Genomic DNA, 141,721 nt, shown 5'->3' with positions numbered 1-141,721 from the left:
TACAATGTACATTTTTTGCTATAATATGAGCTGATAACTTATAAATCGACAGAACTGATTTAAACAAATAAAGTCCTCTCATAGCAAAATTAACAGATCTCTAAGAGTTCTGGGCTTTTTAACTCATTCATATTTTTTCAATAATATTTTCCTTGAGTCCCATTTTCAGGTTCAGGTTCCGAAATATCTACTTTAATATCCACCTCTTTCTCATCCTCAGAGATTCCACAGGCTGAATTATTTAAGTATGTATCGGAAAAGGTTAAAGGACTTATAATTTATATAAAAAGTGACTCTGTCGCGTTATTAGTTATTTTTAACAAATTAAAATTTTTTATTTTTCCGGTAATTATTACAAATCCAATTCCATACTTCAAATTCTAGATGACTAAACTAAATCAAAAATGAAGTCTTGTTGTCATTCAACAGACCACATTTTGGAAATACCAGTTTCAGTTATTGCTACAAGAATTAGAATTGTAATTAGTAATCATGTTTAGGGGGACCCTGGATTAACTTAATCTTTTGTTTAAATAATACATTTCGAAAAATTAATTGGAGCAGAATTTCTTCTGGAGTGTATTAACGCCGGGATCAAAAAGTTATTGTTAATAAAATTTAAATTATAAACCTAGCAGCAGCTGAGTTCTCTCTTTTTCGTTGAGATTACAAACACTCTCCAAGGTCTCTCCGATAGCATCAGCTAGTCTCTGGAACCTCCGCGTCTCCGGAACTAAATCATTCATCTTCAAACAAATCTGAAATATTTATCATGTTTAGCAGCTTTCATAGGGTTGAAGTCAAAGAGGGGAACTACTTAGTGTCCGGTTCTGCTGGCTTATCTGATGCTTCCAGTTTAGCAGGTTCTGGTTCCAGGAAGTTTGTGAGGTTGACAATCTGCTCCTTGATAGTTAACTGGTTGAATAAAACCATCTCTGAGTAGATTGGATCCTGAACTAGATCTTTAACAGACCAGACGGAGAGAACTTGTTCATCCTCCGCTCCACTCATAACCTAGAAATAATGAAAACATAACAAAACAAATAAAGTCAGAAATCGCTTTCATTTTTCAACCAAGCTCAATCCAATTGCATTCAACCTAAATTAACTAGATTTAAGTTAGCCCCCCTCCTTTTACTCCACTCCACTCCACTCCACTCCACTCCACTCCACTCCACTCCACTCCACTCCACTCCACTCCACTCCACTCCACTCCACCTGACCCGACCCGACCCAACTCAGGTCTTACTAAATAACCCAACCCAACCCAAACTGGACTCTGAAACAACATCAATTTATCAAAGTCCTGATATAGTTTGTACCTCGGTTAGTATTCTCTCCAACCCTGCCAGACTCTCATCTGTAGCTGAGGATTCCTTCCGAACCAGGAACTTGGAGAGAATAATCAGATGATCTTTTCCATAGGGTCGGACAAATCCAACATCCTCAAACAAGGAGGCTATGGAGAGGAATATAGCAACTGTAATTCTACAAATCAATATAAACAATTATGGATTTTCGATTTATTTAGTTTGAAAAGAATCGAAGTTATTTTACTTGTAATATCTAAACAATTTAGTAAACTTGACGTAGACTCAGGAACTCTCAATGATTGTTTGTAAATGTAGTTGGGTTTCATTCATAATCTTGATTATATTATTATCCTTAAACAAAACACCCCTAATATTGGGAATCCTTTTACGATAATAATTCTAAATATCGCCTTGTAGACAGTAAGAATCCCTTCACGATAATAAATCAACAGGTAAACAGTAAGAATCCCTCAAAAAAAAAAAATTTAAAAAGCTTGTTAAACAGTTGGAATCCCTCCAAGATAATAATTCTAAAAAGCCTGGTAAACAGTAGGAATCCTTTCCAAGATAATAATTCTAAAAAGCCTGGTGAACAGTAGGAATCCCTCCAAGATAATAATTCTAAAAAGCCTGGTGAACAGTAGGAATCCCTCCAAGATAATAATATTAAAAAGCCTGGTGACCAGTAGGAATCCCTCCAAGATAATAATTCTAAAAAGCCTGGTGAACAGTAGGAATCCCTCCAAGATAATAATATTAAAAAGCCTGGTGACCAGTAGGAATCCCTCCAAGACAATAATTCTAAAAAGCCTGGTGAACAGTAGGAATCCCTCCAAGATAATAAATCTAAAAAGCCTACTGAACAGTAGGATAGGAATCCCTCCAAGATAATAATTCTAAAAAGCCTACTGAACAGTAGGATAGGAATCCCTCCAAGATAATAATTTTAAAAAGCTTGGTGAACAGTAGGAATCCCTCCAAGATAATAATTCTGAAAAGCCTGGTAAACAGTAGGAATCCCTCAAATATATTAATTCTAAAAAGCCTGGTGAACAGTAGAAATCCCTCCAAGATAATAATTCTAAAAAGCCTGGTGAACAGTAGGAATCCCTCCAAGATAATAATATTAAAAATCCTTGTAAACAGTAGGAATCCCTCCAAGATAATAATTCTAAAAAGCCTGGTGAACAGTAGGAATCCCTCCAAGATAATAATTCTAAAAAGCCTGGTAAACAGTAGGAATCCCTCAAATATATTAATTCTAAAAAGCCTGGTTAACAGTAGGAATCCCTCCAAGATAATAATTTTAAAAAGCCTGGTGAACAATAGGAATCCCTCCAAGATAATAATATTAAAAAGCCTGGTAAACAGTAGGAATCCCTCCAAGATAATAATTCTATAAAGCCTGGTGACCAGTAGGAATCCCTCCAAGATAATAATTCTAAAAAGCCTACTGAACAGTAGGATAGGAATCCCTCCAAGATAATAATTTTAAAAAGCCTAGTGAACAGTAGGAATCCCTCCAAGATAATAATTCTAAAAAGCCTGGTGAACAGTAGGAATCCCTCCAAGATAATAATTCTAAAAAGCTTGGTAAACAGTAGGAATCCCTCCAAGATAATAATTCTAAAAAGCCAGGTAAACAGTAGGAATCCCTCCAAGATAATAAATCTAAAAAGCTTGGTAAAAGTTGAGAATCCCTCCAAAATAATAAATCTAAATAGTCTGGTAAACAGTGGGGATCCTTCCCAAGATAATAATTCTGAATAGCCTGGTAAACAGGGGGAATCCCTCTAAGAACAAAATTGATAATAACCTGGTGAACAGTGGGAATCCCTCCAGGATAATATGATCACCAGTATCTAGACCTGTTATCGCTGTTATAACTGTTTCAATAAGTTTAAGCTGGTTCCTCGGTTCACACTCACTATTCAAGATATTGTTGGTTCGGGCCGTGGGTAGACTTAAACTTAAAACCTTCGTTTTCTCCACAATATCAGGGAATATTTTAGAAATCTTGTTTAATATTTTGGATTCTTCTCTACACTCTGCCAGTGGTTGGGTAGACCCTGAGAATGGTTTATCTTGTTTCCGTTTCTTCTTCTTTGGTTCTCCGTTCTCTTCCTTCCCCTCAATCTGGTTCAGCAGATCAATAGTCTCGTTATAATACTGTAGATGTCGTCCTGTGCAGAACTTAGAGCTTTGTATCTTGGTGAGTTTAATACCGATCCCTCGGACAGGTTTCTCTAGGCAGGCAGCTAGCTTAGGAGCAGTCACCCATTCAACAAACCTGACAATATTGTGATATTAAAATCAGCATAGCTTTGATGTGGACAGATTAAGATCCTATGCTTTAAAAAATGGATCCAACCAAAAATCAGAAATTCCTCCCCCCCCCCAGAAGTTTTGATGGCTTCCAGTGCGCTCTGCGGATTTTTTCTAGTAGCACTTTCAGGTATTACCCGTTGCTCTTCAAGCGGTGATTTTTTTGTAAATCGTTTTTCGCGAATTTTTCCGTTTAAAATTGTGCATTTAAAACAATAATAAATGTTGACATTATTTTCCGGGCAAAATTTTTCATCTTTAATCTTCCATCAACCTTCCATTCGTTCATGTTAGTTGCTACAAAAAAGTGTAGGTTCAGCCGTGTATTTATGTCCTCATTTTCCCTTCTTTTTCCTTATTCTTTTCCAATCTTCTTTCTATATTTCCTTTGACTTTCTTAACTTTTTGTTTCTTTATTCAATCTTAAGTTAAAAGTAGTTTTCTATTCCTTCTGATAACTTTAAAATCCTACCTTATCCTTCCCTTGACCTTCCAATCCTTCAAGGTTTTCCTGATATTTGCCAGTTTCTTCTCCGGTTCCAGGTTAGACTCTGCCACCCTGTCCAGATACGTTCCCTGATCATTCCGTCCGTCCAGTTGACTAGGATATACCAATATTAAAGGGATTGTTCAGACTTTTGAATATTCCTATAAATTAACCAATTCAAGCCCCACTTGGCCAGATAGAGATTGGCGATTTTTGTTGTTAAATAAATCACGAAAGGGTTGGGCAAGTTAAGGACTAGAATATCATTTTGTTATATTTTTATAAGTGTTTCGGCATTCTAGAACTGGTGTCTCGAAACTTCATTAAAAAAGATTTGGGAGGTTTTGCTAGAGCAGCGCAGCTAAGAGAGGCTGACGTTGCGAGTTCAAGAGAGCCTCAATTTGATGAGGGGCAATACCGATTCACAATGATACCCTTGAAACCTTAATCTGATCAACAATATGGAGGATAACGTAGACTCTAGCTTGAAAATTATTTAATTCTTTTAATTTCTCCTTTGTTACTGAAGCAAGAATGCGCAAGTCACTTTTGAGAAGCCGCAAATTAAAATAACCAAGTTTGAATAATTTTGACATTTGATCAGACAAAGCTTTTAGGGTTTATTTAAGAATCCGACATTCGACTCTATAAATGGGTGGTGACTTGAATTTACGTTTACAGACCCTTTCCTGTTTAAAGCTGATGCTTAACATTGCTCTCTGTATATACCTGATAAATGGATCTTCTCTATTGTAGACAACTTGCCTATAGTTGGGTATCTCTTCAATCCTAAAAAAAACATAAAGACATTTTTCTTCTTAAATAACCTGTACTTCTCTGTGTAGAGGGTGGTGTACCTGTACTTCTGTGTAGAAGTTGGTGTATCTGTACTTCTCTATGTAGAGGGTGGTGTACCTGTACTTCTCTGTGTAGAGGGTGGTGTACCTGTACTTCTCTATGTAGTGGTGGATGTACCTGTACTTCTCTATGTAGAGGGTGGTGTACCTGTACTTCTCTATGTAGTGGTGGGTGTACCTGTACTTCTCTATGTAGTGGTGGTGTACCTGTACTTCTATATGTAGTGGTGGTGTACCTGTACTTCTCTATGTAGTTTTTTGTGTACCTGTACTTCTCTATGTAGTGGTGGGTGTACCTGTACTTCTCTATGTAGTGGTGGGTGTACCTGTACTTCTCTATGTAGTGGTGGGTGTACCTGTACTTCTCTATGTAGTAGTGGGTGTACCTGTACTTCTCTATGTAGTAGTGGGTGTACCTGTACTTCTCTATGTAGTGGTCTGCCACCTGTCTCTGGATCTCCGCCAGATTCTTCAAATCTCCGACATTCATCGGATCCTTGAAGTAGTGAAGGTTGTTTTCGATCACGTTCTCCTGAACAAAATAATTTTTTGCTCTCTTTGGATCTTGATTCGGAAGAGAAAAGTGAATTTCATCATGTTCTTACCCTTAGTATGGAAAGAATCCTATTGAAACAACTAGTTCATGAGTACTTTTTTTCGATACGTGTTTTTTTTAATGAGTATGAAAGATAATTCCCCCGAAACAGATCAAAAATAATTTTTTTTATGAGATTCAAGAACGATTTTAAAAGTTTGATTTTATTTTTTGGTGGTTTTCTGGCGAGAATATTTAATTTGCGACACAATAACATTCTTTAATTCTTTGTCAGTCAGTCCAGTTCAGTTCCTAAAATTGGAAATTGAAAATTATAAATTTAAAAAGGTCTGACCTGCAGTTGGAGAAATAAATCGGAGGATTTCCTAACAGCCTCCAGAAAGTCTTCCGGAATATCTTCTTTAGCAAACATAGATTTGTCATCAGGAAATTCTCCATACAAACCCTTTAATAAAATTAAATAAATATATAAATAAAAGGTCAACCATCATATCCTGAAGTTAACGAATATAAAACATTCTGTCAACACTTTACAACCCACAACCCCATTCCTTCCTTCAATGGAGAGAAAGAATTGGAAATTTTATCCAGACAAAGCTTCTCTGATGATAAATACATAAACATCGAAAACAAAACTGCGATTTAGGTTCATATGAAAAAAGCAGTTTGACTAACTAGTTCTACTGAAGTGTGGTACACTAAATATAAAAATCAAAGAAATATGATTTTAAACGTGCACACATAGTTAAAAAGAACAAAACAAAACTTTGAAAACAATGCACATACCTTTATTATTTTTAAATATTGTTTACGAGCAGTTTGAATACATTGCCCAACTAAAGTCCTTCAATCTTCATGCATAATTGATATTATACCTGAGCTGGAAACGTTTGAATTGTGGATATCGAGATCAATGCTTGATCTAGATCTTTTGTTAATCCAAAGATTAATGAAACCTGTAGTTGATATCCGAAGTGTAATTGTACCCTTAAGGGATGACTGAATTGAAGTGATTAAACCTTGATCCTCAAATCTAAATTGCCCAGTATGGATATCGGGATTAAGCTTTCGGGATTGAGTATCCAACTCAAAAGTTCCCTGCTCTAGGCGTCTCTAAATGTTTATGTTTACTAGGACACACTGTATTTTTAAGAATAAAAAACCTTTGTTTCTTTCAGAAAGTTCTGCAGCCAATCTGAACTCTGGAAGTCGAGACAGATAACATAAACCTCCGAGTTTCCCTCCTTACTAGTGGCAGGTTTAAATATTTCTATCTGATTGAAGCAGATATCAAGGAGGTACAGGAGGCAGATGGTTTCACTCTCAAAGGTTGTAAACATCTTGATCACAAAGTTTCCGCCCTTTATGCAAATATTTAGTCATCTTTATTTTTTTCCCATTTTACTTTTTACTATCCCAGGAGAAGTATTTTAATATAATTATAAACAAATTAAACTGTAATTCAACAATTTTGAGGTGAAAATTTTAGATAGTTCTTTTTCATAAAAAGTTTGGCCATTTCTTATTAAATATGTAGTGAACCACCCCACGTCCCTTTTTCTGAAAAAGAGCAACCTCCCATGATTATATATCCTTTACTTTAAAACAATCTAAATTTTTACCTTTTCAAAACGAACATTTTTATAACATTTTGAAACAGTGCAGTATGATTAAGTTTAGAGTTATTGGGATTAGAAATGATTAAAAAGATGAATACATTTTTTCCTTAGCTAGCACAGAGAGGGCTGCGTAGACCTCGCACTCCAATAGGTTGGATACAATAGACTCCTGTCTAGCAGGTTCACCCTGTATATAGTTTGGATACAATAGCAGGTTCACCCTGTATTTAGGTTGGGTACAATAGCAGGTTCACCCTGTATATAGGTTGGATACCATAGCATGTTCACCCTGTATATAGGTTGGATACAATAGCAGGTTCACCCTGTATATAGGTTGGATACAATAGCAGGTTCACCCTGTATATAGGTTGGATACAATAGCAGGTTAAACCTGCATATAGTTTGGATACAATAGCAGGTTCACCCTGTATATAGGTTGGATACAATAGCAGGTTCATTCACAGTAACTGAAAAACCAAGCTATCGGCGGTACCAGTTCAATGAAAGATTGTAAAACCTAGCTGATAGTCTACCTATACTACCGGTGGCGTAATCCAGATCAATAAGAGATTATTACCTGACAATCTATGCTACCGTCGGCGGTGACCAGCTCGATATCGCCGATCTGCTTACACCTATCTTTCAACTTCTCCAGGTTCTGAATCTTCATGAGATCTCCGGAATCATCAACTCCGAACTCCCAGTTCTCCAGGCAACCCAGGATAAATCTGTCATCGTTTATCATGAACCCTAGACTATTCCCTACCGAAGCAACACAGTTTTCATTGGATTTAAATCAAACACATGACAAAGGACATAACTCATGCGCAAAATAAATCAAAACCGCAGCGCTTTTAAATTCCTAAATGCTGAAACCGCTTTTGTTAGATTTCTTGTTTCAATAGAAAGCTTCTTAAATGGAGCGGAGTCCAAATAGAATTCCTAAAGATAGGAGAACTGCTAAGAAAATTAAATTAGATTTATCGATGAACAATTTTGAAAAAATTAATAAAGAAGAGAGAGAAAAGGTCACTTTGAATTAAATCCATTTCCTTCGTAGTGAGGGTTGAGAGTAGTTCCAATCCAGTTCCAATTTGTTTCTAAACAATTCCAATTAAGTATGAAAAAAATCTATAATAAACAAATAACATGATTTCTTTTTATCCTGTTTCTATCTGAACCTAACCTGGATAAGCTGAGACAAGAGCATGGTTGAGTGAGGTTATAAATGCTCCGGGTGCTTCACACAAGTGTAGGGTTTGAAAATCTTTCCCTTTAGGTCCGAGCTGGAACGTGTGAAAACATTCGTGAAACTTCTCCCACGCCTGAACAGTTTAAAAGTTATTGTGGTTCGTATTTTAATCTACGTTTTGATCTGAATCAAGTGTCGGATCCAAATCTAAACTCTCCAATAGGGTATCCGAAACCGAGAAAGGATGAAATGGGAAAATTTTTTACTTACCTGAGTAAGGAGTTCAGGCTTGTATGATTTTTTAAGCGTGAATGCCACAGTTCCAGCAGGATTCATTTTCTTCGTGTGCTTGTGCCATTTAAACAAGGGCAGATCATTCAGCTTAGATTTACAGTTGTTTAACCGAGTCTTCATACTCTAAATATGAAATAATAAATTAGGACTTAAAAGGACTGTAAAGCGTAAGCGTAATATCAAGTGACCCCATGTAAAGATGGCAATGCCCGATTTACAACTGTACCCTTGAAATAATCTGAGACACTGCTATTTTCCTTAAGGGCGTACTCTAATTATTTCTCCATTGCTTCTTATAAGCAAGAAATGCGCAAGTCACTTTTGCAGAGGAACCGCAAATGAACATGAACAGTTTAAAGAAACAAAAACATGGATATAACTTCAACCTTGATCAGACAAAGCTTTAAGGGTACCGTTATGAATCGGACAAAGCCATCTTTGCATGGAAGGTCATTTGAAATTACGCTAACAGTCCCATTAAAGTATTAACGGACTTACAGAATATTTGATTTGTGAAAAGGATTCATGAAGCAAAATTATTCGTATTCTTTGTTTTTCTTACGAGTATCTAAGACAAACTACAGGCAAAGGATTAATACTTCCTTTAGGTTAGCATATCATAAAAGTAAGTTTTAAAGGGGGTGACCGGCTATGTAAGGTAGTTGAACTGAGTATGCAGTGTTGTGGAAAACTTCTTTCGGATTCATTTGAGACACATAAAACTTTTTAAAGATCTGTAAATTCTGAGTTTAAGCGAAAATTCGACAATCAAAACTCCTACATTGGGGGTGGATACGTTTTCAGAATTAGTTTTTTTTAAATTATTAAATAACGACGACATAAAATGTAATAAAAGTTCTTCAATAAACTACAGACGTCATGTATAGGAACATATTGAGAAAATCAAAATTAATCGTATAATCCCTCGGCCTCTCCCATTCATTCTTAGAATATATTAATGTAACCCAACAAGCATGAAATCATGAGATCATATAAGAAAGTTATCTAACCTGTAGCCTATTATCCTCCCAGTACGGAGCTGTGTAGATCGACCCACCCGGAGGAGTCCTCCGTCCTGTTGGGAATGTGTATCTCTTGTTAAACTGAACCTGAAGAATTCAAACAATTAGAAATGCGAGGGGAAAAAAATAACGCGATACAAATATTATCGGAGGGTTTTCAATTATTCCAAAATAATCGTTATTTTCTAATAAAAAATTCTAAATACTTTCGTTAAATATTCTTTTTTATTCTGTTTTTTTTAAATTGTCTTTAAGTGTCATTCATTTCAGTAATTAGCATTTTTTTCAAAATTCTATATATTCACCTTTCAACCTAAAAACCCAAACTAAATGGTCAAATAGTTTAAAAGCCGCAGTTGAGAAAAAAAAAACTTAATTAGCCTGAAAGGGCTTGTACATTTCACAATTTATAAATAAAACTTTGACTCAGTTTAAAATTATTTCAGATTTCAGAATCTAAAAATCTAAAAAAAAACCTCCACAAACCCCAAGGGTTGAAACTTGTCAGTTTGGCGCAGCAGATTCTTGAAACCCTTTCTGAACTATGAATGATAAATTAAGTTTCACCAAAATAAGTGAAAAAGTAATTCTTTAAGAAATATTTATGAGCTGGACCAAGATCAAAATTAAATGGATCCCAAAGCACTGCAGTTGGTAAAGAACTAGCGGGAGAAGGCAGGCGGCCATAAGTCACAACATTTTTCCCTTCCTTGCCACATATTATCTTTTCTGTCTTCTGGAAGCCATGAGCCACAACTATATGGTCTTCCATGCCACATCATTTGAGTCTTCCGGTAGTTACTACGTTTTAAATGACGTCATGCATCTATGTATAAATTTAGCTTGTCTGTCTGTTTGTTTGTATCCAATAAACATCTGAACCGATCGGGCCCAGGGAAGGTTTATGAATGATCAAAATTTTAGAAATTTGTATTTAAAAATTTTTTATTTTTGTAAAATTTTGAAAATGCGCGAAAAAATTTTATGATATCAGCAAACTTTTTTTGTTTTTGTTTTATACTGTACAAAGAGAAGATGCTCACAGATCCACAATTAAAAGTTGAAATAGAAGATGGGCGCGAAGCGCCCTAAAAGCCTAGTAAGATATATATGAAGAACTTTATATTTAAGTTTTAAATTGAAATAATATGATAATCTTGTGAGGAAAAAAATGTAATAATGGAAATTCTTAAACGAGATGAAATAATCTTGATGTATTCTTTAACGAAGGCCGCAGGCCTGAGTTAAAGAATACATCAAGATTATTTCATCGAGTTTAAGAATTCCATTATTACATTTTTATCCTCATAAGATTATTATTATATCGTATTTGTGAGGTTCCATGGGCACATACCCAAGAAATTTTATTAAAAAATAATTCTGGTGAAATCTGACTATTTCAAGGCGGAATAGTTCACATTATGAAAGGTTGCAAATAAGTTTTATGCTCTTGTTCTGACTAACACTGTTTTTTATTTTTCTAATGTTAAAATCTAAAAAACAAACATTTTATAAGTAAAAATTTGTTCTTAATTTGAAAGTAATGCATGTGGTGTGATTGTTTCCTTAGTTTAGTTTGTTTGTTTACCAATTTCTAATGATTTTGCTTGTTTTTTAAGTTGATACTACATTTAGATAGAGCATGTTAAATGTGCCCTGAGTTTTTTTTAGATGGGGAGAAGGTATAGTAGTGGGTTGTCTTAATCTACTGAACAAAATCGTGTCTTCATTAATAGAAGAAATCAGTTTCTGGATATTAGATCCTAAATATTCCAAAAAGAGGAGATAAAAGCATGTTATCTAGTAAGAATCAGTTCGACATGAACTGATGAAGATCTTTGTCTTTTATTCCTGAAGCAAGATTTACTGGTTTGTTTTCATTGCTATGGAGTGCTAAGACTCCATTAAAAGTGTTACACTAATATTTCAATGATAAGTTTTTATACTTTTTTTGGTTTTTATTGTGGTTTCACTTCATCATCTCGAACTATGTGAGATATGGTGACTCAGACTGAAAAGCTCTGACCATACTATTACAAGTATGCAGAGATTTGCAAAATCTCAACAAACTTGGTTTGAAATATGGATGAACTAAAAAAAAATAATAAAGTAGGCAGTCGGGCAGTATGCTTTGAGACTCGGCAGTTTGATGAAAGTGTCTAATGTAAGGCTAAAGGCATCGTCCATATTTTTGAGAATGGTCAGAAAATGTTAATTTCTGACCATTTCCGCTTATGGCCGCCTGCCTTTATCCGCTCACAGAACAACACTCGAATTACTATGTAATTTCGCATGCACTGTATACACTGTACAGTGTAGATTAGACACTGTGCATTAGACTTTGTACATTGTTCACTGTACAGTGTACATTGCACACTAAATATTGTTTGTTGTACACAGTGCTTTATACACTTACACTATGTGCTGTACCCCACCTGTAGAATATCTGCATACTCCTTGTTCAGAATAGGTTGGAATGGAATAGGCAGCAGAATGTGCGACATCTTGCGGGAATAAAAGGAAACTAGTTTCCCTCACCTAGTTCAGGTCTTAATATTTCAATATCCAATATCTGAAATATATGAAGCAGCATTTCAATAAATATATTTACATTTATAGCCATATAGTTTCAGGGGCGGATACAGGATTTAAGTGAGGGTGGTGCTAGAATTATTTCTAAACCAAATAATCCAGATTTAGGAACCAAAAACGCGCCGCATGCAAATTTTTTTAGATAGATATTTTTTCTGTTTTGCACTAGATTTTCTTTCCTTGAAGTTCAATTGAGAAGCTATTCTGAGATCTCAGGGGCCCCTGAATCCGTCGGGGGGGTGCAAAGGTCCTTACCGCCCCCCTGTATCCGCCACTAAATAGTTTACATACAATACATGGGACCGAATTTATTTAATTGGAGGTCGTTGAACTACCTAACGCCGGTTTAAATCCTGAATCACCAATTAAAATCCGCATGATTCAAGATTTGTACCGGCGATTGGTAGTTAAACGACCTAGCTCAAATTCATCAAAGGAACTGAGTTATTGCCACAAACTTAAATTTCTTTATTCACTTATGTAGTAGACCTTAGTTAGTTTAAACCATGAATTTTCTTACATCAAATAAATTAAGTTTGAAATATTAAAGGTTAAAGCCATCATGGATTAGAAAGTTTCAGTTTTGTGACAAAAACTCATCTTATAGGACAGATTGAGATAACTTTAGCTAATAATTGAAGGGGATTTATAATGTGTACTGTGCAAATATTTCAAAAAATTTTGTTTTTTTGTCTGGTAAAAATTTCTCTTTATATCCCCTTATTAAAAAAAACACTTGCATTCAATAAGGATCATATTATAGAATACATTGTAACTGAACAACTAGTACATAAATTAAGATTTGTACATATATTCATTCATTAATATTCTTACAATTCGTCTTTGTACAGAATACACATTGAAACATCCAGACCTCATGAAAATAAATCAAAATATCAGAATCCATTCGATTTTGAATATCATGGAATAATTAAATATCAGAATTGAATGAGTAATAATTAAAGAAAAATCAAAGAAATTGAAAAGGCAGTCGGTAGAATTGGATACATCTGCAGGACAGATATACTCTTTAGTTCAATTCGTTTCCCAAAGGATCTTACACATAAAACACATTTATGCAAAACATTCAATTTGAATTTCGTGTGTTTGTGTGTTATATCATTTCTATTCTTTATTGCCTTTGCTTTGGTCGGGTTTTTATCTGCAGGTTCAGGTTAGTCTCCTGGTTTCAGGGGTTTCCATCATTCCCCGTCATTGGAGTTAGTACAGGAATATTCAAGGTTTTCGTTTAAAATATCACAGAGGCAAGGACAATTACAGCTTTCCAGCTCAGGTTGAGTAGTAGAGCTATCCCACCAATATCAAGTACCCGGAGTATCTCTCTTCCTCACACCAGGTTCAAGGTGAGGGAGAAAGGTTTGCGGAGAAAGCATTGAACCCTGAGCTGTAACAAGAATACTCTCCTCCTCCTCGTCTTCCCAATCCTCTGCTTCACGACGGAGAAGGTCAGGAGAAGATAAAGATTTAGCTTTCGCTGCAGGACTTAATAATAAACTCTCCGGAGTCAGATTAGATGAATCTTTATGGTTCTCTTCGTCTAACTCCGAGGTATCACTCAACCTTGTACACTCCGTCTCCGACTCATCCAAGATATTATCGTTCGTGTCCTCATCATCATCGATCATGGCTGAGTTCATGTTCGTCAGGATTACGTCGGACCTATCCTCGCAGCTGTTCTGGAAGAGGAAGAGTCTCTCTGAGCTCTGGTCCGGGAGCTGAAACAGCTCCTGGTCCTCCTTGGTCTTGTGCAGGATAGTTTCCACTCTCTGGTGAACCAAGGGTACCGGAGCAGGGTTCAGCTCCTCAACAGAAAATTTCTTATCTTCAGTCTGTTTAGGAGGAACCTGGGGTCTGCACTCGTCTACACTTATCTTCTTCTTCTCCTGCTTAGCTTTATGCTCATCAATCAGATCACAAGCTTTACCCAGGATCACGATTGATCCCAGAACTCTAAATGTAAACAAACAAATATACGCCATGACAGCTACAGCCACAGCTCCGGGATTGGTACTCTTGACAGATGTATAGATAACTCTAAGCATAACAACCCCCAAGGGAAGAGGTATAAAACCCATCCTACGTGAGACTATATCCGAATGATCACTAAAAGCTAGTTTCTGTTTAGTCTGTGCTAGATCATAAGCTAGAGATATTGTGTAGTCCTTGTAGACATCAGCTGAGACTTCATTAAACCTGAAATAAACCAATAAATCTCAATCCTGCGTACAAAATGCGATTGTGACACGTAAAAGTTTAGATTTAGTAGGGTTAGAATTAAGAAGCTATTACCTAGTGATAAAAGCGTGTTTGATCCAGTCAACAAGAACCTCTGCTCCGAGTACAATTAAACAGTCCGGAGCTAGAGACCAGAAACTCTCCTCCTTCCATCCATACTCCTTCATAGTCTGGAGAACAACCACAAAGAGCAGAGCGAAAAGATGAAACCGTTCTCGTACATCGGAGCACGATACCTTGAACAGTTTTAATGCGAATAAACCAATTAAATGTGAAAAATATTGTAAAAAGTGTTAAAAAGTAAGTGGATAATGAAACAATGGATAAACCTGGAAAAGATTATTCTTGTCGAACTTCTTGAAAACGCTTCCCTTCAACTCTACGAAGTTGTTGCTCATCATGATTGTGAGGAGAGCCTTGTTGCTGGAGTTGATTGCCACGTTCAGGGTAGTCGCCTGCAACAATAAGTTTCTTTGAGTAGAAGTGGATAAGGCGAGATTTCAAGAGTTATCATTGATGCGTCGGATTCGGATCCAAACTTATTTAACTTCCTGGTTCCGGATCCTAATCTAAACTTATTTACTTTCCTGATCCAAATTTTATCCAGATGTTAAAAGAAAAAATCCCCAAAACACGTGATAATATCAATTAAAGCGCAGAATGTCAGGGGTTTATAATTTAAAGAATAAATCATCCCCCCCTTCTTCATTTTAAAAGGTTAAAAAAAAACAAAATTAAAATGGAATTTCTAACATTATTAGAAAAATGTTAAGCAAGAAAGTTGAGCCTTTATTTAAATATATAAACCTGAAGTAGAACAAGAAGAGCATGAAGAAAGACGTATCCAACTGCTAGGAGGAGGTGAGCAACTACTCCAATATGTTCCCTCTTTTTCCCCTTAGGCTCAGTTGCAGTCCAGAACAGAGCATCTATAGTGTCCTGACCAAAGGCACTAAAAAAGAAGAGAAAAAATTGATAATTTTTTAAATTACAATTGAATAAAAAACTAACCTTAAAAGTTGAATGAAAAACTTGATAAAATCTGAAAAGTTTGATAAAATCAAACCTAAAAAGCTTATTAACCCGAACCTTAAAGCTGGATAAAAACGAACTTGAAAAACTTGATAAAATCTGAAAAGTTGGATAAAACGAACCTGAAAAGTTGGATAAAACGAACCTGAAAAGTTGGATAAAACGAACCTGAAAAGTTGGATAAAGCAAACCTGAAAAGTTGGATAAAATGAACCTAAAAAGTTGGATAAAACGGACCTGAAAAGTTGGATAAAACGAACCTGAAAAGTCGGATAAAACGAACCTAAAAAGTTGGATGAAACGAACCTGAAAAGTTGGATAAAACGGACATGAAATGCTAGATTTTAAAACGAACCTGAATAGCCTGTCTGCAACTTCAATCATGTTGTACATGAGGTAGAGTTTGATGACGGACTGGGACTTGATCATGTGATAGAGCATGGAGGTGTCCACGTAGCTCATGGCGTAGCAACACACCAGGATTATCAGAACTTTTAAAATATCAATGATTTCGGCAGGAAACAACATTCGTCCCTAAACAAAACTTGTTTTTTAACAAGGGAACCTAAAATCTCGAATAAATTTGTGTTATAATTCTTTTGCAACAGGATTTCGTAGACTTGTTTCTGCTAGATCAATTAGTAAAAATTTGAACCATCAAAGGTTGCAATTTTTATTAGGCATGAACGCCGTATGGGATTAGAAAATTAGAACTTGAGGCGAGTTCTTACTAAACAGTGACAATGAAATCAGTTCAGAAGAGTTTTGAAAGGGGGTTTGCATAGAAACATAAGACGGACAATAAATATTTTTTTTTAATTTTAGAGAAGACCATCGTACCATTTTTTAGAAACGTATCTATTCCTGATATGGTAGAACGTATCCTAATACCTGATATGGTTGAACGTATCCTAGTTTGATTCTATACCTGATATGGTTGAACGTATCCTAGTTTGATTCTATACCTGATATGCGCCTAGTCTGATTCTATACCTTATATGGTTGAATGTATCCTAGTTTGATTCTATCCCTGATATGGTTGAACGTATCCTAGTTTGATTCTATACCTGATATGGTTGAACGTATCCTAGTTTGATTCTATACCTGAAATGGTTGAACGTATCCTAGTTTGATTCTATACCTGATATGGTTGAACGTATCCTAGTTTGATTCTATACCTGATATGGTTGAACGTATGCTAGTTTGATTCTATACCTGATATGGTTGAATGTATCCTAGTTTGATTCTATACTTGATATGGTTGAACGTATTCTAGTTTGATTCTATACCTGATATGGTTGAACGTATCCTAGTTTGATTCTATACCTGATATGGTTGAACGTATCCTAGTTTGATTCTATACCTGATATGGTTGAACGTATCCTAGTTTGATTCTATACCTGATATGCGCCTAGTCTGATTCTATACCTTATATGGTTGAATGTATCCTAGTTTGATTCTATCCCTGATATGGTTGAACGTATCCTAGTTTGATTCTATACCTCATATGGTTGAACGTATTCTAGTTTGATTCTATACCTGATATGGTTGAACGTATCCTAGTTTGATTAAAGGTGCACGAAACATTGCTGATATAACGGCTAAGCTAACTCTAAGCGGGAGGAATGTGTAGATGAACAAGAAAGAATCCAAGCAATGAAAGAACCCGTAGGACATAAACTTCTCCAGCTCTCTGATTAACCAGGAGAAATTAAAATACTTAAATACTACTGTTCCTAGATTGTTATACATTTTTTTAATGGTTTGCATGATATCAAGATTCGTAAAAACGTAACAAATATTTTTAAAAATATCCGTTTTGCGTAGAACCTATATCTTTTTCACAAATTACAAATGAATCTATCATTTATATTTCTAAAAGTTGTTAGTTCATCGTCGAAAAATACTAACAATCCTCCACCAGTTTATATTAAATATAATGTAAACAATAAATATGCAACTTTTCTTTTCTTTTCATATGATTTATATTTTTTATATTTTTTTAGAATTGGGGGAAATATTCCCACAACCTCTACTTTCGGAGGTTTTAAAATATTTTCTCCTGAAACACTTAATTTTGTATGTTTTTGTTATATTTCCTAAAAAATCATAACTTACTTACTTATTGCCCACATTAAAAAAATAATTTATTCCCCTATGACAGTTCAGATATTACTTAGTTTATCTATGTTATTTATTGTCTTTTACAGTATATAATTACAAATTTCTTAGTGTTGTGTACAATGAACATGTTGGAAAGAAAGGTCGTGTATCCTTTTTTCGGATACACAGTTTGACCCTAGATAGCTGTTCAAGATCACAGGCGAGCGACCTTCAAGTCGTTTCTCAAGTTTTATAATATGTGGGACACCATCTATATTCTATCTAACAATTGATTATTTTGGGTAAAATGATCATAAAGAGGCAAAAAAGCTTTAAGCTCAGAGGTATCGTTTTTTTTTAATTTCTAGGTTTCCTTGGTATTCTCATGAACGTGTACATTTTCTCTCGTTTCGAAGTATACCGCTCCTGATCATGATCCAGCATATAACTTCGGGTTATCTCATTCCGAACATATTCAAAAAACGACATTTTCACCTAAAAATTTAGGAAATTTAAAAACTAGGATCAAAAATGTTGTTTAAAGACGGGAACATGTTTCGTGGAGCGTATAGATTTCTCTTTATCCAACCGTTTTTGTTCTTGAGTAGCAGGAGATAATGGAATATCTCCTCGGGAATCTGTTTCACTAAAGATGGAGTCTAGATTTAAAGATATCTCCCGAGATTTAGATTTAAGATTAGTTCTTCCCGGAGTATTTGACAATTTGTTATCACCAGCTCGACCTTTACCGAGCCCAACCTCGAACATTTTAGGCATCGCGAGCACAGCAGGATCCTTTTCCTTCCCGAACAGGGTGGCAAGGTTGTCTCCTTGCTCCGACATTTTATCACACCTTTTTCTTGATTCCGTACACCGGTCCTTGAACATCTTCACAGCCGCCAGGTTGACGTTGTAGCTCACGTTCAAGTCAGGTTCTGAAATAGGAAAATTTAAACACTGCATTCCTACCCCCCCCCCCCCCCCCCCCCCCCCCCCCCCCCCCCCCCCCCACCCACACACACACACAACTTTAGACAAATATGAACAAATAATGTATTCAAGTTTGCATAAATAACTTCAGTTAATAGGAAAAATTTTGTTTTTATTTTATTGCAAAATTTTAATTTTTGTTAAAAATAACTGGTTTTTTGACATTAAAATTTTTTAGGTGAGGTGAGTAGTAAAAAAGCTTTATTTTTCTCCGAAATTTGTATTCAGATAAAATACACCCGAAAAAAACTACCCAAAAAAACTTTCAAATAAAAAATAAAATATTTACCAAGTGGATTCAATATATCCAGAGCCGACGTTTTCGGCCATAGTTTATTTTTCTCCTCGGTTTCCCCAGATATAGGATTGAGAGCGTGTTTATTGAACTCAAAATGAGAATAAAACTCGAAAAATCCTCGCAGAAGTTCAAATAGTGTCATATCACTATGATAACATTGGTTGAGTCTGGTTAGATGTGGATTAATATTATGGAGAAAGTTGACTGAAACTCCGTCCTCGCAGCTGAACTGATCCTGACTTGATCCCAGCTCAATTAGTTTCTGTACAGTAGGAACCATACCATGCACCTGGTTTCAACTAAATTCAGACAAAGTGTGATAAAACTTGTTTATGGTTTAGGATTTCTGATTTTATCATGATATTCTTTAGGAAATATAATACATTTATGACATTACTATTATCATTATTATTATTATTATTATTAACATTCCACCTTCAGTCAAAGTATCATGTCCTGTAGACTATGTTACGTTGAGCTCCAAGGTCGAGCTCCAACCACTTACCCATGTCTACATAATAATAATAATAATAATAACGAATATCTACCGAAAAATAGAAAAAAGAAATTTGAAAAACTGAAAGAAATATTAGTGAGCTGGATTCAGATCCATTTATTTAAAGCACTGCAATTTAATAAAAAAAATTTTAACCGCTAAAAATTGAGCATTTCTCTGGGAAATAAATGTTTTGTCAATTTTTTTGTCTGAAAAGTTCCTGTTGGAGGTAGCAGACAACTAGCATTACGAGGGTAAAGTTTGTAAAGTAGTTTGTTGGACGAATATTCTTAACAAGCTTCTGTGATTTAGCCCAGTGTTTAATCACAGAGACAAGGGGACGAACCCTCCAGTCCGCTCCACCCCAGATATGAAGCAGACAAGACATATATAATCCGCTTGATGACGTCATGGACAGATCACAGTCGAACCCAGTGAGCTCGTGGCGGTATTTGATGATGGGAACACGAGCAAACAATATCTTTTGTACGTCCTGACAGCCAGGGAGGAAGATTTGAAGAATGCTGGAGATTTGATCGCAGTAGCGCCGGGTCTGCGCTCTGTCTCCAGATACACAGCTCTTAGAGTGAAAAACAAGACGAGATTCTCGACCCTGGAAATTAAATATTTTTAATTAAACATTAAGAAATTTATATTTCCTGAAAAATGCATTTTTTCTTCATTCCAAAACCACTTTCTATCCCAAGGGTCTTGAGAAAGGATCTATCTATCCATCCTACCTTATCCTGGAGAGGGTCTAGAGAGAGGATCATATCCTGATCTCCTAATGATTGTCCGAATCCATTCACCGAGGATCCAAAAGGAAGAACTGGAAACCCAAACCTTGCTTAACTTTTCAGAATAAATTTTAGAACGAACAAAATCATTTTTTTCAATTTAAAAATTCTAAACTTTTTTACATTATAGCTAAATATTTTTTTGTGTGGAAGGGGTCCGGTAGAGCAAGTTTATATAAGAATTTCTACCCTTCTTTTTATCGTGTTTTTATTTTGACGTAAAAATTAACACAAGGTTTCCTGCAGCGTGTGAAAACATTCCCTGAAAAAAAATAATTATTTTTACCAATCAATCATCCATCCACCAATAAATCAATTAATCAACAATCAATGACTCATCAAAAACAAGAAAACGGTAAAAATTTAACAATTATCTAACCTTCATAGTGAGTTCAACTTGTCTGCAAACCATAAACCTGGCTCTAAATAAAACAATTTATTCATATTCCTTCTACAGATTTAACAAAAAACGACTAAAGGGATTGTTCACTTGTCTGAAAAGGATACTCTTTATTTTTGGAGTGAAAAGGTAAAACCAGTAGACTAGATTCTTCAGTAAAAAAAAAGAACGAGAAAATTGATCAGACAGAACCAATAAACAGAAGAAACTGTTTCCTAAGATTTGACTCCGTGATCTCCTGGGATTTCCAAAGATTATAAATTTGATCTGAGATGGTTCCGCCCGGTTCCTTCTCATCCGGAGTATCTCTAACATCATTAAATACTGGCAGGGGTTGGATGACAGGAGGAGAAACTGTGAGATCGGGTTGGACAGCTCCAGCTCCGGAGAACCAGAGAAACGGAGAGGTTACAGGAACAGGTTGGGTTCCGGAGTCTGCTCCGGAGTGAGAACCTGTTCTCAGGATTTTAGCAACACAAATCTCATCCTAATAATTAACCGTATTAAAAAGTTGAATATTCTAAAAAATATATTCTAAAACCATTACCTCGAATTCTACGATGTAAAAATTTGAAAATGCCTTTGTTGACTGATTTTTGTAGAAATGTAAACCTAAAACAATTGTTTAAAATGAAATATAACAAATTTTATTATAAAATAATTAAAAACTATAAAATAATTCACATTGAACAAAAATATATTCAGGAGCCTAAACCCCGCAGAACTTATTTTCTAATAAACCAACTCTAACTCACCCTTGACGTGTCCTATAGCAGTTGAGCAGTATGTATACAAGTCCTGAGCAGATTGTTTTCCTTTAACTTGAACCATTACACTCCGTCCTGCCTCTTCTCTCCGTCTTGCAATTATATCTGAAGAAAGTAATAAATTAAACAATTTAATTACAAATCAAATTTGGGAAAGGTTGAGAGGGTAGACTTTGGGAACTATCCACACAAAACACGAATTAGAAAATCAGGTTTCAGGATTATTTTTTGATTTTTTATCTGCAAAATACGTACAAAATACTAAGAACTCTAGATGCAAATAAAATGTGAAGCTTATTGCATTTCTAAACGATAGAATCTTTTTAAATTTTCTGTTTTGTCTTAAAAATCCCAATGTAAAGCTTTTTACGATCAAATACGATGTGGGATATTCAGTATGAAAACCAACAGCCAGTATTTTACAGTTGATATCCCAGATGTGCAAAAGTTATTTAAGGGGGGGGGGGTCTAAACCCCTATATAATTACCTAATAGAGGTTCATATTCTCCGGAGTTGACTTTTCCCTCGGTCTTGATCGATCTTAATCCTGGTTTCAGAGAAGAGAGGAGAACCAGGGATTTACTAGAGAAAATATAATCTTAATCCTGGTTTCAGAGAAGACAGGAGAACAAGGGATTTACTAGAGAAAATACAATCTTAATCCTGGTTTCAAGGAAGACAAGTGTACCAGGGATTTACTAGAGAAAATACAATCTTAATCCTGGTTTCAGAGAAGACAGGAGAACCAGGGATTTACTAGAGAAAATATAATCTTAATCCTGGTTTCAGAGAAGACGAGAGAACCAGGGATTTACTAGAGAAAATACAATCTTAATCCTGGTTTCAGAGAAGACAAGAGAACCAGGGATTTACTAGAGAAAATACAAACTTAATCCTGGTTTCAGAGAAGACAGGAGAACCAGAGATTTAGTAGAGAAAATACAATCTTAATCCTGGTTTCAAGGAAGAAAGGAGAACCAGGGATTTACTAGAATAAAATAAAGTTTTTGTAAAAATACAACATAATCAAAATTTGAAGCAAATCGGTTCAGGGGTTCCTGACATGCAAACAAACAGAGATTACTACTTTTATATATATATAACCAGGATCATAACACCAAAAGACAAGTAAAACTAACCAAAGAAGTTAATAGAAAAGGTAATATTGAAACCGGAGAAAAATTCCAGATTTTATGTCAACTGTTGTAAAGTGGCATCTTTTAGGTGTAATAAATCCTAGAAAAATACCTGGAGTATCTCGAAACACATCTATAACTTAAGAGACTGAGCATCGTCAGTCTGAAAAGAAGTGTCCTAATTATGACGAAGCTTTGCATATATTTGCTTGAATAATCCTACATTGATACAAGCTGATTTTTACAAGAATCATATAATTCTACCGAACAGAAAAATGGCTTTCGTTGTTCTAGGGGAAAAATAAAAAAATTCTTCAGCGAGTTTTCCCTCCAATTACGACTTTTTAGCAACAAAATTCTTTTCTTTTACCTAATTTAGCAATTAAAACCCTTAACAATTTCATGCGCATCGCGCTAGTAAACCGAATTTTAAAGGGGGGGGGGGAATTTTTAATAGTAGGTTGTAATTTTTAAGAAAATAAATACCCTTAAAAGTGTTGATGTAAAATGATTCCTTAAAATGGTCAAGTTGGAAATAATTTAATCATTTGCACTTCTAAAACATATAAAATCCTTCCATTCCATTTCTCATCTTATCAAACCTATATCCGGCATTTTCATCTGAAATTAATAAGTTATAACAATAAATTCGTAAAATTAATCAAATAAAATTTATTTATATTTAATCATAAATCGATTATTAAGAAATAAGAGACATGAGGCATATCTCCGGACTACAAATCAGTATTTTTATATATCTTTAACAATAAACAAAACATGAATTAATGACTTTTAGTCTGTGATTATGTGTACAGTGTACAGTGGACACTAGATAATTTGTTGAGTGTACGCTTTTCAATAATATTTATGTACTTTTATACTTTTAAGAATTACGGTGTAAATGTAAACTGTGCCTTTTATGTACTGTTTTGGTACTGCGTAGTGTTCGCACTGTTCAATGACGCATCATAAACGTCTTGTGTAGGGTGTGTACTGTGCATGCTATGAGGCAGTATATGTATGGTGTTCGCTCATCTTGCGTACTACTGTGTTAGTGATTTATTATGTTCGCTGTATCACATTATGTACGAGTGTAAATGTCTAGTGTGCATTCCAGTGAACACTGTACACTGTACATTCAAACGAAAACAATTTGTCCTGTATGGATATTAGATACTGTAAATGTAGAAGACTAAAATAAGACGTTGACTAAATAAGAAAATTGGATTTGGTTGCATCTTGGAGGATAGTTGTAACATCTGTAGGCTCCACCTCCTCCTCCTTACAGTAGGTTCCTCCGATACAACCTAGAAACAGGATTAATCCAACCCATCGGTTACTCAGGAACTTCTTTGCACAATCCTCTCCGTCGTTAATATCTAGAGTATAGATCTGATGGGAGATATGAGCTAGAACTGCTGCTACGGAGGTATAGTACGGCCAGGACTGCTGACACAACATCCCGGAGTAAACTAAACTCATTCCCATCATTGTGGCGAAACATGATAGACAGATAGGAGTCTGCTCACCGAACTTGATAGCTGTAGATCTCATTCCGATAATAATATCGTCGTATTTATCCTAAAATATTAAATAAGTAATGATACTGGACAAACAGTAAAAATATTGTTAATATAAAATCCTCATATTTTCCCCAAGGAAAGATGAAAGTAATAAAAAATCTTAATTATTATTATTATTCGTTATTTGTCAAAAGATTTTAAAAGCATATATTTTTTTCCTGGAAACCAAACCCGAACCATTTTATAGATTTAAGCGTGTTTGGGTATGAATTACCTAGGGGAAAAACTTTCTAATTAAAGTATCTTTAATTTTTCTTCCCCAAATGTTTTGAAATTTCTCAATAGGATTAACTAAACACAAGATTTCTAGGTCACCTCTCCTTGATGTACCTGATGTGCATATATTGTATCATATATCATTGTCCAGCAGATCCCAGCAGAGTACAAGGAGAGACATACACTCCAGTTACAGGCACCCTGAGCTGCTGACCATCCCAACAAAGCTCTAGCAAATAGAAATTTTAAAAATACATTTTCAGTTTTGAAAATATCAGCACTTATTTCAAGATTGTTTCTTCCAAAGTTCTAATGATTCGTTTNAGGTGTAGGAGAATATATCCCATATAAAAAATCTTGATCTGATCCAACATAATTTAAAAAACCTGTTACCTTAATAATTAATCTTTTATCAATAAAACATTGGAGATTTACGCCAGATAACAAAAAGTAGAACCCCTCCCCCATAAAAGTACCATGAAAGAACCATCGCCAAATAAAACCATGAAAGAGACATCACTAAATAAACCATGAAGGAACCTCCACCAAATAAAACCATGAAAGAACCCCCTCCAAATAAAACCATGGAAGAACCACCACCAAATAGAACCATGAAATAACCCCCACCAAATAAAACCATGAAAGCACCCCCTCCAAATAAAACCATAAAAGAAACCCCTCCAAATAAAACCATGAAAGAACCCCCTCCAAATAAAACCATGGAAGAACCACCACCAAATAGAACCATGAAATAACCCCCACCAAATAAAACCATGAAAGAACCCCCTCCAAATAAAACCATATGAGTATTGAGTATCCTACCCCCAGTTGAAGGCAAGTCCCAGGATTAGTTGAGGATAGTGAGTAATCCTTTTCATTAGAGGATACATGACAACCAACCCCATACTGGAGGCCCCCAGGAGCACGCTGTACCAGTTCAACTCCAGTAGGATCAGGAGTCCGACTCCCAGCTGAGCACTTAGAAACACAAGAGCGTCAAACAAGGAAATCTGAAATTAAATTATTTTAAAAGGAATGTGAACCATTTTGCAAAGACTTTTATATATTTAGAAAGATTCGCCAATGATTTTTGTTAGTTGTAGTTGTAAAATCGAAGAATCGCTTCCTAGAAAGATTTTGGCAGAATTGGGAAAAATGGATATCAAAAGGCAATTTTTTTTCCCCATTTATCAAGTCTTTGTTACCCAAAAATTCATTTATTTTAGCCTTACAACTTACTATTTAATATCCTCAATTCACTGGAAATAACCCAAAAAACATCATATCCAACAGCTGGGGAAAAAAAAAATTTCAACGAGAGAAAGAATTTTTCAAGGAAAATAAACACCACTGAATTAGTTAACTTTCAAAAGGGACAAAACAGTAAAAATTCTTAAATTCACCATATGAAAGAATAATCCACCAAAAACAAACCTGTCCTGATGTGATTGGTCTGTTCCGTGTTCTCTCAACATGTTGATCTATATTCCTATCCCACATATCATTGATTGTACATCCTGCTCCCCTCATTACTAGAGCTCCAGCACCAAATACTGCTAGTAGAGAGAGATCTGGTATAGCTCCAGGTACCCCTGCTAACCCTATACTCCAACCACAAGGCCAAAACAACAACCATGTCCCTGACGAAGTAAATATTACAACCCTAACGTTAAATTATAATATCTACATTCTACAACGCTATAAAATAGAACAAAGGAACTCTTCACAGGATATCGAATAAAGATTAAATTAATCTGTAGATTAACAAAAGATCGATATCTGTGCTTGATTTCGATATCCACGTTTCAAGAGTTCCCAGCTTAGCGCAAAGAAATAGGGATTAATAATTAGAGTTTGAGGCAAGTAATGAGTGCCCTTAAACTTGTATTGTTGATTACCTACTGGTTTATCTAATCTTGCTAGCTTGAGGTATGGTTGAAGACCAGAGGGAGAACTTTCAACTAATCTGGACGGTAGAGTTCCTTTTGATCTCGCAGATAACGCATTTGGATTCAATCCCTGAAGGTTTAACGTCCTTTGAATGTTTTTAACCGGGATATTTGTTAACCTATTCACTGCAATACTCTGATAATTATCTTTGTTCCTAAATCCCAGCGTCAGAGGATGTTTATGAAATATTCTGTTGTACTGTCCACCACCATTTTGGAATTGTCTGCCATTTTGGATTTGTCCGCCATTTTGGTAATATTCTCCATTTTGGAACAGTCCGCCATTTAATAATCCGGCGTTTTTAAATCCACCTCCTCCCGCTCTCAGAACAGACTGTCTCAACAACATATTAAATTCATCTGAAAATATAAACTCTATAATTCTATGCAAATACAAATATATATAATAATATGATCCTTCTACACTAGTTAAATTATCTATCTATTAAAGGACCAAAAACAGAAGCTCTCCCATTTTAAAATTATGACTAAACCGGTTTGTAAATTGTTTACATTTTTCACACTGATCTCTAGCACCAGTGCAAGTGGCTCCTCAACTTCCTGCTCCCTCAGCTTAGTTTCTACTGGCTTAAACGCTTGGAGCTGTCAAAATGTCCCGTGATTAGGTTGATAACTTCCAGAGCTGCAACGGGAAGCTTCGTGCCCGGTCCAAATATGGCCGAAGCTCCAGATTTATAAAGAAACTCATAATCCTACAAAATAGATTTTGAAATGTATATTTATATTTTATATATTTATCATATTATTTCATTTATTATATTTTTCGTTTATCCTTATGAAAAATCGAAAGTTTTTCCTCTTATTAAAATTTTTTCATTGGTCTACACGTTTATGTTTTTAAGTAATTTTTTTCACAGTTGTCCCAATGCAAAATTATTTATTATTTATACGTTTGTTATATAATGGGTAGTCAAAAAAGAATGAGACTGTAAAGACGACCTGAAACTGTTTAAATATGACGATAATGAAAAAAGAAATAAGTATAGACTTGCAAGGAAAAATGAGGACACAGAAAGTGTAATATATCGTTCCTGAAGTCTCATCCTTTAACCGTGTATAATTGACCTGTGGTGGGATGACACCTCCACAAATGACCAGGATATCAGGTCGACCCATTTTCTTCAGATTTGACACTAATTCAGGCACCTTTATATATATATTATGTGTATGTAAATCAACTGAAGTTATTATTCAGATAGTGATGTAAATATTATTTTAGTTTATTTCAATGAAAGAATGGAAACTAATCAAGGTTTTCTTTCCAAATTACATTATAAAATAATTCCTTCATAACTTAAATTTTGGCCCGAAACCTCGGGTAATTAAAAATAAAAAAATTAAATATCGAAACCTCAACCACCCCGCAGTAGAGGCCTTACCCACCTATATAGATATTAGATAACATGGGCGATTGTAATTGGGTAACGAAGACTAATCCTGAAGTGATGATCTTGAGAGTTCTGAAAATTTTAGCAAACTTGAACAACTAAGTGTTTATTAGCCGCAGCGCTCGGCCCCCTAGCCTATCCTAGCTCAAGCACTGGGCCAAAATTAATGGCCACAGTGCTCGGCCCAGACTTAATCCCAACCTAACCTAACCCACGATATAGATAACGTCAGCACTGGGCAGATTGTAATTGTGAAGCAGTTAAATGTGAACAAAATGTGTCATTGTCTGTTATATGTTTTGTGCTTTATTAATATATGTATGGATAGTGTTTATTGGGAAATTGGGGCCTTAGATAGATGGAACTAATCACGTGACCTAATGGTTGGATTTGAGAGTTAGGTGGTTACCACTACCCCGCAATAAAGATTAACCCAAACGTAAATAATTAATTTTTTCAAATTAATTATTCGTTTTTGATAAACTTCAAACACACCCCTTTCACCATTTATGAATTACATATCAATCCTTTAAACATTAATTTACCAGAGCTTTGTGTCCTGCAGCAAGGGAGGAGACTCCAACTACATGTACATCACTGTCGATAGCTTGTTGAGCAACCTGATCAATTTTTAATAGATTAATATCCAGGGGTGTATACTGTATATTTTTCATATATTAACCCCCCCCCTCACAGTCCCCCACCCCCAGGAAATGTTTTTTTCTGATTTGGGGAACAAAATGAAAAATAGGACATCAAAAGGCAAGTTTTTTCATACTTTTATATACCCTTTACCCGAAAATTCATTAAGTTTCCCTTAAAAATCCTTTAATTTCCCAAATTCAGAAAATAAAATCCAAAAAAAAAGCATAAATAACTTCTGGGGAAAGGGGGGGGATGATCTTTCAAGAATTATACACTCCTGTAGATATTAACAAATATTTTTAAATTTGTCAAATATTCACCTCTTCGGGAGTTTGAAAGAGAGGTCCAATATCAACATCAAATCCAAGATCTGAGAAACCTGTAGCAATAACCTTGGCACCTCGGTCATGCCCGTCCTGACCCATCTTGGCAACCTAAAGTAATAATTTTGGCATACCGGTCATCACAATCCAGTCCCATTTTATCTCTACAATTTAGTGTAAAACTTTTTTCCTTATTTTTTAATTATCAAATTATCAAAACGTTCTTCGTTGTAAATTAAAATCATGAATATGATTATGAGTAAAAAAAACTTTTACCAAAAATGTTGTAGCCTAGAAAAAACTGGTTTTTCAATTGATAAAAATGCATAATCTATATGTTAAAACAAGACATTCGTATATATATATATAAATATACTAGTTAGGCCTATAGCCGACCTAACTAGTGGACCAATTGGGATGAAATTTTTTTGTAGACACTCAGGGGTGGCCGGGGGGTGTTACAGGCTAAAACAAAATCTAAAATATTTTTTTTTCTTCAAATTTTTTCAAAAATATTTTTTTTTAAATTTTTTAAAAAATATTAATTTTAATTATATATTTCCAAGGGCAACGCCGGGCTCTTCAGCTAGTATGCTAATAAAAAGATCAGACGCAGTCTAATTAAAACGTTAAATTAAGTAAAATATCTCTAATTATCTTACCAAAATTCTGGGTCTTCGTCCCTCGATTTCTTGGAACCTGTCAATAGCCGTAGAAACGGCTACAATCTCCTCGCTCTCCCCGTACTCGGTCCTGTAGGCCCCGGACACCATCCTGTCGTTGGCAACATGTCTCCCGTACACCCGCTCCATAGCCTGGGTGATCTCTCCCACTGTGCACCTGGTAGAATAGAGTTCATGACAAAGGAAAAATGAGAATAAGTAAGTTTTCGAAAACGATGAAAAAAGTTTTAAGAATCTCAAAAGAAAGTTTTACGCATGCTCGTGATTTTTTATTTTAAAACAATTTTAAGCATTTTAGCCCAAATAAACTTTAGTCCGAGTGAGCGTTAGTTCGATCATTCAATAGTGCGATCGATACAACACCTGTTCCGCGAGACATATTACCTTGCTCTAGCCGCAGAGATTGCGAGTTCCAAAAGGTTTCCTTCTCCTGATTTAGCTGAATCCTCGATATCCTGAAGACACTTGTTTGCTGCAGCGGTATCCCTAGTATTCTTGACCTGGGCCAACCTCTTCAACTGCTTCTCCTTCACCTCCGCGTTATCAATACTCAACACATCAATCTGATCTTCAACCTCTAGTTTGTATTTGTTTACTCCGACAATGGTTTCCTTTCCAGAGTCTATATTAGCTTGTCGTTTAGCAGCACACTCCTCTATCTTTAGTTTAGGCCAACCACTAGCTACAGCAGCAGCCATACCTCCCATACTCTCAACCTCATCAACAATCCTCTTAGCCTCGTCGTAAACCTGCTGGGTCAGGCTCTCCATCATGAAGGACCCGGCCCAGGGATCTATCACCTTGGTGATCCCCGTCTCCTCCTGCAGGATCAACTGGGTGTTTCTCGCCAACCTTGAGGAGAACTTAGACGGGAGCGCCAGGGCCTCGTCGAATGAGTTTGTGTGAAGGGATTGTGTTCCACCGAACACGGCGGCCATTGCTTCAATACAGGTTCTCATGATGTTATTGTAGGGATCCTGCTCTGTGAGTGACCAGCCTGAGGTTTGGCTGTGAGTTCTCAACATACAGGATTTCGGATTTTTAGGATTAAATTTTTCTTTGATCAAAGTCGCCCAGAGCTTTCTTGCTGCTCTAAATTTTGCAATCTCCATGTAGAAATTCATCCCGACCCCCCAGAAGAAAGAGAGACGGGGAGCAAAGGAGTCAATATCCAACCCTGCATTGATACCGGTTCTACAATATTCAATACCGTCGGCGATGGTGAACGCCATTTCAAGAGTAGCGGTAGCACCTGCCTCCTAAAATATAAATAAAAAACTTATGTAAACAAATTCAAAGAAGAGTACATAACTTATAAAAGGTATTGTACACTACCATATTAGTAGCACGACCTCAGATTTTGATTGGGGAAGTAACTATGTAACTAACTATGAGTTACCTGGGCAACACTGGGGACCCAAGCTAGCAAATAATAAAGAATAAGTACCTGTATGTGATATCCTGAGATAGATATTGAATTATATTTTGGCATATGTTTCGAGGTGTAGGAGAATATATCGCCGATAATCTTCATTGAAGCGTCCGGGGGATAAATATACGTATTTCGAACCATAAACTCCTTCAAGATATCGTTCTGGATTGTTCCTAGACAAACAAAACATAGATTATTAAGGGACCGTCCGCGTAATTCAAAGTGACCCTCCGGCCTCCATGCAAATATGCCAAGACCGATTGATAACGTTACCCTTAAATCTTTATCTGATAAAGATTGTGGAGGATATCATCGTTTTTCTGAAATTGTAAGTGTTAAATTCCGATAATTTTTAATTGTTTTCACGCAGGTAACATATTGCAGATAAATCAGTTTTCAAAGTTATAAAGATTGATATCTAATAAATTCAGTCAGCTCATAAAGACCCGTAATTAAATTACAATTAATCAGACGACTTTATGATCTAATTTTACAATTATGATTGATGAAACGATAATCACGAAATAGCCCTAGTCTTCCCTTTACCTTTTTTGTGCGATTAAAATTAACAAAGATATATATGTTAAGTTTTCTGTAACTGTCATTTAATTCCGGGTCTTTCTGATTAGGACATTCAGACATATAAGGACTTTCCACAGTTAATTAATTAATCGATATATTAATGCTTAAACCAAACCTGTAAGCTGTTCCTGTTTAACCCCCTGTTCCTCCGCTGCAACTATGTACATCGCCAAGACGGGAATAACGGCACCGTTCATCGTCATCGACACCGACATCTTGTCTAGAGGAATCCCGTCGAACAATATTTTTGTATCTTCGACACTATCGATCGCAACACCCGCCATGCCGACGTCACCAGTTACCCTTAGATCGTCGCTGTCGTATCCTCTGTGTGTCGCAAGATCAAAGGCAACACTGAGACCCTGCTGACCAGCTTTAATGTTTGCTCTGTAAAATAATATCATAAGAATTTTATAAATTATTTGTTAACTAATGTAACACGGAAAATTGTAAATATTTCTTAAAAAATAAAAATTTAATTTTCTATAATATCATTTTCCTGTAGAATTCATTACTCTTCTCTACTGTTGAAAACCCCGCGTACTGCCTGATAGTCCAGGGTTTCTGAGCGAACATGGTTGGATATGGACCCCGGGTGAAGGGAAATGTACCGGGTAGTTCCTCCACCAGGTTCTCCACGTCCTTCTTCGTGTACAAGGGCTTGACGGGGATACCCTCCAGTGTGTTCCAGATCAGGGTGTCAGGACTCTTACCCTGTAAAAACAGCTTTCAAGACGGGTTTGATTAAAAATAGGTCGAGGTTTGAATATAATAAATGGAACCTTAGAAAACGCTTTAAAAACATTATCAATGGCAAACACCGACTTTTCTTTAGCATTTTGGAGGTCTATTGTGTATGGATATTGGATAGTATCAAGTTCTCGTTAGAGAAACAAGATTTTGAAATTAACATTTAATATTGAACCCTGATGACCCTTATTATGATTCTTCCTCTACCCTCCCTCTGTCAAAAATAATATAATCCCACTTTCTTTCTAGAAAAATTGTTCCTTGTTCTATGATCTTTCTTCTGATTTAACGTTTAAGATTCCATTTTAAAAAAAGGACCCGTAACAGGGTTAACAAATATTTCTTTCAGATTTTACTATTTATTAAGACTTTTCTTGTTAAAACTTTAGTGTTCAGGGGGGTTTCACCTCTTTCACCACTCATTCTTCAGTTAACATTTAGGAATTTGTAATTTTAGGAAAAAAATGTTCTTTCAAATTTTGGAACTTAAATCCGGATCCAGGAACTATTCTGATGCGGGTTTATATCCCGGATTACTTCTGATAGAACCAACTAACTTTCATCTGTTTAGTAGCTGCAGCAACCCAGACCGGGTCTAGTGTACTCCCAGAGCAATATCTTGTCATAGGTCTGAACAATACACAATTCAATAAATAAATAGGTTCTAATGCCGTTGATTAGAGCAATCAGTGGTTAATTGAACTTTAAACATGTTTTTTTGCGCGCGTTTAATTCAAGTCCCATTCGAATAGTCTATACTCTATATTACCCAATTAAGCGAATAAAACCCTAAAAAAGTTCCGCACAATCAAACCTGATATCCGAGAAAAAATAATTATCAAGAAGAGTGGGGGAAACGATATATGCACTCCTTCATTTCTTTAACATTGTTAGGTTTTTTAGAACCAATTATCCCAGGGATTCAACTTAAATCTTTCAATTTTAAAGTTAACGATGTAGATATCAAGGTCGGCCAGTGTTCGTGTCGGTTCAGACTGATAAAAAGGTATCACTGAACACTTCCATTAGACAATAAACAGTTTCCATTAGAATATAAACACTTTCCATTAGAAAATTAACAGTTTCCATTAAAAAATAAACAGTTTCCATTATAAAATAAACACTTTCCATTAGAAAATAAACAGTTTCCATTAGACAATAAACAGTTTCCATTAGACAATAAACACTTTTTATTAGACAATAAACAGTTTCCATTAGACAATAAACACTTTTTATTAGACAATAAACAGTTTCCATTAGACAATAAACACTTTCCATTAGACAATAAACAGTTTTGCATGATATTTTATAATTTTTTTCTTTGTTATCTTTTCACAAATGATTTGTGTTTTTTTTTCACTCGAAAATGTGAATAAATCACATGACTTATCTTGAACAATCATAAACAAGATTTTATTTGTATTTCTTTCGCTGCGAATTCTTTTTAAAAAAGTTTTTGTATGACTTGAAAATATCTGGGTTTAAAACTATTAATTTAATGAATCGCCTTATATGCCGCATGACGGGGCTGCGCAATGCATTGCACTGCATTTTGTCTGAAAAAATAAGTATAAAAAAAAAATCAAATTTATTCATCAGGCTCCTCTCCCGCTGTAACCGCTATCTTCTCCGACCCCTTCTTGGTCTTCTTCTTCTGCTTCCTTTTCTTCCCTGGTCTAGGTTTCTGGTGCCCGGAGTCAGACTCTGGTTCCTCGATCGTCTGGAACACTTCGTCCGTCTCGTCCACCTTGAAAGTTGGACCAGTCGGCCGGCCGGCCTCGTAGGCCGCCTTAGCCTCCACGCGATCCTGATACTTTCGGGATTTGGCCTTCTTCAGCAGAGCTCGCTTAGAGTTAGGAGTTATATATCTAAAACAATTTCAATTGTTAAAATATTCTAGGGCGTGAATTAGAATTTATTTTAACTATTTATTTTTTATTAAAAAAATGAAAAACCCGCCCCATCAGCATCCCCTGGATGAAAAACTGTTAGCCTCAGGAAAACTCTATTTAAAAGTCGACTTAAAACAAGTCAAAGAGGTTTTCTTCTTTCTCTGCAGGAAACGCAAAGCGTAAAATACGGAATGATTAACCGATATATTTGTAAATGACTCTGACATAGTGAAACCCTGTGATTTTTTTTTGATAATTCATGTTTAAAACTATTTACGTAGTTTTTTTTAATAAAAGTTTGAAGAAGAAGACATAGCGAAATTGTTTACATTTTACCATTATTATACCATTTATGATTATTATATTTCTTAACAATACACATTAATAATACAAAAATTCAAAATTTCACAAAGTTTACAGAGAGCAATGCGGATGTAATCTATCTTGTAGTCTAATTTGCTGTTTCCTGACCTCCGTCGTGTTATCCATCGAAATAATTTATATGCATTAGTTAACGATGGCAGAGGGGGGGGGGGTTGTTGGGGGCCATTAAATCTGAATTATTTTTCATTAAGTTCATCAGTTGGATCAATAGAATCAAGAAGGCATGCCTGAGATATAAATCTAGCTTTTTATTGTTTAAAAACTAAATAATCTCTAACCTGCCGTTCTCCCAGATAGTTTGTCCACTGAAGCTTCCGTCGAAGACCTTGATAGGGTTGAGAACCATCCTAGGACCAATCTCAGCCAGGGATCCGCTCTCCTCGAGTATCTGGAAGTTTCGGAACCAAATCTAAAAAAATCAAAAGTTGAAATGAGAGAAAATCTGAAGGGACTGTTGAACAATTTCTTTTGTTATTACATTTAATGAGAGCCTGTCCGATTCACAACGGTACCCTTTAAAAAGTATAATTCCTAATTATGCATTCTCTACTAAATTACTAGCGGTTTTTGTGCAGCTGAGACAAAGAACGCAGTTTACAGACTTCAACTCTTTGAAGATAAATTTAAAGGTATTTTAATCTTTTTTTAATGGAGGGTCAGTAAAAAAAATGCCTAAAGTATATCAAAATGTCTAAACTGAATGAGACGTTTATTGTATAGGATTTGGTACGAGTGTGGTGTGATACAATAATCTTAACTTAATAATTTTTCAATATCGAAAAACAAATCTATTTAATGAAGATTTAGGAATGATTTAAATATTTATTTGAAGATGTAACGATCTCCACTTGAGATAAAAACTACAAGTCTACAATTGATCTGATATAAAGGCGCGAAGTGTCCTGAGTTGTAATTATAAAATGTTACCTTGTCATCAACTATACAGAATGTAAAGACATGATCGAAGAAAGGTTGAGATTTAGGATGATGATTGGGAACTCCGAATATCTGGGTAAACAGCTCCTTCATGACCTGCCAATGCGCGTCCTTTGTGAAGTTCTGGTCAAAGGAGAGAAGTGGTCTGGAGGCGCGGAGACAGTTTCCGGTCATCTTTAGCTCAGCCATAGTGTGAATATTCTCTACCTGAATTTAGTATTTGGTTGGATAAGAAGTAAAGCTTGACATTATTATGTTTTGTTCAGTCTACAATTACACATTATGAGAAACATCTTTACTCCCGAAGCCATTTCAAGTAAGAAAAGAAATGTTAAGCTTAAAATACACCTTATTCAGTTTTAAGGGAATTTATCACACCTAATATTTCCCGTTGTAGGGTGATAAAGTTACTTAAAGTAACTGTTTTAATCAAAATAAAAGTATTTTCACAACCACGTTCTGTGTGAAAATAATTTCATTTTGATCTCAAACAAACTCAGATACTTTAATTTTAACTACAAATAAACTAGAAAAAAAATCCCATTATAATGTTATAAATAAATACTGTTGCAAAGATATAAAGTGGTCTTAGGAAGAATAATTAAAATATACTAACCTCAAATTTAACACTGGGACCCCTGGCTACGTTAGCCGCCCAGAGATACACATCCTTCCCCTTCCGACCTTCAAACAGTAAACATTTCTCACAGTTCTTCATCTCCGCAATCTCGTTCACAGCGAACAGAGTCTCCTTCTTCTGCATCTTAGAGTCGGACTTAGAGTGTGGCATCATGCTCTGGATATCCTGGAGTAGATGACGACCTCTGTGACCGATTCCTCGAGCACTGAGAACAAGAACTCTGGATTTGTTGGTCCATTTAATCTTCTTGTTTACAGGTTCATCCTCGGAACCTCGGGTTGCAGGGACCTCCTCTTCAGCTACGACAACCTTGTGAATGATAATTAAGTATAATAAAAAAAACTATCCATCTAAAGGTTCTAAAACGACTTATTTCAAATATGAACTTTAAGTAAAGATTGTAAAATGCTATCGCAGAGCGGTGATAACATTTGTTGGGGGTATCTTCGCTAATTAAGTTTTGTTTTCGTGTAAAAAGTGTCAAAAAGAAAAAGGGGAGAGTTCTTTAGTTATCGTAAGTTTTCTATTTCATATCTACGGTGGTCTCAAAGAGGTTCCCTACAAAAACAGCAATTCAAAGGAAAAAATAAGAGTTCTCTGTTTATGCAAAATAAGATCTATAAGATATATACCTTCATTTCCTCCCTGGGTCTTTTCAATTTCTTTTCACCCATTTTCCTGAAATATTCAGTTTCCTTGGAAACTTCAAATTAAACCTTATTGGATTTTTTAGATATTTACCAAATGCTCTACGACAACATCTTAATTACTTTATTCATTAATATCTTACATCTACTGTATTGATGAGTTTTAATAGTTGATTTTTACACTTGGTAATGTTGATCATGTCATCAATAAACTATAGGTTGCAATGTCTGTGCAACGACTGCAATAGTTATCTGAATTGTCTCATATAAACCAGTTAAATGATGATACACTGGAATTTAGGATTAGTGACTAAAATGTAAATCCCCTTTTGTACTGCCAACCTCTTTCTACATCTTATAATTAAAATACCAAGAGTCAATGACAGTGCATCATACAGTGTTACTACCGTTTAGTGTTTAACAAACCAATCATCAGAAATTTCGGCTAAAAAAGGAAGCATTATATACCAATTTAACCGCCGAATTTTTAGAATCAAATCTTCCGATTACGAATAATACTAGTTTTAAAAATCCCTATGATTAATTCATAATCACAAAAAAGCTACATAGACATAAATATTAAAAAACGTTAACATGTCACTCATTTCTAAAGTTTAAGAAATAATTTTTTCAATTTGTTGCATCACAAGATATTTTTATGCATGGAACCAACTTGCGTAATTGCCGCAATAAAAATTTAAGAACACAACTCTCTCAATCAACTAATCTTCTGCAAAACAATTTGGGGTGCTATAGTTTGAACTACTTCCGTTTGAACTATCGACTTTTTCAACTATTGGTCGTTTGAACTATTGAACGTGGTACCACGTGTAGTAGTTTAAACGATAACATTATGTGCGCATTTGAACTAATTTTTTGCTCATACCCGGCAAGAAAACCTACTCCGCTTTCAGCTCTTGCTTTTCAAGTGGAGCTATACCTATATTTTTTCATGAAATATAAAAATCTATAGTGCATATTTAATAGTTTAAATGAGTAAATAATGTGAATTGTTTGAACTACAGGAAATGACGTCATTATCATATGGTTAGAATCAAGGATGTAAGGCAAGGAAAGTCATTTCAGAAGTGTACACATTCTTTAGTACTGCAGTACTGTCTCTGGGCGCTAATGTAAACGGATGTCGAAGCCTGACATGGGATCCATCATTCACATAAAAAATCAATGAAATATTCTGGTCATAGGAAATTATTATGTGAATTATCAAAATTATCAAAATTTGATGCTTTTATAACCTCCTCGGATACTAAACGAACACTGATGCATCTATTATTGTTTACAAATTCCGCCCAAAGAGAACTGGTTTCAATATGTACGCAGAGTTATACACGACCGCAATTGAATTTCCTTGCCTTACATTCTTGGTTAGAATAAACAATAGTTTAAACGATCAATAGTTCAAACGGAAGTAGTTCCAATGCGGATCCACCTCAATTTAATTAGTTTATTTAAAAGTATAAATTAAAATAATTCTTCTTAATCCTTTTTAATGAAACTGTTAACATATGGACTGCGAAGCTAGCAAGAATTAGAAACGATCCTCTTTTCATTCTTATCAAAAATGTCACCCATAACTTCTCATGAATTGATGTATACATACAAAACTATAGCGCCTTGCAAATAACATATAGTGCAAACAAATGATTTTTCTCCTTCTGGAGAGACTGATCTTTTGTTATGTCCAGGTCATTGCTTTCTAAGCTTAAAACATCAATGGTCAGATCATCACTGATCAGGGATATCATATTGATCAATAACATACAGGGTGTCCCAAAAAACATGGGAATTCAGTGACGAATTCGATATCGTCTTTCAATAAAAAATTTTAAAAAAAATAAAGTTGAAAATATTAAAATTAGAGTATATTTCACGTCGGATTTAAATCTTACATGTTTTCAATTAAACTTCTCTTATTGCCAAAGGCTTATACAGGGGGGAGGCATGGGGGGCAGTGCTTCCCCCTACTCAGAGCTATCACCCTTTTCAAATCTTAGACTGAAGACTTAAAAACATTGAAAAAACTAGTTTGCTCTTCTGAATTGGGGGTTTGAGTGGAGCGGATCCCCCCCCACACACACAAGAAATGTATATTATTGCAGCGCTGTAATTCCTAATTTTCCCTTTTATGTTCACAAATTACACAAAGTTTAGTTGAGTTCACAGAATTTCATATTCAAAAATTTCTTTTACTATCTCTAGTATATATAAATACTAACAAAACATATAATAAAATGTAGATTTTTTTTAAATCATGTTTTTTCTGCTGGTTTTGTTTAAAGGAGAGATAATATAGTTTTGCAAGGTAATAGAACTGTCATGTATGTGTATTAAAGTATCTTATATCTCATATGCCTGATATCCAAGAAGCCAAATGTTTTGAAATTACAGTTCATATTTTGCCTTCCCCCCCCCCTAGATTTATTTCTGCATACGCCCTTGTTTATTCCAGACCTATTGAGAAGAACAAAACTGTTTAAAATGTTTGGTATATAATCAAATAAATTTATCTGTCTCACATTTGTGCTTAAAAACGTTAATAGATGTGATACGATGTCACAAAGGAATACAAGTAATCTTGCATGAATTTAATCTTCTCCTTCAGTCTCTAGATGAGAGAATGTCATTACAAGAATGAATTAGGTAATTTATGTTTTTGTTTTTGAAAACTGTTTATATTTCAACATTTTGGTTTTCCTTCAAAAATGACTTGCACATTGCGCAATTCTGAAAAATGTCAAAATTATCAGAATGAAACACTTTTAAGCCAGAATGACAATATCTTCCAAATTATTGATTAGATTAAGGTTTTAAGGGGGGTAGGAACTATTCTGAACGTGTGTAATAAATACAGCAATCCCCATATTTGTAAACCTGAACATATATATATGTTATATAATATTGTAACAAATTCAAGAAAACACGAAGACGATTACTACTGTGTAGCGAAGTTGACCGCGGAAGATTCACAATACTATAATACTATACCCGCTCCAAATGTGTCTCCTCATGTTCCCCCCCCCTTACCGCCTCTACTTGTGGGGAACAGCGTCAGTTAGCTTTAGAATGTCGAGATGTGAACACCTCTGATCTGGAACTACTAACTCCTTCATACTGCCGCCGATGTCTACTCTAGCAACAAATGCTGCTAATGTCTAAGCGTCCATCATGTCCAAATCCACAAAGCAGTCGCATGTCCCGGGGTTGAGAGGCAATTCAAGTTCCTCCCTACACATAATCCAGACTGCAAACCCTCCAGGACCGTCGCCTAGATGTGAACCCTTTGCTGCCAAGATGCTGACACCTGTGAGCTGACCATCATGAAGCTCCAACTGTTCCATTCCTTTCAACACTATTAATCAATGTTATTTCATTTTCAACAGTTTAGATACTCCCAATTAAGGGCCAATATTTTTAAACTTTTCTTTTATTTCTCATTTCATGCTATTATTCAATAAAGTTACCGAATATCCCTGTTGTTCTTTTTTATTTGTGTCAACAAATATATATTATGTTGTACATTGTCTGTAAATTTAATGTGCTAATCATTAACTACGAAAAACTTGTAATTAACTTGTATCTACGTCAGTGACTGGCTTAACTACGCTGATATATATCTGGGCTAATCTTGTAAATACTTATATTATACTAACTTAATTGGAACATATGCTATCCAAATACAAATTAGTTGATATAGAGACTAAACGCTTTGATTACTGCGTATTTTTTGATTCATTAAGAGATCGTGCCTCTTATCCATTTTTCTTTGTAAATTCTATTTTATTTACTTCTTTTACCGTCATGAGGATGCAGAGGCGGATACAGGGGGGCGACGGCAGGATCTTTGCACCCCCTGACAGATTCAGGGGAGCCATAGCCCCCCCCCCTGAGATTTCGGAATAGCTTCTCAATTCTCTTAAAAGCACTTAAGGGATAGAAAACAGGAAAGTCAAAAAAAAATTTCGCCTTTTGCGCCTCTTTTGGTTCCTAAATCAGGATTTTTTTTGTTCTGAAATAAATCTAGCACTGCCCTTGATAAAATCCTGTATTAGCCCCTGTGAGGACATGCAGTAACATTATTGTATATTACATATATTAAATAGTTGTTCAGCAAAAAGGAATTAACTGAGTTCTGACCGGCACAAACACAAATTGTCTAATCCCTAGATCTTTGCAACCTAAAGGTGTGAATCTTTGATATTTGAAACAGTTAGACCATTTAATCTAACAGAATCGGAGTTTGAAATATCAAAGGTCAACGACTTTGGTTTGAAAAGATATAAGGGTCAGATTCAGACAGTCATTTCCTTTCCCAGCTACTACTATAAACATCTGAAAATGTCATGTATTTTTTCATTTATATAATAATTTGAAACATGAAAATATTTTACAAACTAAGATATTAAAATCAATTAATCATTGTAGAGAACTATTTATTCCCGTCCTCCTCCTCTGTGAGTATCATCATGGATCTCCTGGAAGTAGTAGCTTCTCCTCCTCCTAGTCCACCTAGATGCCGTCCTGGCAGAGATAATCTTTTTTGCTTTCTTTCCTCAAAAGACACCTCAAAAGATCGTCTTCCCGGCCTTAATATTCACTCTTTAACATTAAGGGACTGATTACGGGATTTCAAGTGATCCTCCATTTAAAAAGTGGCAGAGTATCTTTAAACTTCATTTTGAGAAGCTTTAATTGACAACTTCTCTTTGTTTTTAATTTATTTGTTTCTGCTGTTTGAAAGCTTGAGGTAGAAACCAAAATTGAAATAGTAAGTCGTCTTCATTGTATTGTTATATACGACGACGACTGTGTCCCTCTATAAATGAAGGATGTCACTTGAAATTACTGCTACAATCTGCATACAGTCCCTTTAGTCAAATGCAACACAGATAGGGAAGGATATGTTGTAGATAGTGTTAAAACTATAGTATTTGATATAAATAATGTGAAATAAGTATAAAGCTTCGAGGGAACTATGAGTTATATCCATAAAGTCGTCTTTACAGTTCAAATCTCTATCAATCCGTCCTGTGCCACCTGTACATAATATGTCCTGTACCACCTGTACATAATATGTCCTGTACCACCTTTACATAATATGTCCTGTACCACCTGTACATAATATGTCCTGTACCACCTGTGCATAATATGTCCTGTACCACCTGTACATAACATGTCCTGTACCACCTTTACATATTATGTAATTTTTGCTAAAAATGTAGCGTAATTCAATTAATTGAAAAACTGAATATTTTCTAAAAAAAAATATGTAAAAACTTTTTATAATTTGATTTTGTGACCTGCTTAAGCGGCTGAACTATCCCTACCTTGTATCCTGGTTTAGGCTGTGCATGCTCCCAGATAAATTCCCTCTAGTAACTCCACCAAGGTTTAGTAAAGACATAGACCTTACAACAAATATATACGTATAGATTAAACATATTTCTTCATCTTCTTAAATTATTCTAGAAATTCCTTTATTTTAAACTTTTTGTACCTTGGTCAGCATTTATATTAATACAAAATCGTTTAGTGAAATGGTTACATCTTGTATATATACCAATGAATTATCAGGTACTGAAATATTATTTTATCACCATTTCTGTAACTGACACTATATTGATATATATATTTTTACGGAAGTAAAAGAAGTGCATATATAGAGGGTGTCCCACGAAACATGACAGTTTGTAAATAGTTTTGAATGTCGTCTTCCATACACTGTCTTAGATGTTAAAGGCTGTTTGCAGTTCATTAATCTTATTCAATCTTTTGTTCAAATACATTTTACTTCGAAATTAATTTTACGATAATTAGACACCTATATAATGTTTTAATTATTGTCTTTGGTATTAAACAACTTAACAAATAATGAAAAAAAACATTTTGAAATATTCGGCAGCTGTCATGTTTCGTGGGACACCCTGTACTATCGTGAGTTCACTTACAGAGTATTTCATAAGAAAATGTGAAACTGATATTAAAAAATGCTGAGAAATTTCCTTTTTAAAAGCAAGCTTCACAATTTTGATTTATATTTGTATACCTGTTGTTGAGGCCCAAGGTCGACGAACTGAAAGATTTGGATAGATTATGAGGGAAGGGAAGAAATGATGCTTCCTTCCTTGCTAGAAGTTCCAACACAAGATCTTGCTGTTTCATCCTCTCAAGGTTCAGGATAGTTTCAACAGCAGACACTGCCTGGGTGTAACTATCAAAGAATGAATCCTCAATATTCTCCTCTGTATCTTCCTCCACACTCTCTAGAGAGCTAAACGTTTTCGGGACATTCCCAACTATCTCATATGTTACTCCAGTGCTCTTTAGTAGGTTCGGAGTAGAATATCCCAGACTTTTCCGGAACTTACTCACAAAAGAATGTCGTTTGTACACAGAGAAACAAATTCTTTTTCGGAGAATTATATCAACAGGGGTTGGGTCTGTGAGTCTTAATGTTATTTTAACAATCAGGAATAATCTCTCATGCTCCGCTGTAACCCTGTTTAAATAAACGGAGTTATGTACGGAGGAGTCCCAGGAAGCAACGGTTCCAATAATTTTCTCCAGGTTCTCAAGGATAGGAAGAGAGAAGAACTTATCCCCATGCTCTTTGGGTAGAACTGAACCTGCGGACAGAACCGGGAGATAGTCATCCAGTTCTGTACAGGATTCCGGAGAATCTATGCTGGACAAGTTTAAAAACAGTACTGGAGTCAACTTTTCCATTCCTAACTTTGCACATCTTGTTCCATTGGAAGCTTCCCCTGGTACCAGAGCTGCGTTCAGTTCTTCTACAATACAGTTCTTCTGATCTATCAGAGACTGGAGTAGATCTGTATCCTCTGAGGTTCGGGTTTCCTTCTCATCAATATGATGAATCCTTTGATCCACATCATCCTTCAATCTAGATATAGAAGCAGCCCATTCTCTTAGTAAACTATTCAGATCTTCATCTTGGTAGGAGTCAAGAGGGCGTTGGAGTTTACTCCGAGCTACTGGGTTTCCTACTTCAACAGCTAGGATGGAATCACAAACTATTGGAAGGTTTCCAGTGTTGTGAATAGGTTGGACTTTAACAACCATCCGCCGTTGTTGTCCATGTCGGAGTTGGTAGATTCCTCCTGTCCCTACATCCTCTCTCTGCTGGATCTCAACTGGGATATATCTTCCATCCTCGTCAATCTCATGGATCTCAACCCAGAGCTCGAGTTTTCTCACCAGCTCCGACCAACGACTCTGAACATGGTGACATTTCATGTTCAGATCAAAGCATATCCAACACAAGTCAGGATGAGCTATAGAATATCTGTCTGCCAACACCTGAGCCTTTCTCTTCTGCTCAAAAGCTTCCTTAGCGGAGTAAAATCCTTTTGCTTTGTGTCCATATACTTCTATAGACAATGCTCCTTCTTCACAGTATTCCAGCAGTTCTTCATCTACACAAACCTGAACTATCCTTTCATGTTCAAACCTGAAATCTAGTGCTGAAGTTTTCTTAGTTTGGAGTATTCTAGACTCCTCTATAGAGGGAACCACAGTGTACTCCTCGTCCTTGAAGAACTTGTACTGACAGAATAGGAAGTGTGAGAGGGCTGGTGGTATACCTACAGCAGCCCGGATACGGATACGTAACCCCACAGTGGTTTTTGTGTCCTCGGAGTGAATTGTGGAGGTAGAACCTGTCTCCTGATCACATTCTCCAACCCTGTCAATAGGAAACGCTCCCTCAATGCGTTGAACTTGAAGCAGTAGTTTCCCAGCAATCTTTCCCTCCTGGGATATTATAGGAGCCGAGTGTTCAAATATTATATCATGAAATACTGAGGATAGATACAGGTTTGCGACTCCTACTAAGGAATGACTCTCAACTGCCTCGTAAAAAGGATCTTTTAACGATTTCCCGATCTCATCCACAGTTCCTGATCCTTCTTTAACTCTCTGATAAACCTGTCTCATCTCACCAATCCTAATTTCCATCTTCTCCAGGCTCCAAGTTTGTCTTCCTTCTCCTTTCTTACTCAGCAAAATGGTCGGTTCCGTCATGAACGATCCCTTAAAATTATTCGGAGAGAGATTAAATGTTGGAATCTGTAGAGTTACTTTAAATTTACAAGATCGCTGGAGATCCTCTGATATTTGGTTTGCCTCTCTGACTAATCCAACTGCCTTCATTAAACTACCGTGCAAAGCTTCCAAACTTCTTCTGAACTGATCCGTCCTGTTCTCATTAGAACTAGAAAGCCAATTGATAACTCCAGTTTCTTCCTCCACCTTCTCTTCCGCTGAATTCTGAATAAACTTCTTAAACTGCTTTTCATAATCATTCCTCTGGGTCTCCAGGGCGGATAGTTTCTCCGCCTCGTATTTCTTCTGGAGTTTATCCAACACGTCCTTGAGTGGGAGGGATTCTCCTTCACTTGTAAAAACTTCCTCTTGAGCTTCATTCCATCCAACAATTCGGGCAGATTCCTCACTTCCTTAAACAATGATAATTTTTAAACCACTATTTTCGGGTTACCAAAAAAATCAAATTCAGAATAACCTTTTTCTAATAGAATGTAAAAAATTCTTTTTTTCACGATTTTACTACAATTTTTTAGATAAATAAGTCTTCAAAATGAATTAAATTTCAAAAACAGGAAAGATTAAGTAAACTTAAACCGCAAAATCGAAATGTTTAAAAGCAATTTTTTGAGATATTTACATCATAAATACATACTGATTTAAAGTTAATATTCTCAAAAGAATGCTAAAAAAAGATGCTTAAGGCTGAGAAACAATACAAAACAAATATTTTTGAGAGAAATTGGAAATCAAATCTGAATACCTGGTTGTGCCGGACAATTAACTCTGAAAAAATGGTTGAATCCCCAGAGTATTCTATCTCCATCCCAGATTTCAACCTTTTCATGAACAGCCTTTCCGTTCACGAAGGTTCTAGCATTTTCCATAGGTTGGAGATAAAGTCTATTCTCCTCCCTGATCAGGATACAGTGTTCGTCTTGTATTCCTACTCCTGTAAGCTGGATATCCTGCTGAACCTCTCCTGTCATGGATCCAACCTTGGTCCGATCCTTCAGATAGTAAACCAGCATTTCATTTAGGGCTGGGTCGGAGTTTAGGTTCACTAAGAAATATCTAGATCGATCCTGTTCAATAGAATCCTGCTCCAGGCCAAGAGAAACTAAAGCTTGCTTGTTCTCAACCTGTTTCTTCTCCGTCTTTGCTAGTTTCTCCATCCAGGTCAAGGATATTTTCTTCATTAGCTCCTCGTTCTCATTTAGCTGTTCCTTGAGAAGATCAGGTTGGGCGGCACTGATCAGCATACTCTTTAGTTTTTCCACCTCAGCTCTGAGCTCAGTGATCAACCTTGCATTAGGATCTTCGTTGATTACAGCGTGGTTCTTGATTCTCTTTGCTCTATCTGCGTACCTGAATACATTTTTAGATTTTAGAATCATTTATTAGGACTTAACTATAGAAAAATAATAGATATCAAGTAGACTCTTTAAAAATTCATATTTATTATTAACCAGGGGAAACTGGTCAGAGAAAATGAGACTGTTGTTCTCTGACTTAAATCTTGGAATTGAGTTTCCCATTACCTGAGATTTGCCAAGGTTGGGTTGAGTATCTGAGAGTCAACAAGGTTGGGTTGAGTACCTGAGAGTTGACAAGGTTGGGTTGCGTACCTGAGATTTGCCATGGTTGAGTTAATTACCTGAGATTTGCCAAGGTTGGGATAATTACCTGAGATTTGCTAAGGTTGGGTTGAGTACCTGAGATTTGCCAAGGTTGGGTTGAGTACCTGAGAGTTGACAAGGTTGGGTTGAGTACCTGAGAGTCAACAAGGTTGGGTTGAGTACCTGAGATTTGCCAAGGTTGGGTTGAATACCTGAGATTTGCTAAGGTTGGTTTGAGTACCTGAGAGTCAACAAGGTTGGGTTGAATACCTGAGATTTGCCAAGGTTGGGTTGATTACCTGAGATTTGCCAAGGTTGGGTTGAGTACCTGAGAGTCAACAAGGTTGGGTTGAATACCTGAGATTTGCCAAAGTTGGTTGAGTACCTGAGATTTGCCAAGGTTGGGTTGAGTACCTGAGATTTGCCAAGGTTGGGTTGATTGTTGATTACCTGAGAGCTGACAAGGTTGGGTTGAGTACCAGAGAATTGACAAGGTTAAGTTGAGTATCTGAGTACCTGTGAATGGACAAGGTGAATCTGAGATTTTCAGGCTCCTGTGGAATATAGTTGTTTTCAGATTTTTTGCGTATTTGTTGAATATGATCTGTTTAACACTACAACTATTATACAAAAGTTGATATATATACGTTTTAGTATAATTTTGACAAAGTTTTAAATAGATTTCTCGAGACAGAAACGTCCGATAATGTCTTATTTATGTCGTGGAATGCCTGAGATTCTCGGGTTTCATCCTATACCCCCTTTCATTTTTCCTTTACAGTCCCTTTAAATACCTGAGAGTTGACAAGGTTTGGTTAAGTACCCATGAGAATTTACAAAGTTGGGTTGAGTACCTGAGAGTTGACAAGATTATCTTGAGTACTCAAGAGTTGACAAGGTTGGTTTGAGTACTCAAGAGTTGACAAAGTTGGTTTGAGTACCTGAGGGTTGAAAAGGTTGGTTTGAGTACCTGAGAGTTGACAAGGTTGGTTTGAGTACCTGAGAGTTGACAAGGTTGGTTTGAGTACCTGAGATTTGACAAGGTTGGTTTGAGTACCTGAGAGTTGACAAGGTTAGCTTGATTATCTGAGAGTTGACAAGGTTGGTTTGAGTACCTGAGAGTTGACAAGGTTGGTTTGAGTACCTGAGATTTGACAAGGTTGGGTTGAGTACTCAAGAGTTGACAAGGTTAGCTTGAGTACCTTAGAGTTGACAAGGTTGGTTTGAGTGCCTGAGAGTTGACAAGGTTGGTTTGAGTGCCTGAGAGTTGACAAGGTTGGGTTGAGTACTCAAGAGTTGACAAGATTAGCTTGAGTACCTGAGAGTTGACAAGGTTGGTTTGAGTACCTGAGAGTTGACAAGGTTGGTTTGAGTACCTGAGAGGTGACAAGGTTGGTTTGAGTACCTGAGATTTGACAAGGTTGGGTTGAGTACTCAAGAGTTGACAAGGTTGGTTTGAGTACCTGAGAGTTGACAAGGTTGGTTTGAGTACCTGAGAGTTGACAAGGTTGGTTTGAGTACCTGAGAGTTGACAAGGTTGGTTTGAGTACCTGAGAGTTGACAAGGTTGGTTTGAGTACCTGAGAGTTGACAAGGTTGGTTTGAGTACCTGAGAGTTGACAAGGTTGGTTTGAGTACCTGAGATTTGACAAGGTTGGTTAGCTTGAGTACCTGAGAGTTGACAAGGTTGGTTTGAGTACCTGAGAGTTGACAAGGTTGGGTTGAGTACCTGAGAGTTGACAAGGTTAGCTTGATTATCTGAGAGTTGACAAGGTTGGTATGAGTACCTGAGAGTTGACAAGGTTTCTTCATAATTATCTTCTGCTGGTGAGAGTGCTGCAACCATCACAGTTCTAGAGTTACCCCCCAGGCTGTCCTTCAGTAACCAGGTTAACACGGAGTCACGGTAGGGAACAAAACTATCCTTCTCCTTTCCTTGGGATTTATCTGCAAGCTTGGATATTACCAGTCCCAGGGTAGTTAGAGATTTGTTTATGTTTGATCCTTCCTTGAGTCGTTCTCCTACAGCCCCGGTTTTGTTGGCTCTCTCTGACCCTGCCAGATCTACTAAAGATACTCGGGATACTTTCTCTCCAACAACTCCAGTACCCTAGGTGCAACCATAACAATGTCATACCGAGGATGAATAAAACTTTGGATTACAACCCTTCATGTAGAAATGTGCCTTTAGAGGGACTGGCGAGTGAAGAAGTAATTTTGAATAAACCTCAATTTATAGAGTGTGGACCCATGACAGCTTTGATGAGACTTGCGGATTTGATGATACAGAAACAATGGAGGATACCGTTAGAATTAAACACTTTTTAAGTTAGGAAAAAGACATCTCTTCCAATTCTTAGATCAGATAAAGGTTGTAAACAAGGACTGTTTAAAAGAAGACTCACTTCACAACTTTAGTTCATTAAATTCATCAAGGTTAAGTGATGACATGAAAATTCAAAATATTAATAAAAATCAAATAAAGGATTTAGATGATATTTGCAATATAAAGATTGCAATAAAGAAATTGTAATGATTTCCTCGTCTTTGACCGTGAAGGTAAGAATGATTGTGAAGACAGCATGAGAACGACTGCTCTCATTGTTCATCTTGGTTGCAGCAATAGTTCTAGACTTGTTTCCTTCAATCATTAGATCATCAATCTCCTGACAATTCAATTCATGTCAATAAAAATAATAAAAATAATAATAATAATAATAATCTCAACCCAACCTTACCACTCATAGACAAGTCGAGCAGGTCAAACACCTTCTCGTTGTAGATCTCCATGTAGCTCACCTCAACCCTGATCTCCGTCTCCCGTCCCACCTGCTTCTCCGTCTCCAGAAATAGGTTTGAGCAGAGCCTGGGGATGATCCCTGGATCCGTCCTTGATCCCGTCATGGTGTAGGACTTTCCGGATCCCGTCTGTCCGTAGGCAAACAGACAAGCATTGTAACCTATATTCAAATTGGTTAACAATCCTCCCAACAAGGGTCGATTTTCTAAAAATAGTTTATCACACCTATCTGGACAAAAAGAAAATGCAAAAGTTATGCAAGATTACTGGTGCGACATTGTGACCTCATTTTGCCCAAGTATAAGGAAAGTTATGTTGTTTGTTGGCATACTAGAAATTCGATTGTTTTCAAAATAAGGAGCTATGATTAAAAACATGCAAAATTTTACTCTTGAGTGAAAATTTCAATTTTTTAGAAAAAAATTAAAAATATGATCTTTTCTTTCAGAGATTTAAAAAAAAATGACATTTCTCTTTTACTTTAAATTGCAAGAAACCCAGGTTTAAGAAACTAAATTATGATCTGGAGAATTTTTGTAAAAAATGCCTCCAACCTTTAAATGCATTGTCTAGGATATCCTGCCCAAGTGCACTGTAAACAGTCTCCTGGCTCGCAAACTGCTCAGAGTTTGGGTCTGTAGAGTCGAAACAAAAGTCGAAACTAAAATTCCGTTTTTTCCTGAGAAATATTAGACTTTGTGGTTTAATTAATATATATGAAAATAAACTATCTACAACATCTAGTGTAATAATTGCAATTAAAATAATCAAGTAAACCACATTTATTCATTAATAAACATATTCAATTTTTTTAAGTTTAGAAAAAAATTTGCACTTTACAAATTATGAATTCAAATCCATCATTTTATGAGATTCATGAGCTTATACCTTTCTCCCTTTCCAAGTTTAAGAAGAGATGCCTGGTTTCCATTTATTTCTACTACACTCCTAAAAATACAGGCTGATTCATTGTTAAAGAAATGATTCTCTAAGCTTAGTGATGGGTCATAAGTTGGTTTTAAAAAACTTCAAACATTTCAACCCTGTATTCTGTTAAAGTTTGCTTTTATCCTCACTATCTAAACTTGAACCAGGGTTGAACTAAAGATGCCAGAGCAGTGTCCTTCTAAGCTTTTTTAACCTTCTTCTGTAGCTATCCTTACCTTCTCTGGAGCTATCCTTACCTAATCCTGGAGCTATCCTTAACTACTCCTGTACCTATCCTTCCTACTCCTAAAGCCATCCTTACCTACTCCTGGAGCTATCCTTAACTACTCCTGTAGCTATCCTTACCTTCTCCTGGAGCTATCCTTACCTACTCCTGAAGCTATCCTTACCTACTCCTGAAGCTATCCTTTCCTTCCATTGAAGCTATCCTTTCCTACTCCTGGAGCTATCCTTACCTACTCCTGAAGCTATCCTTACCTACTATCGGAGCTATCCTTACCTACACATTGAGCTATCTTCACCCACTCCAGGAGCTATACTAACCTAATCCTGGAGCTATCCTTACCTACTCCTGGAGCTATCCTTACCAAATCCTGTAGCTATCCTTACCTACTCCTAGAGCTATCCTTACCTACTCCTGGAGCTATCCTTACCTACTCCTGGAGCTATCCTTACCTACTTCTGGAGCTATCCTTACCTACTCCTGGAGGTATCCTTAACTACTCCTGGAGCTATCCTTACCTACTCCTGGCGCTATCCTTACCTACTCTCGGAGCTATCCTTTCCTACTCCTGTAGCTATACTAACCTAATCCTGGAGCTACACTAACCTAATCCTGGAGCTATCCTTACCTACTCCTGAAGCTATCCTTTCCTACTCCTGGAGATATCCTTAACTACTCCTGGAGCTATCCTTCCTAATCCTGGAGCTATCCTTACCTACTCTCGGTGCTGTCCTTACCTACTCCTGGAGCTATCCTTACCTACTCCTGGAGCTATCCTTCTCTCTTGTATTGATGGGACGAACACGAACAGCGACTTTCACATTTTCTGAACTTGTGCCTTGAAGTAGCAAAGAATGAAAAAAAAAGTATTTTATTCATTTTATAAACCTGGTTCTATTTAGATTATCTAATAAAGCAATAATCAAAAAAGCATTTTTCAAAGAACTATTGGTAAGAGGTAAGAGATTTTTCTTCATTAAAGAAAATGTCGTTATTCTAAAGTTTAAATATATTTATTTGATTTTATTATAATGTTGTGGTTGAATAATGGTTTTATTTCAAAAACAATATTTCATAAAGCTTTAAAACACAAAAATTCAGATTTTCTAGATTTAATCAAGTTTTCAACAACAAAAGGGTTTCTTACAAATACAATTTCTGTTAAAATCTAGCATTTTTTACTTTTATGTATTTTTTAGAATTTTCAAGTTATCTGTGAATAAGATTCAAAAATATCCAATTTTGTCAAAAATATTATTATTTTTATTTACGAATTTTTACAACTGTTTTTGACTTGTCTCATTTTATTACATTTCTTTAAATTGTTTTTAAAATCTAACCGGTTTGATTTTCATGTCTTCATTTTTTACCAGTTTTTATTTGACAGTTTAAAAAAAAAACAAATTATCATTCTGTGATGATATAACTATTTTATTTAAAGGGACAGGCGGTGTAATTTCAAGTAATCATTCATTTTAAAAAAAGGGGGAGCATACCCAATTCACAACGGTACCCTTTAAATCTTTATTTCAGCTGCAATTATGTTTACGATATTGTCGGTTTTCTAGCTTAACAAGTTTTCAATTACGACTGTTTCCATCTGCACAAATAGAGAAACCACCACAAGTGAAAATGTTTTATTTTCAATGTTAAAAACATTGATATCTCATTCATTCTTGATCAAAGGTTAATAGGGTACCATTGTCAATCGGACACATCACTCGACTTATGAAGGATCACTTTCAAATACGTCTATCTTAAAATGACCTGACTGAAATTTTTTATTTTTCATTTTTCGACGTTATTTTTTTTTTACCTGGGTCCATTCTTTTTGTTGTCTCTAACTCTCCATTTTGATGAAATAAGTTGAAATAACGAAATTAAATGTTTTAGTTTACATCGAGTTGAAAACTAACCTTATCTGCAATACTGGAAAAGATAAGGAATAAACTTTAATAGGAAATTTTTAAATCGCTCTTAAGTTTATGTGTATATTGTTTAATTTTTATGTAAATAAATGCGTGTATTGATAAAAATATAACCAAAGCAATTGCTTTTAGTCTTCAACCTTATTTTCAATTATATTATACAAAATAGAAAACTTTTCTTACATTGAATATGTCCTACATTGATTACTTAAAAAACATCCTACATTGATTCCTAAAAATATATCCTAAATTGATTCCTAAAAATACATCCTTCATTGATTCCTCAAAATACGTCCTACATTGATTCCTAAAAATACATCCATTGATTCTTAAAAATACATCCTTCATTGATTCCTCAAAATACATCCTTCATTGATTCCTTAAAATACATCCTTCATTGATTCCTCAAAATACATCCTAATACATTGATTCCTCAAAATATATCCTTCATTGATTCCTTAAAATACATCCTTTATTGATTACGCAAAATACATCCTTCATTGATTCCTTAAAATACATCGTAAATTGATTCCTCAAATTACATCCTTCAATTATTCCTAAAAATACATCTTTTATTGCTTCCTTAAAATATATCCTACATTGATTCTTCAAAATACATTCTACATTGATTCCTTAAAATAAATCCTTTAATTATTCCTCAAAATACATCCTACATAGATTCCTTAAAATACATCCTCCAATTATTCCTCAAAATACGGCCTTTATTGATTCCTCAAAATACATCCTTCATTTATTCCTCAAAATAAATCCTTTATTTATAATTCAAAACACTCAACAAACACATCATGTAGGATATCTCAACATAAATCTAAAATTTACATATTAAATTGATCCCTCTCAAAACCTAACATCATCGCTCAAAACACATCCTCAAAACACAAAAAAAATTCTCTCAATAGCTCTTCAATAATGGGAGTTATGATTGAAAACATAACTTGCAATATAAGATATTTCATATACGTATTTCTTAAAAGATAAGCTGGCATGGAAGATTCAAGGATTTGACAAAAGTTAAATACATACAGAATGACTTGTGTACGAAAAAAAATCTTAAAAATATATCAGATCTTGATTTTTTTCTTGTTTTTTACCTGCGTACATAAGTTCTGGAAGATTCATAATTTTGCTCATAATTGGTTGGACGAATTCTTTCTTTAAAAAACTGGAAAAGGTTTTTTGTTAAATATTTAATTTTTACGTAAAATAACTACACAAAGTTAAAAATATCTCTTTAAATGTTTTTTACAGAATTTATTTTATTAAAGATAAGAAATATCTGTATATAAAGAGATTTGTAAAACCTTTGTTTATTATTGACTGTGTCTCTTCATCGAAGAATATTATTTATTATTAATATGCAGATTCAAAGTGTAGTTATCCTGGTGTTTCTAGCATGTTCTGTCAGGTGACCATCATGTATAGATATAAATATGTATTTGCATTGTATGCTTGTTTGTTTGTCTTCGCTCATATATATTTCATACGTATATATTCATACTAATGATTGCATAAACCATAAGCCATGTGTGTTTATGAATAAAATGTTTTAAAATTGTTGCTTTTTCACTGATTTCTTTGTTTGTATATATTTAGCTACAGACATAGCCAAACGGCTGAACCAAATTGGCTGAATTTTGTTGAGGAAACCCATGGAGGAAGGGGGGGGGGATAACAAAGGCTATAAAAATGCATTTTTTTTCAAAAGTCTAAATTTGTTTGTTTTCAAAAAAATTTTTTGTATAATTCCACGGGCAACGCCGGGCTCTTCAGCTAATATCCAATTAACGTGCCGAGAATTTAAGATTTAGAAACTTTACGTTACAAACTGGAAAATCTGCAAATTTCAATAGTATTTCTTTCAAAATGCACCATTATTAGAAAAAGAGACGCAAAGCGTTGATCCTGAGAACAGATTTAAGAAAAGTAGGTGAACCACTTGACGTGTAGTTGAACCACAAGTGCACAGGTTCAAGCTACTTCTTCATACTCATTAAAGGAATTGGTCTTTGTCACCAACTCTAACTTTCTATCCCTATATCTTAGTACCTCGATGTCGTAGACCTTAGATATTTTGAACAATTAATAATAAATAAAAACTAATTTTACCCTTAGATCGAAGTATTTAAAGAGTTTGGGTTCGTCATTTAAGTCTGCCTTTGTGGGTATTCCTGTAAACAATTCATAGGGCTGATGTGCCGTGTGACGCCTGTATGGACTTCCTGGTAGAACTAGGAGATAGTGCTGTAACAGAAATCAGTCTTCAGAGTCAGTTGGAGATACTTGTCGGTCAACTCTGCCCTGATGCGGGGGATCCAGAAGGATGTGAGAAAGGGTTTATTAACTGGTGGTCTCAAATAGGTCAGTAGTCATGCAGGTGCAGGAAGTCCCCTATCCCCCCCCCCCCGTTAAGCTGCCTTTGCTAGGGGGATTGCAGTCGTCACGCTTAGGGGCGTATAAATTGGGAGGCCTGTGTGCATTGCCCATTATTGCCCTCGCCCCTCTCCTAGAAATTAGAAGGATGTGAAAAAGTGTTGGATAAATGGTGGTCTCAAGTACTTCCCATGAGGGGTTTGGTTTATGGCCCCTACTAGCCCTAGAACTTACCATTTTCATTTATAAAACCATAAATGCAAATGTAATTTCTGTATATTGAATCCTACTTTCATACAATTCCTTTATTCTCTACGTTTAGCAATAGAATTTGTGATGCTTGTAAAGTGTACAATACAACCATGCGAACATTCTAATATTGCTTCAGTATTTTCATAACAATCTATTCGAGTTGACATTTGCTGATAACACATTATTATAAGGATATCTTGATGTTCGCTTCTGATAGGTTATTGTTTAATTGTTTACACATTGAGGATACATTGATTTTTTACAAAACAATTAATCAAGATTCACTGCTTGCAGTGAATAGGACTTCAAAACATTTTCTAAGATATGACTCGCTGTTTATTTTGATGTGATTGATGTTCATTATCTTTATCTTGTAATTACTTTATTACTTTTATTAAGTCAATAAAAAAAAACATATGACAAATTTTAGAAACATTGCCAAAAATGCCAAATAAAAGTAAAAATCCACTCAAAATTGTTAAAAGTTTGCACAAACTTTTTTTTCTGATGAAATCGTATATTTTTCACTTGACATCATTGTTCTGTGTTAAAAAGTGCTTCTAGTAGGTGCAATACCCACAAATGAGGGAGGAGGGGGGGGGGGGTATTCGTGCATATAACATTTTTCTCTGAAATACCGTTCTACTTTTAACCTACAAAATTAGGCATAATATTCGAAAATGTGCTCGGTTCCATTTTCGCAGATATTAATTGCGTTTTCACCCACGACTACTACACCCTTTTAGTCTACTACAATGTGTGACTAGTATATACAATGTCCAATTTAAAATTCCGTTTTAGCCTTCAAAGTGTACTCGAAATAAAGTCGGTCCACTTTCAAAAGATTTTCAAAAAAATGTGCAATTTATTCTATTCTGTTGTATAAAACGTAAAAATAAAATTATAATTTGAATTTTTAAATTTTTTTTTGAAAAGTAGACCAAGTAATTTTCGAATATTAGGTCCGCTTTTAAAGGTTAAAACAGAATTTAAGAGAAAAATGTTTCATCGACGACCCCCCCCCCATTTGTGTATAATGTACCTAGAACAAGAACATTTGAACGATACACTTTTTTAGGCACCCTGTATAATTTTTTTTTAACTTAAATATTGCTTTCTGAACTAAAAGCTATGATATCTCCATCTCTTTTGCATAATTGCTCAGACAAAGGTTTTTAAGATATCGTCGTAAATCGGGCACAATTAATTCGTCAAATTATGGAAAACTTAAATTTATATCTTGAGTCTCTTTATCTAGGGCTGGCAATGTACCCTGTTCTACTGGAGCCAGGACAAGTATGTCGAGATCTAGGGGTGTGCACTGGTATTAAAATTCAACAAGGGAATCAGATTTTAACTCTCATTAATTTCGAAGCTTTAAGGATTTATTCTTAAAAAGGATACATAACTTTTCTTGTTTTTTAATACTTTATTCTCTGATAAAACAGCATTTTTTTTCCTTCTTGAACCTGGAAAATATTTAGTTCAAGTTTTCTTTTCAGAAATTTAAAATAAAAGAATATAAAAATTTTGTTGCTTTTCAATAATGGGTTTTCAAGCAAAGGAACAGAGTTCTTGCTATTCACAAACTTTTATTTCCTTATCGCTATACATGATATTTTAAACTATGAACTCTGTTTTAACAGAATAGTCTATGTAAGAAAATTCAAAGATTTCCAACATCAGGATACAAGGATATAGGAAATGGAAAAGTCCTGCTCAGAGAATATTCTTTGAAACCTTACTGGACCTAGACAATGATGATCATCAAGCTTTCTTTTAAGAAAATATAAGAAATTATCTCTAAAATATTTAATTTTATTTCTCAACAGAGGAAAACTCTTGATTAATTGATTAGAGCCAACTTGCGAGGATTGCCTGGCTGGAGTAAAAGCAGTGGCGGATCTAATCTCAACAGAGGTTTACATCAACAACATTGTGGACTATCTTTCGGTAAAAATATCGTTAAGTTTGTCAAAGTCAAATTAGTTTAAAATATTTATTTTAATATGATTTACAATTTATATATCTGCAGGGACCTGATTTCTGCGGAGAAACTGAGAATGTGAATACTTGTGTCACTGCTATAGAAGGAACAATCCCATACGCTATACCTGTTCTTGCAGAATTTCTTGCCGCTGACGCTTCTAATGTTTGCAATGCTCTTACTGGGCTTTGCTAGTTTAGTGAGTGTTCAGTTGGAACTGATTGAGATAGTTTTAGAGACTGCAGTTTGATTGTATTCTTCAAAAAGTTTAGAATAGATATGTCTTTGTTTATAATAGTTACATTTTTTTTCTTAGTTTCCGCTTTCTGGATTTGATTGTCTATTCTTGTCTTCATTTCTTTTTGGATTTTTTGAAAGTTCTTTGAACTTTGAAGATGGGTCTGGATAAGATCTGGTTCAGTCTCTGGTTTGTTTAGAACAACGCTTTTTTCATCCTGTGACAAAATATAAAAGTTTACATTGGTTTGAATATTTAAACGTTTTCAAGTAAGACGGCAAGTACTATCTATATGTATAAAGTAGTAACCTCTGTTTGCATGCCCTAGGATAACTCATCAACCCCTGAACCGATTTGCCTCAAATTTTGAATGGGGAAACTCAGTAGAACCACGGAAATGTTCTTATCTAGGATTTAAAATTCTAAGTTGGTTGGGTTGGATTTTATTGAGAAAACTCCAGGCAAAGCTGTGTTCCCAAGTTATATTATTGAATGAATCTACTCAAATAGTATTTTATTCATGACAAAAAGCATTTCTCTATTTAAACAGTACAAGCTCGCACAAACTTGAACTTTATCCATTTTTAATGAATCATTTTTTTCAAACTGAAAAATTTAAATAAAATAAAACTCGCAAATTTTTTATATTTTCCTGCGCCAACACTTTAAATGTTTCTGCTGCTCCCATTCTAACCTGAATCAAGTAAGAAGTGCTATTAAAAGAAAAGTTAAGTCTTTGCCACAAACTCTAATCCATGAATCTTTGCAACTTGAGTGTGTAAACCTTTGATACTTCAAACTTCATGTTTGAAATTTTCAAGGTCTAATTGACATTGGGCTGAATAAATCAGAGTTAGTGACAAAGACTCATTCCTTTGTAATTATTAAAAAGAATAAGTGGTTCTTAAAACCTTTGAATTAATAAATCCCATTATCGTGGTTCTCGGATTTGCAAAAATATGTTCCGCAAAATATCAAATAACATATTATAAAATCGTTGTTCTTTGAACCACAAATTTGAACTATTTCGGTATGAAAACTTGCGCAAAAGTAAATAATTTTTAAAACTGCTGAAATTAAAGAAATTGGTAAATTTTCAGAAAAATACAATCGGATCCGCACAAAAGAAATAAAATCGGATCCGCACAAAATAAATACGCGGATCCGCACAAAATAAATACAATCGGATCCGCACAAAATAAATACGCGGATACGCACAAAATAAATACAATCGGATCCATACAAAATAAATACAGCTGGATCCGCACAAAATAAATACAATCGGAACCGCACAAAATAAATACAATCGGATCCGCAAAAAATAGATACAATCGGATCCGCACAAAATAAATACAATAGGATCCGCACAAAATCATCTTTTATTTTTATTCTTTTTCCCTCCACAAATGTCTTTACCTTGACATCGCTTGCTTCTGTTTTGTCAGGTGAACTGAAATATTCTTTTATTATAAACAGTTTGTTTATCTAGATATATTTTAAGTCTCTTTTTAAATTTTTTTCTTTCTAAATTTTGAGTTTTTATTAAAATCTGAACCTGGTTGGAGATGAAAATGTGGCCGAGTTTACCGTACTTTCTTGATTTATGATTGGTCTGGATATTTTGGATATATTTTTCTTTGTTGACATGGGATTCTGTAAAAAAATGAATCTATATAGTATATGTATAGTATGTACTTTGTTTGGGTGGGTGTTTGTTTGTTTGTTTGTATCCAATCAACGTCAAAAAGTCCCTAAACCGATCGAAACAAAAAATTTCTGGCAACTCACATGACCCCAAGGAAGGTCAAAAAACAATTTTGCCTCCAAAAAAGGCAGAAATCATTTTATTTGATAATACGCCAAATAAAAAAGAAGAATCTGCCAAAAATTGAAAATAATTAAAAATGGCCACTTTCAAAGCAATGAATATCAAAAATTGTTAAAAGGAAAGAGGGCGCGAAGCTCCCTAAAAGGCAAAGCCTAGTATATAATATATACAGATCATGAATAATTTTGAAGGGAGAGTTTAGAGCATAAATAAAAGTTCTTATGAGGAAAGAGTCAAACAAAACAAGCAATGTTGTTTGTAGAAAAAATATTAACATCATATTCACCAATTCTAAAAAATAAAATTAAACAATATGAAGGAGAAAAACTACTCTATTTAATAAAAAACATTTTCTGAGTGAGAGTTAAAAACCATTTTAAGAACTAAAGTGTTTACCTTTTCACTAGAGAGATTTTTGATTTTCCACTCCGGATATTTCTGGTTTTTATATTCGCACAAAAATTGCATCTAGAAATATTACATTGATAATTGATGTTGATACTTTACAGGTGTATAGTTTAAAAAGTAAGTATAATTAACACAAAATGCTCCCACGCCGCCCTTTTAATGAAATGTCATAGCTGAGCATGTCATTGCAAAATGCTTAGTCTATATAATACTGTTAAAATTAATTCGAAATATAAGGAAGACGATTTTTCCGACTCAAATACCGTAGACCTTTCTCTAGATGTGGTTTGCCTTCCTCCCCTCGTCAAGGTTCATAGTTTAAAAAGTAAGTATGATTAACACAAAATGCTCCCACGCCGCCCTTTTAATAAAATTTATATCCCCCACAAATGTGTCATACCTGAGCATGTAATTGCAAAATGTTTATTCTATATAATACAGCTCTTCGCTCATATATATATATTTACATGTTAGCTTTAGCTGGCCAAACAGCTGGACCGAGTGGGCTGACATTTTTTGAGGGAACCCTTGAGTACCCCGGGGGTAACATAGGCATGTTAGCTAGTTTCTAATAAAAATAATTTGCTTCTAATAAAAATAATTTGCTATGAACGTGTGTAGGTACTGAAGGAGGCGATACCTGAAAGCCACAATGAAAATCTGCCCACTGATACCCGTGTTGTCCTCCTACTATATACATACAGTGCTGATCTAATCCAGTAGGCTGACCCATTCCCCAGTTGACCCATTCAACCAGCTCACCTAATAATATTGAGCAACAAATAAGTTTATGAATCCGGAAATACATGAGGACAAAAATATGTATCTTAGTTTCGAATGAACCTCCATACAATGCCCGATTCACAACGCTGCTAAGGGCAGCGTTGTGAAACTTTTTCTGATCAAGTGTAAAATTTTATATCAATGTTAATAATTTTGAAATTTATTATTTTCAAAAGCTTCTTTACAAAACTAAATTGTGCATTTATAATGCAGGAAAAAATATAGGAATTATCAGAAATAAACACTTTTAAACCTAGAATAACGACAATATCTTCCATATTACTGATCAGATAACGGTTTCAAGGGCATTGTCATCTTTGTATGACCACTTGAAATTGCCCTTACAGTTCCTTAAGTCTGTAACAGATATAGGCGTTTCTTTGAAATATCCAAGGTTTACACTACCAGAGTCCGAATTTAATGAATTTGAGCCGCGTCTCAAATCTGTCAAAACCGGGTTCAATTGAGCACCGGCTAAAATCTTGAAACATTAAATACAATTTAAGTGGAATTAACCAACCATATTTGAGCCGCGGCTCAAATTCTTGAAATTCGGCCTCAGGTTACAAAGCTATAGCTGCATAGCAGTTTGCAAATTAGAATTTAAGGTTAGGGTTTAGGTAATTTCGCAGATTTTTCCATTGCTAGAGCCACGTCAGGTCTCAAACATAGTGATAGTCAATAGTCTGATTTGTTTTTCTAACCGTTTTAAGGGTTTTGGAAAAAATATGAGAAACTGTATTATGTAGAAGTTGCTTCTTGAATCTATGCAAATATTTTACCCCAAGAGATAAAGGAAAAAACTATCGTTCCTTGTATTTAAACAAACAAATTGACAAGGCCAACATATAATTTATAAAAATATGCATATATATATAAATGTCATAGATTGAGATAAGTAGTAGCTGACAGTGATTTAATGATTGAAATAAATCCACATGAAAGAGACATCCTGCCAGTTTTTTGTAATTAAATCATAATCTATTGAGGAGAAATTAGAAAATAAGTTTACGCTTCAGTTTACATGATATATTTAAACATTCCTTGATGCGTGTACATTACAATTCCAATCAATCTTGATCAATGACACAAACAATACTACTAACCTGTATCAGCACTATAACATTTCTTTTGTCCATGTTCACCAAATAGTATCAATTTTTTTATTCTTTATTCATCTTAATTCTTAAGTTGTTCAGTTTTTTTGTTCATTCAACTAAATTGTTTGAAATACTATCGAATCATTTTTTTCCAATCTTATCTTGGGTTATTTTGTTTTTAAAACTAAAAAACAGCTTAAATCAGAACTTCTAAACTTTTGCCTATTTTTTTATGCATAGGGTAGTTAAACGGGGGGTCAAAATTGGTTAATGTTGATATTTGTCAAAAGTAAAAATAATTATTTTTGAACACCCTACTCATTAAAGCTAGAGGTATACGTTTTTTTTAATGACCAGGCTTTAAAAGTTGGACTAGGGACATGTATCACACTCCCCTATCTCAACACTATGGACAAAATCCCAATCTATATTAGACAAAAATAGCCCAATCGGGATGGGGTTAAGAATCCATCTTCTTCCTAATCATGATCTAGCGCAGGGCACAAAAAAAGATTGCCGAAAAAAATAAAATTTGCGAGAAAAAATTGTCTCGTTTTTCGGGAAAGATATTTAATTTTGTTAAAATCATATTCCTTCAACTTGCGAGGGGGGGATGTCTTGATAATGTAAACCTTTGTTTTCAATCCGTCATTTACTGGTTAATCTGTAGTCTGATCTACCTGTTGGGAACCACGCCCACTGTCCAGTATGTCCATTCTCAGATCCGCCCAACCACACCCCTGTATTCTTATCTCCTGAATACAGTTAATTCTGCATCACTGCTTCAAAGGAAATAAAATTTTACACAAGAATATGCAGTTTTGTCATCAAAGTTTTCCAGTTTAATAAGTTAATACAGGGCTACCCTCAAAGGATGAGACTGTAAAGACGACTGAAAACTCTTTTTTATTCTAAGTTTAAATTAAAATTTTTTTCCTTACGGACAGATTTTTAGGGCATTTTTAATAATTGGGCAAAGATAGAAAGAAGTTGTTAAAAGAATCGTAATTAGTCGAAACTAATCGATCATTTAATCGTAAGCTATCATTAACAATTATGAGCAATCGTTACACTTGTTAACTTAATCGTTACAGTCATGAAAAATCGTATGCAATCGCTACAAATTACATTCGTAAACAATTAATTAAAATTGTACACGATCTTTAACAATCATGTATAAGGCGAAACAATCGCTTTAACAGTCGTAAACAATCATAAACAAACAATCGTAGCCAGTCCCTTTAATAATTAGGTCAAATCCTATGTAACCAACCCAATCTGACCATCTGACGCATGAAAGGACAAACCCCCTCTCCTCTCCCCGTCAATAAAACTCAAAGTGAAGTCCCCCATCTGCTCAGATAAAATAAAAAAATAAGATAAAATCTGATCTTCAAAATATATCTGTATACTGTACAGTGTGCTAAATATACATAATTATATGTAGTACTTAACATTTATTTCTTGTATCCTGAAGTTGTAAACCTTAAATATTACAAATTATGAATTCTGCTGGGAAATAGACAACGTTCGAAATATGAAAGGTATCACACCATTAGGTTGTAAATATTTAGCTTTTATAAAAATAGAGTTAATAAAAAGTTGTTTTAATAAAAGAGTTTTAAATATCTAAATATGTTTTTCATGTTTGTTCGCTGCAATAAAAATTAATGCAGTTGAACCGATCAGTGACTGCATGAGCTTAAGACCCTGGCGTGTTCAATGGTTGTATGGATTAAAAATTGTTCCGTCAAGACATGAATGGAGATGAATCAAGACTTACCATGTTCAAGGAGAAATTCTTCAATTTTATCATTCTCAATTTTGGTCTCAACAGTAGCTGGAGGGGACACCTAGGTTTAGCTGAATAGTTCTTAAAGGGACTGTAGGCGTAGTTTCAAGCGACTACCCGATTCACAACGGTACCCCTTAAACTTTTCTCTGACCAAGAGGATAATGAACTCATCCTAGGTTTTCTTTAAAAAATTATTTAAATTTTTGGATTCTCTATCTTAGTGACTGTAGCTTTATATAACAGAGACAATGAATTAAATACTTTTAAATAAAGGAAAACGACGATATCTTCCGAACCGCTGCTCCGAGAAATATCAAATATATAGAGGGCCACTTGAAATTACATGTTCAGTCCCTTGAACATCAAAACAAAAAAGAAAGTTTTTATTGTACTGCACGCTCTTCGTTTGTTTTATGCTTTTAGGTAGATGAAAGAATTTGACTAAATTATAAGGGTGCAAAGTGGTGTATGCATAAGCTACATAATGCAAAATGCAGAGAAGACAATAATATCATCAGATAAGATAACACTTCTTGAGAACCAAGACTTACTCACACCAATCTCAACATAGCTGAGTAGAATTATTTCTATCCAGAATTACTAGTACAACCTTGCAACATTATTACTCAGAGTTGAGAAAATTTTGGTTGGAAGTGTACAAAGATGACTTTTTTTTCGTTTCACTAGCTCTTTAGGAAAAGGAGTTGCGCTTGAAAACAGACAATATATTTTAAACTAAAATGAAATGAACTTTAGTTTCCAGTGCACTTACACTCATATCTAGGATATGATCTCAAACAGGTAACAATACAGGAAACAGGACACGGAACATGGGAAAGTAATAAAAAAGATGAAAATTACTTTTTAAAAGACAACATTAAAAATTAAATCGTTTTTTAATTAAAATTGTAGAATAAAATAATGTGAATAAACCGGAAAAGACTAGGTTAAGAAAGATAGATATAGTCACTATGGTTTCTGTTTTGTAAGGGGAGGGGGGAGGCGGGGGGGGGGGTCCAGGCGGTTAATTTCAGGATTATACCAAAAATTTTCTAAACCCTTGGGTTTCCTAAAGATGATCCGAACCCGAAGTTGTGACAGAATTCAGCAGCTCGGAACCAGTTCAACTGAAATATTAATATACAATGTTTGCGGAAATATTATTGTTGTGTTCGACAAATTGAAAATTACAAAAGTCGATCTATCTAAACCTCTGATATTTCTAAATTAGATTTCTGTTTGTCAATTCTCTGTCACGACGACTTGAATGTTCTATTACTTAATTTATCAAAATTTTTAAGATCTTTAACAATAATACAGTTCAAAGTTTTATATTATTATATTTTATTTCATATATTTCTAAAACCGGTTTTATATATTTATAAAACCGGTTTTATATATTTCTAAAACCGGTTTTACCTTAAAATATCCGAAGAAATAGCAACGGCCAGCTATTTGTTGAAAAGCAAGAGGACACGCATCAGCCTGAGTTTTAAACTGTGAGGCCTTAGCAAATCTTGCTTCAACACCTTGACAATTAGTTTCATTAACGTATTGAATTACTTGAATATTATCATCATAAACGTATTGTTTTTCTGAATTGAGATTAAATTATGCAAGTTATGACTCTAGAAAAATGAATCTTAATATTTTTAATTCTACTGCTTGAACCAATTACAATTATTTCTGCTAAAAAAGTACGTAACCAGGAACCACTCTGTAATTCTTTATCAGTTCAAATGTCACTGTTAATATTCGGATATATATACCACTCCACAAATGAAATAACGTTTTTTGTCCCTTTAAGAATATATTTCTACCAAGATTAAGTTAATGGTCCTAAACACTGATGAGTTGGTCACAAAATGTTTGTTAAAGAAAATATGTGGTTTTCACCTGCGCGCATAAATTTCTAACAGGGCACGCACAACTATAAAGATTTAAGTTTGTCCCGGTTTTGTCGAAATGAATTCAGTCAAGTAGAAATTTTAATGAAAAAGCATCCAAGAACGCATGTATTTGGCATCACATAATCTAATATTCTAAACGTATCGCAAATCGAAAAATGTTATTATAGAAAAGTTTTAAAAAAGTGTGAAAGTGGACTTCTTGACTATCAAACCAGGACATTAAAATTACCGTGGGGAAGTCTCAAAGTATGGGATTTAAGTAACGAAAAAACATTTCCTGTAATATACGCACCATTGTTTAGGTACAGGGTGTCCCAAAAAACATGGGAATTCAGTGACGAATTGTATATCGTCTTTGTTATGAATTAGCATTCTAATACCTAATTTCAAAAGCAATAATAGTATTATGTCTGCTAGAGTTTATTTTATGAAAACGGTAAAAGACTGTAAAGATGTGTCTATAATATCTCCGCACGATGAACAGTGAAGACGGACAAGTTTACTCTGTTTGTATACTGCAATTTTCTTGTTTTACTAAGTACAACCGTATGCAGTCAAAACATAAACAAACAAATTGTATACATAGCAGACGAAACTCTTACAGATTACAGCTTTCTCATTAGGTATCACTATACTAAATCAAAGAATTATTTAAAAAGACGATATCGAATTCGTCACTGAATTCCCATGTTTTTTGGGACACCCTGTACAGTACACATTGTATATATACTACGATCCTATTTCTTAACATTAATAAATATCCATGTTTTTAAACTCTTTTTTTTCAACATCTGCTATTTTGCATTTAAAAAGGTAAGATATCTAGGAAAGAAACTGAGTTTTTGCCACAATATCTAATTTTCTAATCCCTATATCTTTGCAACTAAATGTCGTCGACCTTAGATATTACATACTATTAATTCTATAAGATATACTAATCTAAGTTTGAAATATCAAAAGTTTATACCACCAGGCTTCAAAGATATAGACATTAGAATATTTGAGTGTGTGGCAAAGACTCTATTCCTTTATTCCTTTAGTTTAATATCATATTTATAAACTTGCTAATTTTTATAAGTTTTCAAAAAGACAGCTATCATCGTATGAGAGAACTATGATAATTGGTGATATACAATAATTGCTAGTAAAAATATAAACACTTGGTACCACACCTCACAATAATAACAATTATTTGACAAAACCCATTTCTGAAAAGTAAGTCTTTGCCGGGCCACATACTCTGATTTTCTAATCCCTATATCTTAGAAACCCAATGTCGGAGTCCTTTTCAAACTATGGATTCTGTTAAATAATGTAATCTAAGTTTGAATTATTAAAGGTGTACACAATCAGGTTGCAAAGATATATTAAGGATAAAACATTTAAGTTGGTTACGAGAACTCAATTGTTTTACTTATATTTACTACTGCCATCCTCACAAAAATTACAATATTTTGAATAAAATCATTCCTGATTTATAAACGAAATGAGTTTTTGCCTCAAACTCTGATAACCAAATCCCTATATCTTTCCAATCCAATGTCGAAGAACTTAGATATCAAACTATGAATTCTGTTAAATCTTAGTTTGAAATATCAAAGAACTTTTCAGGTTGCAAAGATATACAAATTAGAAAAGTTGAGTTTGTGACAAAGACAACTACGTTACCTAAACTATACTGAAGGATTAGGAAAACCAAATAAATTCTGAACATCACAAAGCACTTTAATTCTCAGCATCACTTCACAATGTCTAAAATTGCGACTTTAGAAGAAATTTTTAAAAGCTCGGATATTGAAATGTACACCGGTTGTGCGTTAATGTGAAGGTACAAATTACTCGCCACGTCAAGGTTATAATGCAAGGAAAGTTATTTCAGAGGTGTACGCATCTTTTGTACTGCAGTGTGCACTGTCTCTGGGCGGTAATGTAAACACAAGACGGATGTCACAGCCTGACATGGGATCCATCATTCACGTAAAAAATCATTAAAATATTCTGGTCATAGGAAACTATGAAGTGAATTATCAAAATTTTCAAAATTCAATGCTTTTATCCTCCTCGGATGCTAAACGAACACTGATGCATCTGTTTTTGCTTACAAATTCCGACCAGAGAGAACTGGTTTCAATATGTACGCAGAGTATACGCAACTGCAATTAACTTTCCATGCATTATAACCTTGCGCTACATTATCTATTTTTCTGATCCCAATATCTTTGTAAACTGATATTTCAAACTATAAATTCTAATTTACATCGACTAAATAAAAGAATTATCAACTAACACCTTGAGGTTGAAAAGAGTATAAAATTATAGTTTATAGCGAGTGTTTAATTCCTCAATAGATTCCATATTAATAGTTTTTAAAAAGCTTAGATGCATATCGATGAAAATTCGTCAAATCTTTTATTTCTATTAAGAAAATGTACAGTGAAGATGCGAAATCTTAAGAGTAATTTTGTTTACAAGCATCTCAACAGCTAATATCAGTTCAGTGTTAAGATTTTGCTTCCACCACTGCACTGCTTCAATATTAAAATACTATTTATTTTTCAAGGTGCGTACGGTTCGAATATGTTTGTATGACTGCACATATAGGAATCAAACAAGAGGATGTATGTATATGCGCGCCGGGCGCGCAGGAACAATTCATCGGATCTTTCCTACAGTGTGATGCCGGGGGTTAAAGAGATAAACCAAAATTGGAGAGGAATATGGCATCTAGTCTCTCCTTTCATAAAAAAGGGTAATTTACTTTCTGGTATTTATTTTCTGTATCGCTGATACTAAAAAATATATATATATAATAAAAAATCAACAAACAATATCAGAACAGGTTTTTTAAAGCAGTTTTATACTTTTTTTATATGGCCGAAACCATCTTAACTTTTTCTATTTAACTTGTATAACTTTCAATGAGGAAATTAAACACTTATTAATCTGTCTTTGTCCATCTATCAATCCTCATTGTCTATTTCATTTTAGTCCTCTTTTTATTGGATCAAAACAATTTTTGAACCAATAATAAACATGTTTAACCAAAACAGCCAACATTCTCAAAGCCTAAACATGGTTTTTGTCAACAAAGTAAATTGCGAAACAGACAGAGTCAAATTCCTAAATATATTTAACAATTTTAAAAATAATATTGGACATATTATATTTGGTCAGATAGTCTATTCTAGCCGTAGTGATCGGTCCTTTTACGTTTCTTATCCTCTCTCTTCTCTACCCCCTACATGGGCTAACGTTACTAAATAACCAATATTGAAGTTTCAATTCTTATAGGCCTTTAGAGCCACCCCTTTTCTATAGTAACAATTTATCCTTTAACTGTTAATTTTCAACATGTTTTTTTTCGGTTCTTCTTTATTTAAAAACTGTTTTGTTAGAGTGGAAAAGTTTGATGCAAACCTAAAAATAGGTATATTTTCGTAAATTTCAATATTCACGAAACCTCAACTGCACAAAAATGCATTTTTAAGTTGGAATTTAAAAATATTTGATGATCTTTCAAGAGAATTGGTATGTAAGAAATTTTATGCAAACATTTTGGTAAATACAATGTTTCAAAATTTCTATCATTTTGGATAAAGTGTGTGAATATTGAATGTGTATTTGTAGAAGATTATAGACAAATTACATCCATAAATGTTGATTAAGATGGATACATACGAAGGAATGATATTGGTGAGAATTTGTGTAGAACAACGCGCGTTGTAGAACAATATAGGTTTAATTGATACCAGCTGAAGTGCCCGGCGTTTAAAAAATATTAATTTCGATTTATGAAATATACAAAGTTTAGAATTGTTTTACCCATTATTACCCTCAGGGTATCCATGAGTTCCCTAAAAGAATGTGAGCCCATTAGGTCCAGCCGTTTGGGCAGCTTTACAGAACATGTATACGAATGACTTGTTTTATTTGTTTAATTATATAGAAGAATATGGATTTCAGAAATTTGTGATTATAGTTGTATGGATATGAAGGAACAATGTGCATGCAAAATTTTAGTCTTCTTAACATTTTGGTTTTAGAACTTGAATGTCTTAAAAATGCATAACTTTACATATAGGGAAACCCTATGAATTCCAAAAATTAGGAAATGTTAGGATTTTTTCAAACCTAAATCTACGTATAGGACAAATCTAAAAATTCCTGATTAATTGGATTTTTTGGGTTTTTACATATGAATTTTTAAGAAATCATTTAAACAACCAACTATTTCCTTGTTTAAAACAGAAAGAACTAACTTTAACGGAAATTTACAGCAAAACGTTGTTTCTAAGAAATTGAAGCTTTCGTTTAAAACAAAAAAACAATTCTATTTTCACGTTACTGTTGCATACACATGCATATCTACTCAAAATAAATACGGAATTATAGTTTCCCTATATTCACGATTCTCTGGTTAACTGTAAACTTGATTCCGTCTTTGCTAAATCTTATAATAAGCAATTATAAGACTAAATTCAATGTAGATTTAATTTGACCTTGGAATCGTCTTCGGTTGTCTTTACAGTCTCATCTTTTAGAGGGTAACTCTGTTTATACAATATATGTTGAATTTCGGCTATGTAGTATCCACTGTTACGACCAAGAGGAAAATGACCCGATTGTTTTCTGACCTACAGTATTTCTAGCCTAAAATTTAATTATATTTTGAATTAGGTTGGCTTAGGTTATGCTGGGTTGGTGGAGTTGGATTGTGGTGAGACATATGTTCTAATGGTGATCCAACTCATCAAACTCAAATCCGTAAAAATGCGTAAGAGTGAATACTTCTCGATATTTTCTTTAAAATGCTCGATAATTAAGTCAGTTTCTATAACATTTGTATTTTTCAAAGAATAGATGGTTCCTCGAAGTTTAATATATTGTTTCCTAAGGTGAATAGTAAAATATTTAACTGTTAAGAATGAAACCTTCAAATTTAGAATATTTCTATTCTATCACACAGAAATTCATTCTAAAAAGCACTCAGGCAGTTCCGGTTTTTTGTCATGGGGGGGGGGGGGTTGTATGAGAAGTTTTAGTTCGATAAAAAATGATTATTTTTAAAATTTGCCCGTTTTTGCTTTGTAAATCTATCAATTTCGAGATGTGTAAACAAAAATCGGTAATATATTTGAAAAATCACAGGAGAGAAATTCACATCTATGTATTTAAAATGAAAACTTTAAACAGGGTATAATTATATAAATCTTAATTCACAAAAAAAAATATAAAAAAAATACATAAAAAAGTAAAAACTAAAAAAAGTATGATAATAGTAAAATCAATACAATAAATAAAGCAAAACAAAATGATTGATTCTCTCATGTCAAGTGGGATTTTAGAGCTAAAAATATTTTTTAAATCGTAACTAAAAAAATTTATCAAATCACAGATTTTGTTACATATTGAGGACCTCGGCCACCTGTCTCATGGTATCCTCAGGATCAGTGACAGTATGTCCTACGATCCGGGGATCAGAGAATATCTCGAAATCGTTTCCTCCAGGGCTAGTTTTATCTCCGAAGAAATGAATCTTTTCATATCCGTCCTGCTCCACGAACTGTAAACAATACCGTTTATCCCAACCGGCCGGGAACACATCTATGGAAATCTGACCGCCAATAACGAACCTAAGACCGAGGTTTGAGAACTCCTGCACCAGAGCTTCTCGGAACTTATCTCTCACTCCGTGCTCCGCGTCATACAGAGCAAACTGATCCCGCTCCTCCTGGCTACAGCTCCGTCCTACCGGGCAGAGGTTGATGAGCCCGGATCTGAACTCGATGAAGGTTCCACGTTTAACAGGTAGCTCCAGCCCTGACATATACCGCAGAGAGAAGTTTATCAATTTCTGAATTTTCTCCTCACCAATATGCTTAGCTATATTCTGCTGGTGGATAAGAACCCCGTCCTTATGAGCCACTAGTCCATTCTCGGAGAAAACATAATCATACTTCTCCATCACATTCATTCCTTTCATCTGCTCCGCAATCTTTCCGATATCTGAACCTCCCACAATCCCAATTGTGGCAAGTTTCCGAGTTTTCTCCATGAACATCTCCATCTGGGCTGTCACCAGCTTCCTTGGGAGAGTCAGGGTTCCGTCCACATCGAAGAGAAGAAGAATCTTTGACCGAGCGGACATGTTTACTCTGAAAGATAAATTATAACTGAACACATGTTTACTTGAAACACCTGTTTTGACTTGAGAAGTTTACAGAACCTTTCACGTGACTTGCACAAATATAATATGCACTACAAATTGAAACAGACTTTGAATGGCGACTTTTTAAAATGAACTTTCGTCTTATATTTAAAGTAAAAATAGGTAGGTTTTAATCCTTGACAACCTGTAACACCCCTAAAAATCTAGTTAGTTCGGAATATTTGTAGATTTTGTATATTTTACTAGTTTAACTGTTACCAACGTTTAAAATTAAAAAGGAAATCATTTCACATAATTTTTATTTCCAACAACTATTTAAACATAAAATGTTATTAAATCCATATTAATATTAGCGTGAATTCAATACAATGAATGTACCTAATATTTACAATCACTGGTTACAGGGTAAAACTATTAAATAATTAAGCCTGAACCAGTAGGAAAATTACAGAGAAAGGAAATGTGTAAATTGAGAAAAAAAAAACATTGCGTCAATATTCTTAGTTCACCTGTGTTATTACTATAGATCATTTACCTTTTGTACTGACAAAAAAAATAACATACCTTAAAGCCCAAAAGTTTGTTCAACAGCAGAACGAGTTTAAGAATACTTTCAGACACAAATTCATTAAAACATTGGCTAATAACAGAAGATAATTCTTAGGATTCAAAATTAACACTTTTCCTTTCACTACAAATGTGTCGTAGAAATAAGATCTCTTCCGTTAATTGGAACTTCCATAAACTACCAACCGGCAGAACTATTGGACAAAAACTACCAACCGTTGTTAAAGGGAGAAGGAAGGTTCTAAATTAAAAACACATGTCAAATTATAAATAAGGGACTAATTAACACAATAAACTAGGAGACAAGATATAGGACACTAACCGACGATTTGTAAGGAAAATAGGATTAATAAACTAGAGACTATCATCACTTTCATTGAGGATCATTGATGTTCCAGGTTGGTCTACAGCTCCCCCTGAATAGTTCTCACCAAACACAGAATCCTCTCCTAATCAGTCATCAGTAAGGAGTAATTAATTGATTTGTCAATTGATCAATCAATTGATTTATATTAAAGAATTGATGATTCAGGATCATTGAGATAAATAAATTCAGAATCATCTAATTGGGGTTAGGAACCGTACTTTTCAATTCTAACGATCCAGTGACTTTTTCCAATCATTTAAATGAAATATTATTATTTTTAGTGTTCTGGATAATTATTGGTTGTTTCAAAGATGCTTTTACATTTTATCATTTTAATGAAAAATTAATGTTTTTTGAGTGAAGGTCAAAAATGTTGTTGCTTGACTCTTAAGCTTTTTTATAAACAAATGTCACAGTTTGTAATTGATTTAATTGATTTTATTGATTTTTACTACCTGTATGATCGATTGCATTTTGATTTCTTGAATCCATTTCGTCCTGACTATTTAATTCATCCTCAAGTTCACTGAAATTATTTTAACTATGTAATTTAAAATCCAAAGATTACAAAAATGCTCCGGAAAATTTTTACCTTTCTTGGCCTACCCTGTTATGGGCCGGGTCCAAGGCGTCCTTGATCTGTGAGTTTGCACCCTTTGGGTCCAGATCCATGGCCCATGAGAAGTGCATCAGAGCATGATGAGTGTTCCCTAACTTATTGTGAACCTAAACATATATTTATAAAACAAGTGGATCGATTTCACGATAATTGAGGTAAAAAAACTTTATACTACTCATCGATAAAATTAGATTTATCGATCAAAAACACACTTAAGATTAAAGAAGGTTAATAACGAATAAAAGTGTGTTTTAAACCAAGCCAATAAATAAAAAAAGATCTAAAATGAATTTAATTAATCTATCAAGTTATCATATCAGTATACAAATATCTTATTCAATGTATAAATAATTAAAGGTAATGAATGAAATCAACTCAATAATCAGTGTCATCCTTCAACAATCTCAAAAAACCACCTTGAACACTCATCTTACTAATGGTTCCGACAGGATCTGAGACCGCCATAGGCTTATCTCCCACCCCTGAATTTACACTGATCAATGAACTGGGTTCATTCATTGGGACTTAAACGGAAGGGAGCACAAGTCTGAAATCTTTTATTGAAGGATTGACAGTGATTATTATTATTATTGTTATTATTCACTCAATTTTATAAATTTAATTAATTCGTCAATAAATAAATTAATTTAAAAGAAAATCAACTAATCACCTTTCCAAGGAGGAAGTAAACAGGAGACTCCTTAGGAACAATATCTTTAAGATCATTGAGCTCCTGAAGCGCGTCAGCATATCTCTCACTACTGTGCAGGATTGAAGCGCGCTCGAACTTACAGAGCGCATTCTTTGGCGCCAGTTTGATGGCAGTGTTAAGCGTTTGAAGCGCCTTATCTGACTTCTGCAGCGCGTGCTGAACCACAGCCACGTGACACATTAGAACAGGAGAGTAGGGGTTTATACCCAGGGCTTTACGGTAATATATCTCCGCTAGTTGAAATCTCTCCTGTAACAAATTATAAAATAGCACAAGTTAACAAAAAATTGGTCCTGATATCGCGTATTTGATTTATACTTTTTTTAGACAATAAACTTTTAATTCTTGAGAGGGGGTGAGGGAGTATATTTTTAATGTTTTGGTTTCTAATGACTGAAGGCAGTCTGGAAACGAAAATAGAGGTTTTTCATAGAATATCTTTTCCAATTTTTTTCCGATTTCAATCAGTCAAAACACTGAAAATATACAGGGTGAGTAAAAAAGTGTGATTTGTGGCGCCTGGTGCAAAAATGTACCTTTTTTGTGCAACTCTTCTGTATGGTGTTCTTTGTTTCAATATTTTTAGAAAATTTATAATTTTTGTTTGGTACTCCAATGGTCCAAAAAAAGTGCTCGAACCTTTTTTTCTCTCAAAATCATGAGTTCAGAAAAGCAAAAGTGTGTATACAAATTTTTCTATCGAAATCTAAAATTTTATAAAGATTGAATAACAGAATCACAGAAAATTGGCAAAATTGTAATTAACTGTAATAAGAAAATTTGAAATTTTTAGTTATGGTCTAATTTTTCAGGAAAAGTTATTTGAAAACTCTAGTTCCTTACTTCTTAGTATATTCAAAAGATAAAAATATACGCTGTTCAGTTGAAACCTGAAAAACCATTGAAAAACAACTTTTCCTGAAAGATTAGAACAGGACTGAAAATTGCGAATTTTCTGTGATTCTGTGATTCAATCCGAATAAAATTTTAGATTTCGATAGAAATAATTTATATACACATTTTTGCTTTTCTGAACTTTTGATTTTGAGAGAAAAAAGGTTCGCAGATTTTTTGGGGGGCAATTAGAGTACCAGTTTTTTTTTATTTTCTAAAAATACTTAAAAATCTCTGTACAGGAGTTGCTCAAAAAAGGTAAAATTTTGCACCACGCGCCACTAATCACACTTTTTTTTGACTCACTCTGTATATTCAGAAATTATAACTTTTAAAATATTTTTTTTCGCCCTAAAAACTCAAACAGGAAAAAAATATTTTACTATTTTGACAAACATGCTTTGAACTATAAGTTTAAACTAACCTGTTTGTAGTATGTGAGCCCTATCCCGTACCAGGCGTTGTAATGTCTACTATCCAACCTAACTGCGGTCCTAAACGCTACTAACGCCTTATCTAATTCCTCGACAAACACGTACTCGTGACCCAGAAGTGTGTATGCGTATGCAAACCTGGGCTGCACCTGGACCGCCCGCTGGAAAAATCTAAAAAATTGTAAAATAATGTTATTATTAAGAACAATAATTTTTATATTAGTGCTGGGACATTTCATAGGTAACAACACCGTTTATCGGAAATTTCAATTCATTGCCTGCAGAACATTATACTTTGAAGGTAGGTTGAATTTTAATAAAAATAATAATAGAACGGACATTTCACAGAAAAGACATTTCATAGAAAGGAAATTTCATTGAAAAGACATTTTATAGATATGACATTTTACAGAATGACTTTCTTTTGTCGTAAAAATAACTTCTTCTAAACTTAAATTAAACGTAAAAATACATTATGAAGAAGAAAATATCAAAAGAAAATTTACAGAACATTTAAAGTACTTTTTAAAGCTTTTCGAGATGCTCCCTATTTTTGCGTATACTCTATTTGAGATCAATAACTGTGCTGGATCAAAACATACAGATTGCAAATAGTAGAATTAGAAAAAACCTATTATACTTTTATTCAATTAATTATACTAATTATTTGCAGACAACTTTTCGTCTATTTATATGGTACTCAATGTGACATAAATTGGGACTTTTGTCTAGGAAATTTCACATCTTTAAAATGTCTTTAATTAAATGTCCTGTCTATTTATAATCGATTTATAGATTGCTTGTCAATAAAATATATCGACACCATTAACCAACAAAATGATAAAGTGGCTAAATGTCTTACTTGATGGCATTTTCATGTTCCTTTTGGTGTGAGAAACAATTTCCAGCGGCGCACCATGACACGGCAGACATCTTGTTTCTCTGGGTCAGATCTTGTGCTAAAGCTGACAACTCAACGTCGTCCTAAACATTAAATTTTTAAATATCTTTCCAACATATTTATCTCAATTTAAGAAGAAACAATAATATTTGGAACTTGAAATTCATTAAGATTGTTCATTCCATTAAGTATAAAATTTTTTATTTTGATTAACGAAACATCTCACAAATTAGTTTCATCCAGGCGGAAAAGTATTGTATTGTATTGTATTGTATTGTACTGTATTGTTTTGTATTGTATTGGGGGGTGATTTTATGATGATTATGTGGAAAGCAAGAAAAATTGGATATCAATAGGAAAGTAATTCTTTTTTTTGGATACTTTTAACCCTAAAATTCATTCATTTTCCCTAATTCAGCGAGAAAAATAATCCGCTCAAACATTTTTAACCTGTGAGGAAAACAAATTATTTAAATGTGGGGATTTTTCGTGAAAATATACCTCCCTGGTTTGGCATTTTTTGTGCCGATATGTTTTTCTAGATTTGATTGTTTTCCTAATTATTTACCTGGATATGCCAGAGTGCAGTACTGTAGTATTCCATCATTTCTAATCTGAGAGGATCCTGGTCGCGTAGAATCCTGAATAGTTCGGCCGCCTCCTTGTACTCCGCCAGCTCAAAATGACATTTACCGCGTAGAGCTAACGCCCAGCTTGACTTTCCGTGATGGTCTGGGATTTCCTCTAAAAGTCTGATTGCCTCCCTGGAGTTGTATTTACTAGCCTCCATGTAAACACGACCGAGGTTACGAAGAAGGCTCATGAGACCGGAAGCACTGGACCTCTGTATCTTGGCGGCCTCGAGGTTAATGTTCGCAAAGCTCAAGGGGTTCTCTTGGCATTTCGGCTTCTCCGGTTTAATCTCAGAGTTTGAGAGAAACTAAAATAAAAGAATTAATTTAATTTTTATCTATATTTTTTAGTCAAACTTAAATAGCAAACCTTTTCTTTAATGTTTTTATTCTCGAGCCCGGGCTTATTTCTCTCGTTTTTCTCCATCTCAGACAATTGTTTTTCTCTTGGCTGTCTTGGCTTAGATTTTCTGGAAGGACTTTTAATTGATATTCTATTTTTACTGCTGTTCTCCTTCACAGACTAAAAAAATAAAGAATAAAATGTTTTTGAATAAGAAATGGATTCACATTGCTGAGCACAATTCATGGTACAACAATTTTAAATGTAAAACTATTTATTAGAAAAAATAAGGCAAAAATTCAGTTTTAAAACCTAGAGGAACAAAGTAATAAAAAACAAAACAATTTAAATATTAAATAAACAAATGAATTATTAAATAACGCACCCTTACAGGGAAGAAAATTGATAAAAACTGGGGGATAATGATTTTTGATGAATTAGGAAAAACTTAAAAATTGGACATCAAAGGCAAGTTTTATCATCTTTTCGATACCTTTTCCCAAAAATTCATTTATTTCCCACTAAAACTAGTTTTTCAAGAAAATATACAGCTTTTAAAACAAAGGAAAAAAATTAAATTGCCCAAAAATTGACCTGAGTTGAACCGAAGAGTCTAGAAGATCTCCGAGTTGGTAAAGTATTCTGAGGAGTCCTAACGTTCCCCCCTGATGGAACTAGAACAGCCGGCTTCTGGTTCTCCGGTTTAGCCGACATAGCAACCCTCTTCAAGAGCTTCGTTTCGTCAGATAGGACGGGGGCGCTTGGAGTAGATGGTCTTAAAATATCATTCTTATGGGTTTCAGAAAAACAAATATGAACAAATATAATTATTGACTAAGTTAAACCTTACAAGACATTTCTAAATATATCGTGTTACTCTGTGACAACAAATAAGCTATATTTCTCCGTTAAAATAATTTTATTTTCTCCAATTCAACAAAACCCTTAAAAAAATAAGGAGTGGACCCTGGACATTGGTGTACTGTACACTTACCTAGATGAAAGAGGCATCGGACTGACAGGAAGAGAGGGTTTCCGTTTAACCACTGTTATAACAGGAGAGAGAATTGCTATCTGAGGAGAGGAGAACTCGAGGATTCTCGCGGTAATTCCGAACGGTAGAGCTGGACTTTGGTTGCACTCAAGGGTTCCAAAAGTTGGACTATATGTTCCGGACCCTACTCCTACTCCTCCTGTTCTAAACCTCTTCAGCTTAGGTCTATAAAAAGATAGACTGATACATTGTAAATATATATACTCTTACATTCATATTAAAAATCAATTAAGGAGAATAAAAAAGGAATTTGATTTTTCTTGCCAACAAAGAAAAATAGACCTAAAAATAGGAAATAAAAATAAAAGGGCTAAAGGTCCCATTTAAAAGTAAAATAAATCTTATAAAATTTAGTTTTTTAAATTTTAAAGTTTTCTTACACGTTGGCAAAAAAGTAATATACTGAGAAAAGGATTTGTGTTCTTACTGTTAATTCGGCAATTAGGGAAGCATTTTTAATATTACGGAGACCTTTTTTTGGGCTGAGGGGAGAACGGGGGAGGATAAAATATTCAAAAGATTCGACAGCTTACGAATATGTACCTGAGTGGTGGAGGCATGTTTCCGCAATTTTTGGATAAGTCTAGATCCGAGATATTATTCAGTAGAGATATACCGGATATATGAGTTCCAACCACTCCACCACTCATTGGAGTAGATACACTGTTCCAGTAGAGTAAAGGAGTCTCCATTAGATTCTGCCGTGGAGTACCCAGGTTCAGGGAGGAGTCGTTCACATTTATTGTGGGAATATTCATGGGAGTAGCATTCTGCTGGGGAGTTGCAGAGAAGGATAGAGGGGTTGGATGGAAGCTTGGAGTATCAACAAAAGATTGTGGGGCTGAGGAGAAGGGATGGTGTGGGGTAGAAGTTAATTGTTGAGGAGTAGAAAGTATCTGTTGGGGAGTAGCTAGTATCTGTTGAGGGGGTGCTAGTATCTGTTGAGGAGTAGCTGACAACTGTTGAGGAGTTGCAGACATTTGTTGTGGAGTAGAGGGTATCTGGGGCTGCTGGAGAGTTTGGAAGATTTTCTGCTGAATCCCGGGAGATAAACCCTGGGATTCAGGAACACTCTCAGGTTTAAATTCTAGGTTGGAATTCACTAAATTAACTAGAGGATTCACTCCCTGGCAGTAGGAGAAGTTATCAACATGATCTAGATCGAACATTTTATCCGGAGAAATAAACTCCCCCTTGTTGCAAACAGCCTCGTATGAACTCCATAGGAACGGATTTAGTCGGAGACTTTTCTTGTCAGCGTCAATAGCTAGAAACAAACATGATTTAGTAAAATGCGGGAAATCTTTGCTGTCCAGTTCTGGAATAGTTTGCTACTTAATAGCTCGATCTTTTTCCAAGTGGCTAAAATTGCCCAAAATAAACAGAAAATATTGTTGCTCTTTGCACGGCCTTTGACAAATCAGAGATCATTAACTACGTTGAAAGCAATCACAATCAAACTTTGAAAAAAAAAACAGACTGTCACTAAGGAATAAGCAATAAAAGAACAAATTTGGCTAATTTTGCTTCAATTAGAAAAGTAAAAAAAAAACGGGAAGCAAGATGGATCTAATTATTATAAAAGAAAGTACAGATCCGGATCCGCATCAAATGTAATGGTTCCAAAGTAATTTTTTCTGCAAAATACATCATAAAAGTCTACACATAAACTTATACAAGGATTGAATTTTCACCTTTATTTCTACGTTCTGTTCTATCGTATATGCCACTAAGCAACTGAAGAGCGAATGATGACTTATCTCCGAACTCTGAGGTGAAGTCATCCAGATTTAACTAACAAGTATAATTCATATTCATTGTAAATCGAAATATTTCACACGTGCTCTTTCAAAGATTGTTGCATTCCGACTTGATCAATGTTTCTTCCCATAGAGATCGAGATGGGAATAGGAACCAACCAATACCCCCCCCCCATTCAATAATATTCCGCCAACAACAAGTGAAGATTTACCTCTCTTCTAGGATCTAGGTTTCCATTTAGAATATTCTCTGCCTCGAAATCTTTTTCCAGGTCTACCGCGCACTTGGCGAACAGATACTTGGTGGACGAGGTTCTCAATCCCTGAGCCTGGAACAACAAGCAGATTAGTATTCTGAGAAAAAGAATCTCCTCCCCCCTGTGCAGTGCATTGGGTAAAAATTGCCAACTTTTAAACCTTTACACTGTTTTATTTTATTTTATTTAAGATTACTTAAGGTCGCAACTTCTAGTATCTATTCCCTGATTTTCATTAGATTCAATACTTTACGCAAGGCAAAGAGGAACAATATCTTTATTAATGCAAATTATCTCAATTTTATTAGAGGAGGCAACAAAAAATAAAAATAAAAAATATCAATAATCCTTCATCATTAATGACTCAAAAATGGTGAAGTAGTATGCAAAGAATATACCTGCAAGATATGAAAGGCCTGATCTACCTTTCCCGCTCTATAGTAGCAGGTTGCTACAAGGTAGAGACACTCGTCCGAACCAGTCTCAGCAAACAATCTTATCAATTAATAAATGAAGTTTATCAAACCATTTCGAACACTACGGCATTTGATCTCACGATAAAAGATGCCGAGTTCCTTAATCTATGGTGAATGAAGACGGTGGTATATTTTTAAACCTACGCAAATCCGCTGTACTACACATCCGACCTACTAGCACGTGGTTTTACAGCTTCTATATGGACTTGTGGCCGCAGCACCCGGCCCCCTAGCCTGTCCTAGCCGCGGCGCTCAGCCCCATAGCCAGTCCTTGCCGCAGAACTCGGTCCAGAAATGGTCTTAACCTAACCTAACCCTCAAATAATACAAAAATAAACAGCTGGCGGAGGTCCCCACTAAAACTAGTTTTTCAAGAAAATATACAGTTTCCTTAAAGATTAGAACAGGACTGAAAATTGCGAATTTTCTTATTACAATTTTGCCAATTTTCTGTGATTCTGTGATTCAATCTTTATAAAATTTTAGATTTCGATAGAAATAATTCCTAACCTAACCCTCAAATAATACAAAAATAAACAGCTGGCGGAGGTCCGATATTGCAGTAGGTCGGAAAGTTAGAAGGTCAGAAGTTCAGTAGGGGGGATGTTGCGTATAGACGATGTAACATTTACGTGAAGACCCACCCAATTGTAGACAAATTGTGGGGAAAATTGCGCGAAACCAATTTTTTTTGGCCCCACACTAGGATGGGCAGGGAGAGAGCAAAGTTGTTAGAAATGTTGGTTCTTGATGTACTTTAGTTCAAAGGATGGAAAATGATATATATATAAGGGGAAGGAGACTACGGCCCGCCCCCTAAGGAATCTATCCCTTTACCCCCCCCCCCCCCATGTATACGGCCTTGCAGGACGTCTATGTTTCATTTGAAAAACGCTATGGGGCAAATTTTATTGTAAATAAAAATACAGTTTTAAACAGCGATTGCAAAGGCCCAACCCCAGTCCGCACTGATCAAAAATTCCAATCAATGAATGATCTGTAATTAGCTCTCGTTTTTAATGTACAAGACCTCGATTTCAACTATTTTTCAGCAAAATTAATCATATTTATTTTACATTATTTCAGGGCTAGGAAGTTGAGACATTTTTGTGTTACACGCTACGGTTAGAATAGGCTCTGAGGGCCAAGCGCGCCGTGGATAAGACAGACAGGGGATCGAGCTCCGCGGATGGGAAAGACTAGGGGATCAAGCGCCGAGGATAAGATAGGTTAGGGGGCTGCACATCTTCAACACTATCCATGTGTCAAATTTGAAATGAATGTACAAAATTGATAGAAGAGAGGAGTATGTAAAGCGCACGGAAGTAAATTACCGATATCGCTTTTGGTTACCGTGTTTTAAAGGTTTAGAGTGTATCGACTAGTGTAGTGCAGGTACGTACTTAGTACTTACAATTTAAGATGTTTGCGAATTGTGAGAAGTATAAATTCTAACCTTTCCGCGAGAAAAGTAGCATCGTTGTATGCGTAGTGGTTCAAACAATGCCAGATAGCAGTTTCTACTGGTTCCTGAACCAACATTTTGTTCAATTATTCCTCATCTGAAACTATTAAATAAAAACACAAATTAGAGAATTGAAATATTATACTTCTGAATCTAATAAACTATTATAAAGACAAATTCCAACTTTAAAAATAAATAATTATTACTATAAGGTAATATTATGAAAATTTGTAAGAAAATGAAAGTAACGATAACACTGAATATATAAGTTATTAAACGAGAGCTTCCTCAAAGAAAAGATTACGGTTAGAACTAAGAGGTGAACCCAAAACGTTTCTACTTAAACTCTATCTCATTTTGCTGTACATTTTTAAACTAAAATTGCCCCCAAAGACTAAATATTGGAAAATAATCAGAAAATAGGGGAAAATTGACTTTCTTCCGAGTGTTAGATGAGATTGGACTGACGAGCGCAGAGCTGCAACAATAGTTTTAAGCGGAGGGGGGGAAGAATCCAAATTCAAAACCGAAGACGATCTCAATTTATTCTAAAACATGGTGACATATCAATAGGACTAAGGATCAATTCGATCAATTGAACTATCGTTTGTTTGGAATTATGTTTATTTGGAATATTAGTCCTATAGTCCTATTGAAAATCTTACCTGTAATCCCCTAAAGCAAAAACCCTGTATAAACTTTTTTCTGTATTTTGATAACATTTTCATAATTTGTTAGCCAATTTTGTTGTGTAACAACAAAAAATAATCTCGTTTTTTATTGACTCGCCCCATGGCGTGCAACTAAGGGAGGGCAAAGAGGAAAAGCACCCCGGTCTAGCCTGATAAAGTGGGGATAATTCCTTCCCCTGTCCCTTAAGAAGGCGCCCCCGATCCACATGTGTGGGGGGGGGGCAAGAAGTCCTTAACAGGGGTGCATCCAGTTCCAAAAATAGTAAATTTTCTTAAACTCAAATTCAAAGAGAATAGAATATATATTAGAAGGGAATTTACTAGAAAAAACTGCATATAATTTGTGAACATTTACATTTGTACACTTTGAACTCCCTTTCAGGCTGAAAGGGACTAAACAAATTCATACCTAGAGATTCACTAAATTCCCCTCATATATATTCTATTCTCTAATTTTGCTCTTCCACCATAACATTTTTCAATATTTAAGCTTAATTCTTTTTATTTTTCCCCCTTTCTTTTCAAAATGCCCCCAAGGATTTTTCAAATTATTCACACCCATTCATCTAATATTTAAATTGCCCCACCAGACTTAAATTTGCCCCCTTTTTTCAACATTTGTAACCCTTAGTGTTTTAGAATGCCACAAAATAGTTTTAATTTGCACCTAAATCTTTTTATCTCAAATATTTTATGAATACAACTAACTTAAGAATTGACATCCTATCTAAAAAATGAGAGATCACTGAACCATGGGTAGAAAATCTAAAAACTCTTGAATTGTTGTTTTTCTAAATTACACTCTAATATATATGTTTTGGGACCAACGAGGTTATAGTATATAGAGTGATGATTTACGCTTATCCTTTACTAATTGTACAGGCCATGTACTTCACTTCCAAAGGTCAATCTGTATAATTCAGTTCTCGGGGGGTGATTTCTGAAATTATTTAAAGGGATAGTTTGTTTTCTATTTAACTATAGAAATCCTCTACACCTTTATCGTATGCAGGATTACTTTTTCACAAGAAGACTTGCATTTACAGTCTTTTACGAGCAATATTTAATCGTTAATAAACGGTTATGAGATAACCGAGTAAAAAAGACACAAAACCTCCCCATACACTTGTACTCCGAAAGCGTGCTGCATACTTGATGTTTGTACTGTATTCACTGTATGAATATCTTGATATCCTTTATCAGTAAACTGTCCTAAGTATACACTTGGGCTAATAAATACGGAGAGGTAGCTAAGATCCAGCTCTCCTGTTTGGGTACTGTAAGGGTAATTTGAAGGATTTCAAGTAATCCTCCATGCAAAGGTGGCAATGTTCGATTTACACAGACACCCTTACAACCTTTATCTGATCAGAAATGTTGAAGAAATCGTCGTTTCTGTGAGCTTCTCTATTGCTTCAGATTAACAAGGAATGCGCAAGTCACTTTCGCAGAGAAACTACAAATAAAAATGAACAATTTAAAGAGACAAAACATCGATGTATATTCCATAATAGATCAGAAAAAAGTTCCAAGGGTGCCGTTGTAAATCAGGCATTGCCATCTTTGCATAGAGGGTCACTTGAAATTACGCTTATATAGTCTCTTTAAAAGATATTATCTAAAATTGAATCACTTTGGATAATCTGAACCCTTTTTAAAGATAATATTTAGGGAGGTAAATAAAACTTATGGGGCCGGATGTAAGTGAAGCTTGAAATATAATAAAACAGTCATTTATTAAAATAAAGGAGCAAATTCAGCAACATCAAACCTAACAGGAAATACAGAAATCATAAATAATCTAACATATTGATAATTAGATCGAGAACTTTCATGATAGATCACAGTGTTACAATATTATTTATTTAAAAGGGACAGTTCCGGAATTTCAAAAGTGAGTCCAGGTAAAAAGAAGTTAGATATGAAGGAAATGGTGTTGACAAGAGCAAACACTTGACGAAATTCGAAAACTTTCCCTTTTTCTGGTTACAACGTTTTCAGAAAATATCACATCAACACAAAAATCAGGGTTAACGTCCTTAGTTTTACTCAATCGATCAATCAATCTTGACTGCGGCGTATATTTTTCTGATAAAGATGTAAGCTGCGTAGAATCCAATTGTCCCTGTCAGTAGCCTAAAATTTTGATCTATTTTAATGACATATTTCATATTGCAGTGCAAATCAAAATAAAATGGTGAAGTTATAGAATGTTTTTGAACAGATCAAACTAAATTAGTTTTACTTTAAGTTGATTTTGAAAGAAAAAAGTAACGTAGTATTTTAATCAGTGCTCAACATATTTCATTTTCAATTAATAACCATATTCCCTCTTACAACTAAAATGCTTGTTAAATCGAGACTTTCTAGGTATATTCTATGGAGACTTATTTCATTTGTTTCAAAATTAAACTTTTACAATGTATTTGTTAAAATATTCATCTGGGATTCTTTATTAATATTATTAAATGAAAATCGCACTCTTTCTTGAAGATAAAAATGGCTTTGCTTGAAAAAGGGGGGAAGTAGTTTAAATATGTTTCGGACGTTTAAATCTGACTTACCAGAAAGTGATAACCATGATGATTGTGTATGAGAAATAAAGAAGGGTTGGAACGAACTCGTCTATCTCCAGTTTAGTGAAGAAGTAGAAGATACTGTACGCGGCAACGTACACGGCAGATCCTCCAGATACGATGAACGATCTAAAATGAGATTTTTTTAATTGGAAATTCTTTTCGTCCTTACTTAGCAATTAGCTCAAGACCCCAGCGTTGCCCAGGGTACTCATAGTTAGTTGGAGGAGGGGGGGGGGGAGATAAATGACTTTTCGAAAACATAACCACTGAAGGAAATCTCTTTGACAGATAAAAAAATCTAATTTTTCAATGTTTAAGTTTACGTCAAGATTTAAAAAGAGAAATAAAATTACCTCCACCACCAACGATAATCCTCTCCGCAGAGCTGGAAATAAACCATCACGATCGAGATCTGTGAGCAGGAGATCGCAAGGATGACAAACACGAGGAACAGGAACCCGAAGAGGTAGTAGAACTGGTTCTCATAGATCGCGGAGAAGATGAAGAAGAGTTCAATGAAGCAGGCTCCGAACGGAAGGATTCCAGCCATGAGGGTGCAGACCACTGGGTGCATGTACCATACTTGAGTGGGAACCTAAAATGTACATTTGTAAGTTATTTTCCGAATTTACAAGAACTATTAAATACAAGAATGACTAATTTATTTGTTACGGGATTCGATAATTGCATGTAAGTTTTGAGAACAACAATTATAACAGTATTTATTCATCGACAAATTTAACGTTGATACGGATCCTATAATAGGGAATCCTCACAAATTTTAACGAATCCCGAAGCTAAGCTCTGTAAATACCTGTCTTGGTATCTGGTTAGTCCTGACTGGATGTTCGTAGGGTTGTTTTCTGTATCCGAAGAAATATCCAAGGAAGACCAGAGGTAGGGAGATGCAGAACCACATGGAGCCGACACTAAGCATGGTGGTGAAGGGTATTGCTCCACTTGAGTGTTTGCTCCAGATGAAGAAGTTGATGAAAACTCCGACACCAAGTACTATTCCAGGATACAGGGTAGCGGTCAGCAGGGCAGCAGCCTAAACACAGGTACAAATTATACTCATCTCACAAATCCTTCAAAAAGATGCAACAAGACATCGGGGGTCGGGGCGAAGGGCAATAATCCCCATGGATACGCCACGCCCCTCTAGGGAGTGGTTTAGGAGAGAGTTTATACTACGAGGATTTTAAGTCAACCTTCTCTATAAAAGTCTGTTAAAACATTAAATTAAACACCTCATAACAGAGAAATAAAATGCCCTAGGGGACATAAAGTCACTTTAAAACACTTGTTTTAAAAAACTTATGCTTAAAAAACAAATTTGTTTTAAATATTATCCTCTTTTTTGTGCTTTATATGATATTAAGTGAAAAATACTATGATTTTGTTGAAGACTGTATTTCTTTGAGTACGAGTGTTATAGGCAATGAATACAGTTTAACGATTTGTAAATCAAGCAATAACGGCATATATCAGGGAACAAACAGAAATTGAAGTAAACTTCAGCATATACTGCACCACTTAGGAGGAGGAGGGGATGGAACAGGAAATATGTTATACGTAATAAATATATAAAGTGAAGGGAGGGGGGTGGGGGTGTAACAGTTAAATTTTCAAATAAGACCACAACCCGGGGGGGGGGGGGATTATTAATGAAAATGCAAGCAATTAAATCAATTAAAGAAATTTCCTGGAGATGGCAACAAAAAAAATGTGGGAAATTTTCATAATTTTTTTACCTTCCATTCTTTCCCCTTGATAGTTTTGTACAATCTGCCCGAGTAATATCCTGCAACAAGTCCCATGAACTCGTAAAGGAATATCGCCGCGGTGAGAAGAGCTCCCCTCGAGGCAGGGCTCAACATCCCGAGCATAGCGAAGAATATCGTGATAGCGAGCATCAGGAATATCTGGATACCAGAACCAATCACAGCAGCAAACAGTCTTAATAATAAAAAATCTATTTGATATAAATTATAATAATTGATTGGGAAGAAACCCGACATGGAACCCCTCGAACCGACATCATGATTGAGCACATATTGAAACTGTTTTTATGCATGATAAATATGGATATGGATATGGATAAATATTCTTGCATCACAATTGTTCTCCTGGTACATGTTAAATTAGGTTTGTAAAAACTATATAGTTCTCTGAGTACCTGTTGAAGTAGGCTGGTATAAACTATATAGTTCTCTGAGTACACGTTACGGAAGGGTGGTCTGAACTATATAGTTCTCTGGGTACCTGTAGGAGAAGGGTGGTCTGAAATATGAAGTTCTCTGGGTACCTGTTAGAGAAGGGTGGTCTGAAATATAAAGTTCTCCGGGTACCTGTTAGAGTAGGGTTGTCTGAAATATGAAGTTCTCTGAGTACATGATAGAGAAAGATGGCCTTAACTATATAGTTCTCTGGGTACCTGTTAGAGAAGGGTCTGAACTGTATATTTCTCTGGGTACCTGTTAGAGAAGGGTCTGAACTATATAGTTCTCTGGGTACCTGTTGGAGAAGGGTGGTCTGACATATAAAGTTCCCAGGGTACCTGTTAGAGTAGGGTGGTCTGAAATATAAAGTTCTCTGGGTACCTGTTAGAGAAGGGTGGTCTGAAATATAAAGTTCTCAGGGTACCAGTAAAAGAATAGTGGTCTGAACTATCTAGTTATCTGAGTACGTGATAGAGAAGGGTGGTCCGAACTATAGTTATCTGGGTACCTGTAAAAGAAGGGTGGTCTGAACTATGCAGTTCTCTGAGTACGTGATAGAGAAGGGTCTGAACTATATAGTTCTCTGGGTACCTGATAGAGTAGGGTGGTCTAAAATATGAAGTTCTCTGGGCACCTGTTAGAGTAGGGTGGTCTAAAATATGAAGTTCTCTGGGTACCTGTTGAAGGCTGGTCTGAACTTTCATGTTCTTTAGGTACCTGTTAGAGTAGGGTGGTCTGAACACATCTCCGTGAACAAGTTTCCATCCAGTTTCCTCAATACTTTCCTCCAACTCTTCGTCTGCTAGGTTGTACTAGAAATAACATATTACACTAACTCCCAAAAAGCGAAGATAAAAGAATTTAATGGAATTTTGTATCTACTCAAAAAAATGTGATATTTTGACAACTTAAGTTATTTTCTGACAGATCATGTTTATTTTTACAGGTTGCTTTATATTTTGACAGTTTAAGTCATAAGAAATAAGGTTAACTAGTTATATTTTGTCAGTTATATTCTGAAATTGAAACTAGACCAAATTGTTAGTCTTTTCATTCTTTAACGCTTTTAATTTTCCAGAATTAAGCCCTGAACCTCTCCAAGTGAGTGTATTTTTCCGATAAAAAGATTTATCGTGTGAAAAGAAATTAACAAAGAATAAAAAATCCAGAAACAAAATGGATGGAAAACTAATTTTTCGCAAGCAATCATTATAAAAATGTTTTGCTTTGAAACAGAGAAACTTCACTGAACAGTAGGCCTAGGGATATCAAATCAAATCAATAATTTTTCCTTATATATAATAGGTGTGTTTAAGAGGAGCGGCCAGAAATATAAAGTTTTTATTATGTTTTAATAGAGGAAATGTTAAATAATTATTGGGTACAGAAATTAAAAAAAGGTGAAAAACTTGTTGGTCGATGTCAAACTTTTCATTTTTCCCAGGGAGGGGGGGGGGGGAGATTATTCAAAATATGTAGTACCACTGAACCATTTAAAATCATTGAGATTTCTCCTGACCTTAGCAATATCCCTCCTGAGAGTTCTGATGATGATCATGGTGATTATACCGGAGAGGAAGAAGACCACGACCACGCTGTTGATGATGGAGAACCAGTGGATCTGAGTATCTGCCATCTCTAGGTATATATCCCACCTGGAGGCCCACTTTACATCAGACTCCTTCCAGGATACCTGACAACATAAATTCAAGAAATAAAAAGATCCCTTTACAAGATTTAATTAAGGAATTGTAAATTCATTTTTATTGCGGTGACACTAACAATCCTTATTTAAAAATCATGACAAAAAAAAGAATGCAACTTTTTAAACAGATCAATGTGGGTTTCCCATTGCTAAAATCGACCAACTGTTAATAAGTAAAATTACCGAATATGTGAAGTAAATTTTGTTCTCTCCGTCAGGAAGGATTTGCTGTGGTTGTGGCTCCGATATTGAGCAAGTGTTATCATCTAAAAACATAAACAAATAAAACGTTTATGTTAAAAATGAAAATTAATTTTAAAAAGATGATTAATTTGATGAAGGTTAGTTCCGAAGAACATATTTTAAAAGACATCTTTAGAATTTAGGGAATGTAAGGCTCAATTTCTAGGGCCGAGCGCTGCGGCCAATATATAAAATGTGATTATTTAAGTTTTTAGGTTAATTCCTGCTTGCGTGATGTAAATTCAATCATGCAACCTCGTGCACACTTTTGTATGGGAGCCGGTGGGGGGAGAGAGATCGGAAACTGGAAAATATTCTCACCGTTAATCTTAACACTGCTAGAGTCCAAGCTCTGTGTCTCAATGAGAAAGCCAACAACACGGTAGAGATTGTTCTCAATATCCTTGTGATATCTGAGGGAGAACTTGAGATGATTGTTAAGATAACTCTTCCCGTCCTTAGCGAACCCCAGCCTATATCCAGGTTCGTACTGAACCTCCAGGGTGTCGGGGAGCTCGAACCTGGTGGCACAAGGTAGGTTATCCATGATGAGATGAACGAAGTACTCGTGTTGGATCCTGTAGTCAGCCTCCTTACTCATATCACCCTTCCACACCTTGTCGGTGCACAGGACGGAGCACTCAGAGTTCTTGTTCATCCGGATATCATACGGAGAGTTAACAATCCTCTCCCCCCGGAGAATCTGTCCGAGGTTCTCGGAGTAGTAGGTCACAACATCCTATACTCAGGGTTAAAGTGAATAATCAGGATTTTCTTCTAGTACTTTTTAACCAGAAGACAAAAGTTTTCTTAGAAATTGAACAATAATGCGTCTCACTTATCATCGCAAGGGTTTTTTTACGAGTGGTCAGGAAAAAATGTTGGACCCACATTAAAAAACATCATCAAAATATAAGGAGAAAAATTCAGAAATTTTTATCCTCAGTCATTCACTCAGAAATAAAAGGAAAACTCTTAATTTTTGGTGAATGAACAAAATGCAAGGTGTAGATAAAATTTTAAAATCATCGACATTGATGAGACAACGATTAAAGATATTTGAATTCACTAATTTCCTTGTCTTTGCAGAACTCCAACGAATAATACTCGAAGGGTAACTGAGTCTGACTACTCGTCATCTTCACAGCTCTGACATCTATCCTGTCCCCTTCCTTGAAATCTGTAGGAGCTACTCCGGGTACATAGAAACCCCTGGAGGATTGTACTCCGAGGTTGAGTAGGAGAACCAACCTCAACATTCTCGACCTCGGCTCCATTATCTACTCAACCTGTGTCTGGAGCACTAACATCTGTAATGATTGAACAGGTGTCTTTAGAAGCTACTTTAAGCTTTCTCATTATGACAAAAAATAAAATCTTAAAGTCAATTTTAAATTTAAGTTCTCTTTCATCAACTTTGATATCAAAACATCTGGAGTAAAATCGGTATTTCCTAAAGAACGATTTTTGGACCCCCCCCTCAAAAANGGGGGGGGTCCAAAAAAAATTTTCTAGGACAGACCCGTTTAATCTTAAAGTTAAAAAAGCAAAGCTGACATTTCGACACTTGCTAAAGATTAAAAAAAAAAATTTCTTTATGCCGCCTTTTTGTTCACTCTATCAGAGTTCTAAGTATATTTGTTTATATAACATATTGTTTATTGATATATTATAATACCTACCTATTCATGTTCAACAAACTCTATTACCACACAGAATAACGATTAAATTAATATCAAAGAAAAATAGAAATTAGGAAATCAGCTAATAAAAAAAAACGAACAAGACCCGCCGTTTGGACACGCTGGGATTTTCGTATCATTTCTAGAAATAATTACCAGCCGACGAATTACTGAATATATAAACCCCAATCAGAGGCGCAACTAGGACTTTTGCTAGGGGGGGGGTCCCCCCCCCTCTCAGGTGCTAGGGGAGGGCGCGCTCCCGGCCGCCCACCCCCCTAGTTGCGCCTCTGACCCCAATACACAAGATAATTTCTTTAGGAAATCAGATCAGAGAGAAATTTACGTTTAATTGTTGACGTAGGTAGATGCGCATGAGTCCCGGGAATGCCACGTTAGCATATGAATATGTCGTCTTTTTTATTATCTTCATCTTCGCCGTCCTACTCATCTTCATCCTATCATTCCCTACCCATCTTTATCTTACCCTTCCCTATTCATCTTCATCCTACCCTTCCCTACCCAACTTCTTCCTACCCTTCCCCACTCATCTTCATCCTATCCTTCCCTACTCATCTTCATCCTAACCTTCCCTACTAATCTCCATCCTACCCCTCCCTACTCATCTTCATCCTACCCTTCCCTACTCATCTTCATCCTACTTTTCTCTACTCATCTTCATCCTAATCTTCCCTACTAATCTTCATCCTAACCTTCCCTACTCATCTTCATCTTACCCTTCCCTTCTCATCATTATCCTTCCATTAACTTGTATCAAGTTACACCTCCAAAAGTCTTGGCTATTAAAATTTTAAATCGAAACTTTATTGCTTTTGTTAAAAGATCTAAAACAATATCAAAATTCAAAACATTCATTCGTTGAATAAATCCTTATATTTCTCTATAAAATTCATCAAGATATGTTGATTCCTCAACTCTGCACAAGAAGAAAAGGGCAACAAATTTTGTTAATTTTTTGTTTTACCTGCAACAATCATCAGAGGTCCTGCCTTTGTTTGGCCGGCAGATAATGGAATGAAGGTTCGGAATTTCAGCTGCAGATAAATATATGTATCCAGTAGTTTAAGTCCAAGCTTTAGTTCATTTCGGGAAAAACATGAACCAGTGAGAATCTGAGACAATCCCACTGCTACTTGTTCCTCCAGAACTAGGATGAATCAATGAAGGTTATGTAACTATCAATTATGATCGATGAAAAAATCGTTGAAAGTTTATAAAAATTGGATTTACGGCACTAGCAGTCACAAAATTGCCAAAAAATCTGTAATAGTTTTATCATAAAAATAGGCGGGGGAGGGGAACTGAAGTCGACATTTAAAAACATTAAAATATATTTAAAAAATGCATGCAATTTTATCCGAAAAAAATAATGAAATTTACCGTTTTTTAAAACCCGTCCGTTTTCGTTTTCTTTTCAACAGTTGATTTTTTTTAAAAAAGACTATTCCGTTTCGTTGGCGATATAAAAATTTAACGGTTTTTGCAGTTCCTAAACGGACTTTTCCGTTAATTTTAGAAAACCTCAGTTTCGTTAACAGAGCTTTACACAGCCATAGATCAATTTTGAGAATTGTGTTCCATCTGTGAAGGTTATGTAACTGTGATATTCATGTACACAATATCTACAGTACATAACCCAGACAGACAAAACTAATACCATTTACAAGGACAAGAAAGTACACTGATTTATGAAGATACAGCCTCAAAGCTGGGTTAAATCTACGATATTTAGCAGTGTCTGGTCTAGTCATGATATAATACAGGACTTTAGGATACACCACCAACAGGTATAAATATATGTTTTTAAACACCAAGATCATGTTGAAGAGTTCTGTAAGAGATTGGTGGTATTGGTTCAGTTTTGAAAGAACATGGACCAGTGAGAATACAATACAATCCCACTGCTACTTGTTCCTCTAGAACAAGGATTAAACGATCGTGATTTTGTTTTGTTTCTTCTCTGAAGATTTTCTTGGAGAATTGTGTTCCATCTGTAAAGGTTATGCAACTGTGATATTCGTGTACACAATATATACAGTACATAACCCAGACAGACAAAACTAATACCATTTAAAAGGACTGATACACTGATTTATAAAGATACCGGATCGAATCTGGGTTAAATCTTCCATATTTAGCAGTGTCTGCTCTAGTCATGATATAACACAGTACTATAGGATACACCACTACACAGGATAGATATGTGTTACTATAAATATTTAGATATTGTTGATGAGTTTTGTAAAAGATTGAAGATATTGGTTTAGTTTGGGAAGAACATGAACCAGTGAGAATACATTACAATGCCACTGCTACTTGTTCCTCCAGAACTAGGATAAATAGACAAAATAGCTCAAATCTATAGATTAAGTTTGTCTCCAGAATTAGGATAAAAATGTTTTTTTTTAAAGAATCATGTTCCATCTGTGAAGGTTATGAAACTGTGATATTCATATAAACAATATCTACAGTACATAACCCAGACAGACAAAATATTAATAATGAATATTAAGAATGAGCGTATACTGTAGGATCAAAGCTGGGTTATAATAGAATATAATATAATCCAAATGCTACTTGTTCCTCCAAAACTATTTAGTTCATATATAAAATATCAAATTTCATCTGTGAAATGTAACTGTGATATTTGTGTTCACAATATCTACAGTACATAAACCAAACAGACAAAATGGTTCTACGCTGATTTTAAAAAAATACAGGCTCAATGCTGTGTTAAATCTATCATATTTAGCAGTGTCTGCTCTAGTCATGATATAATACAAGACTATAGTAGATACCACTAGACAGGATAGATATAAATGCCATATGACTTTTAAGATTTTGTTGAAGAGTTATGTAAAATATTGAAGATATTGGTCTACAGGACTATAGGATACATCACTAGACAGGATAGATATGTTGTTTCTTAATCTGTATAGATGATTAAATCAGGACTTGTAGAATAACTATAAGCTGTAGACGAGGTTTAGTTTGGGAAGAACATGAACCAGTGAGAATACAATACAATCCCACTGCTGCTTGTTCCTCCAGAACTAGGATGGACAGACAAAATATAGCAAATCTGTAGATTAGGTTTGGATAAAATAGTTTTTTTTAGAGAATCATGTTCCATCTGTGAAGGTTATTTAACTGTGATATTCATGTACACAATATCTACAGTACATAACCCAGACAGACAAAACTACCATTAATAAAATGAGAGTTATACATTGAATTATAAAAATACTGTAGGATCAAAACTGGGTTAAATCTACCATATTTAGCAGTGTCTGCTCTAGTCATGATATAATACAGAACTAAAGGAAACACCACTAGACAGGATAGATATAAATGCCATATGAATTTTAAGATTTTGTTGAAAAGTTATGTAAAATATTGAAGATATTGGTTTCAGTTTTGAAAGAACATGAACCAGTGAGAATACATTAAAATCCCTCTGCAACTTGTTCCTCCAGAACTAGGATAAAAAGTTTTAATTTTTGAGAATTGTGTTTCATCTGTGAAGGTTATGAAACTGTGATATTCATGTACACAATATCTACAGTACATAACCCAGACAGACAAAACTGTATTTAATAAGAATGGAAGTTGTACACTGATTTACAAAGATACTGGAATATTGCTGGATTAAATCTACCATATTTAGCAGTGTCTGCTCTAGTCATGATATAATACAGGACTATGGTAGACACCACTAGACAGGATAGATATTTTGTTACTCAGGACTTGTTAATTCGAATTTGAAGATATTGTTTTAGTTTGGGAAGAACATGAACCAGTGAGAATATATTACAATCTGCACTGATACTTGTTCCTCCAGAACTTATGTATGTGGGATATAAAAGTTAATAACAGATTGTTTAGAATTGTAGATTAGGTGTGTTCATCATTTTAACAATAAACAAGAAATCAGTTTAAGGAGAACAAAACCCAGTGATATGAAGATAATACAATATTACTGAGGTAAGGTCATCCTAAACTAGTTACAAGTGTTATTGTCAAACTTGACAGTACAAATTCATCTGTACAGGTCATGCAACTATGATATTCATGTACACAAACGGACAAAATAATTTTATGAAGATACAGGCTGGATTAAAATTTACCATATTTAGTAGTGTCTGCTCTAGTCATGATATAATACAGGACTATAGGATACACCACTAAACAGGATAAATATATGTTACTAAAACTATTAAGATCTTGATGACAAGTTCTGTGGAAGATAAACAACATTGGTTTAGTTTCGAAAGAACATGAACCAGTGAGAATATAATACAATCCCACTGCTACTTGTTCCTCCAGAACTAGGATTTAAAAGAATAGTGTTCTGTGAAGGTTATGAAACTGTGATATTCATTTACACAATATCTACAGTTCATAACCTAGACTGACAAAAAAGATTTCAAATCTGTTAATCCTTGTTTTTGCATAATTAATGTAAATTTTCTGTTTCATTTATCATATTAATATAACTGTAGTTTCAATCTACCATATTTAGCAGTGTCTGCTCTAGTCATGATATAATACAGGACTAAAGGAAACACCACTAGACAGGATAGATATAAATGATATATGACTAATAACATTTTGTTGAAGAGTTCTGTAAAATATTGAAGATATTGGTTTCAGTTTGGGAAGAACATGAACCAGTGAGAATACAATACAATCCCACTGCTACTTGTTCCTCCAGAACTAGGATAAAAAGTATTTTTTTTTTGAAAATTGTGGTTCATCTGTGAAGGCTATGAAACTGTGATATTCATGTACACAATATCTACAGTACATAACCCAGACAGACAAAACTATTATGCATTATATGATACACAACTTAACAGAGGATAAATTTATGTTTTCTGAAAATATTTAGTTTTTAGTAAATTGTTTCATCTGTGAAGATTATGTAACTGTGATATTCGTGTATACAATATCTACAGTACATAACCCAGACAGACAAAACTGTAATTAATAAGAATGAAAGTCGTACACTGATTTACATAGATACTGGATGCTGGGTTAAATCTATCATATTTAGCAGTGTCTGCTCTAGTCATGATATAATACAGGACTATAGTAGACACCACTTGACAGGATAGATATATTTTCAATCTGACAGACGTTTATGAAATTGATTTAATCCAAGTTACAGTTTGAAGAACATGAACCAATCCTGTTGCTACTTGTTCCTCCAGAACTAAAAAGGTTGAGCGAAAAATTTGAAATTACCAATGTAGATTTGTTAGTCTTTCTGAAGATGAATCATTTGCATAGGATAGAGCCCAAAACTTAAAACAGGGTATCGTTATGAAAACTAGTTTTGGAACCCGGGTTTCCCTGATGGGTTTAGGCAGTTTTGTGGATATCAGTATTTTTGTTATGAAATATTATTTTATTTTAATTTCTTCATATTCTCCATTTTTTTCGAATTTCTTAAATCAAAATCTATACAAATGTTAAGACCCCAAAAAGGAAACTCGGAGGTTTCGTTCAACGATACTCTTTTAAATTTCGGGCTTAGGGTTCCATCTGTACAGGTGTGATATTCATGTACACAATATTTACAGTAAATAACCCAGACAGACAAAACTAGATATAGACAACTGGAGATCGGGAGCTGGGATCAGAGACAAGGTTTAAGTTTTGAAAGAACATGAACCAGTGAGAACATAATACAATCCCACTGCAACTTGTTCCTCCAGAACTAAAATGTTATGTGTGAGGAATGTGGATCGAACAACTAAGAAAGAAAGAAAATAAAATTAGGATTGAAAACCATTAACTATTAACCTAACCCTAAAAATAACTTGCCGAGGTTAATCCTAGGTTTCCATCACACACGATAATCCTAGTAGAACTAACTGTTCAAGGAACATGATCTGTTTATATTGTATGAACAACAGCTATGGAGTAAGCGGTCAATGTTACAGTTTGTCCCAGTAAAGATGATAACGTTTTGATACAAAATCTATTTTTGCAAGTATAATTCTTGAAACAATGATCTTAAAGTATTACTAATCCCGGAATTTTTTGCACAAACTCTGATTTTCTAATCCCTATATCGTAGACCTTAGATACTTAAAACTATCCATTCAGTTAGATCTTCTTCTTCGTATCAACTTTTTTGAACAAAAAATTTAACAAAAAATAAAACAACACTATATTATATGTATAGAGCTACTTTTCGTAGCACTCTCCAAGAATTGTGGAATGATTGTGATGGATTTACTTTTCAGCAAACAAACAAACGAGATTCCTTGATAAATGCTGGAAATATGTGGCCTAATTAGAATTAGAATTTGGCACAAATTTAGACTTTTCATCGTAAAATAAAACAAAAAATGTAAAAATGTATTAGTTATTATTATTATTCAAATCTATTTATTGCTCAAAAAGTACAGGAACAAATAAAAACAAACTTTATATATATATCAACGATATGTACATTTTGATTTTTTGATTTTAATAAATGTGTAGACGAAAACAACAAAAAGCTATATCGGCAAAGATTAAATTGCGGAGATAGATGTTATTGAAGAACCAACAGCTTTGCACCATTGTTTCTTTTTAAGAGTTAAAAATATTTGAAAGACAAAATTATAGTTTTGCACCATCAACATAGAGTTATAGCTTTGCACCATCAACATAGAGTTATAGCTTTGCACCATAAAAATAAAAACGACTGCGGAGAGAGCGGTTATTGTAGATCCAATAGCTTTGCACCATTGTTTCTTTTTAAGGATTAAAATTATCAGACCCTGATAAGTTCTAATAAACTCGAAATTCAATTTAAGAAATAGAATTGGTAGCTTAAAAGACGGACAAATTCTGATAAATTTTGATAAACTCAAAATTCTGAAAAACTGATTCTGATAAACTCGAAATTCAATTAAAAAAAACAGAATTGGAAGTCTAAATGACGGACAAATTCTGATTAATTTTGATAAGCTCAAACTTCTGAAAAACTCGAAATTCAATTTAAGCAATAGAATTGGAGGCTTAAATGGCGGAAGAATTCCGATAAATTTTGATTAACTTGAGCTTTTGCTAAACTCGAAATTCAATTTAAGAAACAGAAAAGGATAGTTCATCAATATTACATTTTCGTTCTGGAGATCATTGCTTGTTGGTTTCTAGAGCTTTCATCTATCTGTCATAGTGCTTCCTCTTCCTGCTTACTTACGCTGCAGTACTCCTTTCCTAGATGAAAATTTTTCTTCCTGATATCTCTGTAGTTCTTGACTTTGGATTTAACAAATGTAGCAAGATCTGTAGATTTTCGTTTTCTACTAATCTCTTCAAGTAGATTCGCAGGGGAACTGTTCGGATCCAGATTCTCTCCTGGGTAAAGTGAGGTTCCGTAACCCGGAGGAATCGCTGGTGGGGGGTTGCTGAGGTCAGGTAGCTTAAACATGGAGCTCGTCCTCTCTCTTGGCTGTGGATAAGGGTGCTTGTGAACCGGGATACTCAGCTCCATCTGTAATATATGTAGGATTAATACCGGGAAAAGGCTGATTTTAAATCTGAAGAAGTATTGCAATATTAGTAGTACAGGTTTTAACCATACTAAAATGATAAGTTTAGGAAGTAGCATTTTAAGGATGGGCTTGTAAATCCAAGTTAAAAGAGTCTTCATTTAAGTAATTTAAACGTTTATCTTTTTCAAATGCCATTTTGTTAATATAAATCTCATTCTTAAACCAAGAGTAAAAAGCGTTACTAGTTAAAGTCTTTTTTAAGCATCTGAACCTCCAGATAAAGAGTTTGGTGTAAAGTGCCAGTAAATTATTAGGAGTATGTACAGGCAAATTACGCTCACCAAAGATAAAGTCTTTTTTGTTAGGTACCATGCGAATTCCTTCCCATATTTGAGTAAAGAAATCATAGACTTCTGAGATAAAGGATCGCACTAAGGTGCAGTCATATATGAGATGCGAAATATTCTCTACATGGTTTCCACAGAATGTGCAATTCTCACTGACATTATTTATAAATTTTGAGATAATCCTATTTGTTTTCAAGGTACCTCGAGTAACTTGGAATTGGAACCATTTTAGTCTATTGTCAAAAAGAAGATTTTTATTCAATTCGTAGCATTTCTCCCAAAAATGAATACCTTGCACTGCTCCCAGTTCTTCCTCCCATTTACGTTCTCTCAATAAAAGATTGCTGTTAGAATATTCAAGTGATTTCAAAAGTTTTGACCATTTGTTGCATCCTTTTGATGAGTAAGAAATCAAGTTAAGCATTGGTGGCAAAATAGGGTAAACTAGAGGTAGACTTTCAACTGTCACCCCCTATCTTAGTAATGCAGATCTTATTACGTGTTTAATCGATATAAATGAGAATAAATCGGGTGGTTCATTGAATTTGTTGAAAAATTCGTCCTCCAGCATAGATCTAGTACCGTTTACAGTTTCAATTAGGATATCAGCTGGATAACGGACTAATCTTCCAACATTGCCAAAGTTCCTCTTTGAGCAAATAGAGGAGTTCATAATAAATACGTTTGAACCCCAGATAGGATACGAAGTGAGATTTTCAGGAGCGTTTTTTAGGTGCTCCAGCATGAGAGGTTTAATCGAACGTAAGCATTCGCTCCAGAAAGGATTTGATAGTTTTTTACTCATTTTGTCATAGTCTACCGTTCCTACATTTGAGCAAAAATCATCTAAATTAAGATTAAAATTTTCTTCAATGTTTAAACTAAAGATATCTTTCCATGCTGAGTGGCTATGCACCAGTCTTCTGAACCATGAAAATTTGAAAGAAGTCCAACTAGAGAAAATATCCGGAAAACCCAAGCCCCCTCTGCTTTCAGATTGTTTTGCATCGCCCCTGGCCACTTTTTCTTGACCTCCCCAGATAAAAGAGTATATTTCAGTTTCAATTTCTTTTAGTTTTTTCTTATTTATTCCGGGTAGTACAAAAGCTAGGTGAGAAAGTTTAGATAGTAATAGTGTTTTGGCTATGCATGCGCGCCCCAGAGGACTTATGAATCTATACTGCCAATTTTTCATGATTGCTCGAATCTCCCCTAACTTTTTATAAAAATTAACGTCCATATTTTTCAAGTAAACCATCAAACTGTATACCCAGCAACTTAAAATTTTGATCCCAGCGTATTGAAATATGGTTGCATAGTTTATACTCTCCATTAGGAATAAGCCCAAAGACGACACATTGCGTTTTATTAAGATGTATTTGTAAGCCTGATACTTAAAAAACTCATCTAAAACTGTAATTGTGTTTTCAAGATTAAAATGAATTAGTGGTTTTGACTTTTCATCTAAAAGAGACAAAATTTAAAAAATTTACAAAAACAAGGAAAACAATTAAAGAGAAATAGAAGAGAGGAGCTCTAATCATAATTATGTCTGTATGACGAATGAGCTTATATTGTTCATTCAGTTATATCTAATGGAACTTAGAACATTGTCTATTCCCTTAACTATTGTCACCTGATGGTGTAAACCTCTGATATTTCAAATTTTGACTATTTGGTCAACTTGAATTAATTTCGGAATATCTACTGCATTAGGTCACAAACATATAAATATTATCAAATTAGAGTTTGAGGCAAATACTCAGTTCATTTAACTCAAACGTATTTAAAAACCAACTATAATTTTTTTCAGAGAAGGCCGACCAAACCAAATTTTAGAAGTCGTATGGCACAATTATTTGATTTTCAACAAATTTTATTATTTAATTAATAAAACAAACAAAAACTTAAATATTTTTCAGACCATATATTATTGGTAATTTTTTGAGATTTTAAACTTGTACTGTAATACGGGAAAAGTAAATTTAAAATTCCAAATTAGCAAACAGAGTCATGAATGAGAAAAAATTCAATATTAGAACTGTTAGCTAAGAACTAAAGTTATAGAATGGTTTAAAGATAAAAGAAATGAAAATCAAGAAGGAGTAAGGAAGGTATAGGAAGGGTTGACACTTGAACGGAGGAAGACAGGAAGGATGAGAATAGGTGCGTAGTATTGAAGGTATAGGAACTGGGTTGACACTTGAACGGAGAAAGACAGGGAGAATGAGAACTGGTGCGGAGTAATGAAGGTATAGGAAGGGTTGGAATATGAAGGAAGAAAGACAGGAAGGATTAGAACTGGTGCGGAGTAATGGAGGTATAGGAAGGGTTGGCATTTGAAGGGAGAAAGACAGGAAGGATTAGAACTGGTGCGGAGTAATGGAGGTATAGGAAGGGTTGGAATATGAAGGAAGAAAGACAGGAAGGATTAGAACTGGTGCGGAGTATTGAAGGTATAGAAAGGGTTGACACTTGAACGGAGGAAGACAGGAAGGATGAGAGTAGGTGCAGAGTAATAAAGGTAAAGAAAGGGATGGAATATGATGGAAGAAAGACAGGAAGGATGAAATGAAGAATTAGAATTGGTGCGGAGTAATGAAGGTATAGGAAGGGGTTGAATAAGAAGGAAGAAAGACAGGAAGGATGAGAACTAGTGCTGAGTAATAAAGGTATAGGAAGGGTTGGATCAAGAAGGAAGAATTAGACAGGATGGATAAGAACTGGTGCGGAGAATTGAAGGTGTTCCAGACGGAAGGAAGGCAAGCGAAGGATTAGAACAAGTGAGGAGTATTGAAGACATTGCAGAAGGTATTGAAGAGAGGAAGAATGAGAACTGGTGCAGAGTAATGAAGATATTGCAGATAGTAGAAAAGCGAAGGAAGGATGAGAACTAAAAGCGGAGTAATAAAGGTATTGAAGAAAGAAAGAATGAGAACTGGTGCAGAGTAATGAAGGTAAAAAAGAGACGGAATGATGAGAATAAGTGCGGAGTAATGAAGGTATTGCAAAAGGTAGAAAAGAGACGGAAGGATGAGAACTAAGTGCAGAATAATGAAGGTATTGCAGATGGTAGAAAAGAGACGGAAGAATGAAAACTGGTGCAGAGTAATGAAGATATTGCATATGGTAGAAAAGAGACGGAAGGATGAGAACTAGTGCAGAGTAATGAAGGTATTGCAGAAAGTATTGAAGAGAGGAAGAATGAGAACTGGTGCAGAGTAATGAAGATATTGCAGAAGGTAAAAAAGATACGGAAGGATGAGAACTAAGAGCGAAGTAATGAAGGTATTGAAGAAAGGTAGAAAAGAGACGGAAGGATGAGAACTAAGAGCGAAGTAATGAAGGTATTGAAGAAAGGTAGAAAAGAGACGGAAGGATGAGAACTAAGAGCGGAGTAATGAAGGTATTTCAGAAGGTAGAAAAGAGACGGAAGGATGAGAACTAAGAGCGGAGTAATGAAGGTATTGAAGAGAGGAACGATGAGAACTGGTGCAGAGTAATGAAGGTATTGAAGAAAGGTAGAAAAGAGACGGAAGGATGAGAACAGGTGCAGTGTAATGAAGGTATTGCAAAGGAATATAATCCAGAAGAAATATAAAAAATCATTTATTTTGCTCTTTAATATGTTTGAATGTAGAAATTACAAAGTTAGATATTTGACAATAATCAAAATCTTAAATCAAAAATTTTTCTTTAATTTGAACGGGTAGAAGAGGAGGGGGGTTACATTGACCGCAAGCTATTATATAATGAACAGGTTTCGGAACAGCTTTATCAGTCTTACATACAGCTCTCAAGGATTCAAGTAGGTCTTCCGCATTGGTCTGCAGGAAATATTGAATATCAATTCTTGTTAGATTGTATTTCTTATTTAAATGAAAGGAATTGAGTCTTTGTCACAAACTTAGATTTTCAAATCCCTAATATCTTTGCAACCGAATGTTTTTATAGTTTGAAATATTAAGGATTTACATCATCAGGTTCCAAATATATAGAGTATGTGGAAAAGACTCAATTCCTTTATAAAGCAATAGCTCGATATTCTGGATATTTTTGAATATTTAACTTTTTCTTATCCGCATAAAGTAGTTTTTTCTACTTAGTTTACAACTGCATAATCTGTACAGAATCCTAGTTCTGGAGGAACAAGTAGCAGTGGGATTGTATTCTATTCTCACTGGTTCATGTTCTTTCAAAACTTAAACCAGTTTCTTCAAAATGTCTTTGATAAACTAAAAAAATATTCTTGTGTTGCAAGATTTTTTCTGATTTTCTGATTTTATAATTATTTATGTTGTCTAATACTTATCCTGTCTAGTGGTGTCTACTATAGTCCTGTATTATATCATGACTAGAGCAGACACTGCTAAATATGGTAGATTTAACCAAGCCTGTATCTCTTAAAAAATTCTCTTGTTTATAATTTTGTCTGTCTGGGTTATGTACTGTAGATATTATGTACATGAATATCACAGTTACATAACCTTTACAGATGGAACTGAACATTTTATATATATATAATTTTTTCCTATAGTTTTGATGGGACAAGTAGCAGTGGGATTGTATTGTATTTTCACTGGTTCATGTTCTTCCCAAACTTAAACCACAGAAATTCTTGAAAATATCTTTAATCTACAAATATAGAATATTTGTTTCGTAGACCAGTACTTGAGTGGTGTAAACTATTGTCATGTTCTAATATATCATGAATAGAGCTTACACTGACTATATAGTTCATGTTCTACCTACCTTATAGCTCTTTAAAAATTCTAGAAATCTCTTATTCATAGTTTTGTCTGTCTGGGTTATGTACTGTATATATTGTGTACACGAATATCACAATTATATAACCTTCACAGATGAAACACAATTCTCCAAACACGACTTGTTCATCCTAGTTCTGGAGGAACAAGTAGCAGTGGGAGTGTAACATATTCTCACTGGTTCATGTTCTTCCGAAACTAAACAATTTCTTCAGCTTTGACACAGATCTGAGAAACATTATATATCCTGTCTAGTATATTCCTTTCTTTAATTATTGTTGAATTTTTATAATTGTTTAGTCTATTGCTTTGGCATTGTCCTTTTATCATGATTTTGAATATCGAACACTTACAAATATAGTTCTGGAGGAACAAGAAGCAGATGGGATTAAATTGTATTCTCACTGGTTCATGTTCTTTCAAAACTACACTAATATCTTCCAATCTGCTACAGAACTCTTCAACATGATCTTTTAAGCTGTAGAAACATATATTTATCTTGTCTTGTGGTGTATCCTATAGTCTTGTATCATATCAAGACTAGTGTAGACACCGCTAAATGATAATGTATCTTTATATATCAGCGTACAACTTTTGTACTTATTATTAATAAATTTGTCTGTCTGAGCCCGAAATTTAAATTAGTTAAACGAAACTCCCGAGTTCTTTTTTGGGGTCTTATTTGCGTAGATTTTGATTTAAGAGATTCGGAAAAAAATGGAGAATATAAACAAACTAAATATATTTCATTAAAAAAATATTAATATTCACAAAACTACCTAACCCCATTCGTGAAACCCGGGTTTTAAAACTGGTTTCAAGAACGATACCCTGTTTTAAGTTTTGGGCTCTGTACTGTAGATATTGTGTACACGAATATCACAGTTTCATACCCTTCACAGATGAAACACAATTCTCAAAACTTAAATGTTTTATCCTAGTTCTGGAGGAACAAGTAGCAGTGGGATTGTATTATATTCTCACTGGTTCATGTTCTTTCAAAACTAAAACCATGTCGCCAGCTTGTATTTATTTTAATCATCTATACAGATCGGGAAACAACATATCTATCCTGTCTAGTGGTGTATCAGATAAGAATTTAGCACGAGACATCTAGCGGCCAACATATCGTTCCCCAAAGTACGTGAAATACACGACCACTTTCTATGGAGAGAATGGGCTCAGTGTACAACTCTCATTCTTATTATTAATAGTTTTATCTGTCTGGGTTATGTACTGCAGCTATTGTGTACACGAATATCACAGTTTCATAACCTTCACAGATGGAACATATGATTCTCAAAAAAAACATTGTTATCCTAATTCTGGAGGAACTCTTTATTAAGACAAACTTAATCTACATTTCTTAGCTATTTTTCTGTGTATTCTAGTTCTGGAGGAACAAGTATCAGTTTGATTGTATTATATTCTCACTGGTTCATGTCTTTCAAAACTTAACCGATATCTTCAATCTCCTACAGAACTCATCAACAATATCTAAATATTCATAGAAAAATATATTTATCCTGTCTAGTGGTGTCTACCATAGTCCTGTAATATATCATGACTAGAGCAGACACGGCTAAATATGATAGATTTAACCCGGCTTCGATCCTGCATTTTTATAAATCAGTGTATAAATTCCATTCTTATTAGTAATAGTTTTGCCTGTTTGGGTTATGTACTGTGGATATTATCTTCCATGTTAATTTTCTCTTTATTATAATGTCGTATTCCAGGTTCATTTTCCCTTTATTACAATGTCGTATTCCAGGTTAATTTTTCTTTTATTACAATGTCGTATTCCAGGTTCATTTTCTCTTTATTACAATAACGTTTTCCAGGTTCATTTTCTCTTTATTACAATAAAATTTTCCACGTTAATTTTCTCTTTATTACAATAATGTTTTCCAGGTTCATTTTCTCTTTATTACAATAAAGTTTTCCAGATTCATTTTCCCTTTATTACAATGTCGTATTCCAGGTTCATTTTCCCTTTATTACAATGTCGTATTCCAGGTTCATTTTCTCTTTATTATAATGTCGTATTCCAGGTTCATTTTCCCTTTATTACAACAACGTTTTCCAGGTTCATTTTCCCTTTATTACAATAACGTTTTCTCTTTATTACAATAACGTTTTCCAGGTTCATTCTCTTTATTACAATAACGTTTTCCAGGTTCATTTTCCCTTTATTACAATAACGTTTTCCTGTGTCATTTTCTGTTAAAAACTATTTTTTATGAACTTTAACATGACAAATTTGAAATTAACATTCCTTCAAAGCCCCCTTAAATCGAATTAAAAACGATTGGCTGCAATAAGATAAGAACAAGGGTTACATAGAAATAAAAATTCATATTTTGATTAAGATTCCATGTAAAAATTACAGTTTTTGAAAGCTATGCTAATAATGTTTTTCAGAGCTGTCTGAGCAGGCAAGAGCCAAACAGTTCAACTTAAAAAGAAGATCTGAAAGTAACCAGTAATAATAAGAGAGGCTGGAGTAACATCAAAGTACATATATAACATTTAAACATATATATTAAGTGATATGGCAGTATAATCATCAAATAAATACATATATTTCAAGTAGATTGTTGAAACGGGACATATTTCAGTCCATCCTTTTCAATACTATTCTACTCCTACCAATATATCACAATGGTCTTAAAACTCAGTTACATTTTCCATAATACATTTGCTAAAATTACACTTGCCATAATACGTTTGCCAAAAGTAACACTTGCCATAAATTACACTTGCCATAAATCATACTTGCCATAAATTAAACTTGCCATAATTACACTTGCTATAATTACTTTTCTCATATTTTTCTAATTTTTAAAAAGATATAAATGCGGGAAGTTTTCCCATGAAAATTCCCAAGTTTAGTTTTCTAACGGATCCTATAGTCTCCAATGCTGCAGGGAGGGATATAAACACAAATACGGGAAGGAATAGCTTGGTGAAGAGTAACTTTGAGAGGGTTGCAAACATTGTCCTACAGTAGAATACTCTTCCCATTGAAGATTATAACCTAAACCTGAAAAAATATATATATTTTTTAATTCTAACTAAAGTTAACTTTAATTATGGCAAGTGTAACAATTATGGCAAGTGTACCTTATGGCAACTGTTATGTAGTGATCTTCAGCTAAATAAATCGTTCTGTAGGCCTTCCTATTGACCTCATCTTGCATTTGGGTCTGGGAAACTAAGAGTGCTATTCCCCAGAAACCAAAATATTGCGAATCCGTTATCAACTTTTAACTGTGGCTTTATCTTCTCTTTGTATACAGTATAAAAAAAAAGTTAGAGGATTTCATAATATTTTTTCGCACATTTTCAAAATTTTACAAAAATAAAAAGCTTTTGATCATTCATAAACCTTCCCTGGGGTGACGTGAGGTCCCACAGAAAATTTGAGCCCGATCGGTTTGGCCATTTTGACGTTTGTTGGATACAAAGAAACAAACAAACAGACAGACAAGCTAAATTTATATATAGATTTAAGGAAATTCGAACTAAATTTAGGCGTGCAGCCAAAAAATTGGAAGATTTGAACCCCCCACCCTCCTCATCTAATAGGGCATCCCACCATCTCCTTTAAAAAACAGTTCCAAAACTTATTATCTGACGTTTTATAATTAACAGTTTATTGTAAAAGTTGGGTTGTTGGTAAATAACTACTAGCGTTGAATCATGTCAAGGTGGAATTGAAGTTTTTAATTTGAACTGTTAGTGTTTTCATGATATTACATTTTTTTTACATTATGTTTGTTTTGCTGATAGAGAAAAAAAAAAGATTTTAAAAGGATGGAATTTCTAGCGACTCACTCTTTATAAAGTGAAATTTCTTATTTAAAATAGGTCATCAAAGTCGTCCCTCAACTAGAGATGGGCAATAGCTAGATTCATTTTACANCTGGAATACGACATTGTAATAAAGGGAAAATGAACCTGGAATACGACATTGTAATAAAGGGAAAATGAACCTGGAATACGAAACTGTAATAAAGGGAAAATGAACCTGGAATACGAAACTGTAATAAAGTGAAAATGAACCTGTAATACGACATTGTAATGAAGGAAAATGGAAAATGAACCTGGAATACGGCATTGTAACAAAGGGAAAATGAACATTTAATGGTAAAAATGAAAAATAAACAAAATATTGTGATAAATGAAAAATGAACCTGGAATGCATTATTGTAGAAACAATTTTTCCTGCATGCGTTGAATACTTCAGGATCTCGGAACAAGCTGTAGCAATCATGACATATCAGGGTCTTCTTCAGGAAACTACTCCTAGAATAGCATTTATCGGAGCGGAAAACTTTATAATTTGATCCTGATCGCTTAATCTGAATATCCAATGTGGACACTTTTAATTTACGCCTTAAATTTTCGCGGAATTTTTTGTTTAAATTAGTGCATTTTCAAAAATAATAAATTTCGACATGTTTTCGGCCAAAATTCGTCATCTTCGACGAGCCATACAACTTCCCTGGGGTCATGTGATTTGCATCACAAATTTTGGCCTCGATCAGTTCGCGGCCGTTTTTTATTGGATACAAACCGACAGACAAGCAAAGTTTATATTTACATAAAAGGTATAAAGAACCATACTTATCATATAATCCAAAACATCCCAGGTTGGCGAACTGTTTTGTATCAGTATCATCCAGAGTGAAGAAATCAGTTCCAGAACTATTAAATAGAGATATATTGAAGATTTCTAATATCAAACCATGATCCTGATTGATGAGGGAGGAAGTAGGGTTCCTGATATTGAACCCTGAACCTACCCGATCGAGGATATTGAACCCTGAACCATACCTGATTAAGGACGGAGTAGGGTTCCTGATATTGAACCCTGAACATACCTGATCGAGGATAGAGTAAGGTTCTTGATTTTGCCCCCTGAACCTTCTTGATTAGAGACGGAGTAGGGGTCCTGATATTGAACCTTGAACCTACCTGATTAAGGACGAAGTTGGGTCCTGATATTGAACCTTGAACCTACCTGATTAAGAACGAAGTAGGGTTCCTGATATTGAACCTTGAACATACCTGATCGAGGATATAGTTGGGTTCATGATATTGAACCCTGAACCATACCTGATTAAGGACGGAGTAGGGTTCCTGATATTGAACCTTAAAATTGAATTTGCGAAATTCCACTTTTTTTTATATTACAGAGGGGAATATATCTTTAAAAGATTTGCTTCTAAACCTTGCAAAGGAATTGGGTCTTTACCACAAACTCTAATTTTCGAATCTCTATACCATTGCAACCCAATATATTCAAACTATAAATTCTGTTAGATTAAATTGTCTAAGTTTGACATATTTAAGGTTTACATCTTTAGGTTGCAAAGATATAGGGAATAGAAAGTTTGACAAAGACTCATTTTCTTTACAGGGCTTAAATATGCATTAAATATTTCTTACCTTAAATCAGATATATCTCAAACCAAAGGATAATTCTTACAATACATCTACTTGTCCAATTTACATTTATTAAATGCATGCAGTAATATTTATTTACATTAGGATGCATTGCATAGGTTTCTTGGAGAATATTCAATATTTGATAATCCTAATCATAGATTTCTCCGAGATATACAATATAGTTCTTAGAAATATAGTTACGGTAAACTGATCCATATTTGCTAAAAGGTCGGAAAAGGTTAGAAGACAATTTAGAATTGTTGCCTGACCCTTTCTATCCTTATCTACAATTGTCCAACTCTATCCCTCACGTCCCAAGAAGGGATATACAGCCTACTCCTTTTCAACCAGGGAGGCAAGTTACCAGGTGTAACATAATTTCATCCATTTAGGACTACATACTGGTAGACATGATTACATCCATTTAGGACTACATACTGGTAGACATGATTTCATCCATTTAGGACACATACTGGTAGACATGATTACATCCATTTAGGACTACATACTGGTACACATGATTTCATCCATTTAGGACTACATACTGGTAGACATGATTTCATCCATTTAGGACACATACTGGTAGACATGATTACATCCATTTAGGACTACATACTGGTACACATGATTTCATCCATTTAAGACACATACTGGTAGACATGATTTCATTCATTTAGGACACATACTGGTAGACATGATTTCATCGATTTAGAACTACATACTGGTAGACATAATTTCATTCATTTAGGACTTTATACTGGTAGACATAATTACATCCATTTAGGACTACATACTGGTAGACATAATTTCATCCATTTAGGACACATACTGGTAGACATGATTTCATCCATTTAGAACTACATACTGGTAGACATGATTTCATCCATTTAGGACAAATACTGGTAGACATGATTACATCCATTTAGGACTACATACTGGTAGACATGATTACATCCATTTAAGACACATACTGGTAGACATGATTTCATTCATTTAGGACACATACTGGTAGACATGATTTCATCCATTTAGGACACATACTGGTAGACATGATTACATCCATTTAGGACTACATACTGGTAGACATGATTTCATCCATTTAGAACTTTATACTGGTAGACATAATTTCATCCATTTAGAACTACATACTGGTAGACATAATTTCATTCATTTAGGACTTTATACTGGTAGACATAATTTCATCCATTTAGAACTACATACTGGTAGACATAATTTCATCCATTTAGAACTACATACTGGTAGACATAATTTCATCCATTTAGGACTACATACTGGTACACATGATTTCATCCATTTAGGACTACATACTGGTAGACATAATTTCATCCATTTAAGACTAAATACTGGTACACATAATTTCATCCATTTAGGACTAAATACTGGTAGCCATGATTTCATCCATTTAGGACTACATACTGGTTGACATAATTTCATCCATTTAGGAATACATACTGGTAGACATAATTTCATCCATTTAGAACTACATACTGGTAGACATAATTTCATCCATTTAGGACTACATACTGGTAGACATAATTTCATCCATTTAGGACTACATACTGGTAGACATAATTTCATCCATTTAGGACCAAATACTGGTAGACATGATTTCATCCATTTAGGACTACATACTGGTAGACATGATTTTATCCATTTAGGACTAAATACTGGTAGACATGATTTCATCCATTTAGCACTACATACTGGTTGACATAATTTCATCCATTTAGGACTACATACTGGTAGAAATGATTTCATCCATTTAGGACTACATACTGGTAGACATAAATATATCATTCTGCTTTACATATAAGATGCATATACAAATACACACAACATTTAGCATGCAAATGCAAATATTGAAAATAGTTTAAAAGCAGATTTTAAAGCTCCCTTGACTCTCCTCTTATTCCTCTCTTCTAATATGGATATATCAACGATCTACGATATCAACGATCTACGATATCATCGATCTACAATATCAACCATCTACGATATCAAGATCTACGATATCAACGATCTACAATATCAAAGATCTACTATATCAACGATCTACGATATCAACGATCTACGATATCAACGATCTACGATATCAACGATCTACAATATCAACAATCTACGAGATCAACGATCCATGATATCAACGATCTACGATATTAACGATCTACAATATCAACGATCTACGATATCAAAGATCTACGATATCAACGATCTATGATATCAAAGATCTACGATATCAAAGATCTACGATTTCAAAGATCTACAATATCAAAGATCTATGATATCAAAGATCTACGATATCAACGATCTACGATATCAACGATCTACAATATCAACGATCTACAATATCAACGATCTACGATATCAACAATCTACGATATCAACAATCTACGATATCAACGATCTACGATATCAACGATCTACGATATCAACGATCTATGATATCAACAATCTACGATATCAACAACGATCTGATATCAACAATCTACGATATCAACAATCTACGATATCAACGATCTACGATATCAACGATCTACGATATCAAAGATCTACGATATCAAAGATCTACGATATTAAGATCTACGATATCAACGATCTACGATATCAACGATCTACGATAGCAAACTAAAGTATAAGAAGTGTAATCAGTTCCATTGCAAAAAGTTATTCGCAAATAAGCTATTTTTTTTTGTAAAATGAAGAAGCTACTTCAAAACGGAAGCTTTTAATTCTAGTTAAAAAAGGTTTTTTTAACAAAATGAAGTAGCTAGTCCAAATCAAATGTGGGTTTAAAAAAGATCTAATTATTTTACTATTAAAATCTCTAAACTTTTTTAAAAATCAATACTGCCTTTATTAAAGATGAAACATTATTATTGTCTAACAAGTAACAGTAAAAAGAACTGGTTTATATATAATGAAAAACAATGGAACGGATGGTTCATACATTAATAGATTAAAAGAACGGTCTGAGTAGTTGTAATTGACCCGTATGGGAGCATGGATCGATTACAACTTCTGGTCAGTAACGAGATTGATTTTAGATCAAAACAAATCTGGAAAAGAATAAAGTATAAATTAAAAGGGAACAGAGGTCCATTGCATATATTTAAAAGAATGTTTGCCTAAGCGTTTTTTAAGGAACAGAGTGGAAAGTATAAGAGGGATTTATAATCACAATTTTGTGTGTCACTAATAGGAAGCATTAAAGGGACTACAGACGTAATTTAAAGTGAATTTTCAATCAAAGTGTGGCTGCATGTCCGATCCACAACGGCAAACTTAAAGCCTTTTTTCTATTCTAAAGATTAAGCGCAGACCTGAGGTTACAATTTAGACTCTATGCTAGTGTACACTCGCGTTTTTCCCGCGCGCAATACTTGTTCATTTATAAATAAGAATATATATGTGATCCTTGCTTAAAAGCTAAGTTTAAAGGTTACCGTTGTGAATCCTTGATCAGACAAAGGTTTAATGGTTACCGTTGTGAATCCTTGATCAGACAAAGGTTTAAAGGATACCGTTGTTAATCCTTGATCAGCCAAAGGTTTAATGGTTACCATTGTTAATCGGACATTAAGGGTCTCTTTAAATTAGGTTTACTGTTATCAATGGAATGGAATGAATAATTTTGCATAATAGTTGTTACTTTTAGCACAGAAAATTAAAAGGTTTAGTTAAAAATGCATAAACTCTTCAAATGGACGAACGAAAGAGGCTCCATTAGCATCAATTTAAAAAACAAAAATTTTACTTTAAAAGTAAGAAAATCCCGAACGAACATTAATTTTATTCTCTGGCTTAAAAATATACTGTAACTCTTTAAATTTAATATTTTGTACATTTTGAAGTTTGGTCCATACTAACTATAACAATAAGCATTGAACAGGCTGCAGTTTGCATAATGTTCACTTGTAACTATTTGCATTGAAAGTTTCTAAAACGATATCACACAATTACTAATTATCTATACCCTGCCATGATAATTAAAGCTAAAAGTTCTATTTTCCAATAATTTCCGCCATGTTTACATATTCATCTTCAACCATGAGCAGGGCCTCCAGGCACTGCTTGAAGAAACTGGAACCAAAGCATTCAGACCTGGATTTTTAAACTTTCATCTATATAATAAAGCTCTTCGCTCATATATATATATAATATGTATATTATTATAAGTTAGCTATAGCTGCCCAAACGGTTGGATCAATCTGACTGAAATTTTTTGAGGGAACCCATGAGTACCCTGGAAATATAGACTAAAAAGATATTTTTTTTCTTTCAAAATAAATTTGTTTTCTTCTTCAAAATTTTTTTCACACGAAGCGCCGGGCACTTCAGCTTGTAATTCATTATTGCAATTAAAAGTTTGTGAAATCCTCTGATGCAGTTCATTTATTTAGAGTAATAAATGCCACATTTCAACGATTTTCATTTGTTGGTCGTTACAACTATCAGTTAAATATCTCTTATCTAATGGTTCAAACAAAACTTTTTTGTTTTTGAGAATTGTCTATATTATATTATTTTGTGTGAACATGATAAAATGATTTGAATTTTGGAAGATATTCTTAATGTTTCAAAACGGTCCCTTTAATGTTTCAAAACTGATGCCTAGAAATATATTAATTGGAAAACAAGTAAAAAGCATTCAAGTATTTCCTAAACTACAAAAGTGTAAAATAAAGGAATTGAGTTTTTGCCACAAACTCTGATTTTCTAATCCTAATATCTTTACAATCCAATCTCGTAAACCTTAGATATTTCAAACTATGAATTCTGTTAGTAGATATTCTAAGTTTGAAATTTTGAAGGTTTAATCCATTCGGTTGCACAGATATAAGGATTCGAAAATTTGAGTTTGCGTCAAAAACTCAATTCCTTGGTTCTAAACATGATTCAAGACTTTTGTTTGTCCACTTAGATAGGAATTTTTGGAAGATATGTATAATTTCTAAAAAACGAAAATCGTCGAGGCTTATAACTTTTAGAGACACCCTTTACCTGCACAGCTGATGAACATCTGGTTCTTTATAAAGATTATAACAATCTTCACAGATATTTTCTAACTGGGTAAATATTGCGGCATCATATCTACCCCTGCACACTTCAGGCATTCCACTGTTTCTTTTGCTTTAGAAAAAAACGTTTTTTTAAATCTCATCATTTTTCTTTTATTAGTTTTCGAACAAAAAATACCTTTGAGCTGAATTATCCCAAACCAGAAACCCATTTGAAATATTAACAAGGGCTAATAGTAACAAAATAATAGATAACATTTCCCGTTCGTTGTCCTAAATATAAAAACAATAATACAACATTAAAACATGGAATAAAACAAAATAAAAAAACATCATTTGCCACATATTTTCCTTACAATTAAAATGCAATTAAAACTAAAACTGCATTGTATCTTAAAGGTTTAAAAAACAAGTCAGTCGAACAGTGAACGAACATGCAATTTATTTGAACATTTATAAATCCACGAAAAAAAACTGTTGAGTTTACCATGGTTAAGCAGAGCAATGAAGTCCTTTGAGAACTGTAGTCTGAATGAATCCGCAGCTAATGATGGTACCTTGATATACCCGTATCCGTCCCAGCAGGATACCTGACAACCTTCAACCCTCATCGGAGATCTTTTCATCCAGAGAACTAATTACTGGTAATTTCTCATTCAACTTCATAAATGCTTAAACGCTCCCACGTGGATAAATTCTTCTAGATGATATTAATAGATCTTAAGGGAATGTTCCATATTTTAGAACTATATCAATGATTTTAATAAGGATTCTCGTCCCAGCAACCGGACGTAGAACTGACTTCATCCGGTTTCTATCGGAGTATTTTCATTTAACATTCAAAATCAGGCAAAATAGCCTAAAATACTTTTATGCTTATATATTTAAATTAGAGAGAAAATACCAAAAAATTGACATTTAATGGTTAAAAAATGGGTTTAACAGACAGAGGCGGTTTTTTTGGGGGGGAAGGGGGAAATTTGGGGAGACGCCTCCTCCCTAGAAAATTGAAATAGAAATTTGAAGCCCAAGACATGTACATTTTAGAATTACAACAAGCTTGTTTCTGGTCTCGATTTAGAAGAGTAATTAACAAAAGCCATGCACATTTTGTTCACTCTTGAGGAATGTCTCTGAGAGGAGGATTTAAAGGGAGTGACCGGCTAAATAAGGTAGTTGAACTGAGTTTGCAGTGTTGTGGAAAGCTTCTTTTGGATTCCTTTGAGACTTATAAAACTTTTTAAATATCTGTTTTTTCTTGGTTGAAGAGGGTTAAAGGAATTGAGGCTTTGCCACAAACTCAAATTTTTAATCCCTATATCTTTGCAATTAGATATTGTAAAACCTTTGATATTTTATACTTATATTATTTGCTCTCTAAATCATACGTTTAAAATATCTATGGTCTATGATATTGTGATGCAAAGATATAGTGATTGTTAAATTAGAGTTTGTGGCAAAGACTCAATTCCAGATGTGTTGGGACAGCAGTGAAGTTTAGAAGTAAACTATTTGAAATTTATCCAAACCCCTAAACACTGAACGATCCATATAATCAACAAGATGTTTAGTTTCAACTTATTTCATAATTCATACTTTCATTCATTAGTTAATTCCATACTCTGACATCGTATCTAAAGTTTTCCAGTTTTGAGTAAATTATGTTTTCTTAAAGTTTATGATAATGAGGCAATTCATATCTATTTATACTATCTAATTATAAAAAATTCATAAAAAACTGATGAGTGCTATTTAACTTTTCTTCTACGTAGGTAAGATTTATAGGATTGATGGCGCGTGGATGTTTTAAGAGTTCATTTTCCATTATTTTATGGTGGTGGTGGGGGGGGGGGGGTAATTGTAGCCTCTGACTCCCCCCTCCCTGAAAAGTGGAAAGAATTCGGAATAATTGAGATTTTTGGTTGGGTTTACCTTCACCTGCTGGTTTAATCCAAAAATGACGTCTTTACTGAGAGTTGAAGATGAAGTTAAATTTATTTTCGAAAATCTATATACAATACATACTAGATTGTGAATCCAGGGTTGCCCAGGATAAATGAATTGATAGATAATTTTTTGCTAAAATACATGTATCTGTGACAGAACGAATTTACATTTAGAAATTGATAATTATTTTAACAGCACAAGTATAAAGCAAATATAGGTGGAAAATAGCTCATGGCTGTTTAGATTATTTTTTCCACAAAATTTCTATACATTTCAATTAGATAGATTTGAGGCAAACTATTAGAGATCAGGGTGTGATTTTATTTTTTGCGTAACTTAGATTCTCAAAACTAATTTAAGAACATTCCCGTGGTTTTCCAGAATTCCACAATTAAAATTTGAGACAAATCGGTTCAAGGGTTCATGAGTTATGAACGGACATACAGACAAACAATCAAACAAACAGAGATTACTACTTTATATATATAGATGTACATAATACTTACATTTAACAGTTTATAAGGGATCCAATATTGCTTTGAAATTTGAAACCCAAAAAGAAAAAAAGATTTTTCAGGTGAACGAAATAAAATCCATAAATCCAAATATTTGAACAATCCCTTTTGTTCAAACTACTCTGAGTAAATTTTAATTCTCCTTAGACTCTAATTTTCTAATACTAACATCCTTAATATACTTTCACGTTTCAAGCTGAACATTCTGCCAGAGTAAATATAGTCAAGTTCGAAGGTTTACACCATCAGGTTGCAAAGGTATAGGGATGATAATATCAGAGGTTTAGGCGAGTAATCAATTCTTTCCAACGCACTTTTCTTAAAATTCAAAGACGCGTGACATTTCAAGATTTGTTTTATTTGAGAATTTGAATTTTAATCACGTGTAGATGTCCTCTGTCCTCGGTTAAATCTTCGCGTGTTCTCCTGGAGAGGACGAGAAGCCTGCTAACTGTTGTTTGTGAAGAATGAGATGATTTCTATGGGTTCTTTGCTCCTGATCTATCTCTAGTACGAATACAAGTCTAGTCTACTGGTTTCCTTGCTCCAGGTCTATCTCAAGTACGAATACATGTCAAGTCTCCTGGTTTCCTTGATCCTGGTCGATCTCTATTACGGATACAAGTCTAGTCTACTGGTTTCCTTGCTCCAGGTCTATCTCAAGTACGAATACATGTCAAGTCTTCTGGTTTCCTTTGCATGGGTTCTTTGTTCCTGATCTATCTCTATTACGAGTACAAATTTAGTCTCCTGGTTTCCTTTCTCCAGGTCTATCTCTAGTTTGGATACACGTCTAGTCTCCTGGTTTCCCTGCTCCGGGTCTATCTCTAGTACGGATACACGTCTAGTCTCCTGGTTTCCTTGATCCAGGCCTATCTCTAGTACGGATACACGTCTAATCTTTCATTCCTCCATGTCTATCTCTATTTCGGATACACGTCTAGTCTCCTGGTTTCCTTTCTCCGGGTCTATCTCTAGTTCTGATAACACGTCTTGTCTCCGTTTGGTTCAAACCTAGATTCAGGCTCGCAAATATTTTTTTGTCGGGGGACGAGGGGGGGGGGGTGGTTGGTCAAAATATGGCAAACGGGGATTTTTCCTTCTGTATCTACCTGAAAAAAATATACTGTATGAAATCTTTAATCTAAAAATCAGGAGAAAACTACCAGATATCATTACCTTTGCTTCACTATACATCTTTTTTAAAAGCTTCAATAAATAAAAGTAGTAAAATTAATTTGAAAAACCTTAAAGACGACAGTTTACTGTAAATCTATATTTTCTAGTTTGAATGCCTGAAGATGAAAAAACTGATCCGGAAGCTTAACCACATCGGTTTAAGGAATTCAATTTTTGCCACAAACTCTAATTTTCTATTCTCTTTATCTCTGCAACCCGTAGTCGTATACTACAGCTGCTATATGAACTTGTGGCCGCAGCGCCCGGTCCCCTAGCCTTTCCTAACCGCGGCACTCGGCCCCCTAGCCTGTCCTAGCTGCAGCGCTTGGCCCAGAAATTGTCTTAACCTAACCTAACCCTCAAATAATACTAAAATAAACAGCTGGCGTATGAGCACATCGCTGCGGCTATATAATTGAAAATAAATAGTTGGAATAATTTATTTTACTATGTACACCCTTGATATATCAGGGGGGGGGGGTTTCCTTAAATCTTTCTAAAAAATGTAATTGAGCCATCGATACAATCGATATTTATAATTCACACAGTTCAGTTCACACAGCCAGACAGAGGAGACAGAGGAAGTACGGGTCCGTCCTAGAGAACGATTTCTGGACTTTTCGCTGAAGACATTGACCTTAAAAGCGAATGTTGCCGTGTCTTTTCACTGAAATCGATGTGTATTTCAAAGTTTGGTTTTAATTAAAAGTTTCCCAGATTTGTAATAGCGCAATTTTGAAAAAAATGCCGCACACAGTTAGAAATCTTGAAATTTCTCGTATAAATACGACAATATGAAAAAGTTTACAGGCTAATAAATGCATTAAAAATTCAAAAAAATGGGTATGGCGCGCATTACATTTCAAAGATAATGTTATTCCCTTTCGATTGAAATTAAATTTTAGCTTTTGCATGTGGTTACGATTATCCTTTAGTTAATCAAACATTGCTGGAAAAAACATAGTTTTTCTTAAAAATTTAATATTTCTCATCAGTTTTGGTAAAGGGCGCTTTATAAATAAGACTCTAAATTTGTTTCAGAACAAATTTTATATTATTAATGTTGCGTAAAAATGCTTAATTTTCGTCCCCCAATAAATTAAAGTTATTCGTAGACGAAAAAAATGATTTTTTTCTTAAAAAACTAGGAAATTATACCATAATAAAAAAATTTTAATACACATAGGTCAGTTTAGATATAAATCACATTTTTTTCATTAAAAACAAGAAAAAATACTGCATTTTGACCTATAAATTTAAGTAAAAAAGCCTAAAAAATGACTAAATTTAAGCATATCCGAACTATATCGACGTTTTCTCCAATTCAATGGGTTGTAACTAAAAAAACTTTTAACAAAAAATGTAGACAATGAAACTAAAAAAGGGGTGCCAGAGCCCTTTTTTTAATTTTCGGCTTAAAAGTACCCTTTTTAATCGACTTTTCTGATAAATTTCCGATTTTTACTCCAAAACCCTGGGAGCAACTCCAAAACCCTGAGAGCACTCCAAAACCCTGAGAGCAGCCACCCCTCCCTCATACTACTATCCTATGCATTCTGTTACAGCAAATAATCCAAGTTTTAAATATCAAAGGTTTATATTAGATTGCAAAGATTAGTGATTAAAAAATTTGGGTTGATGGCAAAAACTCTATTCCTTTAAAGAGAATACAATCTTGAATTATGATATCCATATTGTAAACTTGTAAATAAAAGAATAATTAGAGATAGTTTTGCCCTCAGGTAAGATGCCTAAGGATGATGATGAGACTACTGCACTAAAAGCTGAACTCTCCAATATTGCGGCTCAGATCAGGGAGCACCAGGAGAAAGCAAGGTTGGAAAAACATATTTTTTTCTGAAAGGGACTTCGGACGTAATTTGCAGATTGACATGTCCGCTTCACAACGGTACCTTTTATACCTTCATCTTATCAACAATGATGAAGATATTCTTGTTTTTCTATGTAAAAAAAGATAATTGTGGGTTCTCTTTAAAAATAACGCTCGGCCTTATGCATCATAGAAATATAAAAGATTTTACAAGGTGTCTTTCTTTCTGTTAAAGGAGTCACTTAAAATAACGTTGATAGTCCCTTTAAACAGAACCTTGATTACTCACCACAAAATAACGTTAACGGTCCCTTTAATCAGCACTCTGATTCTCACCACAAAATAACGTTAACGGTCCCTTTAATCAGAACTCTGATTCTCACCACAAAATAACGTTGACGGTCCCTTTAATCAGAACTCTGATTTTCACCACAAAATAATAACGTTAACGGTCCCTTTAAACAGAACTTTGATTATTCAACACAAAATAACGTTGACGGTCCCTTTAAACAGAACTCTGATTACTCACCACAAAATAACGTTTATAGTCCCTTTAAACAGAACTCTGATTACTCACCGCAAATAACGTTAACTCACAACAAAAATCAAATTTCTAGTCTAGCTTGATAGACATAATTATGTAAGTAAGTTATATTTCAAACTTTAATTGTTAGATCTACCAGAATTCATAGTTTGAACATGATCTCCGACATCATATATAAGAATTACAGTTTAAGAAGAGTTTAATCTTGTAATTTTTTCTCAAAAAAAAAAAAAATTCAAAATTTTATTTAATTAAAGTTTTTTTCAGGGATAATGCAGGTTTAGGAGATCCAGGGACTAAGTAATTTCTTTTCTTTTTATAAATTAAAAATCTTGAAATATTGTATAAACAATCGCATCAATATACATAGTAAACAATCTTCAGAATATTGAAACAATATTCGACAAATGTTCAGTTACTTTTCATGATTTTTAACAAAATGGTAAATATTTTAATTTTAATATTTTAAATCATAATTTTCTTTTCTCCAGGCCTGGCAAGTGCGTAACAAAGAAGCTGCTAAAAGGACATATTAATAAGGTTACCTGCTGCCATTTCAGTGGAGACAGTAGGTAATTATCATCATTATTTTGTTATTATTGTTGTTGTTATTGTTATTGTTATTATTATTATTATTATTATTATTATTATTATTATTATTATTATTATTATTATTATTATTATTATTATTATTATTATTATTATTATTATTATTATTATTATCATTATTATGTATCTAGGCATGCTGTGAGTGGATCCCTGGATGGAAAACTGATTGTCTGGGATTGTTGGACTGGGAACAAGATGCAGGTTAGATTTGACTCCACAGAGAACCCAACAATTTAAGGATTTTGCCAATTACTCCATTTAAATTCAAAACAAGCCCTTTGCAGTTCTAAACTGAACATGTTCAGTGCGATAAAAAAATTAGCAAGGTCAAGGTCAAGTCAACCCAGTCCTGACGGTTTTTAAATTTATGGATTTAAAGATAGATTCTAAAATTTTTATTGAGCCTTAATGTTCTTTCGAAAAGAAATTTGATGCATGAATGACGAATCAAATATCCCAAATTGTACACATTTCGGACCTATTTTGCTAATCTTTGGTACATTAAAACCGGATTAACCTTAAAGAATTTTAACTGGCGCAAGTCATCAATTTTCAGATTGTTTAGTTGGACTTGAGAAAAGTGTTTGACTGGTGATATTTTGACATGATAGTGATAATATTGCTTAAATAAGATTAAACCCCAATATTCTACTAGCTGGGTGGAAATAAATTTATCAAAAAATAATTACAAGTTTACTCACATGAAGCCCAACTAGGTGAAATCTTTTAATATTTTTCATCAAAAAACAAAATGAAGAAATGTTAAGCATAACCGAACCCCTATATCTGTGCAACCTTAGGTTTGGTAGGCCTTTTATATATTTCAAAGATAAAATTGACAAAGATTATAATATGAAAGGTTTATGCACCTTAAGGGATTTAGGGATTAGAATATTGAGTCTTTGCCACACAAACTATAATTTTTTGTTCCCTTTATCTTTGCAACCCAATGTAGATCTTAGATATTTCAAACTTTGAGTTCTGTTGGATCAAATAATCAAAAGTTTAAACATTCTGGTTGCAAAGTTATAGGGATTAGAATATCTAATTTCAGTTCCTTTTCAAATAACTAAAGTTTAGGTTATTCCACTCCGATCTGCCTGGGTGATGACCGCGGTGTTCGCACAAAGCGGAAACCTAGTTGCTTGTGGTGGGATGGATAACATGCTCACCATCTACGATCTTAACAACAGGGATAGCAGCGGGGTGGCCAAGATGGTTCGAGAAGTTAGTGGATATGAGGTAACAAGGCTGTTCTGTTAAATCATCTATATTTTTATATATTTTTACATTTTTTTTATATTATTTCTGTATATTTTTGTCAATAGTTTTGTTTTTATAAAAATATCCTAAAATATTTCAAAAAATATCCCAAAAAGATTTAAAGAAATCACCAAATTAGTATCCTCTGAAGAATGTCTAGCATGAAACATAATGTCGATACAATAAAAACTCAAATCATGTTTTGAATACTTATTTTCCTATATTCTTTATATATACTTTGCTTGTTTGTCGGTCTGTTTGTCTGTCCGTTTGTATCCAATAAACGTCAAAACGGCTGAACCGATTGGGCCTAATTGTTTGGAACTTTACATGAACCCAGGGAAGGTTTTTGGATGCTCAAAATTACAAAAATATGTGTCAAAATTTGTTGATTTTTATTAAATTTTGAAAATGTGCGAAAAAATACTGTCTTACTGTCTAACATACTCTCAAAATAACATTTTGTTAATCAATTAAATCATACAAATTACTAAAATTTCAACAACAGTACAAAAAAGATATTTTTAAAAAGTATATTTTTATTTCAATCATAAGTTTTTTTATTTAAATTTTAAATTTTTTTCAGGGATTTTTATCCTCAGCGAGGTTTCTTGATGATGAAACTGTTGTCACAGGTAAAATCTTCTTCCAATGACCAAGCCTAATTTTTATCTTTTTTTATCATTGGACAAAGTTTTTCATAAATTTTTCTTTTCCAAACTTATAAGAGGCTCCACAAAAATTCAAAATGTCAATCATAGTTTAAAATTGTCTGCTTAGTAAGTTTTTTTTTTTTTTTTTTTTTTTTTTTTTAACGGGCAACATATTTCTATTCCTTAATCTTTGAAACCCAATATCGTAGATCTGTAATATTTTAAACTATTCTGTTATATCCAGTAATCAAAGTTTGAAATATCAAAGGTTTACACCATTGGGTTACAAATATACAGGGATTAGAACATTTGAGTCTCAATTCCTTTCCAGAGAATACAATTTGGATTGATCATAAACAGTTTATATTCTTGTGGAGTCTCTTCCCTATTCCTACCCTTTCCTCGTACTAAACTGGGATTATAATTCTGTCCCACAATTGACTATATTCAAGGTTATAATGCAAGGAAAGTTAATTGCTGTAGCGTATTCTCTGCGTACATATCTGGGCGGAATTTGTAAACAAGAATAGATGCATCATTGTTCGTTCAGTATCCGAGGAGGTTAAAAGCATTAAATTTTGATAATTCACATAATAGTTTCCTAAGACCAGAATATTTTATTGATTTTTTTTTATGTGGAAGATGGATCCCATGTCAGGCTGTGACATCCGTCTTGTGTTTACATTACCGCCCAAAGACAGTACACTGCAGTACAATAGAATCGTACACTTTTAAAATAACTTTCCTTGGATTATAACCTTGGCTATATTTCAATAATTCATTAAATTTATGAAATTTAAATAATTATTTCCCCCCTTATGTGCCTGGCTTGTTCCTATGACTGAGAAATTTTATCTATCTAATTTGCATTGCTTAAAGTAAAAACAATTTATATATTTAAAGACCGACCTATAACCATATTCTGTGTCTTTTGTATTCTCCAGCAAAACGTGTAATAATCATATGAGAGGTTGAACGAGACGACTCCTCCTTGGTTCTAATCTGTGGCTGTTGTTTTCTCCAGGTTCCGGGGACATGAAGGTTATGCAGTTCCAGGTAGAGACTGGAAAGAAGCTGGTGGACATGGCCGGTCATAACGGGGATGTTGCTGCGCTGAGCTTAAAGCCCTCGGATAAGAATATATTTGTGACTGGATCAGTTGATAGAACTGCTAGACTTTGGGATCTACGTATTCCAGGTAAACCCCCAGATATGTAAATCTTCTCAAACATTCCATTTGTTAAATTCATGTTCTGTGTTAACATCCTACAATACTATTTAAAGGGACTGTCAACGTAATTTCAAGCGATCTTCCACTTGAAAATTGGATTTCACAGTCTTTCTGTATTTTAAAGTGTTAATCGATAAGTTTCAATTATGGATGGAAGTGATTTTGTTTCCTCTAGTGTTGGTTTTACGCACAAGCATGAGTCAAGCAAATAAATCCGGTTCCATATTAAAACATTTTTCTTTTTCTCAATAGCTTTTAAATAAGAGGAGTTATGATTAAAAACATAAAACATAGTTTTCGAGATCTGATCAAATACTTATTTAGATGGCCTTTTTAACTTATAAAAAATCTTTGTCTAGGATGTACTCAGACCTTCTGGGGACACGAAGCTGATGTCAACTCAGTTTCCTTTCATCCTTCAAGTCTTACTTTTGTAACATGCAGTGAGGATAAAACGGTAAGGATTCAGATCTACGATGGACTAGGGTCAATTTGAATCCGAACCGGACCAACCCCTTGTACACTGGCCTTAGTGACGCGCGGGAAGTACCGACCCGACCCTTTCCATGCCGATTCGGTTTCAACTTTGATGGCGCAGCTAGACTTTTTGTATTTGACTAACCCCGCTAGCTTTGATTAGTGTGGATCTTTTTGATACTTTTTAAAACATATTTGTTTAAGGTTCGTCTATGGGATATCCGAAGTGACCAGGAGGTTTGCCAATACAAGCCTCCAACTCCTAACTCTTCCTTCACTAGTGTCGGCTGCTCCATGTCTGGCCGTATACTGCTCGGGTCTAGCGATGATTCTACAGTACACATGTGGGACATTGCTGGGGCTCATTGTGGTTCTCTTTCTGGTCATGACAATAGGTGATTTAAGCATTAATTCTCTTAAATAAAGTGGACTAAAAGAATTAAGTCTTTGGCATAACTCAAATTTTCATATCCCTCTATCTTTGAAACCCGATGTCCTAGATCTTGGACAGTTCAAACTATAAATTCTGTTAGATCAAACAATTTATGTTTCAAATATCAAAGATATACCATTAGGCTGCAAAGATAATTAGAAAACAGAAAATTTGAGTTTGTGGTAAGGACTCAATTCATTTGTAAAAAATAGGGGAGGTTGAGGTGTTGATAAAATATGTTTACAAGGCCTGAACACAACATCTACGAATCTTGATTTGATCCGATTAAGTTTCTAATCCATAAAAAACAGCTGACTCTTATTTCTGCATTCTCATTGGACGAGAATATTATTTCTGAGGCCTCTGATTGGTAAAAGGTTTAAAGACAATGCTTCTATTGGTTGTTAAATTTGATTCAAAAGAATTCAGACTAGTGCTTTATAAAAGGAAGAAAAATGCTGATTATTTCATTATATATTGTATGTTTAGAATAACTCAAATAGCCGTTGCTCCGGCTGGATTTGCAATAGCTACGTCATCATGGGACCAGACGGTTCGGGTGTGGGGCCTGTGACGTCACCAGCGCAGTTTCAGTTACCACGAACCTAACTACCCAGAGAAGCCGCATATATAGTTCAGTTCTTGGTCATTAGTGCTCTTCGTCTTGTGAATCTTGATAAATAAAGCTACGAAAATAACCTTTGAATTGCATTATTATGTTACCATTTTTAAACTTGACATATTTGTCGATAGTGTTCTCTCGCAAAATGCCAAATTTATTTATTTACTAACTTTCGTTGGCATGAAAAAACGTGCTTCTTATACCCTATCTATGTAATCTGTGGGTAAATAGGTAAAACATGCCTCATGTCCTATAATGAATTATGTGAGTTTCTTGTCCCTTCTGTGTTATCCTTTGGCATAATGAGTATACACGTCGCTTGTCATATCAATGTGTGATCTATGGTTTTAAAAATAATACGCATCTTTTATCCTATCTATGTAATCTTTGGGTGTAATGATAATACACGTCTATTGTCCTATCTATAAGTAGGAAAATGATATTTCATGTCTCTTGTCCAATCTGGGTAATCTGTAGGTATGATGATAATATATTTCTATCATCCTATCTATGTTATCTGTAAGTAAAATGATAATGCTTGTATCTTGTCCTATCTGTGTTATCTGTGGGCATAATAATAATTATACACCGAATTTATTGATTTAATGCTTCCATCTAACCTTGACATTATAGTTTCAATGGATCCAGTATAGTTAATGTACTACTAGATACTAGATACTAGATACTAGATACTAGATACTAGATACTAGATACTAGATGCTAGATACTAGATACTAGATACTAGATACTAGATACTACTAGATACTAGATACTAGATACATTTGGATCCAGTAAAGTTAATGTACTACTAGATACTAGATACTATAGATATATACTTCTAAGAAACTAGAGCCCCGAAACTTAATGGACTTAATGGACAGATCCTGTTAAGCAAATACGCAACGAATCTGAAAATTACGATAACCCAGAGGAGCCCAAAGAGCTTAGGCACGCTCCTATTATCTTATAATTTGAATTTAAAATGTTTTGATTTTTAATAGATACAAGCAGAATTGCCCGGGCATTGCCCGTGGAAATTTTTTTTGGAAAAAATTGAAGAGAAAAGAAAGATTTTTAGCCTATGACACCCCCTGGCCACCCATGAGTGTCCACAAAAAATTTCAGCTCATTCGGCCCAGCCGTTTGGCCAGCCAAAGGGAGCATATAAACGAATGTCTTATTTTTATAACATAGATAATTGGAAGGAGATATTGAATAGAAGGAGGGGGCGATAGGGTTTCCGCACACTTTGCTGTGACGTTTTTGGACTGCTGCGAACTAGTTTTTGCGTAACAACAATAACAAAGGCAGCCGATCTAATGTAAACAAACATGACCTAGAAACTGTGAAAGTAGTATTATCTTGTTAAAAAAGATTAAAAGTTAAGGATTTAGTTAAATACGAAAAGGACCTTATTACAGAGAAATTTTCAATCAAATTCAAGGTTTTCCTCCCCCCCCCCCTTTATAAATACGCCAGAGATGCCAGATGTCTGTTTATCATTTGTGTTATTGTTTACAATCTTTATTATTGTTGTTACGCAAAAACTAGTTCTTCAGCAGTCTAAAAACGTCACAGCAAAGTTTACGGAAACCCTATTGCCCCCTCCTCCTATTCAATTCTTCTTGGATAAGTGATAATATGATTTATACGCCTGTATCACGTGACCAGAACTTCCACCAAAGCAGTGCATGTAACTGGTAACGTGATACAGATGGAGACACGTGACCAGATACATCGATTTTAAAATTCTAATCTATTCCAAATACTAATTTTTCTATTGCTAAATTTAATAGATAGAACAAGAAATGCACAACAAATTATGAGTACAAACCTTCATCACCAAATCTTTCAAATTAAAATATAGAAAATGCATTTTATGTTTGTTTAACAAAGTTTTATTTCTAGAAAATTCCATTTCCCCACCTTGGTTAGGTTTAATAAGATTAGGTGATGCAGAATCATACTGATCATTTTTCCCAGTTTTTTTGGTAATTTTTCAGACGATTTTTATGATATTTTGGAACAGAATAATAAGTTATTTAATCAATTTATGATGAAAACATTTACACAAAACAATTTTATATATTAATTTTGAATTTTGCATAATCTTATTTCTATATTGTTGAACCCAACCCTGCAGCTACCATTTTTAAAATGTTAAGTGAAACAACACTAATCCTTGTACATGGAAACAAATAGTAAAGATGGAAAATTTTATCCTTTTTCAACTTATTATATCTTAGAATTATTGTTTGAGAGATAGATAACACATTTTACTATGGATTCAGATCTATATTACATATTGATTTCGGATTACTGTTTACCCATGCTTGCCAGAGAGGATGAAGAACTACAGAGAAATCAAATATGCACCAAAGGAGATGAAGAACTACAGAAATATTAAATATGCAGCAGAGAGGATGAAGAACTACAGAAATACTAAATATGCACAAGAGAGGATGTAGAACTACAGAAATATAAAATAAAGTTCAACAAATATTTTTGTTAAAAAAAACAGATGGGTAAATTGATTTATTTAAATAAAAATATCAAAGAAGTGTTAAAAAATTGATTGTAGTTCAAAGGTTTTAATTCAATTTAATGCATCAATATTTTACATGTTTTTAAATTGACCGAATTTATCATACTTGTATAATAAAAATCTTAATTATGAAATGATATTTATTACACTTCTTTTGTATACATCTAAACGTGACAAAGCATTATAACATGTCAAATGTTAAACAAAAATGTATAAAAAAAAATAAAAATAAAAATAGGTAAAGAATTCTATTTCAGGGATTTTCAAATATGAGATAAAAGTGAAGAAAAATGAACATTCAATTTTTATAACTCAAGATTATTTCTCAGTAGTTTTTTCTTCTTCTTTTTAATTAAAGATATATATTAAATTACTTAAAAACATGCCGACAAAAATCAAATCTTAATCCTATTTCCTTTTCTTGCAGATGATTTTAGAAAAATCTGAAAAAGCAAGTTTGTATTGATTAAATTATATAATTTAGTAATAGTTTACATTAAATTTCTGATGTTTAAATATGTGTACCTTTATATCTGATTAGACCGTCTCCGTGTGAATCTGCGCGCGCCATGAGTTCTTCCAGATCTTTACGCGGCATTCTTTCTCCCAGCCTGGTGAGAATGTTGCGCAGCTCATCAATTGGGATCATTCCGTCCTCGTCTTTGTCAAAAAACCTTCGAAATGAATTATTCGCATTTAATTAAGGGAATGTCTGATCTATAATACAGTCAGGTGTTATAGGTGTTATGTAAACGGCTCAACACGGAAATATGGCTGAAATATGGCTTAATTTAATGTCATCTTCTCTCAAGTTTTTTAAAAATTAAAATTTTTAAAAGGTTATTTATACAGCATTAATTCAGTTTGGTAAGGTTGCGCCGAAAGCTACAAAGGGGGCCGAGCGCTGCGGCTGGGACTGACTAGGGGGACGAGCGCTGCAATAGCTGTGAAAATCGTTGGAATACAGTCTTTTTATTTTGAGTTGAGAGAAGACGACATGAAATTAGTTTTACCAGACCCTTTTTAAAGCTATTTCCGTGTTTAGGTGTTTTAAGCCGTTTCCATGAAGTCTGCATTTATTGCAAAACAATAACCACCCTGCAAAAGTTCTAGAGAAGCTAACCACCACTTGCATAACAATGATGACTTTTAATCTCTGCTCTGCAGTTGGTGATTAGTTTTGAATGTCTTCTTCCATATACTGTATTGCATATTAAAGACTTTTCGCAGTTTATTTCGTTAAAAAATTCTTTTACTCAAATATGTAATACTTTAAAATCAAATTTACTATTTTATGAATGCAATATAATTTTTTTATTATTCTCTTTGGTATCAAACAACTTAACAAATTATGGAAGAAGACATTTAAAACTATTTACCCACTGTCATGTTTCGTGGGACACCCTGTAAGTGCAGATTTGCAACAATGAAAGTAATGAAATATACATATTCATAAGAGCCTACTTGTACAAAGAGAACAGTTAATTATTATTCTTATTACTTATAATTCTGAAGGTGAATGAATATATATATTAATTTCAATAAGAACATTAAGTAATGATGTAAATGTCGTCGTAGTTATACTAATTTCTGGTGTATGTAGTCCTGTAGCAGGGTGTAAATTCTACATTTAAAAACATTATGATCACCTGAATGCTTCGAGGAGTTTATCCCTCGTGACTGGACCTAAGAAATGTTTGCCCAGCATCTTTAAGAACTCATTAAACTCCAGAGTATCGTAAGATCTATCCTCTGTCTCCTGTCTCACCAAGTACAGCAGCTCAGCATCTGAACCAAGTCAATCATTAAACTTATATTTTACGAGGTTACAGGGGGTGGGATTTGTTGTCATTCTCACAGAAAAATCGAATAGTATTTTGCCAATTACTCGTTTTAAGCTTAAGCTAGAAACAAGCGCGTTGCATTTTTAAAATGCATATGTCTTGGCTACACAAAAGTATAAGTCAAATTGTTAGGTAAAACCAAAGGCCAAGGCGTTGCGACACTTTTTAGTCGAGGCTGTCAAAATTTGATGACTAAGTTTCAGACAGGGTTGTCTTTATCCAAAGATAATATATATATAGATATGCAGGCAGGTAGAAACCTCCTTCCTAAATTGCCTGTAGCAGACAACTAATTTTTGTCCCTCTGAGATAAAGTGCAAGGAGAGACATCTATAGCAAATTGATTACTTTCTATATTCCTTTCTCCCCCTGCTGCCATCTGTAGGAAATACGCATTTGTGTTATATAAACATACAGTGCGCATATTGCATCCTGTATAGTTCAAGTGTTGCTATCTGGACCTGTTTGACCAATAAAATTAAATTTCAAGGTAACACAAACAAAAAGTACGCGTTTTGTTTATGTTATGATCAGTTGTACCTAGTAAAGATATAGTAGACAAACAGAAATATTGACAAACCTTTGGAAATTATTTTATATTTGTTAAATAAGTGATATCTATTTAATCAAACGGTTTTTATGAGATATTTAAATAAAATTAGATTTTTTAATTGGTACCACAATATGCAATTAAGATCTTGGGGTTGATGGTTTAAAGATTTATTAAAATTACTGTTTTTTATGCATGAATTCTAGTAAACAAGGCAAAAAAATTGCAACATTTTTTTGGGAGGACTTTTTCATACGGGTTGACAATCCTCAAGTCATAAGCTGTTTTAATGAGGTTGTCTTTAATTTGTAATTTGTAAACAAAATTAGTATTACTATGTGTTGTAGTAATACTACGTATATGATATAGTTACATTTCATCTATATATAAATTTGGCTTGTCTGTCTGTTTGTCTGTTTGTTTGTTTGTATTCAATAAAAACAGAGGTTTAAAGGGACAGTTTACTTATTTGGGTAATTTCATGGCAAATTTGAATTATTTAATAAATTAAACTAAGGCTATCAAAGGGGGTAATGGACTGGGGCTGGCTCATTTTTGAGCGCACCAAACCTAGGATGATCATTTTAGGAAAGTAATGGAGTTTTTTTTTGAGTTTTTAGGGTTAAGGGGGTGATGAGCCAGTTGTGAGCCATGAAGAGCCAGGAGCAACCGACCATAGTAGTGTTGAATGGGATGTATTGTTCGACCGGATCTTGTCCGCTATTAGGACTTTGTCCTAGACTCGATGTACTTTTTAGTCATAATTTTTATCTAAATTCAGTACAACTTGCAAATTTAAACTTTGTCTAGTCAAATTCCTACCTCAGTTTTATTTTCATTGATTAATTTGTTTCATTAAGTAAAATATGCAGTATACATTGTTGATACTATAGTACGCATTTGGTATTATCACGCATAAACAAAGTGATAAATTAGCAACAATCCAGAGAATAAAATGCTATGCGTACGACAGAGATGGTGCTGATCGCACTTTTTCTCAAGACCTCAAAATTTATACCTGCCTGCGTATCTATATATATATATTATCTTTGTCTTTATCTCAGGAATTTGTTCATTGCATTGTATAATTTCAATAACGGAAATAGTAAAATTCTTCTATATCACGCACCTTTAGTAAAAGTAAATTTAACCTAAAGTCTGACCGCGTCAACCTTGTTGCACCGGCTAGTCCTATTGAGTGTCTGCTTTATTTACCCAATGTCCGGGCGGTACAGTACAAACTGGGACCAGAAAGGTTGACCCGGCTCTGAAATTCAAATGTACTACGACTGCCTGTGATATGGTACTCAGATATCACATATATTTCACTTGATTGGGGATGGTTGTTTTGGTGTACTGTCACGTTTTGCCTTATGTAGACGTGTATGTGTACTGTTCAGCGTGCTTTAGCTGCTTAAAATTCGGCCCTGTACTTGTAATGAACCGGAGTTTACAGGTGATATGGGATAAAAGTATTGTTTATTGTTAATAAACTCTTTCATTGGTTTTGAATCTCTTCAGCGTTCTTTTCATTTAGGAATCAAAGTTTAAGATGTAATTCGTATATAAAGTAGTTTCTAAAATAGTCTTGCGAAAAAAAACTTAGAAAAAAACTAATATCCAACCTGTCGGTCTCAAACCCAAGAGTTTCATCACCGTCTCTATCTCAGGGAAGATGAGAACACCGTCCTCGTCCTTGTCGAAGAGCATGAACACCTCCTTCAGATCTGTTATCATTGAGGGGGTCAAGTAACATTCATCCTGGACAACAGCGTTGGAACAGATCATAAATAGATCGGACATTTCATCTATATATACTTTTCATGTCTGTCTGTTTGTTTCTTTGTTTGTATCCAATAAACGTCCAAACGACTGAACCGATCGGGCCCAAATTTTGTGTTGGGTTTCACGTGACCCCAGGAAATGTTTATTGATGATAGAATTTTCAAAGATTTCCCTCTAACAAAATTCGGTTTTTGAAAAATTTGAAAATCCACGAAATTATTTTTTATTTCTTTAAGTATCAGGGAGTTTTCAGGCCCCAGCCCCCGCCAGGAATGGAAAAAATGTTCCCCCCCTCCTACACAATTTACAGTTTATGGCCCTGACAGATATCCTCTCCTTCTAGTAAATGCCAGTGTTCTTGTGTTCCAACATGTGTTTTTATTTACAATAATATTATTTTACAAAAACCAAGAAATTATTGAAAAACAGTCTATATATCCTAAATGTCAAGGTATTGTACCTATTGGAAAACTCAAATGCCAAGCACTTTTTTAAGGAAAAAAAGAACTTCAGAACAAAAACAAAACCTTTAGATTTTCCCCAACAACTCTCAATTTGATATTTGTGTGTTTTTAAAATTAAAAATGAAAATAATTTACCGGGTCCACAAACACAAGGAGATCATGCTCTTCTCTTATTATTCCATTCTTTCCGCGCACTTTCTTCACGCTCACTGTGTTAAGGGTTTCCCTGGCGTGCGCAAGTTTAGGAAATTGCCGCGCTTTCATTCGGTTCTGAAAATCCATATATATATAATAATATACATAATAATACAACTTTTTTAAAGACAGATTTTTAAAAAATGCATTGATTTAATTCACATAGTTACGTAGAAAAATTGAAAAAAGAAAATGGAAAGATTATTCAAATAAATTATTTTAATTTCAAAACAATTTTCCAATTGCATTGATTTAACTTACATTATATACATACATGAATAATGGAAAATAGTTACAAAATTTACAGCATGAAGTGACTGAAGTTTAAAGATAATATCTGATTAACAACGGTACCATTAAAACCATTGCATTGTCTTATTTTCCAACAACTAAGCTAGGGAAGCTAGGTATCATCAAGATAATAAGGCAAGGAAAGTTAATTGCTGTTGCGTATTCTCTGCGTACATATTGAAACCAGTTCTCTCTAGGCGGTGTTTGTAAACAAGAACAGATGCATCAGTGTTATTCTACAGAGCGTCCCATATCATATTAGATTATCTCCAATCTGTAACGACAAAATAAACCCTGGAAAAACTTATCATTTTCCGCAAGAAAATTCTTATATAAGCCTTATTTCAAATTGATTCATTTTAGTTAAATTTTCTTATTAGTCCCGATAAACACAATTTAGACCTTTTGACGGTCTAATATGATGTGGGACACCCTGTAGTATCCAAGGAGGATAAAAGAATTTAATTTTGATAATTTTGATAATTCACATAATAATTGTCTATGACCAGAATATTTCATTGATTTTTTATGTGAAAATCTGGTGAAAATGGATCCCATGTCAATCTGTGACATTCGTCTGTTTACATTACCGCCCAGAGACAGTACACTGCAGTACTAAATTGCGTACACCTCTGAAATAACCATCTTTACATTATTATTCTTTGGGTATAATTATTCTTCCCAAAACTCCGTGCATATGACGTCACATGGTTTCTGAAGATAGTCAATTGTCAGCTAGAAAAATAAGGATATCTCAACCACCCAAAATAAGACAAAATTGTGGTACCGTTGTGAATAGAACATTTTAATTTAATTTTTAAATTACGCCTGTATTTACGTTGATTTACCTTTCTCCATTCAACCCTGGAGGTATTTTTGTTTCTAATTTCAGGGTTGTAAGGTTCCTTAGGGGGGATTCTTGGTTCAGATAGATGTAAACTGTGCTGAAACATTTTTATTAAAAATATATTTCAAAATTTGAATTTGACAGAAGATATAGACACGTTAATGCCCATGTACTACAAGCCAACAAACTTAAATGTTTAAAAGTTTGTTGTTTATTATAAATATTGTTCATAAAGGAATTCATTACTTGCCAAATACTATAATTTTCTAATCCCAGTATCTAGGCAACTAAAGGTGTAAAACCTTCATATTTCTAACTTTTTGAATTGACCGAATTAGAAAGGAAATAAAAATAAAGTTTGTGGAAAGCGTTCAAATCTGTTTACCAGATGTTCTTTACAATCATTATGATGTCGGGTGCGTGAGGATAACAATATCATCTGCGAATTTTCTATCTCTGAATCCACCTCGGCGATCTTCTAGAAAATTCAAATTTATTTTTGAAATATATTGTTTTATCTATATTTTTACTTTCCACACTAAAACATACAAGCAACCTTAGTGGCTGTCTAAAAATACTAGTTTCGACCAAATTCTTTCTTACAAAATTATCAGAACCAGGGACAGTCAACAGAAGAAAAAGAAATAACGGAAGAAATGTTAACAAGAAGAATAATAAAATTAGAATTTTACTGAATTCCAAATTTTAAAATCAAAAATTTAAAATCAAAAATTCTTAAAAAATATTTGTTGTTACCTCTTGTGATATAGATTTAGGTAAAGGTTTTAATCTGTCTCCGTCTTCAAGTTTTGTTTTTAATCTTCTTCCTCCTTCTTCACTTCTAGACCTAGTTCCTTTCTTCAAACCTCTGAAAATAAAATATAAAAAAAAACATAAAAATGAAACTTTGGTAACCACTAAAAACTCTCTGAAAAGAATTGATTCATTATAATGTCGTGTTTTGCCTTATATAATATATAACCTACAGGTTTAACATTAAAAATCTAAACCGCCTCAGGTTTGACTCAGTTATCGATGTTGGGATAAAATATTTACAGAAATTTCATTGATAGAACATTTGATAAAAAAAAATTCAAAGTTAGGAAATTTCATAGTGAAAAAAATAACGGTTTATAAAAAAGTTTTGAAAAAAGTAAATAATTTACCTTGCCTAAACAATCTTTTCTGTCTGTGAAATTTCAAGTCTATGAAATGTCCTGTCAATGAAATGTCCTATCGATGAAATGTCTTGGCAATAAAATGTCCATGTATGTTCTTTAGAGAGTTAATAATTTGATATTGAGAGGATGAAACAAACGATTAAACAGGGTTATCCAAAAAGTATGTTACCCACGTCTCTACATGAATTTTAGTCTTTTTATTAATGAAAAATAAACAATTAACATTTAGGATTATCTACAGCTAGGATGAGACTTAATAGGATTCAGAGACAGTACAGTCTCCTTGACCCATATCAATCCAAGTACAAACCCTCTCGTTGGTCTTGTGTCACGTGGCAACGATACTGTACTGCCATTGGCTGAAGTTCTGGTGACGTAATACGGACTATACGGATCATATGAAATTATATTATCGATTATATCTATTAAAAATGCAAAATAAAAACTAAAAAATCATAATATGAGCAAACCTGAGATTCTCAGGCTCCTGTGGGATATCGTCGTTTTCAGATTGGTTGCTTATTTGTTGAATATGATCTGTTTAATACTACAACTTTTATACAAAATTGCATATATATAAATTTTCGTTTAAATTTGACACAGTTTTACATCAATTTCTCGAGACAGGAGCATCAGGTAGATGTTTTATATGTATCGTTTAACGCCTGAGATTCTCAGGGTTCATCCTATACCCCCTTTCATTTTTCCTTTACAGTCCCTTTAACTGTTTTAAAGTGTGAGATAATGAAAGAAAATAAACATTTATTCGTCTCTAAAGATTCATCCTTTGTGGGTAACCCTGTACAATAAAGATGAAGAAAATAAACAACGTACATTAAACTGTATAAAAGATTAATATTACTGTACGTATTTATTGCATTTAAATGTATCCTAAATAGCAGGCCACAAATAGAAAATAGTAATCTATTATTTATTTCTAAATATTTTAATGTCAGACCTTTTATGCTAACATGGTTACCCACAAAGAATGAGACTTCAGACGATTGTACGGAATATTCAGGTCGTCATTAAATCCTTTGTGGGTAATTCTGTTTTTCTTAACTTAAAAATCTGTGAATTTTGTAAGAATTTCCAAATATCAAATTAATCACAAATCTTCCCAGGCTTTAAGATTAAATCAGATTTTGCATGATTTTTTGCATTTTCAAGTTTAGCAAAATTTATCGATATATGAATGAGATAGATATTCAATTTTAAAACAAGACAACTTTTAAAAAAAATTCTAGTTTACCGATGGAAAAACTCCAAGGTTAAAAATCTAAACCAAATTTTTTTGAACATTAATCATCAAGCACGGCTTAGATTCGGAACTTTTGTTTCAAATCTTAAATTGATGGTAATTTTTTAATTTCGATCCACGGAAATGTACAAAAAAAGGGAAAAGAAGAGAAGGGAAAATTAATTTTTTAATTGACTTTAATTATCAATTCTATACTAGTAAAGGTTGAAATCACAAAGAGTAAGTTTAAAGGCACTGTGTAGTGTGTAAGCGTAATTTCGAGTGACACTCCATGAAAAATGTCAATGCCGGATTCACAACGGTACCCTTAAAAGCGTTGTCTGATCATGTATAAATTAGATATAAATGTTTATAATTTTAAAAACTAATAATTTTTAAATGCTACTTCTCTACTACTTGCGCATTTCTATTGCAAGAAAATATATATCATAAAAATCATCATAAAAAAGCACTGTAAACCTAGAAAACGAAAATATCTTTCACATTATTGAACAGATAATGGTTTTAAAGGTTACTTTGTGGATAGGGCATTGACGTCTTTGCATGGATCGAGAGTCCCTTGAAATGAAGGGTCCCTTGAAATGAAGGGTCCCTTGAAATTACGCTTCAAGTCCCGTTTATAACGAACTAAATTTTTACATGTAGTGCATGGTTAACTTTAGCCTGTAAACAATCCTTGCTCTCGTTGTAGTTTAACCTTGATGTGTACTATTTCAGGGGACATAAGTCCCAAAACGGGTTTCTGGCCTTTAAGCCAAATCAAGTTTTTGGACTAATTTCCCCTGTATTTACAAAAATAGCTCATTTTACCTGGTTGGAGAGTTTAAGACTGGTTGTAGTGAGCAGAACGAGTTTTGTATACTTGAGTAGCTGCAGAGAGATATATTTTGGGGGTATTGCTGGTTCCATGAGAAACCAACAAGTTAAACTTTAATTTAAAGTTTTCTTTCTCATAATTCACTTTAGTTTTCTATACACACATTGTATTTTTAAGAAGAATATAAATTTAAAAATATAAAAGGGGATGGGCACATTTCCCTTCAAATGACACAAATGTTCAATAAAATCAATGAAAAAAAAATCCGGTAACATTTTTCTTGGCGCATTTTTATTTTCAGTCCAGCAAGTTAATCACAATTATGATCTGAATCTAAAGTTTGAACAGAAAAAAATTCAAAAATAAAGATAGAACCTCATATTTTCAAAGAGAAAAGGGCAGTTAACAAAAAAAGGAAAAAATAACATAAACTACTTCACTAAAAAAATCAGGCCCAATTTGTACCTAGGATCAGGAAATCCTATATTTTTTCAAAAAAAACGGGAAAAATACGGGAAAATGTTTTTTTTTTTTTTTTACATTTTGAAAATGCATTCCAAGAGTTAATCATTAATCTGACCTTCATGCAAAATCTTAAGAAAATAGCTTCAAAAATGAAGGCGTGGCCCCTCATTGAAAATTTGCGGCATTTAAGGGGAAATTTGCCCATTTCCCTTTATTTGACCGTTTTTTTCTGTTTGTCTGCATGTCCAATAAATATCAAAATGGCTGGTCTGATCGGGCCACATTTTTTTTGAAGCATCTTGACCCAGAGAATAAATGTACCAATTTTAACAGAAAAATCCGCAAAAAATTGAGTTTTACAATTACGAAGAAAAAATTGCCATTTGAAAAGCAACATTTAAGAAAAGGTCGAAGCGAGGCGAAGCGCACTAATACTACTTATTTTACGTTAATTTTCATAACGTAAAAGACGATAAGTAATCATTTATTACTCTTGTATATTTGGATTCCTTGAACAATAAGATGGACAACTGTATTTGTTTTATAGTTCCTACCTATTCGTTTCTTTTCTTCCTCTTCGATATGAGCTGATAAACGCTTTCTTCTCCTGATCAGATATCCAAACATTATTATCTACAATGATCTAAGGTCAAAACTTTTAAATTTAAATCTGATCATAATGTGCTTAGTTTCACTCCCCCCTTGGGGGATTAATTTAAGTCCTCGAACATAGTTGACTCTTTTCTTAATAATCTTCTAGTAGATTCACCCGGGTTAGAACTTAGACTTTAACACTTCAATTTAAAAGTTTACGTTGTAACTAGAACAGCCAATGTTAATAAGCGCTTTCCCATTCAAAAGTTTTATGTTGTGGATATAAATTGGTGTTCTGTAGTGAAATTCATAAATCTATAGTGAGATCCATAAAGATATTTATATAGATTTCAAATCAATATTATTCACTGGAGAGGTATCGTAGAACTGATGAAGCGTATGGGAGAGAGGTACAGAGGTACTTATGAGAGGTACATGAGAACTGATGAGATGTACTGGAGAACTGATGAGAGGTACTGGAGAACTGATTAGAGTTACTGGAGAACTGATGAGAGGTACTGAAGAACTGATGAGAGGTACTGGAAAAATGATGAGAGGTTCAGGAGAACTGATGAGAGGTACTGGAAAACTGATGAGAGGTACAAGAGAAGTGTTGAGAGGACAAGAGAACTGATGAGAGGTACAGGTGAACTGATGAGAGGTACCGGAGAACTGATGAGAGTTACCGGAAAACTGATGAGAGGCACTGGAAAACTGTAAGAGGTACTGGAGAACTGATGGGAGGTACCGGAGAACTGATGAGAGGTACTGGAGAACTGATGAGAACTGAGGATCTAAATCTACCTTAAATCCATATATTGACGGCTTAAAGACAGTTACATGGAAATCACGTGATTAACCTAACTTTCATTTCTAAAATCACACAAAAATTCAATTCAGGTAAAAATCCCGGAAACCTTTTAGCCAATTTACAATTCCTGCATTTTTCTTTATCTATTTTCTTGAGAATCCTGGTTTTCAATGTTTTAAATTATATCAATTTCATTCATTATAATATTTACCTTTGCAACAATTTTTGTAATACAGAAAAGCACGTTTTGAAAGTTTGTCAATTATTATTTTTTTCTTCAAAACTAATAGTAATATATATTTCTTTACAATTAGAAAAAAAGGGTTTGACTGATTCGTATTGTTAGGATGTAGGATATAAATATGATTTGAATATCCCTAGTCTATAATTAGTAAAATGTAGGATATAAACATGTTTTGAATATCCCTAGTCTATGATTGGTAGGATGTAGGATATATAAACATGATTTGAATATCCCTAGTCTATGATTAGTAGAATGTAGGATATAAACATGTTTTGAATATCCCTAGTCTATGATTGGTAGGATTTAGAATATATAAACATGTTTTGAATATCCCTAGTCTATGATTGGTAGGATGTAAACATGTTTTGAATATCCCTAGTCTATGATTGGTAGGATTTAGAATATTAAACATGTTTTGAATATCCCTAGTCTATGATTGGTAGGATGTAGAATATAAAAACATGTTTTGAATATCCCTAGTCTATGATTGGTAGGATATATAAAAATGTTTTGAATATCCCTAGTCTATGATAGGGTGGATGTAGGATATATAAACATGTTTTGAATATCCTTAGTCTATGATTGGTAGAATGTAGGATATATAAACATGATTTGAATATCCCTAGTCTATGATTGGTAGAAGTAGGATATATAAACATGTTTTGAATATCCCTAGTCTATGATTGGTAGGATGTAGAATATAAAAACATGTTTTGAATATCCCTAGTCTATGATTGGTAGGATATAGGATATATAAAAATGTTTTGAATATCCCTAGTCTATGATTGGTAGGATATTTAAAAATGTTTTGAATATCCCTTGTCTATGATTGGTAGGATGTAGGATTTATAAACATGTTTTGAATATCCCTAGTCTATGATTTTAGGATATAGGATATATAAAAATGTTTTGAATATCCCTAGTCTATGATTGGTAGGATGTAGGATATATAAACATGTTTTGAATATCCCTAGTCTATGATTGGTAGAATGTAGGATATATAACATGTTTTGAATATCCTTAGTCTATGATTGGTAGAATGTAGGATATATAAACATGTTTTGAATATTCCTAGTCTATGATTGGTAGGATGTAGGATATATAAACATGTTTTGAATATCCATAGTCTATGATTGGTAGGATGTAGGATATATAAACATGTTTTGAATATTCCTAGTCTATGATTGGTAGAATGTAGGATATATAAACATGTTTTGAATATCCCTAGTCTATGATTGGTAGGATTTAGAATATATAAACATGTTTTGAATATCCCTAGTCTATGATTGGTAGGATGTAGAATATAAAAACATGTTTTGAATATCCCTAGTCTATGATTGGTAGGATATATAAAAATGTTTTGAATATCCCTAGTCTATGATAGGGTGGATGTAGGATATATAAACATGTTTTGAATATCCCTAGTCTATGATTGGTAGGATGTAGGATAACTAAACATGTTTTGAATATCCTTGGTAGGATGTAGGATATCTAAACATGTTTGAAAATCCCTAGTCTATGATTGGTAGGATGTAGGATAACTAAACATGTTTTGTAATATACTTGGTAGGATGTAGGATGTCTAAACATGTTCTGAATATCCCTAGTCTATGATTGGTAGGATGTAGGATATATAAACATGATTTGAATATCCCTAGTCTATGATTGGTAGGATGTAGGATATATAAACATGTTTTGAATATCCCTAGTCTATGATTGGTAGGATGTAGGATATATAAACCTTCCAACCTTTTCCCTTTTATCATTAATGTTGCCAAATAAATACTTATCTTATCTAATATGTAATAAATGGACAAAATAATGTTTATCATTGAGGTATCTTTTTTATTTATACGTATATTTAAAATATTACACCTATCGGACGTTTTTTTTCTTTCAAAAGTTATATATTTTTTTCTTTGGGTATGCTCATATATAAAATCCTTATGGTATATTTTAAAAAACACTTACATATAAGCTATTTATACTATATTCATTCATATTACTGGATTTTTATATAAGACTTTTGTATTGTTCAGATGTTTGTTTGAAACACACAAATATTAAGTTAAACGAAATTGAGATTCTAAAAATTTGTTTATGAATTTTCTTCTATATATAAACTTTACTATATCCTTCCTTTCTACATCCTTTCTATATATAAACTTTACTTGTCTGGGTGTCTGTTTGTTTGTTTGCTTGTATCCAATAAACGTCAAAACGGCTGAAATGATTGGGCCCAAATTTTTTGTGGGACCTCACGTGACCCTAAGGAAGGTTTATGAATGATCAACATCTCAAAAATTTTTGTTTAAAAGTTTTTTTTTTGTAAAATTTTGAAATTGCGTGAAAAAATATTATGAAATTTGCAAACTGTTTTTGTTTTATACTGTTCAAAGAGAAGATGCTTACAGATAAATCCATGATTAAAAGTTGAAATAGAAAATGGGCACGAAGCACCCTAATAGCCTGGTATTAAATATAAAATACTAGGCTTTTAGGGCGCTTCGTGCCCACTGCCCATCTCCTATTTCAATTGTTAATCTTTTCTCTTTGCAAACATTGTAGTTTAAAAAATTTTATAAAAAATGAATTGTGTTAGAAACAATGTTTTGAAAATTCGATCATTAATAAACCTTTTCTGCCATCACGTGAGGTCCCAAAAATTTGGGCTTGATCGGTTCAGCCGTTTTGACGTTTATTGGATACAAACAAACAAACAAACAAAC

At 34.1% G+C, this 141,721-nt stretch overlaps 16 protein-coding genes across 23 annotated transcripts in view; 2 read left to right on the top strand and 14 right to left on the bottom strand.

The window, feature by feature from the left end:
- LOC111701194 (probable serine/threonine-protein kinase samkC) overlaps positions 1-788 on the bottom strand; it is a 3,854-nt gene extending 3,066 nt beyond the window's left edge. Inside the window, exons 1-2 of the mRNA XM_023472367.1 lie at positions 632-788; positions 152-232 (exon numbers count right to left, since the gene is read on the bottom strand). Of these exons, the coding sequence (XP_023328135.1) occupies positions 152-232; positions 632-746 (196 nt within the window). The 5' untranslated portion in view covers positions 747-788. The remainder of the gene's footprint in view (positions 1-151; positions 233-631) is intronic.
- On the bottom strand, positions 758-12,744 carry LOC111701188 (cap-specific mRNA (nucleoside-2'-O-)-methyltransferase 2). Its single transcript, XM_023472360.1, has 15 exons — positions 12,101-12,744; positions 9,654-9,752; positions 8,620-8,766; positions 8,344-8,482; positions 8,210-8,257; positions 7,735-7,919; positions 7,264-7,344; positions 6,702-6,899; positions 5,873-5,983; positions 5,399-5,514; positions 4,855-4,914; positions 4,111-4,239; positions 3,130-3,603; positions 1,323-1,488; positions 758-1,014 (listed from the first exon to the last, which is right to left on the bottom strand). The coding sequence occupies exons 1-15, from the start codon at positions 12,167-12,169 to the stop codon at positions 814-816; spliced, it is 2,223 nt and encodes a 740-aa protein (XP_023328128.1). The 5' UTR covers positions 12,170-12,744; the 3' UTR covers positions 758-813.
- Positions 12,745-13,348: 604 nt separating this feature from the next.
- Positions 13,349-18,152, bottom strand: LOC111701192 (transmembrane anterior posterior transformation protein 1 homolog). Its single transcript, XM_023472365.1, has 7 exons — positions 18,022-18,152; positions 17,085-17,238; positions 15,901-16,079; positions 15,321-15,465; positions 14,843-14,968; positions 14,568-14,749; positions 13,349-14,471 (listed from the first exon to the last, which is right to left on the bottom strand). Exons 1-7 carry the CDS (start codon positions 18,135-18,137, stop codon positions 13,580-13,582), a joined length of 1,794 nt encoding a protein of 597 aa, XP_023328133.1. The 5' UTR covers positions 18,138-18,152; the 3' UTR covers positions 13,349-13,579.
- On the bottom strand, positions 18,144-23,112 carry LOC111701191 (poly(A) RNA polymerase, mitochondrial). Its single transcript, XM_023472364.1, has 12 exons — positions 23,020-23,112; positions 22,646-22,696; positions 21,885-21,979; positions 21,385-21,501; positions 21,177-21,241; positions 20,845-21,116; positions 20,609-20,651; positions 20,470-20,491; positions 20,173-20,261; positions 19,653-20,045; positions 18,928-19,225; positions 18,144-18,583 (listed from the first exon to the last, which is right to left on the bottom strand). Exons 2-12 carry the CDS (start codon positions 22,687-22,689, stop codon positions 18,174-18,176), a joined length of 1,848 nt encoding a protein of 615 aa, XP_023328132.1. The 5' UTR covers positions 22,690-22,696; positions 23,020-23,112; the 3' UTR covers positions 18,144-18,173.
- A 78-nt stretch (positions 23,113-23,190) lies between these two features.
- On the bottom strand, positions 23,191-26,696 carry LOC111701195 (4-hydroxybenzoate polyprenyltransferase, mitochondrial). 4 transcript variants are annotated; one of them, XR_002765163.1, is made up of 6 exons: positions 26,231-26,696; positions 25,767-25,972; positions 25,155-25,342; positions 24,447-24,561; positions 23,670-24,114; positions 23,191-23,361 (listed from the first exon to the last, which is right to left on the bottom strand). XR_002765163.1 is itself a non-coding variant. In XM_023472369.1 (6 exons), the coding sequence occupies exons 1-6, from the start codon at positions 26,628-26,630 to the stop codon at positions 23,743-23,745; spliced, it is 1,245 nt and encodes a 414-aa protein (XP_023328137.1). In that variant the 5' UTR covers positions 26,631-26,696; the 3' UTR covers positions 23,191-23,742. The 4 variants fall into 4 exon arrangements, 2 of the variants coding, with proteins under 2 accessions (XP_023328137.1, XP_023328136.1); XR_002765164.1 differs by having other exon boundaries at positions 23,191-23,330; XM_023472369.1 differs by having other exon boundaries at positions 23,191-24,114; positions 26,231-26,512; positions 26,549-26,696.
- A 6-nt stretch (positions 26,697-26,702) lies between these two features.
- Positions 26,703-33,698, bottom strand: LOC111701189 (methylmalonyl-CoA mutase, mitochondrial-like). Its single transcript, XM_023472361.1, has 11 exons — positions 33,613-33,698; positions 32,663-32,735; positions 31,855-32,069; positions 31,471-31,742; positions 30,789-30,946; positions 29,726-30,600; positions 29,321-29,498; positions 28,656-28,769; positions 28,236-28,310; positions 27,368-27,448; positions 26,703-26,994 (listed from the first exon to the last, which is right to left on the bottom strand). The coding sequence occupies exons 1-11, from the start codon at positions 33,654-33,656 to the stop codon at positions 26,863-26,865; spliced, it is 2,217 nt and encodes a 738-aa protein (XP_023328129.1). The 5' UTR covers positions 33,657-33,698; the 3' UTR covers positions 26,703-26,862.
- Positions 33,661-36,659, bottom strand: LOC111701196 (ribosome biogenesis protein BRX1 homolog). Its single transcript, XM_023472371.1, has 5 exons — positions 36,590-36,659; positions 35,934-36,266; positions 35,309-35,524; positions 34,660-34,790; positions 33,661-33,973 (listed from the first exon to the last, which is right to left on the bottom strand). Exons 1-5 carry the CDS (start codon positions 36,629-36,631, stop codon positions 33,694-33,696), a joined length of 1,002 nt encoding a protein of 333 aa, XP_023328139.1. The 5' UTR covers positions 36,632-36,659; the 3' UTR covers positions 33,661-33,693.
- Positions 36,660-40,891: 4,232 nt separating this feature from the next.
- On the bottom strand, positions 40,892-52,198 carry LOC111701213 (kinesin-like protein KIF13A). The gene is made up of 11 exons (XM_023472394.1): positions 52,092-52,198; positions 51,035-51,113; positions 49,993-50,052; positions 49,659-49,783; positions 49,026-49,264; positions 48,845-48,970; positions 48,092-48,414; positions 45,450-46,054; positions 42,669-45,099; positions 41,950-42,030; positions 40,892-41,208 (listed from the first exon to the last, which is right to left on the bottom strand). The coding sequence occupies exons 1-11, from the start codon at positions 52,099-52,101 to the stop codon at positions 41,052-41,054; spliced, it is 4,236 nt and encodes a 1,411-aa protein (XP_023328162.1). The 5' UTR covers positions 52,102-52,198; the 3' UTR covers positions 40,892-41,051.
- Positions 52,199-53,523: 1,325 nt separating this feature from the next.
- Positions 53,524-57,130, top strand: LOC111701206 (uncharacterized). Its single transcript, XM_023472385.1, has 5 exons — positions 53,524-53,629; positions 54,410-54,582; positions 56,105-56,188; positions 56,705-56,799; positions 56,882-57,130. Exons 1-5 carry the CDS (start codon positions 53,580-53,582, stop codon positions 57,026-57,028), a joined length of 549 nt encoding a protein of 182 aa, XP_023328153.1. The 5' UTR covers positions 53,524-53,579; the 3' UTR covers positions 57,029-57,130.
- On the bottom strand, positions 57,103-66,805 carry LOC111701211 (lithostathine-1-alpha; the record flags this gene model as incomplete). Its single annotated transcript, XM_023472393.1, has 11 exons — positions 66,564-66,805; positions 64,405-64,514; positions 64,055-64,112; positions 62,974-63,030; positions 61,871-61,945; positions 59,948-60,069; positions 59,296-59,367; positions 58,627-58,724; positions 58,488-58,521; positions 57,724-57,765; positions 57,103-57,288 (listed from the first exon to the last, which is right to left on the bottom strand). Coding segments are annotated over exons 1-11 (900 nt in total), but the record flags the coding sequence as incomplete, so codon positions are not given.
- Positions 66,806-70,152: 3,347 nt separating this feature from the next.
- LOC111701198 (phosphomannomutase 2) lies at positions 70,153-71,251 on the bottom strand. Its single transcript, XM_023472377.1, has one exon. It carries the CDS (start codon positions 71,041-71,043, stop codon positions 70,297-70,299), a length of 747 nt encoding a protein of 248 aa, XP_023328145.1. The 5' UTR covers positions 71,044-71,251; the 3' UTR covers positions 70,153-70,296.
- Positions 71,252-71,349: 98 nt separating this feature from the next.
- On the bottom strand, positions 71,350-81,669 carry LOC111701197 (cell division cycle protein 27 homolog). 5 transcript variants are annotated; one of them, XM_023472375.1, is made up of 16 exons: positions 81,537-81,669; positions 80,003-80,099; positions 79,560-79,676; positions 79,282-79,381; positions 78,131-78,854; positions 77,528-77,752; positions 77,128-77,308; positions 76,561-76,713; positions 76,127-76,498; positions 75,520-75,641; positions 74,648-74,828; positions 73,288-73,578; positions 72,591-72,724; positions 72,454-72,524; positions 71,994-72,080; positions 71,350-71,475 (listed from the first exon to the last, which is right to left on the bottom strand). In XM_023472375.1, the coding sequence occupies exons 1-16, from the start codon at positions 81,620-81,622 to the stop codon at positions 71,456-71,458; spliced, it is 2,961 nt and encodes a 986-aa protein (XP_023328143.1). In that variant the 5' UTR covers positions 81,623-81,669; the 3' UTR covers positions 71,350-71,455. The 5 variants fall into 5 exon arrangements, with proteins under 5 accessions (XP_023328143.1, XP_023328140.1, XP_023328141.1 ...); XM_023472372.1 differs by having other exon boundaries at positions 71,350-71,442; XM_023472373.1 differs by lacking the exon at positions 71,350-71,475 and adding an exon at positions 71,689-71,872.
- A 2,285-nt stretch (positions 81,670-83,954) lies between these two features.
- On the bottom strand, positions 83,955-90,296 carry LOC111701201 (transmembrane 9 superfamily member 4). The gene is made up of 10 exons (XM_023472379.1): positions 90,063-90,296; positions 89,308-89,725; positions 88,927-89,009; positions 88,558-88,731; positions 87,756-87,850; positions 86,571-86,775; positions 85,631-85,867; positions 85,170-85,411; positions 84,802-84,942; positions 83,955-84,373 (listed from the first exon to the last, which is right to left on the bottom strand). The coding sequence occupies exons 1-10, from the start codon at positions 90,261-90,263 to the stop codon at positions 84,295-84,297; spliced, it is 1,875 nt and encodes a 624-aa protein (XP_023328147.1). The 5' UTR covers positions 90,264-90,296; the 3' UTR covers positions 83,955-84,294.
- Positions 90,297-111,624: 21,328 nt separating this feature from the next.
- On the bottom strand, positions 111,625-114,575 carry LOC111701203 (ion transport peptide). The gene is made up of 4 exons (XM_023472381.1): positions 114,282-114,575; positions 113,973-114,067; positions 113,778-113,906; positions 111,625-112,877 (listed from the first exon to the last, which is right to left on the bottom strand). Exons 1-4 carry the CDS (start codon positions 114,282-114,284, stop codon positions 112,778-112,780), a joined length of 327 nt encoding a protein of 108 aa, XP_023328149.1. The 5' UTR covers positions 114,285-114,575; the 3' UTR covers positions 111,625-112,777.
- A 2,219-nt stretch (positions 114,576-116,794) lies between these two features.
- Positions 116,795-125,174, top strand: LOC111701202 (guanine nucleotide-binding protein subunit beta-2). The gene is made up of 11 exons (XM_023472380.1): positions 116,795-116,817; positions 119,178-119,271; positions 120,078-120,110; positions 120,302-120,382; positions 120,551-120,620; positions 121,500-121,661; positions 122,269-122,317; positions 123,360-123,533; positions 123,926-124,023; positions 124,248-124,438; positions 124,966-125,174. Exons 2-11 carry the CDS (start codon positions 119,183-119,185, stop codon positions 125,048-125,050), a joined length of 1,032 nt encoding a protein of 343 aa, XP_023328148.1. The 5' UTR covers positions 116,795-116,817; positions 119,178-119,182; the 3' UTR covers positions 125,051-125,174.
- Positions 125,175-127,905: 2,731 nt separating this feature from the next.
- On the bottom strand, positions 127,906-138,741 carry LOC111701199 (uncharacterized; the record flags this gene model as incomplete). The annotated part of the gene is made up of 10 exons (XM_023472378.1): positions 127,906-128,086; positions 128,169-128,317; positions 129,293-129,431; positions 131,663-131,798; positions 132,422-132,556; positions 133,621-133,716; positions 134,005-134,097; positions 134,376-134,487; positions 136,872-136,960; positions 138,307-138,741. Coding segments are annotated over 10 exons (1,419 nt in total), but the record flags the coding sequence as incomplete, so codon positions are not given.
- Positions 138,742-141,721: the final 2,980 nt, after the last annotated feature.

The sequence above is a fragment of the Eurytemora carolleeae genome, unplaced genomic scaffold (genome assembly GCF_000591075.1).
Source record: "Eurytemora carolleeae unplaced genomic scaffold, Eaff_2.0 scaffold451, whole genome shotgun sequence".
Classification (NCBI taxonomy): domain Eukaryota; kingdom Metazoa; phylum Arthropoda; class Copepoda; order Calanoida; family Temoridae; genus Eurytemora; species Eurytemora carolleeae.
The sequence above is the reverse complement of the archived record's forward strand: the minus strand, read 5'-3'. Positions and strand labels throughout refer to the sequence as shown.

Excerpts from the sequence above, each read along its gene's own strand:
- LOC111701201 (XM_023472379.1), bottom strand. The coding sequence starts at position 90,263 with ATGGAGCCGAGGTCGAGAATGTTGAGGTTGGTTCTCCTACTCAACCTC. Across the intron at positions 88,732-88,926 it reads AAATTTACTTCACATATTCG|GTATCCTGGAAGGAGTCTGA; the intron begins GTAATTTTACTT and ends TTATGTTGTCAG. Across the intron at positions 86,776-87,755 it reads AGACCACCCTACTCTAACAG|ACTGTTTGCTGCTGTGATTG; the intron begins GTACCTAAAGAA and ends TTTATTATTAAG.
- LOC111701203 (XM_023472381.1), bottom strand. Across the intron at positions 113,907-113,972 it reads TGGGATAATTCAGCTCAAAG|CAAAAGAAACAGTGGAATGC; the intron begins GTATTTTTTGTT and ends TTTTTTCTAAAG. Across the intron at positions 112,878-113,777 it reads GATGTTCATCAGCTGTGCAG|GTCTGAATGCTTTGGTTCCA; the intron begins GTAAAGGGTGTC and ends TTAAAAATCCAG.
- LOC111701202 (XM_023472380.1), top strand. The coding sequence starts at position 119,183 with ATGCCTAAGGATGATGATGAGACTACTGCACTAAAAGCTGAACTCTCC. Across the intron at positions 124,024-124,247 it reads CATGCAGTGAGGATAAAACG|GTTCGTCTATGGGATATCCG; the intron begins GTAAGGATTCAG and ends TATTTGTTTAAG. Across the intron at positions 124,439-124,965 it reads CTTTCTGGTCATGACAATAG|AATAACTCAAATAGCCGTTG; the intron begins GTGATTTAAGCA and ends TTGTATGTTTAG.
- LOC111701196 (XM_023472371.1), bottom strand. The coding sequence starts at position 36,631 with ATGGGTGAAAAGAAATTGAAAAGACCCAGGGAGGAAATGAAG. Across the intron at positions 36,267-36,589 it reads GACCCAGGGAGGAAATGAAG|GTTGTCGTAGCTGAAGAGGA; the intron begins GTATATATCTTA and ends ATCATTCACAAG. Across the intron at positions 33,974-34,659 it reads ACTATCTGGGAGAACGGCAG|ATATATAACTCCTAACTCTA; the intron begins GTTAGAGATTAT and ends AAATTGTTTTAG.
- LOC111701195 (XM_023472368.1), bottom strand. The coding sequence starts at position 26,630 with ATGTTGTTGAGACAGTCTGTTCTGAGAGCGGGAGGAGGTGGATTTAAA. Across the intron at positions 25,973-26,230 it reads AAGATTAGATAAACCAGTAG|GGACATGGTTGTTGTTTTGG; the intron begins GTAATCAACAAT and ends TTACTTCGTCAG. Across the intron at positions 25,343-25,766 it reads GACCAATCACATCAGGACAG|ATTTCCTTGTTTGACGCTCT; the intron begins GTTTGTTTTTGG and ends ATTTAATTTCAG.
- LOC111701192 (XM_023472365.1), bottom strand. The coding sequence starts at position 18,137 with ATGTCGTTTTTTGAATATGTTCGGAATGAGATAACCCGAAGTTATATG. Across the intron at positions 14,969-15,320 it reads CTCTTCTTGTTCTACTTCAG|GCGACTACCCTGAACGTGGC; the intron begins GTTTATATATTT and ends TTATTGTTGCAG. Across the intron at positions 14,750-14,842 it reads ACAAGAATAATCTTTTCCAG|GTATCGTGCTCCGATGTACG; the intron begins GTTTATCCATTG and ends AAACTGTTCAAG.
- LOC111701206 (XM_023472385.1), top strand. The coding sequence starts at position 53,580 with ATGCAGATTCAAAGTGTAGTTATCCTGGTGTTTCTAGCATGTTCTGTC. Across the intron at positions 53,630-54,409 it reads TTTCTAGCATGTTCTGTCAG|GGCTGATGTGCCGTGTGACG; the intron begins GTGACCATCATG and ends AACAATTCATAG. Across the intron at positions 56,800-56,881 it reads ACATTGTGGACTATCTTTCG|GGACCTGATTTCTGCGGAGA; the intron begins GTAAAAATATCG and ends ATATATCTGCAG.
- LOC111701213 (XM_023472394.1), bottom strand. Across the intron at positions 50,053-51,034 it reads AAGGATAGCTCCAGGAGTAG|GAGTGTAGTAGAAATAAATG; the intron begins GTAAGGATAGCT and ends CTGTATTTTTAG. Across the intron at positions 49,784-49,992 it reads AAACTTGGAAAGGGAGAAAG|GAAAAAACGGAATTTTAGTT; the intron begins GTATAAGCTCAT and ends AATATTTCTCAG.
- LOC111701197 (XM_023472372.1), bottom strand. The coding sequence starts at position 81,622 with ATGTTGGTTCAGGAACCAGTAGAAACTGCTATCTGGCATTGTTTGAAC. Across the intron at positions 79,677-80,002 it reads AGGCCTTTCATATCTTGCAG|GCTCAGGGATTGAGAACCTC; the intron begins GTATATTCTTTG and ends TTGTTGTTCCAG. Across the intron at positions 72,525-72,590 it reads AACAGGGTAGGCCAAGAAAG|TGAACTTGAGGATGAATTAA; the intron begins GTAAAAATTTTC and ends AAATAATTTCAG.
- LOC111701198 (XM_023472377.1), bottom strand. The coding sequence starts at position 71,043 with ATGTCCGCTCGGTCAAAGATTCTTCTTCTCTTCGATGTGGACGGAACC.
- LOC111701188 (XM_023472360.1), bottom strand. The coding sequence starts at position 12,169 with ATGTCGCACATTCTGCTGCCTATTCCATTCCAACCTATTCTGAACAAG. Across the intron at positions 8,483-8,619 it reads AGCCTGAACTCCTTACTCAG|GCGTGGGAGAAGTTTCACGA; the intron begins GTAAGTAAAAAA and ends TAAACTGTTCAG. Across the intron at positions 5,984-6,701 it reads ACTTTCTGAAAGAAACAAAG|GGTTTGTATGGAGAATTTCC; the intron begins GTTTTTTATTCT and ends ATTTTATTAAAG.
- LOC111701189 (XM_023472361.1), bottom strand. The coding sequence starts at position 33,656 with ATGCAGTGCAATGCATTGCGCAGCCCCGTCATGCGGCATATAAG. Across the intron at positions 32,070-32,662 it reads CAGCTACTAAACAGATGAAA|GGTAAGAGTCCTGACACCCT; the intron begins GTTAGTTGGTTC and ends CTGTTTTTACAG. Across the intron at positions 30,947-31,470 it reads TAAACAGGAACAGCTTACAG|GAACAATCCAGAACGATATC; the intron begins GTTTGGTTTAAG and ends TTGTTTGTCTAG.
- LOC111701191 (XM_023472364.1), bottom strand. The coding sequence starts at position 22,689 with ATGCTCAGTCTCTTAAGTTATAGATGTGTTTCGAGATACTCCAG. Across the intron at positions 21,242-21,384 it reads TGCTATAGGACACGTCAAGG|GTTTACATTTCTACAAAAAT; the intron begins GTGAGTTAGAGT and ends CAATTGTTTTAG. Across the intron at positions 20,652-20,844 it reads ATCACGGAGTCAAATCTTAG|AGCCAGGTTTATGGTTTGCA; the intron begins GAAACAGTTTCT and ends TGTTTTATTTAG.